Here is a 118,276-nt window from a genome sequence, read left to right as displayed (position 1 = left end):
AACTTTTGGCAACATAAATTTTTCTCGCCGAAGGTGATCTGTCGGAGATGAAATAGTAACATTTGCCGACGAAAATTTTCCTCGCCCATTGGAGACGGAATTTTTCGTCGCAAAAGGCGTTTTCATTGGAAAAAAATAATCACACTTTCTTGCTGTGTCCTGGGTTTCGAATCCAAGTCTTCCGGCAAGATAAGCCTTCCCGCGCAAACTGCTTGAATTAAGCTCAAATTAATGATTGTTAGATTTGCTACCCTTGGCTTGTAGAGAAGGGAGTTTGGAGTCAGAGAGGAAAATCAGGAACTTTACCTCGACTGATACTGATCTAGCTAGGTTACTTCTTAACATCATTCCACTAATTTAAGGGGAGGAAAAAAGATGTCGCGGTCAAAGGGAATCTTCAATCACTAATTACCTGCTCTCGTTTCTTGATCTTAATAACAAATCTCACAAATACTGATCAAATCTTATACCGAAAGATATACGTTAGTACATTCATTATTATTAATTAATTAATGAGAACATTAACACTAGTAACACAATTCTAAAGCACAATTTGAAACACAACTGTATTCTAAATCGTCGCTCAATATAAGCATACGTTCAACGGCTCCATACACAATTATGTTTTCCAATTAATTTGTATGTTCAATAATTGGTCCGGATCTCACACCGAGTCCATCTAACTATGTTTTTTTTTAAAACCCCTGGCTACCGCAGATGTAGCAAGTACTAGTGAAATTCTAGTCCCTAAAAGCAATTCATGCAGGATAATGCAACGAACACACTTTAAAACATACTTTCGCACCGAACTGCGAACTGCATTCAGGGTTGTTCGATGTATGTGAACCCATATACATCGGACGGTTCCATATATAATTGTGTCCGGATATTGTGTTTCTTGACTTTTTGATTCATATAACCCTAGCTAGCTAGCTAGTAGCTACAAACTCATGAAATGTATGTCGGTGGTGCCCGAGGAGCAGCATGTAAAACGGACAGCGGCTCCTCTATTTGTGGTGGTGACTGGTGAGTGGCCCTCCAAAGGGAGGACCGGCGAAAATCTGAGGCACCGACTTGCGGTGGACCCCCCTTTGGTTCCCCCGGCCGACAGTCGGGTAAAATCTCGCTTAAATTAATTACTACTAGTAGAGTACAATGAAGCATAAACCCCACAAACAGATCTTCAACTCCGCCATAAATTCATGAGGCAAATCCTCTATAGAATTTGACATCTCTCAGCCACTGCCAAATTTTTAAAGCAAACACCGGGGCTCGTTGGTTTTGAAATCTTGATTTTCGGATTTTAGGTAATGAGTAGAGAGACAGAGAGATAAATGAAAGTAATAATTGAGAGAAAGTTTATTATAGCTCGTACCGTGCACTGAGAGAAAATCTAAGATCCTGAATCGTCCGAAGGCTTCAGTACCTCTATTCCTGTGCACCGAAACATGGGTACACCAGATTTTCGAAACTGAGGATTTGATGGGTAATGTCAAGTGGTCGGTTTGATGGTCAAGACTTGAAACTCAAAGTCTTCTACTAAGATTTTCTACTTGACCAAAAAAAAAAAGAGTCTTCTACTAAGGTTTTAGGTTTTGAAACCTTTTAGGCGCTATCAACTCTTTTGAGACCAGCTCATACGAATCATTTGTTCTTGGCTTTAAGTAGGGCTCTCGCTAGTAGACAATGGACTTATGGTTCCCCATCTAAACTACCGAGAATACCGTTTACACTAAAATTCTTATCAACTAAAGTTTTTACTCAAAATTCTTAAACAATATTTGTTCGGTACTTTTGGTATTTTAGCCCAAAAATATCCACTATTCAAGACGGCTCATTCTCCTTAACTTTGTTGTCTAAAGGGCAAATTATAGTTACCCCTCTCAAACTATGCCTTGCGTACACTTACCCCCCTCTAACTTTTTTTTTGGCACTTAACCCCCTCAAACTAACGGAACTTCAAACGGTCATAACTTCTTCATCCAAAATCGAAAATATGCAAATTATATATCGATTTTGAGGTCTTGAAATCAGCTTTCTAATGACACCAAAATCACATCACGATTCAAAGCACACAGTAGTTATGATCAAAACGGTCTTTCTGTCTACCAGCCCTTACTCTTTTGATCATAACTTTCTGTGTGCTTTGAATCGTGATGTGATTTTGGTGTCATTAGAAAGCTGACTTCAAGATCTCGAAATCGATATATAATTTGCATATTTTCGACTTTGGACGAAAAAGTTATGACCGTTTGAAGTTATGACCGTTTGAATTTCCGTTAGTTTGAAGGGGTTAAGTGCCAAAAAAAAGTTAGAGGGGGGTAAGTGTACGTGAGGCATAGTTTGAGGGGGGTAACTATAATTTGCCCTTGTCTAAATGGTATTTTTGGTATTTCTAAAAAAAAGACAAGTGATATTTTGGCGTCTATTCGAAGACAAAAAGTAAAGCGTAAAATCACCCTAATTATTAGCTAGATGTCTCACTTGGGCTCGAATTTGTAAGTGAGACTAAGTTCAACTAATATATATGGGGCCCAATTAATAGAGTTTAGACTTCACAGTTTCTTTCCAAGAGACTTGGCATTGTGCCTGCATGGACGGATCAATACATTGTACAAACTCCCAAGAGTTCCAAGTATATTTTAAGATAGGAATAGTGTGAATTAACTTCTGAATATATAGTGTGGGCTTAAATATTTTGAACTTTGATTCCAAAAATATTTTAAGATAGGAATAGTGTGAATTAACTTCTGAATATATAGTGTGGGCTTAAATATTTTGAACTTTGATTCGAGAGGGAAGATGTCAACCTTGATATGTCAAATTGTTACATAAGCTAGCCTTCAAAAAAATAAAATTACATTCTCAAATTGTCAAAGTATTGTGGCGCCCTATGTTCCACGATTCATGATATGAATGTCCAGTGCGAGTACATGTCTAAGTATCGAATTCATCATCTTTTTATTTCACGGATAAATATATATACATATATATATATATATATATATATAATTTTTACGATGGGAATTGATTTCTACACTCTCTTTTTTTATCTTTTAGCAAAAAAAAAAAATACATTTTCAACATTAAAATTCAAAAAATGGAGTATGGTTATCAAAAAAGGGAGTGTAGAAATTAATTCCCATTTACGATATGGATTTTCTTTTGTTGCTTTAATAATGTTTACTAATTGTCTTATACATTTTCATACATATTATATATAGGAGTTTTATGCATAAGCTCCAGGGAAATTTGAGTTAGAAAATATGCTTACAAAAATATTGTTCGATGAAACATGTCTGACGCAGATCACATGTCCTTACTCGGTTATCGATTTTCTAACACGAGTACTTTACATATTTTGGAGAATCCATATAATTAAGATAGCTTGTGGTATTTTAATTTTACCATACTTTTTCTTTATATAGCTCAAGTGTCCGAGCATTAGTTGTAAATTGATTGTCCACAGGGAGCCAAGCATGCATTTGAGTTTACATAGTCTATTTCTGTAAGCTGTTTAGAGGGTGTTTGGACAAATAAGTCAAAGTGACTTATTTTTTGTCCTTATTCAAATTTTTTTCGTATTATTTACTTATCCTCATTTTTTTTGGGATTATTGCATCCTCATGACGAGAAGAATCTAAAAAGTATAAAATTTTGATCAAAATCCAATATTTTTTTAAATAAAGACGAAAAAGTGACTTATTGGCTTATTTTTATTTTTATGTAAATTTATTTGGCTCATTTTTTACGAGAAAACCAATGATTTTTTTAAAAGAACAACCCCTCAATATAAGTTCAATGCATGGGCACTCTTATCAGTCGTCAGATCGAAGTGACAGGGAACTATTTGGATCTTTGATATGTCTTAAAAAAGGAGAGAGAGAAATATTTTTAATGTGTTCATTTTATTAGTAATCAAACGACAAAAATAACTGTCATCTCAAAAACGACAAAAATAACTATCAATGTTTGACAAATAGTACTTTTTTCTTTCTTCTCATTTTTTACCCCAACCAACAAAAAAGACTAGTAAACTTCAGATTATTCCAGTTCCCTTTTCATTTTGCCAATATTGTATATAGGGGGGGGGTTAGCAGGAAAATTATGATATTAACAGAGGTTCGATGTCTCTCCATAGATGTACTCAAACCCTAAACCTGCTTCTTACAATGCAAGAGGTACAACCAGATAGGCTAAGAGTCATATCTCAGTGTCCTTTCGTTTCGGTCTTTCTCATTATCTTTCACCATATTTTTATTGCAATATCTAAATTCTAAATGCATGCAACATTAGTTTTATAGGTGAATAAAAAACTGGCAGACTACGGCCCGTTCCAGAACACCTTCTTAAAAAATAAGCACTTATTTCACATTTTCAAACTTAAAAATAATATAAATGAAAAATAGTTTTTAATTTTTGTTGCACCGTATAAAAGATCTCATCGAGATCTTTCAAACAAAATCCATATTATATATTTTTAGATTTCATTAAGTCAATTATTTTTTAGCTTAAAATTACTTTCTTAAACAATAAGTACTTAAAACCCCTTCTGGAACGGGCCTAAGAATTATAGTTTTGGCCTTTTAGGTGCTTTTAGAACCTTCCAATTGGCAGACTAAAGGACAATTAACACTGTCATCCATACTATTAAACAAAACAATACCTACGTTTATGTTGATTCAAGTATCTAACTACCTTAATTTGAAACAGTATTCTAGTGCAAGACAGCAAGAGAACTTCCTACTTCCTACGTTGTTGGAGGGCAAAAAAACCTTATTTTCCTAGTCCTGTTGGTTTGGGGGTACTTATCTAAGCTATTATATATGCCCAAGCCAAACTCTATAATAAAGCTCTTTTGATTTCTTAAGACAGTTAATTAATAGAAGAGGGCTTCTCGGCAGTTAGAGCTAGGTGGGACTGTGGACACCATTTTGTTTTCTCGAATGCGTTCATATTATAGATCTCGTTGAGTAGAATGACCACGTAAATTATCAAGTTGATCAGATATCGTTCAGTACAGGACGGAAACATATATATTTTTCTCTTCAAAAAAAATTGGTTCTTCAAGATGTAATCCAGCGTGGGCAACTTATTTTTTTGCAAAATAAATATACTTTGATCAGGTATTGAATGGTATCCGATCAACTTGATTTCTCAGAAGTCGTTCTACTTACCATGATCAATGGTATGAACACATTCGATCGTCAATGTGAATATATACAAAATGGTGCCCGAAACGGTGAGATTGCACCCTGTGCAGTCCTGCCCCGAGAAGCTGCCTCCTAAATATAATTTTAGCAAATTAACACCAAGAATTCAGAAAGGAGATTGATTTCCACACTCTTTTTTTAGCCATCCATACTACTTCTTTTTGTTTTTATCCACTTAAATTTACTATCTTGCCCGTTATTCAATACATTCTTCATACATACAAAGACAATATTATAAATTCATGTGGATAAAAACAAAAAAAAATAGAATGTGAATAACTAAAAGGGGAGTGTGAAAATGATTTTCCTTCAGAAAAAGCAATCTCCTTGGAAGATAGCAAAGTACCAGCTAGAAGCTAGCTATGTATAAAGAGATGTTGGTGTTTAAATTTGAGGACGTGAATTGAATACTTGCTGGTATACCAAATCTATAATTATTTGATGGTGGGTATGTCGTCTTACATTTATGTGGGAAAAGATATTCAAGAGGACAGAGAAATCTAGCTTCATTATTATTCATCCGTATGTGAGCCTGACTTCTCATAAACGTTTTTGTCTAAAAACTTTTTTCGTTATTTTTTTACTTTTCGCAATCATTTGTTGAACTTTTCGCTGTAATTTTTTGGATTAATCAATCATCTCGACGAGAGGAATCAGGAAAAGTATAAAAACGCGAACCGATGTTGAATTTTTTTTTTATAAGATGACACTTTATAGTTTATACCAAAGAGATAACTGTTTGATTTTTTTTTTTCTTTTTTAGTGAATTTTTTTTTTGCTTTTTGTCATAGTTTTTTACTTTTTAAACTTTTCTCGTCGAGATGGATAATAAATTCAAAAAATATGATGCGAATCTAACAAAAATTTAAAAAAACGTTTAAAACACACAAAACGAAAAAAAAAAAAGGTTTACAAGAATGCAACTTATCCTACAAACTGGGCTGGGACCGCAATGCTGGACATGAGTAATTACTAGGCCCATGCCTCTGTGCCTATTCTTTTTGGTGAAAAATACTAGTACAACATTATGGCACAGGACATCTGGACATGAATTTGGTATCCGTCCCTTCGCCGTATGAAGGGTACATCATGTGTTAGTGTTTTATGGTGAAAACGACTTGATATTTTCTTCTTGCTTCTCCCAGACTTATAACTTGGGTTCACAACTGACGTGTTTTTTTTAATGTGAATTGCGGCAGCCCGAGGGTGAGAATTATTGGGCTACTCCTGGAGCACCTTCACTTGGCAACAACCCACAGTTTTCACATACGAGCGCGTGTGTTTCGGAGTCATGATAAAAAAATATGTGACTGTGAATGATATTGGACTATTGGTGTATCGCGCTGCGTTGCCGCCCAAATGGGTAGTGCAAGGGTAAAACATTATAGTACTATACTTCTTATTGGGCTTTAGGACATGGAGGCCTTGGGTGTCTGGTGAGAAGGAACTTTCTATAGCCATTTTGTATAATTTCGACCTTTGGCATGAATGAACTCTTTGGGAGTTAAAAAATGTTACGGATACGGATGTTCGTGCATAGATCCGATGCATGATGCATCCAATACTGTTTGAGGTGCATAGGTCCCATGTGCATCAAACCATTTATGTTTCGTGTATCCGAACGCGTAAACATATATTTGTGCCCGTAGCATAGCTATTGAGAATTTTACTTGAGGGTTCCCGTTTCAATAACATATAGTATTATCAACTCATCAAGCATTTGCGCCTTTAAAGGTTCCACAACACATCTCACCGACATTTTCCTCTCTTCTGAAATGCAACCACCAGTTTTCGCCTACACTAAACTGCATTAAATCCATTAGCTGTGGATCCAGGTTCAAGCTATTCTTGCTTCAAATCTTTGATCTTTAATTTGGTTGCAAAGTCCCGTCTTTCATCTTTGTAAAATGGAAAAGGTATGGCTCACAGAAAATTAGGAGTTTCGTACCACTCTTCATTATGCTTTGATTGGACATTACTCCCTCCGTTCCTAAACAAATGTCTAGCCCGCAAGCGTAGTCCTTTAAAACACACATTTTTTCCGTTCAAAAATTTCAATCTTTTTTCACAACTGAAAATGACTCATTGGTATCTATTGATTCGTGAAAAAAATTTTGAATTTTCTAACGGAAAAAATGCATTTTCTTAAAGGCCTAAAATTGAGTCCTGAATATTTCTTTAGGTACGAATGAAGTATAAAATAAAGATTCATGGTTAGGCCGTGAATAAGTCGTTACATAGCCACATATGATATCAACGCTGAAACGTGGTAGTAGTATACAACTATACATTATACTCATAGTAATGAATTTGGATAGAGGCTTGGCCCAAACTTATGCAGGCCCATCTCAAATGCGTGGGTTTAAGCCCAACCGGAAGGAGCGGAAACCCGGACCAGAATGGTGGTCCAAATTTAAAAGTACAAAACAGTAACTGTGGAGTACACTATTTAGTGGGCCCTCCTCTTATCCATGTAGCGGATTGGGGCTGTCCACGGATCGGATCGGATCGGATCGGATTCGTATTCGTATGAATTCAATCTTAATCCGTATCTCACGATTTTTAGAAAATGCAATTCAATTTTAATTCAAAAGTCTCACGGTTCGGTTCGGATTCCAAACCATTTATCACGGCTCAGTCCTGATTTTATCCACAGATTCCCTTTTAAAAAAATAAAATGATGCTACTACCATTATCATATTCCAAATAAAAATGCAAACACTAATTTCCATAAACATTGTCCCAATTGTAAATGCCGCAAAGGCATTAAGGCAATAAACATGGTAAAGGCAACAAGGCATCAACCAAATAAAACTAAGCATTGTCCAAAATACACAAATTCTGGTCAAGCATGATCTACTTATTACATCCCATAAAAACCAAACAAAAAATAGCAAATTATAGTTTCTCAAAACAAACAAGCAAATTAATAAAATTATAATTATTTATATATATTACACACACGTACCTATATTTTTATTTTTTTAGATATCTCACGGTCTGATTCGGTTAATCTACGGTTTTGAAATGAAAATCCAATCCTAATCCGTATCTCACAGTTTTTTAATTTTCAAATCCGTGTCTGGACCATTAATCCACGGACAAAATTCAAAAAGCACGGATCGGATCGGTCCGGACCGGTTTCACGGTTCTCGGTTTTTCTTGGACAGCTAGCCCTATAGCGGATAATGAATAGTTTCGAGCAGTCCAGATTCAGTCAGGGATTTCGGATTTTTGTTACTGTTTGGACCTCGTGCAAAAGTCCATTTTCCTGATCAAATTTTGATAATTCGAACTGTTCAATATGTTTAAAACGTATTTTTTGCAGATTCTGCTAAAAATTGGCAAAAAAAAAGACCGGGAAGGGTTTGATCTGAAAAGTTTTTCATAAAAACTACTCAGATCACACTCTTTTCGGTAATTTTTTTGGCTATTTTGATAGGGGTGCCCTTAAAAATACGCTTTAAACACATTGAACGATTTGGATCATCAAAATTCAATCGAGAATAATAAGGTACGGACGGTAACAAAATCCGAGATCCTTGACTTGATCCGGACTGTCATTTCGAGTTTCTACAATAATTGTCACTACATACTTGTTCACAAAGTACGCTACCGGTAAATGTGTTTGTACCCAAAAATGGATGATAATTGATTTTGCACCCAACTTTTTTGATGATTAAATTTCAATATTTGCATTGGAGTATATTTTGAACACTAACGGACAAAATATTTGAGTGTGATTATTACTGTAAAAAGTAGAGCATAAATTTCCCTACATCTCATTTTATTTTTCCATTATTATTTTTGTCTCTTTTGCGTCTATTGTAAATTGTTCAATCTATTGCGTCTATTGTAAATTGTTCAATCTATAATATTTTTCATAATTTTGACAATTTTGTATAATTCTCTCCCCGTTCTAAATTGAGAGTCCATTATTTCGTTTTAGAACAATCCACAATAATGGTCATTTTCCAACAATGGAAATTTTTTTTTGGTGATTTTCCAAAAGTGCTCCTCACAGATGAATAGTGTTATAAAAATAGATAGAATATAAGAGTAATGAATAATTACCCCTCTCTCTCCCTCTCAGATTGTGTCCCACAATACAAGCATTTTCCTTTGATTTTCCTTCTTTTTTCTTTTTCTTTCTTTTTATTTTCTTTTCCTTTCCTTAAGTAGGGCAATTGGGCACAGGCCCACAAGTGTAAAATAAGTTGTTTGGGATCTAAAATGGGTCCCTATTAGTACAAAAAGTAATATTGGACATACTATATATTTTGGTAATTAAAAAAGCCATAGTTTTTGTACAGGTAAAACCACATCCGAAAACATGTCTATCGACATAAGGAGAAAAATCTTTTACATTTCTAAGCAACGTGGGACTAAGTATACGCAATGGAGTTTGATATGTTTGTGTGTTCTAATGTTTGTTAAAAGGTGTGTTAAGATAAAAATGGGTTCCACAAATGTGTGTTAGACATTGATAATATAGAAGTGTGTTAGAACATCCACAAATGAGTTTGATAAATTTGTGTGTTATAGTGTTTGTTAGGATAAAAACGGGTCCCACAAGTGCGTATTATGAGTAGTAGATATTTATATTTTGTGATTCGAGTTTGAATTATAGAGATGGGACCCACTTAATATTTTGCTAGCATAGTTGTTAAACTTGGTACACATGCTAGCACACTATAAAATTGAACACATTCTAGCACACAAACTAACACAAGCATTGTGGCACAAAAAATAGATTTTTGTTTACTAAATCTTAACACATACGATTAAAACACTAGTTACCACCCCATTATGAATGCTCTAAGAAACTTTCTTGTTTCGACAACCCCACAAGATCCAACCGATACGACAACAAAACATGCATATTACTACAATAAAACTATTTCAGATCCATCAAACCTATAAAGCGCACAAATCCAATATCCCTCCATGAAGTCCTCAAATAAAAAATCGGATAGTGATGCCTAGTCCGTCGTTTTCATTTATTAAGTCCATGAATCCAAAAAGGCATTTACCTTTCATTCAATCAATAGGACCATTTCAAAATCTTGAAAGTCTCCTCCAAAGCAAAAGGAAAATGTTGGACTTCACCACAAGAACCAAAGATCAAAAAATATATTTCTCATGCATTTTCCTGATTCACAATGGGTGGTTCAGGTTCCACAAACCACTTGTTAACTCGTTTCTGAGTGCTTAGATAAGCACTGATGTTCATTGGCATTATCCCCAGATTGGCATTATCTCAATCATCTCCTTGTTGTGATAGACTCTGTATTACTTATCCTTATCTTGCCTTGTACTATATATACTCCTACCCATGGATGGTTTAATATATACACACAATCATTTACCCAAAGTTGTTTCCTAAGTCTGAGCAATTGATACCTGCCCAAAAAAATCCAAGAGCACAGATGCTCCTGTCACGTTCCGACTTAGATGATTCGGGCCATTCAAACAAGCAAATATATTTATCAGATGACAGTATTAAAAGTACTTAATCCACTCAAATTTGTCTTGAAAAACCAAAAATGTTAGAATTTTGATGGTCTATTATTTTTCTGAAAACAAGTTTGAGCGGATATACTAAACATTGGGTCCTACGAAAAAGAAGGTTCAATCAATCATCCAAACAACAAAGGGATGGATCGTAAACTGCGGACAAGCTGAATTCATTCAAGAAAAAACACTGCCGGGAAGATTACAAGAGAAGATAGAATTTTTTTCTTGGTTGGTACATTTCGGGATAGTTTACGTGTACCTCAACAATTTTTCTTTTCGATCTGATAAAAAACCAGGTCATTCACTTTCGGACTAAGATGAGATTTACAAGAGATTTCTCTCCTGTGACCTCGCCCCAAAATTGCCAAGTTTGAACTCACGAATACACGAAAGAATATTGGAATACATGAAACATATCCAAACCTGTGTATCCCAATCAATAAACCGGGAGTACTGCTCAAAGAGTCAATGTTATACCGCATTCGAAACAAGCGCGTGAGATTTGCTCTCTCTCCTGTCTCTCTCTCTCCATTCTACCAGTGCTGGCTGCTTCAGTGTAGTCCGAAATCCGATAACGACCCTTTGCTTTGAAACCGATCCATGTGGGCAGCTGCCGGAATCATTCACCCCTTATGTCCGGTGCCGATGATCCTCATACCCCACTCATCAACCCCAAAACCTTCCCTCTGTTTCCTACTTAACAAACATCCGCCGTTCCGTTTGCGCCGTCGACCTCCGCTGGAGAGGAAGTTCAGAGCTACGGCAGCAAAGAAACAGAAGCAGCTCCCAGAATTGAATACTCCCAACCAACAAGGTCTTACTTCTTCCCTTGTACACTCAAAGCATGTCCAGCCCTTTAACTCAAATTTGAGTGAAAAGCTTCATTTGGTATGAAAGAACTCCAATGAACAAACTCAAATCGGGAGATAAAGGTTGAGTAAAAGCTTGATTAATGGCATGATTGTAAATTTGCGAGGAAGAAAATATTCTTACAACATTTGAATGAAAATTTGAGTCAAACTATATTTGATGTAGGTTTGAGTCAAGGAGTGGGGTGGATTTTAGAAAGTTTTGCTTTTAAATATGTATCTATTGTTGTGTTAGCAGTGTCGTATGCAGAATTTGTGTCTACCAGAATCCCGAGCCACCTGTATTTTAGCTAGACTAAGTGTATTGCGAGGTCCAATGAAGAGACGAGACGAGACTATGTGTATGCGTGTAGCCACCATTTCATTTTATACGCACATTTTAGGGATTTTTTTCCACGGGAATTTTAAGATTTCTTTTTCAAGCAAGGGACTCAAAGGGTCCAATCCCATAGAATTTTTCTAAATTAATCTGAAAACTACTCTAATACGTGAGAATATTTGGGGTGGTTCAGAGGCCAGGGCATGCTGGCACCCCCTTGTGTTATCCGCTGTTGTGTTAGTTACGTTAGTACTCAACCAACATAATGGTGGGATGTATTGCAGATGGTGAATCAACATCAACACAAGAGAAGGGCGATACAAGGAATGACTTGGGATGGTTGCCTGCGTTCCCTCACGTGTTAGTTGCTTCATCGTCCAATTTCTTGTTTGGTTATCACATTGGGTAATTTGATCTCCCTTCTTTTATCCTAAGACTATCTCTTCAGTCCATCCTTTATCCATCCAAGTGGGTCAGTCCATAAGGAGCTTTGCTCCGGCTTTAATTGGACCCCACTATTAGATAGTAGGATTGGTCGCTAGGATTAATAGGTGTATCGGACTATCTCTATCCCTATCTGGGGTCCATTTTACATATTCTTGCTAATCCAAAATCTCAATTACAAAGAAACCTGCAAACAGTCATAGTTTCAGATACAAGAGGCTGAGTTTCTAAGAGTCATTTGCCAAGATTTGCAAGGAGCAAGGTTGAGGGAAGAAGGTTTAACATTTAGGAATTGAGAATTCTTAACTCTAATGTCGAACTTAGTTATTTTGAAGGGCATGGAGATATCTGAATCACTTGGAAAACTCTGCAATTTCTTCATTGTCATAACCAAGCTACCCAGCAGTCTTCCTGATTATGTTGTGGAAAGAATTACCACTGAACTTCCCTATGAGCCAGTTAAGCTCATTATCTCATGACTGATGAGCTTTAGAAATGCCATAGAGATACCAAATCTGCTGCTGGACACATCTAGAGAGCTGGCAAGAAGAATAGGTGTTGAAGATCCTCAAAAACATTGCAGAGAGGGCAAAGTGGAGAAGTCTGAATAACCCAGCGGTTCTGACACTTACTTATAGCCATCCAAAGAATGAAATAGTCTTGGAATGGCCGTAGGCTTCCAAATAAGATTTTTTTTACTTGGCAACTTTGAGAGTAAGGGAGGAATAGATAGACCGTTGGACCTGATCTGACCTGGGATAGTGGGGTTGGAAATTTGGAAAGAGTGAAGAAGGAAATGGCAACACACCAACACCCATTGATCATTGTAAACAACGATGGAATCTTTTGGCATTTGTAGGAATCCTGAAGACGCCATGACTCTAAGACTAAAATAAGTACTCGGAGGTTCTTGATGAGTTGGTGTTGGGTGGGGGTGCAATTATCATGGCACGGGTAAGTTTTTTGGCCATCTCCAATGATATCTTTGACGAAAGGTCTAGCGAGCGATCTGAGATTGAGAAGCTTTCTCCAGGTCCATGAACAACCTAAAGAAGGATTTAGAGTTAGAAAACAGCCATTCTTCATTAAGTACTTGTAGCACCATCGAACCTAAAATAATTGGTGTCTGGAACATAAAAGCTAGATGTGTCTGAGATAGGATGCATTATTCCATTCTTTGATTCCCCTTGGCCAATCCCACCCTCTTTTTTGGCAAAGTTCCGTGCTACTTTATTGGGGTGTAGCCGTGTAGGTATGTTTGAGTACCAGTCCACAAAAAGTTCCTGAGTAGCTTTTTAATTTGTAAATAAACACACTAATGTAAAATGAAAAATGTGTAGTCCACTTGACTAGCATACTAAGTAGAATAGACTTTATGACCTGAAGTCTACCTGCAAAGGAGGACTTGTTGACCCAACTTCTGATTGTTTCTAAGATCTCATTGATGAGGCTGTTGCAGTCTGCTACTGATAGCTTTGTAGAAATGAGTTCGATTGCAAATCAGAGTGGGGGTCATTTCTAGCATTTGAATCCAACGATTGGTAGGAATTGTATCTCAATTGGACAACCAACCATACAAAACATACATACTGAATAGCTCTCATGTGGAATTGGTAGTCCCTTCACCATGAGATTATTCATCATATGGGATTTTATGTCCCTCACTGTTAGCCCAGCCGCTCAAACATGGCCTATAAGTATTTACAATCTATACACACGTGTGCACACAAACCCACATGGGTATAAGATAAAAATAACAAACTTTGTGTTGTTCAGTTCAAGAGATGCAAATGAAGTACTTGAATTTTATAGTCTTATGTAAATTAATGAGTTCATTTATTCTTTGATTGCATCTTAACTGTTGGGTGTATGACAGGGTAATGAATGGTCCTATTGTATCTATTGCACGAGAGCTTGGTTTTGAAGGGAAGTCATTTATCGAGGGACTTGTCGTGAGTATATTCATAGCCGGTGCTTTTATCGGGAGCCTTAGCTGTGGTTCATTGGTCGATAAATTTGGTTGTCGACGCACCTTTCAGGTTGACACAATACCACTTATTCTTGGTGCAATAGTAAGGTAATTTAATTTCTCATTGACACATATGAAGAAAGTATAATTTGGTCCTTAAAAAATGTAAGCTTTGGTACTGTGACATTCATTAAATTTCCCTTCAAAGGGACATCCTTGACATTTACTCCAAATGTAATTGCCAGTGTTGAGAAGTTTCAGAAAACAATGCAGCTCAAACTAAAAGCTTCTGGTCATGGCTTTGGATATTGTCGAAAATGGAAACATGATAGTCAACTAATGGAATATGTTATATTTATTGTGGGTTGAATAAGCAATACAGTTAAGTAAAAATCAAATTCATGTTTTTGTTGTTAGAGCATCTGTATAAGGGTGATTGGATCTGTGTTAGTCTTGGAAATATTGCTTTCCATTTTGTAGTTTCACATGGTCTACCTTTGATGTTTGATAGCTTGATCATTATTGGCCCATGTCCCAACATTTTTAGCTTTTCCGATGGTTTGTGACCTACTGGATTTTCCGTTTCTGGAGATTTACATTTAAGTCTCTCTCCATTTGCATTTGTTTCCAATTTGGGTTTTGTGTTCTTTGCATGTAGGATGCTTGCATCTCAAAGTGCAAGATACTGTTGCGCGTGAGGGGGGTGTTGGATAGCTTGATATACACTTTTGAGCTCCTTTAGTAACAACTGATTTTTCAAGATCTGCCATTTCATGCTTTCATCCTGTTTTAAGCTATGCTGTTGATCTTTCTTTACCTGTTACAGTGCATCAAATCCTCTTTTAGGCATTTTGTTGGTTAAAGTTCGATAAAATTTACAAGCATTTGCAACTATATGGATGCTTAAAGATATACCAAGATTGCCATGATATATCCATTTTGACGTTCGACACTCGGATTTCAGGCACATGTCTTGTTTGATCTTTCGTACGACATGTAGATCATGTTCTATCTTGATCCTTTTTAATTTGTAACAGTGCACAAGCTCACTCTTTGGATGAGATGTTCTTTGGAAGATTTCTTGTTGGCCTTGGTATTGGTGTGAACACTGTTCTTGTTCCTATTTATATTTCAGAGGTAATTGTTATTACTCGAGAGGCTGAAGAAGTAATGCGGTTTGTTCAAAACTCTGTTTTCATCATAATCACGTGGTCTTGGAGTTGTGTAGCTTAGTATTAGTTGCGATTCCACTGGGGGTTAGATTATTGCCTATTGCAATTCATACTGGTTGAAATTGTCAGCTTTCTTTACCTTGTCTCGGTATGTAAAGGAGAGGATGTGAAATTGCCAGATTGGGTAGACTTAGTTCACTGTCCTGATGTACTAATTGTTAGATGTTTGGAACTCCTAGTGTACCTACAAATACACGACAGTCTAGGATTACCAATTATCATTGCTAATAATTCCTTTGGAAGAACCACATTTACTGTTACATACACTTGTAACAATGCTGAAGTGTGTGTGCCTAGTGTTCTGCACAATATTAATAACTTGGCCTTGAGACAAACATATAACTAGAATGTAGTTTATGTTCCATTCTCATGAAGAGTATTCCCATGGTGTTACAAGGCTGACTTTCAAGAGGTAGACCAAGTATGCGAGCTAGATTGGGTGCATTGTCAGTTATAGTTTCTGGCGTGGAAGCTTATAGTATGTTTCTCTGGTTCTTGTGTCCTTTAAACTGGGTTGATGCCATATTCCCAAAACAATTTCAATAGTTTATTTTTCTCATCTATTCTAGTGACTGTGTTGTAGGTTGCTCCAACAAAGTATAGGGGTTCTCTTGGGACCATTTGTCAAATTGGCACATGCCTTGGAATTATTGCATCACTCTTTCTAGGAATCCCTTCAGAGAATGATCCCCACTGGTGAGCTTGTTCTTTTGGTTCCTCGTGAATGCTTGAAAGATTGATTGGATCCCTGAGTTTCCCTTTATCTTTCTTTCTTCTTTCTTCCTTCTTTCCTCCATTTAGTAGTGCTGCATTATTTACGTTGCACTGATCTATTCGTCCTCTAGGTAGAACAAATGAGGTAGGTCAGTTTATAGGGAAAAATGACAGGACATGCGGAAATAAAATGGAACGATATGGAAGGTATATATTCAGAATCAACTTGAGGGTATGGGTGTGACACTTGTTTGAACAAAGAGAAGGGAAGCTACTGCTATCTCCTTCATTATTTTTTGAATTTCACAAGTTGTGATTCACTTGTCGTCATGCAACATTTATGGACTTTTTTTCCCCAGACATCCACTCTTTGAAATAGAGAAGAATAGTTAACAAGGTATGAGACATCTGAAAAAAATTCACAAGTCACTATCGACACTTATATACTGTCTTGTCATCTATTGCCTCCCTTCTAGCCATAGGATTTCTTTATCAATCTGCCAGCTGAATTTACATGCATCTTGTTTGCAGGTGGAGGACGATACTCTACCTTGCAAGCGTCCCTGGATTTATTTTAACCCTGGGTATGCAGTTCGCTGTAGACAGCCCACGGTGGCTATGTAAAGTAGGACTCTGTTTCCTTTTCAGTTATTTATCTGTAGATTTTTTGTCATGTGCTTTTCTTAATCTGTTACTGTGCTGTTTGTATAGGCAGGGAGACTAGAAGATGCCAAAAAAGTTATCCGTGACCTTTGGGGACCGTCTCACGCCGACAAAGCAATTGAAGAATTCCAGTCCGTCATTAGAAGTGATGGAGGCGATTTGGAGAGCAGATGGTTGGAACTCCTAGAGAAGCCACACTCTAGAGGTTGTATTAAGGTGGTTTCAGTGTCCTGTTTGGAAAGGCATTGAACTTTTTTAATGGATTAAACAATGTAGTCAACGTTGCTAGACACTTTGATCAAAGAAACATTGCTAGGCACCATTCATGAACAGTTTTTCCCATGCTTACCTCATCTGAACAGTGCACTTTAGTCACCCATCACACCCCTATAAACATTTACATTTTCCCCCACCCGGTTCTAGCTTAGATATCTTCGCTATATTTTGGAGAGCTGTTGCAGTTTAGAACTATGCCCTTTACTTTCACATATCTATCTCAGTTTGATCCATAAAATCCTGTTTATCTGCAGTTGCGTTCATTGGAGGTGCCCTTTTTGTACTTCAACAGTTTGCGGGCATAAATGGTGTTCTTTATTTTTCGTCATTGACTTTTCAAGATGTTGGAATTACAAGCGGTGCTTTAGCAAGCCTCTACATCGGACTTACCAACTTTGCAGGTTTGGGGACTAAATGGATGTCTACATCACATGCTACTATGTTGAGAAACATGATGGTTAGAAACAGTTGCTCATTTTCTTGAGTGTGCTCCTTTCCAGGTGCACTTTGTGCTTTGTACTTGATGGATAAGCAAGGGAGAAAAAGGCTTCTAGTTGGAAGTTACTTTGGGATGGTCAGTGCTTCTTATCTTGTCTTTCTTTCTATTTCTAATTTCTTGTAAAAAGATAAGTTGAGTTACTCATAGCCAGTAAGTAGTAGTAATATTTAACCATCACTCGAAAGGGGGTTTGAAAATTTCACTCTCGTAAGATAACTCACACATCGCATTTTGCATATTACTGAACGCCAAACTGTTCTCGTTGCAGGCAATATCTATGTTTCTTGTAGTTTATTCAATCACCTCTCCACTGGATGAAGAGCTTGGTCACAACTTATCGATTCTGGGAACAATCCTGTATGCTTTCCTCTGACACATTAATATTGTCGCATTATCATACCAGTTGGCTTTAACTTGTAGCATTCTCAGATTACCTTTAGAGGAAAATTCAGGGTTGCATTGTGTTTTTTTAATTGACAGATGTTCCTCTATAATTCCCAAAAGGCTGCAATGTTGTAGTCCTGATGTCCATTTCTACTTTCTAATGATGAGGATACGTTCAAGTGAATTATTACGTTATTGCTTGTCTCTCTCTCTCTCTCTTAGGTACATATTCATGTTTGCTATTGGAGCTGGGCCAGTAACTGGTCTCATTATTCCAGAGATTAGCAGCAGCAGGACACGAGGGAAGATCATGAGTTTCAGTTTCTCAGTCCATTGGGTATGTACTCACAAATGTTTGGAAGTATTCAGAAACAATTACTAATCGTGCAACACCAGAAGCAATAGGCAAAGCTCTAAGAATTTGGCAATCTCTATTTCCTGACATTTTAGCTGTACATGTAGATTATAACGTGGTAGACTTTCTCGCTAGATGTGGAGTATTTCAATCTTCAACTATGCTTTTGCTGGACCATATCTGTAATTTCAGCCGTACTTGCTTTGTCATGTGACTCAGGTTTGTAACTTCTTGGTTGGTCTTTTCTTCCTTGAGCTTGTGGAGAAACTTGGAGTCGCACCCGTTTACACAAGCTTTGGTGCGGTTTCCTTGTTGGCAGCAGCATTTGCTTATTATTTCATTGTCGAAACTAAAGGACGATCTCTCGAGGAGATTGAGATGTCTTTGAATTCTACCTCTGCAGCCAATGACAAGTGACTGATTTGTAGACTTGTTTACACGGACTGGTACACAAGATGCGGAAAGGTTATCAAGATTGAGCCGGTCTCTTTTTTTTGGTCTTTTCAAGGGAAGATTGAGCTAGTTGAGTACGGCTTCAATGCATGTTTTAGCTACTGATTCTTCATTTGGCAGTCTTCTGGCATATGTGGCTATTTCGGAGTCTTGTGGGCTACTTGGTCCTTGTGACATTGTACAGAGTATTTTTACGTCATTTTCGCAAATATGTGTTGTCTGCTACTCCTTTCTGGTTTGTTCTATTAATGGTAGGGACTTGGGAGTATGGGGAGGAGGGCCATACCGAGAAGGGTGCCTTGACCATTGACAATTGGATTAGTACGTAATTCTGCCAACTGGTAATCCCATCGAAATTCTTCGGAGGCTCGGAGCTGAATTCTTAGTAAGCAAATGTTTTTCTTCCTCCAAGGCTCGCAGTAGATTCCCAAAATTTGAAACAAGTTTATACTACTCGATGTCCCAAATTTTGGCAATGGTATCCACATTATTTGCCTCGTGCCATAGGAGTATTCCAGTTAAAATTTGCAACTGGTGACCAGATACGGCAGCTTGTCTGCTCTTTCCCATTTATTCATTTAGACCACAGTTTTTTTTTTTCCCCAACATTTAAGAGTATTCATACCACCTTGCGACAACTTGACTAAGTCCTCATTTCTGTTCAAATGGATGGGAAATCCGATCCGACATCCAACCCGCCTAAACCTTCTGAGTTTATGCCACAGATGTTTTGCAATGAAACGAACATCAACAACGACCATGTCCCCTCCAACAATTCAAATCAAATAGTATATTCCAATGTACCAAAATTTACAATGATTTTAGTTCCCACAGCACCTGCTCGAGCCATGTTTCATCTTGACAGAATGTCAAAAACAAAAACAAAAAATAATACAGAAAAACATTCGAGTTGGCTGATAATGTGAAACGGCCAACCATTCCATTGAACTGAAAACTTGACCTTTACGTTGACAAAACAATTGCAGTTTTAGTTTCGTTTGCATATATAAGGGAAGAAAAGATGGAAGCCTCAGATAGTCGATCTCACATCAAGGTGATTCAGTCGGTAATTCCAACTTTTTTAAAAGAATCATCACAGGCTTTATCTCTTTGAACAAAAAACCAAGGTCTAATATATCCAGAAAAAAAAAACAAAGGAAAAATGGAAAACGAAACCAGAACAAAGCTGTGGTAATGCTGAAGTAAATGTAATCGCAAAAACCGGCTCCGTGGACGAACGGCATAAGAATCGATCCACAGGTTCCTATCAAATATGCGAAACAGAAAATTGATTTTGGTCCAAAGATAGCATCGCCGGTCAATGCTCTGCGGCTACCGTCGACGTGGCATCGGACCTTCAATTCAAAACAAAAACACACACACAAATACACTACTATTATACATACATACAAGTGTAGGAGTCTATACCGGAGGACCCTCAGAGACCCGTTTCAAATCACGCACACTGCGGAGCACCGGAGCAACCTGATCCCGACCGACGAGCCCTAGGATTTGGGTAAATCAGAGAGTTCGCAACCGGTGGAAGGGAAGAGACCGAACGCGGTGCACCGCCGGTGTAAAGTGTCATACGGCACTTCCTATCGAATGGGAATGCTTCCTCATAGGGAACGACGATTTCAGAAGAAAACAAAAAGGGAAAAACTAATCGGAATACATAGTGTTTGAACTTGTAACCGTTGACGCCTGCAACTCTCGGCTGCAGTGAACCAATGATTTAACCCTATAATCGACATCTGCTATGGATTCGTATGCGGAGAAGAAGAAGGCGAGGGGGGATTTATATAGTGAAGCCAAACCCTAGTTTCTAAACCTAAACGTGACGTGGGCGGATTGTGTTTCCAATTAAGTGGGCCGCGTATAAGTTGGTCTTGGGCCTCGCACGGCGTCGGACAATTCGGGCTTGGGCCTCAGCGTGTATGGTATTCAAGAGGCATGCACTGTCTTCGTTTGGGCCTCTAAAACCAACTTTTCTCTATGCGCACATGATTCCCAATAAGTTCTCTATAGGAGTGAGCAAAATAACCAAGAAACCGAGAATTCAGTCCAAATCAATTCAAACCGAATAGTTTGGTTTGGTTTTTTAATGATGAGGTTAGGTCTCGGTTTAAAAAAAATAGAAACCGTGTTAAATGGTTTGGTTTATGGATTTTCGTTAATGGTTCTGGTTTCAAACCGATCCAAACCGTGTGATATATATATATATAAAAATTGTTTAGATATACTTAATAAACTTAATTTCCTTATCTAATATCTATTCCACCAGCCTATTCTTTTCTTTCACTTCCAATATTAATTTCCTAAGCTTCTAATTCCGACAATTTTATTACGCTAAACATACACGATTTGGGCTTAATAAAGTGATTTCCTACTCTTTTTTCTCGGTAACTTATTTTCTAATGTATTCTATATTTATTTAGTTGGTTGATGTTAGTGAGTTTTGATGATTTTAATATATTAATTTCAATATAACTTTTAGTTTAAGTTATCTATGCAATTTTAAGTACTTAAAATAGTTTATTGTAATGATATCTCAATTTTAAGCGAACCGTGGTTGAAACCGAAACCAAACCGCCTTTGAATGGTTTGGATTTGTTTGGTTTTATGAATTTTATGGGTTGGTTTAGTTCTCTAAATTCATAATCCGTAAGTAGTGGTTTGGTTATTGGATTTACTATAAAACCAGACCAATTCAGTCCATGCTCACCCCTAGTTCTCTATCTTATTGTTACTTTCATTTCTCTATTCTTTTCTGCAAAATAAAATTGTGAAATCTGTAACCAAAGAGGAGTTGTTTTTTTTCTCTTGCACCGACCAGCTCACGAGCTCGACTTGTTAGCTTGGCTCGATTGAAAAGGCTCACTTAGTAAATGAGTAAACTTAGCTTGTTAAAGCTCGAGCTAAGCTCAAACTTAAGTTTTTAGCTCGTTTTGTAAACAAGTCATGCTCAAACCCGACAAAGCTCGACTCGTTTGTAGCTATAGAGAAGAGGCTCATCACTTGAGGGGTTAAACGAGTCAAAGTATATATATAATCAAGCCGAATTTTAGAACTATGAATTTGACTCAAACTCTATAATAATAATAAAAATTCGAGCTCTGCTTATTTACTATGAATTATACGTGACACTTGTGCCATTTCAAACGGAAAGTAAACTGCAATCAGCCAGATTTGGGTTTTTTTTTTTTTTTTCAAACAGAAATTAGCCAGATTTGGTTTGACAATAGTAAAAGGTTGTTCGGCTAAATAAGTCATTTCGCTTAATTTTTTGTCTTTATTCAAATTTTTTTCGTATTTGTTAATTTTTTGTCAATTATTGCTTCTTCGTGACAAGAATAAACTAAAAAGTAAAAAACTATGATCGAAATCTATTTTTTTTTAATAAAGACGAAAAAAATTGGCTTATGGCTTATTTTTGTCTTTATTAAAAATAAATAAATTTTGATCATAATTTTTTACTTTTTAGATTTCTCTCATCATGACGAAATAATAATCTCCAAAAAATTGATAAAAAAACTAACAAATGCAATTTTTTTTTGAATAATGACAAAAAATAAGCCATGTAAATTATTTAGCCAAACAACCCTTAAATACTCCACACTTTTTCCTTTTTGTTTTACTGTTGGATTGAAGATTTGAAAATTTCAGACTGCCGTCCCGAAGAAGAGAGCACCAAACTACTACCACTCCAAGTCTACAACCAACCACCACACCGCTGCTTCCCAATTCCTCTTCTTATTCACTTGGAAAATCTCTAGTAATTTAGGTCGCAAATGTCGATAGCAAGCGACACGACTTGGGTCGGAAAGAAACCTATCCGACGCTTGGGAGGCATGTCCGATGCCCTCTCCATCGCCGCCGATCTCGGCTACTCCGTTCCCCCTCCCCCTTCTCAGGTCCCCTCTCTCTCTCTCTCTCTCTCTCTCTCTCTCTCTCTCTCTCGGCGATTGATCTTAAATGTTCCATGTTAGATGATGCTTTTTTACCTTTACCTTTTCACATTTCGCTGCAGCTTTGGGTTCTTTTGATCTCTGATGTTCTTTTTCACTTGCGTGGTTGTTAAGCTTTTGGTTTACTATGACTCCATGATTTGATTGTCTAGAGTGTGTTCTATTTGTGAAATTTTGGAATTTTCTAGTACTCTTTTTTAAGCCACTGAAGGAACGAAAACTTGATTCAATGCTTGATGAAATTTGGTTTTCAGATATGAACTAGTTTATGGAGACTTTGTGTTGTCATAGAAATTAATGTTTTAAGTTGCTTGATCATAACACAAAACTATCATACATGAAAATTGATGTTGTTATAGAATCCGTGGGGGCTTTTGGTTTTGATTTTCTTAATCATGTTTATCATTATCAATGTGTAGGATTGCAACTAGCGCGAATATAACGTGAATAAATTATCATTGTACTGTGTCTATCGTTTGTATTATCAGAAACAATGCAAGACAGCATTACTTAAGCATCAACTAGATACTTGCATCGTTTGGGGTTAAACCAGTAATCACCTCTGCTTCTAAAGCTTAAAGTTTATTGGAGTGCTGAAGGCATGCATTGAAGATCACTGGTGGAGGAGCTTGAAGTGAATGTTTTGGATTTCAACCTCTAATATTGTGGTCTAAAAAGGGTTCACGGACTCCTTAACAACTAAGCTTTTACCCTCAATTGCCTATGGAGCGAGAACGAGGGAAAGCCGTGTTAATTAAATTAAACTTCTGTTTGAAAGTGCTAAAGACATGTTTTTATCCTATTTTCCTATTTGGTGTATGATATAGAATTACTACCAGCCTAGGGGGCAAGTGGTAAATTGGTAATTACTTCAGAGCCAAAATAGAAACATGCTGTGAGCGGCTTAAGCTGGGAGTATACGTTGATTGCAAATAGGATGCTACACCACAATCCACTTACACACTCACAAGTTGCAATCAAGAAGGTGGATTAGCTTTAATTTGTGAACATGATGCTTCTGCTGTACCACAGTTCTATTTTCCCCCTACTTTTTGGATGAAGTGTGCTTGTCCCACCCTGATTGGAATAACAACTTACGCTTCAAAGTACAAGTATGCCTTAGGAATCTAAATTTGATGGAAGTATCTCATTTTGAATGGATCTTGCTGGTGTAGTTCAAAAGAGTTTTGCTTATGTTCCTCATTTTCTGGTGGAACATTTCCCCTAAGAATTTTTTTCTTAGTTTTGTTCGGCTAGTCTCTTGTAAAAGGAGGGTATGCCTTCCTAGATGCTTGTTTGTTATGCTCTTTCGATGAATCTCTCAGTAACCAAAAAAAAGGGTTTTGCGTATGTTCCTCATTTTCTGGTGGAAGGTATACTAGATGTCAATAAACTCTTCTAATTATGTCTAATCAAATTTGGTTTGAGTTGTCTCTTCTTGATAATGATCAAGTTGCTATGAAGTTTATTCTTTTGTCTCAAATCATTGATTTTGATTAGACTTTGATGCGCATAATGTAGCTTTTATTATGCAAGAAAAATATTTTAGATGTCTGAAATAGTGTATCATGGATTGTCAAGATCTCACTATGGTTTTTTTGAAGTGAGCGTTTGTTTTGTTTTCAGCCGACCCCAAGTGATTGGAACGTAAGGCTTGGTTTGGTTTGGTTTGGTTTGAGCGTTTGTTTTGTTTCTCTTTCGTCGGGATTTTGGTTTAGTTTATTACACCCAGTTGAACAAGTTATCAAGATGGCAAAGACCAGCCTTTACGTTCTTAGTCCTTTTAATAGTTTGTGTCTTTGCTGTATATAATGTGGAATCTTGTTATTTCTCTTGGCTGAGGTAATTTTCTTTGGTGTAGGAAGAGTTTCAAAACTTATCCACTACTGGTGAAAAGGGTGACGATTTGATAAGGGTTTTGAGAGAACTTACTACTGTTCAACGAAAAATAGCTGATTTGCAAGTGGAACTTCAAGGACGCAAGGTGAAGTGGTCACTCTCTCATGTCTTATATATACATTGTGTGTGTGTGTGTGTGTGTGTGTGTGTTTGTGTTTGTGTTTGTGTTTGTTTGTAGATATGAATTTGTTCATTTTCAATTACCGTGTGGCTGTTTATATGATTTATGAATTCAATGGAAATGTAGTCTTCAAGGGACACCCATGACACACCCTACTATGTTAAACATGCAGCAGTTTCTCCATCTCCATATATTAAACCTCCAAGGAAAATGCTCCACTGTAAGGAAGTGGACTGTACTTTGATCTTGTCTTGAAGTCATATAGTCGGAGATTTCTTTTCTATTTTTTTAGTTGGTGATTACAGGCTCATAGCCATGTATATAAATTCACATATTCAATCAATCAGATGTATATGTGTATCGTTGCTTATATAAGATTTCCTGGTGAACGAATATCTTTTTGGTTTAGTTGGTGATTACAGGCACATAGCCATGTATATAAATTCACATATTCAATCAATCAGATGTATATGTGTATCGTTGCTTATATAAGATTTCCTGGTGAACTAATATCTTTTTGGTTTCCCAATCTCACAAATATTTCTGTACACTTTTTTTGGGATACAATTTGAAATTTGAATGGTGAATATCTATTGGAAGGGATTACAACCTATGCTACATGCGTAAGGTCTGTGCAGTATGAACCTCAGATAGGCTTCACCATACTATTTTCAGACCAGTGTTTATTGATGTTGTTTAATGGAGAATCATGTTCATTCACGTTCCCCATTGTCTGGCTTCTCTTCTCTTTCCCTCTTTTCTCTATTCTATTTAAGGGTTTTTTTTTATAGTCACAGAAACCAGGTGAGCAAATAGCAGTAAGCTGTCTTTTGACTCTTTGTATCTTCGTTGCACTCTAAAACTTCTGGATATGTTCTTAACATATGAGTTGTACTTCTTGGGGTTGGGCCAGTTGGCAATAAGTTATCTGATTTACTTCTTTGCCAACTTGTAGGAGGATAAGAATGTAGCACATTTGACTCATGTGAGTGAAATGGAAAAGAAGATTGAGACTCTTGCAAGAATTACAACGATATTGAAAGATGTCATTCAAAATAAGGTAATGTATCCTTTCTAATATTTGCCTTCACTGCAACTGCATTTTGACGTGTTATGTACCTCAGTTTTGGATTCTATGACTTCACGTACAGCGTTCTGTTCCATTTTTTTGTTATCTCCTATACGAGGCTTAAACCAATAAATGCTGTGCAATAATTTTGTGTCCTTGCCTCAAATTTTGAAACAAGAATGTATGTGTCAGGGCTCGTTGAGTACCTTAGCTTATGCTCTGCAAGTGGCTTCTGAGTCCTGCCTTTTAGATTAGATACTTCTGCAAGGGAATTGTAGAATTAGCATCTTTGAACTGTGGAAGTGGTTTTCTCTTGAATTTGGTCCAAAGACGGGTTTCTTTCATTCGTTTTTGTTCCTGTTTGCCTACAAAATGAGACTCTACATTATTATAGACCATGCACTGATGCATGCAACTCATAGTTTTCCATATGTCTTGGCAGGACCGAATCATAGCTCGTCTTCAGCAACCATATTCATTAGATTGCATCCCAGTGGAAGCAGAATTCCAGGTTGGTCAATGATGAATCTCATTTATCCCAGCTCGATGATTACTTTTGTCGTGTTATTTGTCAATTTTTGCTTAAATTATAGTCACTCTGAAAAGCTTACTCACACCATACATGCTTGGCTAACCTTCTTCTTCTTGTTGTTGCTTTTCACGTTTCTGTAATTTATTTGAAGAGATTGTATGAATTCTTTTACTTTAATAGCATTTTCAGGTTGGTCACCATTTTTAGAGTTTGTAAATTATCCCAATGACATAAAAACTGAAAACATGAAGAAAGAAAGAAAAAAAAACCCAGTTACTAGGATTCTTCTAGATGGATGTCAACCATATGTTTAGGTTACTGTGTAGATTGAAATTCATAATGTGGATCAGTCAGCGGTATAGGTTGTTTGCTTTTAGTCAGAAAATATGGCTCTGTCCTTTCGTTAGGCAGCATTCAAGAAGAGGTTCCTGATATTTTAGTGGTGCTTCTTACACACCACCCGATGCCCTGTTTTTATGTTCTTCATGACATATCTATGGTTTCCCATACCTTCACAAAGAGGAAGGTAAAGTTTGAGTTCATAATTTGACTATGAGCATGCCACTAAACGTAATATAATCCTTGGATATTGACACTGTAGCTTCAGAGTTAGATGTCTACGTTTCGCAAAAGTGACACTTCACTGTAAAAAAAATTCACCAAGTCAGTAATAAATCTTGCAGGAGCTATTTATTGGTTGCAAGAGTTCATTTTACCTTTATAGATCATATTCTTATGCGTTGTTGGGCTTGGGTAGTGCAGAAACAATTTTCAGAATTACTCATGAAGGCTGCAAGTGATTATGGTGCCTTGACTGCGTCTGTGGCGGATTTTCAATGGAGTCAAAACTTCAAGGAACCACCTACAGTATGGGGGGTGAGTAGACATGAATGCTGTTTTCCTTCCCATTATCACGAATCAAGAATTCATATCGCATTCTCCTTTGAGCTCTAAGAGCATTTCTTTTGGCATATACTTGGTTTGTTACCATGTTGAGAAACAACATGAATGAAATTTGTTTTCACTGGGTAAAACTGGTGTCGCTTTCAGAAGCTGGGGAGAGGTGTTTACAAACCCCTCTTCCTATATTCAGGCTTCTGTTTTATGAGTATAACTGAGGTGATCCTATTTATTGTGATAAAAAGCTTTGATAGTCATACAATTTCCTCTTGGGCACTTGGGTCACAAGGAAATGGAAATTGCTGTGAAATTTGGTTAAGAAACAATTTTAGACTTGGGTTTTGCAAGAACAGTTGAGTTCCAGTGTGATAGATGGTTAAACTACTTTTGTTCTATTTTGAAAGATGATTTAACATACAAATACAAAATGTGTTACATTTTAAGGGATACAAGGGTTTGATTACTGGGAACCAAAATCTTTGCTCCGCCATTGTTTAGAAGCATTCATCAGACCAGTGTTTTCCAAAAGTTACCCAAATGGGAAATGACCCTGATATCTTAAAGCTAGGAGAGAACCAACACAATCTCTCAAACAAATTCGAATGGCACATCCTTTCGCTGAATTGGAAATCGTCATTAAGTGTGTGGTTTTCATTCAAGTATCAATCTTGACCATGCTGTGTTTTAAATAACATAGGAAATGCTTCGTCCAATTCCTGTGGCTTTAGCATCTTGTACCCGATTCTTCGAAGCCATGTCAGCAATGAGGGAATCATTCGCTACACTTCAAAACTTGAGAGTGGGTCATTCATCTTCCTTGAACACAACTCCAGCCATGGATTCTTCTCAAAGAACAACGTTAGGGGATTCTGAATGTGTGACCCCACCTCCTTGGAGGAATGAGTCGAGCTTTGATGATTTAGCTCTCAGAAGCCTCAGCGGTCAAGAAGCAGAAGATGAAAATAGTGAAGTGGGTGACACAGCAAGTCACAGGAGATTGTCGTGGCCTCCAGTGAAAAAGAGCTGATTGTAGTGTGGTACTTTCTTTTGTTTATATATGTGTGCGATGTTTTCGTTATGTATTAATTACTTCTGAAACAATTTTTTGCCACTGAATCGCAATTCATTTAACACCTTCCGGTTCTTATTTAAGTGTTTATGTTACTTGTGCTTGGGAGTGCTACAAGTTCAGCATCTATTTCATGTAAACTGTCTTCAAATGCATTTTTATGAGCGGTAGGTATTATCAAACCACCACACTTACATGTGCCTTCTTTTGTGTTTAGTTCAGTTTGAAAGATCTGGGAAATATGTGCGCTTCCATTTTCATGAGCTAATTCACGCAAACCTTGTGGCAAAGGTTTGAGTAAGGAGCCAACCTCTCCCCCCAAAAGAAAACAGAAATGGGTGAAAGCTGCCACCTACGTTCTATTGAACGTGTGTAATGGAGAGTTTTGTGCACCTTATACGGTCTTTAGGCCTAGCCTAGCACTCCAGCATAAGTTTTTTGAGTTTTTTTGCCAATCCATTGATGAACAGGAGTTCTCTTTGTTCAAACACAAAGCACTTTTGAGAGTAATTATTGGAATCCAAGTCGGTTTCAACTTGCTTTCCGAAAACCCAGGGTGCATTTTGACAGCTAGTTTGAGCTTGAACTTAAGCTCAATGTCGTGTTCCTGAAAGCATGAGTTGTGTTCTTAAGACTATAAGACTTCAATCAAATACTCCACTTTGCATTTCTGTTTTTTGAGTAGTAGTTTGATTTGCGAAATTAATTCCAAGTGGATTGGATTTTGTCAAACAAATACTAACAATTACTCTCAGCTCAGAGAAAGGATGACGGCAGGAAGGGGGGAATGGGAGCATCTTCCTTGTAGAGCAGTGCAAAGCAGTTGATCCGGCTGTTCATCTCGACAATGGACAACTTGGATCTTAACCGAGCAATGAACAGTTCAAATTTGTATGTGCTTTGTATGTGCTTAGATTTAATCCGAGCTGGGATGAACGACCGCTCTGCGGGGAGTTGCTCGGCAGCATCCCAGGTCCGGGAAGGGGTTGGTGGTTGTAGTATATAACCAAAACCAGCTCATATTTTGGTAACTATCTGGTGACTCCATACCTCATAATGCTAGTATGCTACTGCCAAAATTGTGTTTTTTAGGATTTTGAAAGGGCATAGTATAATTTTGTGAGCATATGGAAAAACAGCCGCAAGGAACATGCAACCCAACCAACCTTTGAATGCGGGACCCGTGCGTATGCTTGTCATTTTCTGCTGACAAACCCCACTTGCCCCCCCCCCCATGCATATCTTTGCATGTGCCAAGAGATGATGTTTAACCGATCTCATGGGCATCCTCATACAGTATGCGTGTCTTATTTTACTACTAGTACTAGTATTCTATATCGCTTGGGCCTTAGATTGCCGGAATTGAATCCTCTCCGGTCTAAGTTTTGCACTCGAAGAAATAGTCCAAATCTGAACCGTATGTTGGGAAATTCAATGGTTCGGATCTACTCAGAGAAATATTTACAGCGAAGAGTCTCTACTATTGATTACAGTATTGAACGGTTCAGATTGCAACTGTCTTCGCTTCCTAGATTGCCGGCTTAGATGGAGAATATATTCAATGCCTCTGGAGCAACGATGAGCATGAATCGGGACCACACTTTAGCGTGTAGCTTACACACTCGGGGTGAACCACACATAAATGTGTAGTTCAGTTTCGTGCTCAACTTATCCCACAGGCATTGAATAATTTCTCGCTTAGTTGTGTCCAAAATAGTCCCACTCTCTTCGCCATTTTAAACTGAGGAAATTCTCAATTTAGTGCAGGAGTCCATTTAAAGATGGGAGTAGGTGAATAATGCACATCTCTCCAATTATCTCTCTATTTAATTTGTTATCATGAAAGAATCAAACTCATTGAAGAAATAGTCTGTTGTTTGTCTGGAGAGATAGACCGGAAGAAATATGAAAAATTTATTTATGATTCCTTAGGATATAAGAATGATAAAATAAAAGAGTAGAGTACTTGTTTTGATTGCGATTGTGGCGTATGTTTTAAAGAATGATGAAAAATTTTATGTATGATTCCTCAGTAGATAGCAAGTTTATGTAGAAAGATTCCACTCCAGTAGGTCAAGGTCATTTGATTTCATTGGCATATCCAACCAAATCACTCCATTAGTTGCATATTGTATACTCCTATTTGATTCTATAATTGTAATTAAATGGCCCCAAGCACGAAATATCATTTAATCATGTATGAATGATACAGTGCAAATCTGGAACACTATATAGGGGAAAAAATGAACCCAACATAGGGAAGAAAGAAAGGAAAACCTTTTCTTGGAAAGACACGCAGTTGGGGAGATTCAAACTCTTGACTTTCTAATGAGATGCAATGGTCCTGGGCAATTGAGGTAGCCGGGTTAGTTACGAAGCACATACACTAAACTACTTTTTATTCTGTGATTTTGCAACTCACCGCCCAATCGGTAGTAAAAATCAATTATGTTTCTAGACATTTCATACCCCGAGGGGTAAACCGATATGAACACGTTTTATACCCTCATCCTCTCCATACTCCTCCAATAATTATGTATGAGACTTAATTCCAAACTCACAACTATACTATGAATCATTCATGTCGTAGACTCGTAGTCTTCACAAGAAAAAATTCGTGCATAAAAATTTAGTTTTTTTCTTTTTGATCCGCCATAAAAATTTAGTTTGACCGAGTTAAAATTACTACAGTACTTTTTTGAAACTTACTTCCACAGTGTGAGGCTCTGAATGGGATCTCGGCAAAGAGTATAGGAGTATTTTACAATGTCTACATTTCTTGATATATATATATATATATATTAAAAATTCACAAATGAGAGAATTGGTGGATTTGCCTTGTTTGGAGGGTGGTTTGAATTTTTTTGGGTTTAATTTTTGAGTAATGAGTGGATAGAGAAATTAGGGTAATAATTTAATATAAAGGTAATGAGTGTAGAGAGATAGCGAGAGAAATGAGAATAATGATAGGAGATTGAGGAAATGAGTATAGAGATAAATGAGAGTAATGATTGAAAGTAGTGATAATGAGTGTTTTTAGAGTTGATTTTTTTCTCTCTCCAAAACAACATCCACAAGACAGTAATTTGAGAAAGTGAAGGGGTGAAAGGAGAAAAAAATGAATAAGCTAATTTGTGGATTCCGACTAGGGGTAGGTACACCATTTGTTTGGGGTATATTTGCACCGGGTTATGTGGACCTATCTTAAAGTGTAATAATTGGAGCTATTAAATTTGTTTGAAATACATTTTTAAAAATTTATCAATTCCGTTGAATATTGACAAGAGATTACTTAAGATTTTGTTCTATTTTCCTTGCCGTGTATGTATCCATAGTTCTATTGTAACCAAAAGACAAGGGAAAAGATATATCTCTATTTTATTAATGACACTTTCTTTTTGTCCTTTAGTTAAGGGAATTTACCCTTAATGAAATAAACTTTCACAAAGTGCATGAATTATTTTGTAAATTCATACTCTACAAGACAAAAAAAAGAGTGTCATTTGTATAAAAAAAAAAAAAAGTGGCAATTCATTTCCCAAAGAAAAATAGATTTATTGAAATTTGTGCTTTAATCTTTTTAACTTGGGCAAATTTCACTAACTTCTCCTGGGGTTTCTGACACAAACAGATACCTCCCTTGAGATTTTTGAAATAACACTAACCTCTCTTCCTTTTCGCAAAGCAAAAAGTGACCCCCCTACCGTTACTTTTCAGAGAATGGCGTTAACATTGGCAAAGGAAATAAATTGCATAGAGTTATTTGGAATGAATGACACCTCACTTTCATTTTTTTTGGAATGAATCAAGTTAAAAACAATTAGGCGTAATATATATTTTTTTGCCATTTTTTATATTTTTCTTTTGTCAATAAAATTAAAAAATAGAGTTGTTTGAATCAAATTTATGTCAAAGCTAAAATAATTGACTTGTTTGGGATTTATAGGATTGCTTCTTGACGATTACAATAAAAAAATTCCCCAATTTCATATTGAAAAAAAAAATGGAAATAGAGTTTATACTCGTGGGTTTATTTTTGTTTGCGAAATGGCATGAAAAGGAACCATCTTTTATGTGTTATTTTAAACTTGTCGTCGCTCTTATGCTATCGCCACCATTGTTTTTTTGTGTCTTAAATCTTTTTTTTTAAAAATTATTACCTAATCAACTCGTTGTTCCCTCACCATTTAACATACCTTGGCCTACAGAATCAATTACACTCAATCAAGCTTACCATCTAACATTTGGGTACTGAGAGTTTAGCAATATTATGCAATGTAGCAATGCACATGGACAATTGTCTTGGCTTTTTGCAATGGTATAATCTTTAGGTTGAAAAAGGTAAGGCAGACATCTTCTTTTTCCATAAGGTCCTTGCTCTAACAACATTTGCGTTTTTTGTGTCCCCCATTGATACACCCGAGTATTCCGTCTTCTTTAAGTTCACAAAATGTTCAAACTATATCACAACTTGTACATTATCTTTTATATTATAGGATCATGCTTGAAATTTGGTGGTCCTTCAAAAATTCAAGAAACACTAGAGGATGTTGAAATGAACCAATAATCTAAAAAAAAAATATGCAAAAAAAAACTAACAAAGGCAATTGTTTTAGGATAAATAAAAAAAATGATTATTAAGCCAAACCACGCCTAAGTGAATAAGATAGTTGTGGCGGATTTGAAGACATAAAAAAATAATGGTGGTATGAGATGACGGAGGCCGCATAAGAGCGACAACAAGTTTAAAATAAGACATAAAAGTTGGACCCCCTTCATGCCATTTCACAAATAAAAATAAATTCACGAGTATAAACTCTCTTTCCATTTTTTTTTGGTTTCAACACGATGGGGAATTTTCTTAATTATAATCGTCAAAAAGTAATCCCATAAAGCCCAAACAAGTTAATTATTTCGGCTTTGATATAAATTTGATTTCACACAACTTTATTTTTTTAAATTTCATTGACAAACAAAAATAAAAAAATTAATAAGATTACGCCTAGTTGTTTTCAAGTTGATTCATTCCAAAAAATGAAAGTGATGAAGAGTGATTCATTCCAAATAATTCTGTTCAATTTGTTTCCTTTGTAGTATTTTTGTAATTCTCTAGCCAATGTTAACACCATCCTTTGAAAAGTAACGGCAGGGGTCCCTTTTTGCTGTGTCGGAAAAGGAAGGGAGGTTAGTGTTATTTCAGAAATCTCAGGGGAGATATCTGTTCGTGTGAAAAACCTCAGGGGAGGTCAGTGAAATTTGCCCTTTTAACTTTCCTTTAAAAAACCAGGTATTGTCAACTGTCAAGTGCACTTAAAACTCGGTAGCTTTCTCGGTTTTCCAGCCTTAACCCATACGCGTATGTCTCGGTTCTTGCGGGCCCCATGTTTGTTGGCCCTTCTCTCTCTCTCTCTCTCTCTCTCTCTCTCTTCCCCCTGCAAAAGACAGCGACGAAGCCGGCGGGAAGCCTCAGATCCCTATAGGCTATACGCATTGACATTGACATTTACATTAATACCCTTCCTCATGTACACCTTTGTTCCTTTCCCCAAACACAGAAATAATGGATAAGCTCCAATTTATTCCCCCGTCCCTTTCCCGATCCCCGACGTATCCCTGACTCCAGGAACCCCCCTCTCTCTCTCTCTCTCCCCTCGATAAAACCTTACGGACGAAGCAATAAACCGATTCCTCACCCCCTCCAATCAATTAACAGCATTCACAGGTCACCATACGTATATACATACGTACATGTATCTTTATATGTATATATGTAGAAATAAAGAGAGAGAGAGAGAGATCGGTGGTTGGCTTTATAATCCAGAGAGAGAGAGAGAGAGAGATCGGTGGTTGGCTTTATAATCCAGAGAGAGAGAGAGAGAGAGATCGGTGGTTGGCTTTATAATCCAGCTGCTGTCGTCGTGTAATTGCTCTCGCCTGTGGGCTTCGTGGTTTCGATGCGCGTGTCTCGTGTAGTTGTCCGTTGATTCCCTATCACACTTTTCGCGTCGGCAGTTGAAATCTCAGCCCTCAACGTGTCGGCCCTTTTCTGTTATGAAGTTCGGTGGAGCTCCTTCTCTCCACTTTCTCTCCCCTCCTTCATGGAATTGCCGTAACCTATTCCCAGGTTCATCACATTATTATTCCACCTCTGATTATAATTGTTTCCATTTTGGCAATTTCACATTTTTCTCACCTGATTGTGGTTTTTTTTTATGGTTGATGATTTGGGCAGTGTTTTGTGGCGGTTTTGGTTTGAATTCGGGCTTTAATGGCGAAAGCCAACAATGGCAAATACGTATTCCCTCTAACAGCTTTGCAGATTGGGTAAGAATTTTCATTTCATGGATTTCTCTGGTTTCTCTTGTTTACCAGTGGAAATTGACATAAGCGTGCTCTTAGGCACCATTCCGCTAAGGTTTTAAGTATTTTTTTTCCCGCTTTACGATACTCATAGTACATCACGTTTAATTTAAAAAATATGTAATTATTTGAAAAATAAATAATTTTAGTTGGTGGAACACACTCTTACTATGTGCATTCTGAGGAAGTGTGTTGTATGTGCATTGTCATGTGTGCTGTATGTGCATAGAGTTTGTTGTACGTTCATCCTCATGCATTGTGCATGCATCCCGAGGAAGTGTGCTGCATCTGCATCCTCAAGGCAGGAATGCTACATACGCTACACACTTTCACGAGTGCATTTGCAGTGAAAGTGTGTAGTGTATGTAGCATTCCTCATCCTCAAGGGGAAGGGAATCTAATCCGTAAGAATTTTCATCTTATGGATTTCTTTGGTTTCTCTTGTTTACCTTGTGAAATTGACAAAAGCATGCTATTATTACTACGTGCACATAGAGATTTAAGTTAATATAGGAGATTACATAAAGGGTATACTTCAATTGACGTCAATTTAAAGGTTGAGAAATGTATCAGCCAGTTTTGTTCTGGATAGGTATTCATTTATTGTCTGAGATTAACACACAGTTGTCTACTTGTCTTATATATGGAAGAGTGGGGAAAAGGGAGCTTGACTCTCGTGGTATTCAATTTGTATGCTGCCTGAATAAGTCAGAACTCTAGCTGTTTTGTAGTAGCTTTGGGTTGTTTGTTGATAAGGGATATGTGCCCCTTTTAGACGGTTTTTGGGATGTCGAAGAGGCTGAGGCTTTTTTGTCAGTCTTTGGTGAACTTTTCTCTTGTTTCATTCAAAGAATTTACTTTTCGAGTTGCTTGTCATTATTTTGGCTTTTTGATTCTTCTTAATGGGGCCTTTTTCAACTTTGGTCCTCGGTTTATTTTTACATTGCGGGGTTCCTCTTGTTGAGACAGTACAAAAATTCCAGTCTTTTGAGCTATCAAAATGGTGAATTTTGCGTATCCTTTACTTTCTTGAAGAGTTATTACTTGCCAAAAATAGGACATCAATTCGGCTGTTGATTACAGCTGTAAAATGATAGAGGTTTGTTGTTAATCTTTGTGAAAGGCTTGCTGTAGATTGTTATTGAGTATCTGTTATGTTTTTTCCAGGGACTTGCAGTCTTATCTCTCACATCTTAGCCTTTTCCTAGCCCCTGAAAGTAAGAAGTTCTATATCTTGGTGGACAACAGACCATGGCATAAGGAACCTGGCCCCCGGTCTGCACACTTGTGGCAATTGATGGTCACTAAGGTTGCTAGGAGCTTTTCTAATATTCCTGCTCCATTTTGCCTTTTAGATGATAAACTGATAAATTCCCTTTATTTACTTGCATTTACAGTCCAGATTATCCCCATTTGCAAACTCTAAAGCACGTAAGGAGAGGAAGGAAACAGGAAAATTGCAGACTAGTCCCAAACCTAGCACAAGTAAATCAAAGAAGTTCAGAAAATGGTTCTCAGTGGTTGATGCTGCAACATTATCTCGGAAGAGGGCCTTGTTACCTGTAAAGAAGCTGAGGAATTCTTTAGTTTTAAATAGCAAGATGCATAGGACCTTGTATGGCTTTATTGTATTTGAAGTTGCATGGTCTGACGTTCGTGGCATTAATTATTTGAATGAACTTCAGGTATTCCTCTTTCTTAATGCATATTTTTCGTAGATTTCAGCATAAGAGGTGGTCTTAATGGTTTTGCTCCTACTTGCAGACTGATACATCCATGGCAATTGAGGCCAAATTCATGAAAAGATGGGAGTTTGATAGCATAGTACAAGCTGCGAAATGCACATCTTCCTGGTTTTCTGGAAAAACCCATGAGCAGCTTCTTTTGAAAGAGTATCTGGACTCTGCCATAGGTATACTTGTCTAAACATGAACTCTAGTTTACATTGAAAGAAGCAGCTCCTTTTATGTTTATGATCTCTGGACACGGATTTATGCGTTCTTTGCGGCGATTGAGATTGAATTCCATGCCAAGATATTTTGGCATGTGGATATACTCCACTGAGAGTCTACTTTTTATGTTTATATTCAGTGTGCATAAGTCAAATCCACTCATGTTCGTAATTTGGCTTCCAATTGTTTCGTAATTTAATACAGGAGAAGTGTTCTACGATGCTCAGGAAAAGTTTTCAAAAGGCGAAAGTTTTGACCATGATGAAAATATTTGCAGAGAAGAGGCATGTGTTGTGGATCAATCTCCTCGCTCTCTGGATGGCATATGTAATCTGTATCCAGCAGACACAGATACTGGATCACCAATGCCACACACACCACCTTTTCGTGATGGGCCCTACAAGAGAAGGAAAGTTATGAAGTCCTCTAGTACTGGGTTTAACGTTCATGTATATCCTGAAGAAAAACATGGTCAGTGTGCTGACTCACCATCACATTCTCAGACCTCTTATTCAAGTGATTCTGAAGATGCACTTGAAGCTACCCATTACAAGGATGTTTTGATACTGTTTCGGTTCAATGATCATGACCTTCCATTTGAGATAAGGAAAATTATAATGTCTGATTTGCGGTTGCTTACTTTACTAGAATCTGGACTTCCATCTTGGGTTATTTTCCTCCAGTCGTACCCAGGGTTTTGCCATCTTTATCGTCCGTGGATGTGCCCGCTGGCAAGAACATTATATGTGCTGATTTCTGTTGTAACTGTACTTATAGGATTTTATGATTTATACAAAAATGTTCCAGTTCTCAAGGCCACTGCATCTCGTTTGTGTGGTCCTCTTCTAGATTGGATAGAAACCTGGGATATGGTGTCAAGGATCAAGTACTTAGGGACAATGTTATTCCTACATAACTTTGAGAAGGCTGTTAAGTGGTTTCTGATGCTCACACGCACCTTCAAGTCCTTCATTTCAATACTAACACAGCCAATGTCAGGACCAGTTTTTGAGTTCTTGGATTTGATCCTTCCGTTTTGGAATATGTGCATAGAAATATTGGAGAGCCTCTTTTCAGTCATTTGGATTGTGATGGAATCTTTGTTCAGTCTATTGGAGAACCTTGTCGAGATTGTACTGATGCCCATGTGGTTCATCTTGTCATCTATTTGGACCATTGGTAGGTTAATGAGCTGACTCAAGGTGTCTTTTTTCCTTCTGTGAATTATTTTAAGTTGGCAGGTCCAATTTGTGAAATATGCTCGTAACACCATCCTTACTTCTTTCTGACTGTAGCAATGTCGATTTTTGGGATGCTTTGGGAGATCCTCTATACTCCGATTCGCCTAGTTGTTGGATTGAGCAGTTTGTTAACCTTCATCTTTACTTGCATTTACGATTGGCTTCAAAACCTATGGCTGTTTGTAAGTGGCTTAATCAATTTGGCATCAAATGCTGAGGCAACAGTGAGTGAGGTTTCCATGTGGCGTTCTCTTTGGAATGATCTTTTCTCCCAGGTATAGCCCTATAACATTTATATCGTGCCAAGGACAATGTAGTAAATTTTTATTTCCTCACTTTTGTATTGCTTTGCCGCAGGTTTTTCGTGCTGTAAGGACTATTTTGAATGGTGTCGTCGCTTTCTTCGTAGCCTGCAATAGACACCGCCTCAGGTGTGGCATTGCTTTTGCTTCTACTTTGGAGTTAGCCTGCGTTTTCCTTCCATTTTTTAATAGGCTTTTGTGCATAAAATCGTTCTGATGAGTTTTAAGGCCTTTTCACCACAAGCTATCGAGATTTTCAGCCATGAGTTTTTCTTTGTAGGCCAGTGTGGATTACTGGTATTACACTATTATAGTAACTAGGAATAATGTTAAAACAGTATCTTTAGGGAGTTCAGATTCCTCTCTCTCTCTCTCTCTCTCTCTCTCTCTCTCTCATGCACTTTTATGAGATCAACAACAATATTTAAGCCTCTAGTTCGGGTAGGTTTTCTTCGTACTTGATTATGCTCCACTATAATAACAACATGCTCCTCACAAAAAAACAATGGGAGAACCTTTCAGTCTATACAAGTTAAATGGACTGGACTCCTAGAAACAAAATACGAGACTAACACTCAATTCATAACAGCTAACTGGAGAAAATCCAACTTTAAGCATTGACAAGCTATGCCAAATCCCTTTACTCAGATTAAGAAACTTGGTTGGATGATATAATTTAGAAATCAAACTCAGAGAAAAAGTATTTATATGCCTCCTGTATGCATATGTGTCCCTTATATAATAGAGTTAGGTGGTTGAATTATCGGAGGGTGCACCGTATGTCCAATGATATTCAGCTCCCCGTTAGTGATAAGAACTTCTAAAGGTTGAAAACCGGAGCCAGCCATCAAGATTTGTCTGTAAGCTTCTGCATCTGTGTAGTCTACCTCTAGTAGGAGGTCCTGGGGTGCATGCCTGCTGATTATGGTTGTGGTTGACGAGATCCTTGCTTTGATGCGTACAGAATTAAAACTTGAGAGATGTTTCTGTGGAGTATTACATAAGCTAGTTGAGAATTTGATATTTACATTGTAAGCAAGTTAATGGTGAATTTAGTGGACGAGAAGCAGAGCGAGAATGGAACGTAGTTGTTGGAACATAGGGTTGACTAGTCAGTGAAAATGGTGTTTAGAAAGCTCTGTTGTGTGATAAAATAGGGAGAGAACAGGCTGGGTGTAGTGAGGGATACTTTTCAGTGTTCTGTGATCAAATATAAAGATGTATTTTTTGGAGATTTTTGTCTTTAAGTCTTGACTCTTTAGCAAAAGTTTGAAGCATGTTTGCTTAATTGTCCTGGAAGAAACAAATTTCTTCTTTTGCATTGGAATTGACTGGAGCACAGTTCTACCGTTGTCATTGACTGAACCATAATTTGCACTTTTGCTTAAATTAGGAAATCATTCCTGTTTATTTATAGGAAACAAGTTGGCGATTGTCGACTAAGTGACTCTTGGCCCATGCCGCCCATCTACGTTTTTTCTCATGTTCTACTATTAAAATAGTTGTCACTAGAACAGCAGGAGGAAAGCAGCAGCATAGTGTCTCTGCCTTGTTAAAACAAAGGATGTTACATGGTATGCATGAGCAATGGTTTCCCTTAAAAGGAATACCAAGTAATATAGGACTGACGTGTTATTAAAGGTGGCACAATGCAGGCACTTTTTTTCTCAAGTTTTGAGGTGAAGTCCGAAACAGCAGTTGGTTGAGGTAGTAAAAAGACCTAGGACTGTAGAGGTAGATTGTATAGTAGTGGAAGATTGAAACTATGAATCCTGTCACTGCAGACTCATACTTTGGGCAATGCGGTGTTTGTTGGATTGGGTGGGTTGAGTACTTGAGTTTATAATGGTTGAGTAGTAACTTATGTCTCTCTGTTTAGCATTAACACTTGGGCATCTCTTTATACCTCTCGACAAAACCTTTAGTCAAGGTACTTCTCCTTTGATGTCCTGACCTCTTCGCTTCCTACCATCTAACCCTCTAGCCTGTATGATTTTCTAGGAAATAAGGATTTGTTACTGACTTCCCAGCAGTCTTAAATAAGTTTATTTATAACTTTTGTTCTTTGTACTGTTGAATTGATTCCCCAGAATGCAGCCTTTAATTCTTGCTGGAGAAGTTGAAAGTAGATTGATGTTTCCTGTGAATTCCCCCCTGCAGAATTTATTGTTGTTGTACCTTGTTACCTTTGGTTGGTTATTCTTGAAGAAATCATGTATTTAGAACTATCACTTAATATCCTCTTTTAAGTTGGTCTAAAAATTATGAAAATTTTAAGAAGTGTGTTTACTACTTACTACTTAATGCCGACTGATTTGTAGTACAATTGTACCACACGTAACCATTCCTCTATGACCCTACCACCGCTGTCCCTGCTGCCACCACCACTTCTACCACGACTAACCCACCATAAAACACAACCAACTCTGCCTCCACTCTCCCCATACTTCGCGCATCACTTGCAAGTCACTGCTAGAATATGAGATGAAAAGATTTTTTAATTTTGGAGCAATGATTTACAAGTTTCTGCTTAACTTGGTTTAAGACAATTCAATTTGCGGAACTTAATTTGCAGCTTCCAGTTGTTTGTTTTATCAAGCACCTATTCAGCAAATTATGTCATACTCGATTAATAATTCGTGGAGTTTTAAATGTGTGTTTGCAGTATTTATAACCATGCCCAGGAGTTTATCGAAAAGCTATCTCGTCCAACCCAGAGATTAAGGCATGCAGGTTCTAGACAGAGACGGCAGACAAGTAGAACCCAAACTTTGGTGAGTTTCAGTACCTATGAATTCATTTTAAGGTTTCATTATTCCAGATTCACTGACTATACCCTCAGACTCAAACCTGTGCCTTGTAATTAGTTTGTGATCTTACAGTGCGAAGCTATTTTTGTGATAGCTTTTCTAACTCATAGTCCCGCCACAGAAACTAAGCATGTTTGATCCGTTTAATTTTTTTTCACATAATATAAGGTCGAAATATTTATTGCATTGGTCCGAAAATTCTGCTTATTGCATATGCTATAATCTTGTTTAGTGGCCGTGGCCTACTTTATCTCTAGCAGTATCCATCATTTCCTGATATCATCGGGTTGAAAATTACAGTTTAAGGGCAGAATATTCCCAAACTTTTTCCTTCTGCATGAAAATAGTTATGCTTCCAGTGGTCATTATGATAAATAACTTACTCCGTGATAGAACTTCCTCCTTTGTGATTAATTTGGGCTATAAGATCAAAGTGCTCCGTTCCTTGGATGCCCCATATTTGAGTGTCAATTTATTTGCCATACACTAAGGCATGCCCTAATAGGCTGCAGTTATTTGCCATACACTAAGGCATGCCCTAATAGGCTGCAGTCATCCAGAATGGAAAGCGAAAAAATGGAGGAATTTCCAAATGAATGGGTAGACGTCGCAAGGGGTGGGGGTGCTATTTCTTCCTAGTGAGTCATTGCCAGCGTCCTCTTCTGCTGTATCTTAAAATTCCTTTAGTTTGTGACATGAGTGAATCTCATGTGCCCGTGTATCCTATTCGGGTAGTGGAAGACTCTACTTCAACTCCCAGGGGATTGTTACTATTGAGCAACAAAGCCCACTCTTCCACGGGAGGTGGCCAGTTATGAGCTATGCCTCCAATTCCATTGATCTACTCATCCGAAGTGCCCTTTGAGATTGATATTTTATTGGTCCTTGGAAAGACTCCATCTTCAGGAGGTGAGAACAAAATGATCTGCGTGGTAGTTGAAAACATGACACTAGGAAAATGGCTATTGCTAACGGATCTATGAAGCCTAAGTAATCTTGCTCTAACCCTTCTAAGAGATTGAAGGTGGTGTGTCTTGGGTTCGGGATTGTATTTGGTCGTGAGCCTAGCCTCGCGAGTTGTGAGAGGTTCTTTTCAGGCTTGGTGTTTCTTTGTTTTTTGATGGTTGCTCACCTTTCACCACGTCTTTGTTTGCTTTCTTGGCTCACCAAAAATGTCCTAATTTTACTCTTCGTATCATTCGAATTGCACTTCTGGTGTTGGTTTTTTCCCCCCTTTTTTGGGTCACAGTGTGAAGTAGTTTTTCATATTTCTTAACAAGACTTCACCACTCTTTTTGTCTTGGTCAAGGTAATGTGACTGGATAGTCCATTGAGATTACGCAAAATCATTCTTCTTTAGCACACAAAAGTTAGTTCAGTTGTGCTATGGTGCTATTGGTTTGTCATTTTTGGAGCAAGCTATACTTGTAAACCTTGAATTGCAGACACCAATAGGCTCTGTAAATTTGCTTGTTTTTATTTGGGATTGCTTCTAATTTGGTGGTTGATTTGGTTTTGTAGGCAAAAACAGGTCCACATGAATTGAAGCATGAGAAAAAGGAGAGCTGACATGTGAGCAGTTGAAGCAAACCTTTTTTTCAGAAGCAAACAAATCTTTTGGTATAAGAGTAAGCGAAAACCGTAAATGATAAGGAAGCGTTACCTGAAGTGTTACTTTGTAGAATGCATAATAGTGACTTGTGTCAATAGTTGTACTGAAGCACATAGGTAGCCCTGAATTAAACCCATAGGAAGACCTTTGTAGCCATCTCTTATCCGCCTTTGGTTTTGCTGCAAAATTTCTCCCTTGAGCCACCTTTCTTGCCCTTTTTTTTTCTCTCTTTAGGATTAGGATCTTTTTAGTTGTATTCAATCAATCTTTCTATTCATTTTTTCCCTTTGACCCTGATAGGGTTGCGATTTTCTCGGATGTAGAAAGTATGTACATGTTACATTCCTTGTAAATAAGTTGTTCTAGGTTCCTCCATGGATAGAGGACATTGTTAGCTCCTTGCAGTGGTATTTGAAAGCTAACAAATGGGATACCAACCTATGGTGCACCCATTTGATGTTCAGATGTTGATCGATTTTTGTAGAGAATTCCTGTCTTGTTTTCCACATTGCCATTTCTTTCATGGATATACAAGATGTATCTGTCAATTTCATGCTTTTTGGTCTTGTCGAGTGGTATTTGAAAGCTAACAAATGGGATACCAACTATGATGCACCCATTTGATGTTCGGATGTTGATCGATTGTTGTGTTTTTGGTCTTGTCGAGTGGTATTTGAAAGCTAACAAATGGTATACCAACTATGGTGCACCCATTTAATGTTCGGATGTTGATCGATTGTTGTAGAGAATTCCTGTCTTGTTTTCCACATTGTCATTTCTTTCATGGATATACAAGATGCATCCGTCAATTTCATGCTTTTTGGTCTTGTCGAACCTACAATGATAGGAAAATGACAAGCCTTACTTCTATAGAAAATGTGGATGACAAATCGAGGACCCGAGGAGGGATTTCTGGAGCGAAAATTAAGATAAGCTGAGAACATAAATTTGGGTATTCTATATCTGAAAAGAGTAGTTAATTCAAAATTGTATACTCCTATATGTAGATGAATCCGTAAACAGAGAGTCTGTTTAGGCAGATAATTCTGCACAGATTATACAAATTATTGTGGCCTAGCAGCCTACCTGTGTCTTGCCCAAAAAATGCATGCCAAACAATTCGGGCACCCGATAGTTCAAGAACAGATAACTCGGTGATCTCATACCAAAAAAACAGGGAAACTAGGACAAAGTAAAAACTTAATCATGTTAACCAAGCAACTAAAGAATCTTACCCTTCGGGGAACAAAATTATGGCTGGACAATGCGAGAAATCCACTAGTCTGCAGCATGGCAACATGCTTGAGAGAGAGAGAGAGAGAGAGAGAGAGTCCATCTTGTCCAAGCACGGCAGAAACTGTTCGTAGTCTTTCTATATGCTGGATGGTTGGGACTGACCAATTACAATGAGACCCGCAACATGACAAAAATAAGATCAAAGTTGATTCCCCCAAAAAGAGAAATTCAGAACATAGAAAGACAAAACACCAACAAAGTTTATCCCCCTCTTCTCATCAAAGGTAAGAAGTAGCTGTTGAGGACCAAATTTACAAAACAAGACAAACTTCCTTAACATGTCTCCAGACGATCATATTTTTTCATAAAAGCCGATTCATCAAACATCAAGCAAAATACTATTCAAACTCAATTAAAGTACTAAAACTTCTTATAGACAATGACGCATTGCTCAAACAGCTGAGCCACCAGTTTGGTGCAACATCGCATCAATCTCATCACCATCCTCCATCTCTAGCTGCAACAATAGCAAAACAAGAAGTAAGATACGACGTACATGGATGCAACCTATGGTATTGCGAGACATAAGTATTTGCATCACTATGAGGATGTGGGTGCGGGCGCAGGGGTGGGGTGGGGTGGGCTGTGTGCACATTTGTGTGTGTGTGTGTGTGTGAGAGAGAGAGAGAGAGAGAGAGAGAGAGAGAGAGAGACCTCATCGGGAGTCTGCTCCCCCCGGAGACGTCTTCCATCAAACAAGAAGGCGATTGAATTGAACTCCACAGACTGTCGATCACAGTAAGCATTCATAAGTTTCTTCAGTTGAGTGCTTCTCTTGATTCTAAAGAAAACTTCATTGCCATCCTACAATATATGACTTAAGGTTAATGTGCTCATAAATCACACCTTGAATTCAGCAAAATTGTAGATAGAAAACCATAAGCTGGGTTGACATGTTTCATAAGATAAGGGAAAAAATCACTTCAATGGGAAGCTTCAGTACAAGTAAGAAATATTTCAGCAATAGCCCCCACACACAACTTTGAATACATAAAGTCAACTTAGTTTAAGGCATAAGTCAGGTAAGACAACCAAAAACAAATAATGACAGGAAGAACATATTTTAAAGCAATGCATTTGGCTAGAGACTGCCCAGATTATGATGCATGTGGGCTATTCAGCAGAAGTACATTTTTCAAGGCATCATTCCAGATACCATTTCTGTTAGATAGAAAAACAAGAGGCACCACTTCAAATTCAAGCTGAACAAACTTGCAAACTCAAAGACGTGAAAGAGACGATTATTCTACGGGAGTTACCAAAAACAAATAACTTTAAGGAAGGAGGAGAAAGATTGAAGGAAACTTTACGAGCAAGGCATGCGATCTAGTTTGGCTTTGTAAGTTCCAGTCAAAACAGCCAAAGGTCTTCAGTTTCGACAGAAACCAAACACACTGGGCCTTGGTATGCTTTGACCAACAAATATTGGTTATAGCAAAAATAGGGCAAATTCCCAAAAAGGCTTATATTAGACTAGAAAATCATACAACCCACTTCAAATCCATGACTAAATTAGAGAGAGACAAAGAAAGGCTTCAAATTGGAGTCAAACCTCGAGAATGGTTGGTCAAGCTCATATCCATATCGAGGGCCCTCTTCTCCCTCATCCTCTTATTTTAGATTCACATCGAGATCGCAAATTTTGCACGAAACCCGGTCCAATCCTATTGGAACGAACTTGGCAGCCAGAAAGCAATAAATATGAAGGGTTTAAGTGAAGTAGGGAGAAGACTATACCAGCTTTGCCTTGCCTATAATTCCACTCATGACTAAACAAGCATTTGTCTTGATTACTTTCAAATTGGTAACATGGATCCATTCCTCCAATCTGTTCTATTTGCGACACTGGCTGACGTAAAACCCCCGAATGTCAACATAAATCTTCGTTTTTCAACAATAACCTTTAAAAGAATTGCATTAAACAGATGCATTCTCTTGGTTCAACACATATTTTTAAAGTTCTAACAATATGTTCAAACTTTTCGGTTAAATACGTTGTCAAATAGCTTTTTCGTGTCGGGTGAATGCTTATATTTACAGTAACAGTTCTTTAAAGGCACTCCCATAACTAAGAGGAAAGAGCACGGAAACTTTCTACCGATCCCATAAACCGATTGATGGGTACTGACAAGCCACACTTTCTTCTTTCGCATGTACACTTTTACCCAACCACATTTTAGTAGCTCCAAATAAGCAGAAAAATATAGGAACCCCAAAAATTACTTTTTTGGGGGGTCAATTGACATGTAAAACCCAACTAAGTTATTACCCGAAATTTCTACCAAACATCATTACATGGCTTTTTTAAGCCAAATAGCCAATAAGCTCAATAAGTTGGTTGTACCTAGTGCTACAAACAGACCAATACAGTAGCAAATATAACTTGTACACACGAGCGAGCCTATGAAACAAATAAAATCAGCAAACCCCGGACAAAACATACTGTCTCCGTTCCTTTTTTAGAGTCCAGTATTCCATTTTAGGCTGTCCCTTAGTAAGTTGATGTGAAAAGAGTAATGATGATGTCTCCTTAATAAGTTGGAGTTACGAAACTAGACACTTAAAAAAGAGACGGAGGGAGTAATTTTAATTTCCACAGTGATAGTGATAACCTGTTAGTAGTTAGCTAATCAGACTACAAGGCCGAGGGTACTCCAGCTCGAACTGAAACCTCTACCACCGCCGCTAAGGTGCCACGGCCACTTGAGCCAGAGCCTTGGATCTCAGACAGAAAATAATCAAAACCCAATACAAAATAACTGGAGAGCAACTAAAACCCACCAAATTACAATCCACTAGACCTATGGACTGCTCAACAATCACACAACATACAAAACCCTAGAAATCCCCAAACAGAAACAATAAGACAGATAAGCATTACCCTCAGCCCTTATAGAAATCTAAAGGGTTTGCAACTGTAAATAATCAATCAATGATATACTACAGACATTTGCAAAGCGTCAATTAATCTTAATCGCCAAAGAAAACAACAAAAACCCTGTCTTTCATACAGCGTCATCAAAACCCTAAATGAAAGCTAAAAACTTTTCATTCACTACAAACAAACAAAATCACAAAATCCCCACGGCAAACAGATATAGATGTACTTGTGTGTAGTGCATAATCAATGAATCATTGGAACACAAAGTTTCCAAAGCGTCAGTTAATCTTAATCGCCAAAAGGAAACAACATAAATTACATACGGGGTCATCAAAGCCCTAAACGAAAGCTAAAAACTTTCCGTATACTATAGACCAAAAAAGAACTCTATTTATCACAAAATCTTCACCGGAAACAAACATAGATGTAGTTGTGTGAAATAATACAAGCGTAGAAGTATATTACCTGACCCTTGACCTTGAGATTGATGTGAGCGGATTGGTCGCCGGTGGGCTTCTGATCTTCCTCCGCCGCCGGCTGACCCGTGACGCCCGACGGTGGCTGACTCGTAACGCCGGACATCTTCTCTTCTTCTTTCTAACTGTATGTTTCTCTCTCTCGCTCGCTCGACTTTCGTTGAAGTCTTCCTTTGTTTATCAATTTCCTTTTTAACCTGTATTTTCTACTTCTCTACGTACACTTTCGTTTTCTCACGCATGAGTGAGTCGGCATGATTTGACGCCCCACAATCACCTTTTATTTTTTTCGTTAAAAAAAAAAATTTCATGTTTTCTTTTTAGCTATTTTAGGGTTTTTGGCTTTAATGTTTTGTTGTCTTTTTTGTTTTCTCCGAATTTTAAAAAGATTCAGATACATTTCTTGGAATTAATCGTCCATCCGATGAGAGACGTCAAACAAATAGTATGAAACAGTGAAACTATAGTTTTTTTTGGAAAAATAACGGCTCATGACATATTTTGATAATTAATACCCGCTAAGGACATGCTGAAAACATTTGTTAATGCTAAAAATGTCCTTGACAAGTGTATTAATTATCAAAACACGTCATTGGTCATCATTTTCCCCTTCTTTTTTTTTTTTTTTTTTTTTTGACAAAATTGAAAAAGTTACTGCTCTAAAAGATGATATAAGATTGAATGTTTCCACATATAGTTAATGAGAGGCCGGCCCCCTAAATTAGCTTGGCTGGGCCTAATGTAGTCGCAGCTTATATTATTGCTACCCGGTATAATGCCAAATTATTATTTTGGACAAAAATACCATTGGGTCAAATATACAGTTCATAGGGATAAAAAAGTCATTATGCAACATAACAAAGCCTATCCTCGTCAACAATATTTAGGATTGAAATAAAACCGAAGCTAAAATGTAGGACCGACCTCTAATTTCTTATAACTAAATGTTTCCCTTCAAACCATTCCAATGACAAAAAATAACCACCAATTAAAAGTGGTAAAAACTATTTAATAAGAGCAAGTTCATCCGTTGGTACTAAAATTACATTCCCATTTCTTTCACTTGTTATTATATAACATTAAAAGAAACAGAAAAACAATCTTGTTACACAAATTTGATATCACTTTTACTTAATTTAAAATTTGATTAATTTCATTTCTCGATGCAAATCATTGGCTTGTGTATGTGAGAGATTTGACAAAACCATCTTTGATATACAAATTTGACACCAAAAATAACTTTGTCATTTTTAACAAGTTAATTGAGAATTTGCAATTTTTTCGCATTTGACTTAAGGAGCTTAAGTGGGTAATGGATAGGCAGGAAACTACACTAGAAGCAAAACTAAAGGATTGAGCTTCTTGGTAATTTTGCAGGAAATTGCACAATGTGCAGTTAGCCATTTTTTCGGCTCTTTTCAGGATTTAATTTAATAATTTGTTTCGTTCATTTTCTAGATATTGCCTACTGCGATCTAAAATCATATTAATCGGATGCTAATCAGGATGTGGTATGAATTAAAAAAAATCAAATTGAATTCTATACATGTTGGATCAAAACCCGGCAATATCTAAGTTTGAGTAATTTTTGTGTTTTGATAATATATTGATTACTATCCAATCAACATGGTTTTATATAATATTTAAACTCGATGAGATCTATGATATTAATGAAATAAATTATTGAGACTAAAAAATGACAAACTACACTCCAACCAATTTCTAGTAAAATTGTCAAGTAGTTCGATCCAAATCGAAAACTCAGAGCATCCTCAATGGAATAGGTAAAATGGCTCCTAAAATTGGTATAAGTGGGTCCAATATTGTGTGGTAAGTATGCGATAATTTAGAGAAATTATAGATACCGCAATGGAATGGCTACGATGGCTCTTGATGTGTGTGCACATATCTATTTTCCTCTCTTTTGACTCCTATATGAGTTGCTAGTTGCTAGATTTAACAAACCATTTGGGAGCCAAGATTATGAGCCCATTTAGAGAGCCTATCGATGCACTAAAATGACAAAACGATTACTCTTTTTTTTGGGGGGAGACTTACTTAAGAGTTTAGACCAGTTAAGAGCCATTTCAAAACTCCATCGAAGATGCTCTGATCCAAGTGGAGTTGTAATCGGATTTTAATCCACTGATAAGCAACAAGTTTAACCCTCACTCATTTCAAGTAGAGATTAAATTCTGTCTGGATGATCAGCCGGAAAATGAGGTTTTCCGCTAGCACCCTCGTGGGCCTCCTTCGTGCATTTTTTTTAGTAATTCAAATCGTGCATTTTGTAAGGCCTATAAAATAATGTATTTACGCAAAAAAATTAGCTTTGTCCGGACATTAATAGGTATGTTAAAAGTTGATTTCTAGACAAAAAAATGAATGGCTTGGATCTGTCAACTGTTTTTTCAAGTTAAAGTGTCCACAATCGTCCTTTTTTCCGTCTAAAAACTCAATTTTTGACATACCTATTGATGTCCGGACAAACTAGTTTTTTATATGGATACAGATCCTACAAAATGCACGGTTTAAATTATCCAAAAAAATTCGTGAAGGGAGCCCACGGGGTGGCGAAAACCCCCCATTTTCCGGCTCATTCTTAAAGAATTTACACTCTTTCAAGTACCCATTCATATATTGCTAAAAAAAACGGAAATTGGTTTGTAATCAACCGACAAAGTTTTCTAAAAAAAATCCACTTGACTTTCTGGTCCTATTTTTTTCATCCTTGTTTAAATTTTTTCCGCATTTACAGAAGCTTGAATTTTTAGATTTTTTTAAAAGATATTTTCATAAATTGTGGATTTACTATAAAATTTATCTTTTTTTGATTCCTCTAATTGAGAATAATCAGTAATATACACAAAATTAATAAATGGGAAAAGAACATGAATAATGCCAGTCTCTAATGTGCGAAAAAAACTGGCCTTGCTTAGCAAAAAAAAAAAAGAAAAAAACTGGTCTTAATTTAGGGAGAACGAGATGGTGTGGTGCAATGCAAATGTTGTGCATCATTTGAGTCGTTTCTTCGACAATTCGACTGTTCAGATTTCATTTCTATCGTATAATATTTAAGCTGTTTATTATCAAAATAAAATCTGAACTATTGAATTGTGGAACCAACGATTTATTTGATGATTCACAATAAAGTGCTTCTGCACCTCTCCACAGCACCCTACTTACGTGTGAGAGCAATCAAGCTACGCCCTAATCATAACGTGAGTCCCCAACGTTCGAAAGCAAGAGTAAAAGTAAACGTCATTTACCTGAAAATTGTCACTTGTGGGACCATTCAAATTACTGTAGGATGGTAGATGTGCCTACTAGTTTTGGTAGATGTGCTTTTTGGTAGTACTCCGCACTACCATCACGGCCAATGGAAACCCCATGCCCTCTTTCCATCCGATGGTTGGCAACACGAGAAACCAACCCGGTCGTGTACGATCAAGATCGAAGCTACACTAGTTTCTGCGTCAGTCGAATCACGAGGACTAGATAGACCGCGTGGAAGACGTTGATACGTGACGTACACTTAAGATTGGTAGACCTGAGGGGCACAGCATCAAGTATTAGATCAATTCTTAACCAAAGTAGAATGATTTTTGAGATCTCATTTACGGAGTTACGCAATCACTGTCGTCCGTTTTGGATTATACGATTTCTAATTTTAAAAAAATTATTTGCTGGAAGAGTTTTACTCTTGATGCGAATAATTTTTTTACAACTCGTACAATTCAATGCACTTTGAATGAACACAATTTGGTACCGTAAACGCGAATACAGATTAGTGGGCCCGAAAAAACAAAAGTCAGAAAGGAGTAGTAACGGTCAAGTTTAGTGGGCCCGCAAATAGTACTGCAACGTGGAACACTGTAACTACACACTGGTGAAAAGGGTAATTACGCCACGTTTCCACTAATTTTTTTTCTAATACGTAGTACTCCTTTCTGACTTTAGTTGGAGCATCTCTAATCCACCTCTATTTCTCCAAAATATAGGATGGATGTGGCACATTGAAGGGAGATTTTATAATTTATTCTATTTTTTCTTCACTTTTTGTGTTTTTTTGGAGAATTTTTGAGAGACCCACCGTCCTTTTTAGAGTTTGGTTCTCCAAAAGTAAATTTGGTCCTCTAAAAATGAAAGACCAAAAGTAAATTTGGAGTACAAAATTCCTCCAAACTCTAAAAAAGACGATGGGTCCCTCAAAAATTCTCCCAAAAAATACAAAAAGTGAAGAAAAAATGGAATAAATTACAAAATTTCCCCTCAATGTGTTACATCCATCCTCTATTTTGGAGGAAATGGAGATGGATCGGAGATGCTCTTAGGAGTGTTTGGACCAATAAGTCAAAGTGACTTATTTTTTTTATTCTTATTCAAATTTTTTTCGTATCACTTGGCTTATCCTCAATTTTTTTTGGAGATTATTGCATCCTCAGACGAGAGGAATCTAAAAAGTATAAAATTTTGATCGAAATCCAATATTTTTTAAATAAAGACGAAAAAAGTGGCTTATTTGCTTATTTTTTTTCTTTATGTGGCTTTATTTGGCTCATTTTTGATGGAAAAATCAATGACTTTTTTAAAAGAACAACCCCTTAGTAAATTATTTTAGTATTTACTATTTGTGTTAAAACTAATTTTTTCCCTGTCAAAATTAAATTGTTTTCACTATACTAAAATGTCCAACATATTTTCTTCAACTAACTCAACATATATATTTTAAATATTTAGCCTAATGGAAACAATTTGATCGCACCCTTATTCACTAGTCTTGGATACTGACGAGGTTGTGCACTTGTGCCTAACATTTTTTTTCATCACAGCAATTTGAGGTAATAAATGTTGTGTTTGGATTCCTTTTTGGAAAAAAATTTCCTATTCAAAAAATATTTGTTATCTTTACTTTTAATTATTATTCTCTACTCATTATTATCAATCATTATTCTCATTTCTTTCTCTATCTCTTTTTACTCATTATCTCTACTTTCAACAATTACTCTCATAAAAAATTTCTCAAAAATTCATCCAAACACATCAAAAGGCTGTCGGACACTACGTGATGAGGACCCAGAGATGCTACTAAGCATCCCTGCCAAGCGGGATGTCGAGCGGCAATCGGTCGTTTATTTCAAAACAGACGGTTCAAATTGAATCTAAAAACATATAAATTTGAATCGTTCATTACTCGATTAAGATCTCGACTATCGATTATCGAAATGAACGAACAAATTTGTTACTTCGCTCAACATCCACTTGGCAGGAGATGGTTGCCAGCATTCCCATTCCAAGTAACGATGCCACATGACCATGAAATACAGTACTAGGAGTAATTTTTACTGGTGTATATATAAAACCTAAAAAACAGCCAACAATTCCACCATCCGGAATTGGGATGGTGGTCCGTTGAAATATTGCTGACACATAGGCCCCACCTCCCACCTCGATCTCCTCGACTCTCCCCTCTCTCTCTCTCTCTCTTCCATAAATCATTTCCCCTCACTCTCCACCACACTCTCCAGTAGCAAACCAAACCCCGGAAAAAAACACAACTGGTCCAACTCTCTCTCTCATATGCTCTGTTCCTGAACCAGAGCATGGAGCGTCTCACATTTCCCTTCCTCTTCCTAGTCCTTTCCATTCTCTCACCATCAGGTAAAAGAACACAGCCACCCACCTGGTCCTCTCTTCTCGCAAAATTCTTCTCTTTAACAACTTACATTTCCATACTAACGCTTTACTTACTCTGTTTTTGTAATTCTATGGTGCTACATTTGCAGATGGTGGCTCAATCGGGGTGAATTACGGCCGCATCGCCAACAACCTCCCATCCGCCGTCAAAGTAGTCCAACTCCTCAAATCCCAGAACATCAACCGGGTCAAACTCTACGACTCCGACCCCGCCGTCCTCAAATCCCTCGCTGGCTCCGGCATCAGAGTCACCGTCGACCTTCCCAACCAGCTCCTCCCCTCCGCCGCCAAAACCCCCTCCTTCGCCCTCCAATGGGTCCGACAGAATGTCGCCGCCTACCACCCCTCCACCCAAATCGAGTCCATCGCCGTCGGAAACGAGGTCTTCGTCGACCCGAGCAACACCACCCGGTTCCTCGTGCCCGCCATGAAGAACATCCACCAAGCACTAGTCAAATTCCATCTCCACTCCACCATCAAAGTCTCCTCCCCCATCGCACTGTCAGCCCTCCAGAGCTCCTACCCGTCCTCCGCCGGGTCCTTCCGACCCGAGTTAATCGAACCCGTCTTCAAGCCCATGCTCGACTTCCTCCGCCAAACCGGGTCATACCTCATGGTCAATGCATACCCTTTTTTCGCTTACGAGTCCAATGCCAATGACATCCCGCTAGACTACGCTCTTTTTCGAGAAAACCCGGGCGTGGTGGACGCCGGGAACGGGCTGCGCTACTTCAACCTCTTCGACGCACAAATTGACGCCGTTTTCGCGGCAATGTCGGCTCTAAAATACGACGATTTGGAGATGGTGGTGACTGAAACGGGTTGGCCTTCGAAGGGAGACGAGAACGAAGTCGGAGCGAGCTTAGACAACGCCGCAGCGTATAACGGGAACCTGGTGCGCAGGATACTCACCGGGGGTGGGACCCCGTTGAGGCCCAAGGCGGATCTGACCGTTTATCTCTTCGCTCTGTTCAACGAGAACAAAAAGAACGGGCCCACGTCGGAGAGAAATTACGGCTTGTTTTACCCGAGCGAGGAGAAGGTTTACGACGTTCCGTTTACGGTGGAGGAGTTGAAGGGGTACAGGGACAAGAGGAAGTCTTCTTCTTCACCGGTGGCCGGCGGCGGCAGGCTGTCGACGCCGGTGAGCGGGAACGTGTCACCGAGCGTTGCGGGGCAGACGTGGTGCGTGGCGAGCGGGGAGGCGGGGAAGGCTAAGCTGCAGCCGGCGCTGGACTTCGCGTGCGGGGAGGGAGGGGCGGATTGCCATCCGATACAGCCGGGGTCCACGTGTTACGATCCGAACACGCTCGAGGCGCACGCGTCGTACGCGTTCAACAGTTACTACCAGAAGAAGGGGCGGGCGATCGGGACGTGTTACTTCGGCGGGACGGCGTACGTGGTCAGCCAGCCACCGAGTGCGTACTCTATCATTTTCTCTCTCTTGCTGTTTTTGCTTTACTACTACTGTTTTGTGGATTTTTTGTTACTACGTGCTCATGTTAGCAAAGTTACTACTAATGGGGTGAATTGTTAACGTGCGCGAGAATCTGGTACTAGTAGTAATAACTATGGGTTTTGGCGGTAAAAATGTGTGGGGCCACACGGAGGCTACAGAGTTGGTGCACGCCAGGTCAGGAGACAGCACGTGATAGACGGGGACTAGATTGGACCTTTCTGACACGGGGGGTAGACTTATGGGGCTTGTTCTTGTAGACCTCTTTTTATTTTTTACTTTCCTACCCTTTCTTTTTTGAGTGAAGCTACAGTTACCGTCAGGGAGTTCCCGACCAAAATCCCGACCGCCAGCAGGGCCCACTCCGGCCACCGGACGGCCGATCCGAGCCGTCCAAAAATTCTAAAATAAAAAACTGAGTGGGCCTGCGCGTGAATTAATGGGATCCGACATGTGTAGGTGGCTGATCCAAGCATTCCTTTTTTTTTGTGGATCCACAAAAAAAAATGGAGATTCTCAAAAAAATGGAGTGTTTGGATCAGCCACCTACACATGTCGGATGCCATTAATTCACGCGCGGGTCCACTCGGTTTTTTTTTTAGAATTTTTGGACGGCTCGGATTGGCCGTCCGGTGGCCGGAGTGGACCCTGCGGGCGGTCGGGATTTTGGTCGGGAACTCCCCGTCGGGATCCTCAGACTTTCTGTTCTTTTTTTTACCCCCTCCCTATTCTTTGTCCTATTTTAATCGGATAAAAAATTAATTATTATTTTTAATTAATAATACTATTTATATGCAATATGAATCTTATTTGATACATTTCAATGAGTTTTTTTAAATGATGTTTGAATTGAAAATCCAAAAAGGAAAAGAACGAGGACGTAGGGAGTACTAATTTTGATAAGTTCACCTTGGGTTTGCTAGAATCACTCGGTACGGTTTATTTGCTGAGATTAGGGAAGTCACAGAAAATTACTCTCTTCAAGCCTTACCTCAAGAATATTGGTCATATATTCGTGTAATGATATGAACAGATCGATGTTTTTAAGATTGTTTAATGCATAGGAATTCCACACAAGACTTGAATAATTCACACTGATCGAGCTGATTGCAGGTCGGGCTCTAGGACAAGGTCAAAACAGCGGCCTAAGCCCCTAAATTTTGGTCCCAAAAAAGGGGACCCATTATGAGTAATTATAAATAACAACAATAATGGAGTAAATATTACGGAGTAGTAGGTACTGTATAAATGGAGGCAGTTTCGATAGTTTGGAAGCAAAAGCTGTGTCCACACAGGGTGTTTGTGTTCGTGTCCTGTGCTTGGCAATTGTTTGTGGTGCAAATGATTGACAGGAGGGCGATTAAATTGATTACCAAAAACATTCTTAAAGACATCACAATTGTTTAGCTATAGATTTCCTTTTATTTATGTGGGTACCGGAAAGAAGCTTGGTGCACCCCTTAATTTGTTAAGCACACTCCACATGGGAAAGGACCCTGCCCAAGATAGTTTATTAGCATAGAATCTGTCCCCCGATTCCTTTGATATTCATTGTTCTTTGGGATTCTGGGTCAAATATTTCGCCTCTTGGAAACTGGAAAAAGTCCTTCGGAAAAACACCCTTTGCTGCCAGAAAAAACACCCACTCATCAGTACTCCCGTACGAATAATAGGTAAAAAGTGCATTTATATTTAAGAAAAGTGTATTGACTTATGCAAAAGTGTATTAATATCCGTAAGATATGTATAGATATTAAAACTTGTGTGGAACTATTGACATAATATCATCTGCCTAGCGGGCTGAGTATTTTGTTCGATTTTCTTATTTTCACTTTGTGCTAGAACAATAAATATTTGTCTTGTAACCTTAAACAAACTTGATTGTTTTTGCAGAGTATGGGACCTGTGATTTCCCAACAGGGTACTGAAGAATAAAGAAAAGAGAGAGAGAGAGAGAGAGAGAGAGCGAGGGGGGTGTGGGGGTTGAACTGTATTGGGGGTGTAGAAAGTGATAGGAGCTCTTGTATTAATGGCAGTACCTGTAGCCTCTTCGGACAGTCCAAGTTTTGGTTTCCAATGTGTATTTACTTTTGAGTAGTTGAAGTAGTTAGTTGGAGAAAACACTTGGACCACTATAATTAGCTTTGTCTATAAACCTTATCCTAATTTATTAGGAGTACATTTTCCTGCTTGTCCAGTTCATGCTTCTCTATCTTTAAAGGTTGGTTTTGTTCTTCTCTTTTGCTTGTCCTCGAGTTTAGTGGTTAATCAACCGGTTGTCGTGAGGTAGACTAGCCTAATCAAACTGAATTATTAATTAAAGCTTCTCAATCAATAATAGATGTAAGTTGAACCTCACTTTGTCCATTCATGGTTTCGGGCCATGTGCGGATCGCTCGACATTCGTTTATCACCACAAACATCATGGAGATTGTGTCATGGAAATCTTTCCTAAGTCGATTTCGAATTAGTAACTTCTACCTTTTTCCTTCCTTTCTTCTTCTTCTTCGTTTTAGATATGAACAAGAGCGGGCAAGGGTGCTCGTAGTAACTTCTACCTTTTTCCTTCCTTTCTTCTTCTTCGTTTTAGATATGAACAAGAGCGGGCAAGGGTGCTCGTAAATCAGAGGAGCAAGCTACCCGAGGCACGTAGCTAATAATCACGTGTCATTGTTAATTCGCACGCGACTGAGCCACAAAAGGGTCAAAGTAAAACCCTAAAACTCTAAAGAAATGGAGGGGTATATGAAAAAGCCCACGAACCCACAAGTCTTCAACAACACCCATTAGGGGACAACAGGATCCCCGAGTTCAGATAAAACTCGGAAGAAACAGGGATATGAAAGCTTAACTTCACTTTCTGCTTTAAACATGAAATCGAATGACGCTTAACTTCACTTTCTGCTTTAAACATGAAATCGAATGACAGCAATATTTTTTTTGTGTTACAACAATTTTGGCTATGAGAATATTTCCTATTATAAGGTTAGGAGAGGCCAAATCCATTGTAATTGAAATGGTGTGCCATCATGATATGTTCCTATTTAAATGGTCCCTGGCATGTAAGTGAAGACAAGGTAATGGTGAAAGAAGTTATTGTATGGCCTCTGCTGTCATATTTTGGATGAGATAACAAAGTGACTAGATAAAGTTAACCAAAAGTTGGCATTGGATCCATTTCGGAATTGACAAAAAAAAATTCCAACCAATCATACCACAATATGTCAATTGCAATTCAGTATATTTTGGGATTGTAGAACTTTATTTTGAGCTTTTATGGAGAGATTGATTCTTGACTTTGGCACACAGTAGATACGTATCATTGTTCGACTTTCTATGAAGAGATTAATTTCGGGGACTTCAACCGAGTGTCCGACTTCTTATAAAGAGATTGATTTCTAAGACTCCAATGGAGCTAAACTTTGTTATTCTTCGAGACTAGAGCGAAGAGATTAATTTCCAGGACTCAAATTGAGCTACGCTTTGTTATTCTTTGACACTAGAACTCTTATCAAAGCACATGACTCTAACCTGATAGATGACACTTTGGTGGGTATATTATGGCATTGGATTCATAGTTGTGATGCTGCAATTCCCGGTAGCAATTAGGTGAAAGATGCCTTGAAACCCATGCCCAGACGACAATGGTGTCTTTGGGACTGCAAAAGTTCGTCCGTCTTTTTCTGCTTTTTGTTTGAAACGGGTCGAATGTGGATGTCATGTGACCTTGTGCTGATTGTTTGATTCCATGTGACCTAGGAGGGCCACCTCTCATCAGCAGCATTAAAGTTTATTCAACAAGTACTAAATTCATAGGTGTACTACTTTGTTTTTGTTCTCATTTTTTAGGGGAAAGTCCACTTTTAACCCATGTGGTTATTGCCGTGTACGGATACCCTCCTCTTGGTTCAAAATTGGAGAAACTTTTTAGTATACCGGCGATACCAACACCCTTGGTATCCCCTCCGGTCCGTTTTCATTTTTTCGGCCATTTTCCGATCACACTTGGATGATCGATTTCGTTCATTTTGTAGAGTTCAACGAAAACTATAATCATACCAAAATTCGTGTTCATTGGATTTTTGTAGAAACATGATCGGTACACATGAAAATTGAAAAAAACCAAAACTGGATCCAAAACCACACTGAATTGAAACCCAATTTTGTTTTTTTTGCAATTTTCACAGGTGCCGATCATGTATCTATTAAAGTCCGATAAACATGATTTTTGATATGATTATAGTTCTCGTTGAACACCACAAAATGAACGGAATTGATCATTCAAGTGTGATCAAAAAATTGCCGAAAAAATGAAAACGAACCGGAGGGGATACCAAGAGTGTGGTATCCCCGGTATACTAAAAAGTTTCTCTCAAAACTGACTACATAACTTACTTGTGATTTTGAAAATGTGCGGATAGACTTCTTGCCGTCATGTTTTCCATCCATATTAACGGACACAACATTAAAAAACTGATATACCCTCATCATGTCCCTTGATTCTTCTTCTTTTTTAAATCTAATCACACCATCCTCTGTACCAAAAATTGAATTCAAACCGTTGATATTGTAAATTTTGACGAGTACCACATATATGTCAAAATTCAAGTCAATCAAAAAATGAAAAGCTAATGGTCGAATCGATTTTGTTATGTAATTAAAATTTCAAATTTGAATTTACTAAAAATTAGATCACTGGGTTATTAATGCTTGATCAAGATGATTTTTTAAAGAGATACTATATTCTTTATTTAATGCTTCCTTCGTTCATTTCTAAGTGTCCTGCTTTGTAACTTCAACTTATTAAAAAGACATCATTATTATACCTTTCACGTCAATTTTTTCCTCTACTCACCCATCATCATCACACTTTTACTTACTAATTTTTCAAAATGGAATATACTTTTAGGGACAAAATAGACAATGCGCTAACATTTATCCGCTAACTTTTACCCACTAACTTTACAAAATGGATACTTATTAAGGGACAACCCGAAATGGAATACTGGAATCTAAATAAGAGATGGATGGAGTACATTATAAACGACTCGGATTATATTTTAGAGGCGTGTGAGATACACCTCCATTAATATGGATGGAAAACATGACGGCATGAGGTTTATCCGCACATTTTCAAAACCACAAGTAGGTTATATGGTTATAGTTTTGAACCATGAGAGGGGTATCTGTAGACACCCCATTCTGGACTGTCCAGATAGCATTATTTGTCGATCTTTTCTTTCCCCAATGATGATCTTAGTCGAAAACAGTTTAAAGACAAAGGTGTGGTTGAGCTTTGAGCGTCCCGAACCTCTCTCAAAAATCCCTTTTAAACCCTTCAAACCAGAGCCAAACAGCCCCAGCAAAACCCAATTGGCATACGCCAGCGTCCTGAAGGCGTACGCCAGTCATCTGCCACGTGTCAGTCATCGACCAGTGGCCCATCTTTTATTGGCGTACGCTAGTTAATAATGGCGCACGCCAGTCAAACCCAGTCAAATCAACTTTATTCAGTAACTTGGGCGGGACTTTTGTGCCACCCTGACGTCGGCTACAGCGTCCCTGATGATTACTTTCGGCAGAGACGTTCCCTCTCTCTCCTACACCCCCATCAAGGCAAGTCCCATGCATTTAATGCATGGGAGGCTCCAACCTTGCCTTAACCAGCCAAACAGGCCTTAGCACCAGACTGATCTCAGTCTCTCTCCCCCTATAAATACCCCCCTTGCATTCATTTGCAAGGGGTTGGCCTCATTAAGAAGTAGAAACTCTCTCCTCCCTCCTTTCTTGCTCTCTATCCCTTTTTTTTCTTCCATTGAAAGAGAAAAGAAAACAGCCCACTTCCACACACCCTGCTGACATCCAGTCACCATCTAAGCTTCCATCTCCAAGCTTTAAAGTTCAATACCACCCTCAATCCTCAAACAAAAAGGTATACCACCTTTGCGTCCCTTTCTGTTTTTGGCCCCTGAGGGGAACCAGTGAGGCCCAGGCTAGTAAGTAATACTAGCCCTGGCCTCAAACTGGCAAAATACGACAAACGTATGAGGTGATACATGGCGCACGCCAGTAACCATATGCCGTACGCCAGTCATGGTAGAACGAGCACTACTGGCGTGGGGATCATGGACCACCATTTCTGTCGTTTTATCTTCCTGTTAGTCACCCTTGCATGCTAAATAACCAGTTTATCGCTTTCTGTATATTTAGAACTGTTTAGATGTAGTAATTAATACTCGCTTCTTATCTGCTTAAAAGGCCCCTGGGATCCTTCTGCTCATGCTCCAGAGCCCAAATGATGCAAAAGCCAAGCACTGGATTAGGGTCCAACGTGCGTACGACAGTCCATGACTGGCGTATGGCAGTTAAAGCTAGGATCCAGTGGCTGGCCTTTGCATCTTAGTTCAGTCTTGACCTCCTTTCTGTCCCCACATTGTTTAGGGGGTTTCTTGTCTATTTTCATGGCTTCAAGCCATCTCATCTGTTTGTAAATATATATATCCTGCTTATTTAACTGCATGGTTTGTCCTGGGTGTGCGCTGGTCCTTTTCCAGAGCCCAGAGGGTTGCAAACAAGGACTGTGAAACCAGATGAGTGGAGTACGTCGGTCGCCCTGTGGCGTGCGCAGGTCATATCAACATGCAGTGGCTCGGCCAGTGCATGCTGGTAGAACTTGCTCACGCCCTTGCGAGGCAGCGTACTGCAATTTGTCTAGTTTTCTCAGTGCTTGTTCCCAATCTATATTTTAGCATTGCAATCAAGCCATTCATAAGCATTTTTTTCATAAATCACGACTTGTTAAAGTTTTAATCCCCATTAACTGTTCCCTCGCCCTAACTGGCTAAAAAATGATCAAATGAGAGAAAAATGCAAGCGCTTTTACAAAATGCCCGAGTAGAGACCGATCTCCGTATTGGGCGAGAGGGGTGCCATAAAACCCTTCCCCTCTCGTAACCTGGCTCCCGAACCTCAGATATCGAAGGTGACGACGGACCGGTCTATGCCTTTTTCAAACTCAAACAAACGTGGCAAACGTTTTTCGAGTTCGGTTCCTTGGGTGTTCTTACCGCTAAAACCCGAGTGGCGACTCTGAATCGAGGTGTTTCGCCGCACTTTTCCAACAAAAAGGGCCGCACCCAATTTTACAAACAAAATTTCCGGGGGGGGGCGCGTGCCCACAGTATCTGCACGTGGCAATAACCACAGGAGGTGAAAGTTGACTTTGCCCTATATTTTAGGACGGTAAATGGTTTTTTCACTGTTAGTTGCAGTTGCATTCGCTCAAACTCAGACACTCAACGAATGCTATTGATCGCAGCAATGAACGATTCAAATTTGAATTGTCTCCTTGCTTGCGACCTTAAAGTGATGCAATAAGAATACCCCAAGCGTAGGGCTAGGTCGGTTGTAGCATAATAAACTCGGAAGTCCGAGGTCGAATCCACAGGGAGCCAATGGAGCTTGGCCGGAAGGTTTGCTATACGAAGGGTATTTAGCGTTAGGACCGCCAATCTTTAGATTTGGCGTTGAGACGACCAACTTTTGAATGGTGGAATTCTCTCTACCTCCTAACATTGAAAACGAAGATTGACTAGGAACTAAAAGCGGCAAGGTCTAGGGGTTCATTCCATCCATAACTTAGGCCGTTCAATGCTTCTCTTCAATAACTCAAGCGAGAGTCATTGTCATTTGATCTCACTCGGATGATTTAATCATGAAAATCAAGTTTAACTCATACAATGGGGGTTTGGAAATGGATGAAAACTCGTTTGGGCATTTTATCGAACACAAAGAGAGCCATGGTTCCAAGCATTGGGTGTGCCAAAAGACTTGTCTACACCCAATCAAAGAAGTTAACATCTCTAGATTTAGACCAAAGATTAGAGCTTAACAAGTTCTTTGAGGCATTTTTGCAAACACTTAGAGCGACATAGCTCCAAGCATTATATGTGGCAAGAGATCGAGTCATTGCCTACACATAATCAAAGAGGTTAGCAACCCTAGGTTTTGTTACATAAAAATGAACTTAATCCATTCACAAACCACATTAAGTACAAAAAATGAGAGAAGCCATTAAACTACCCAAGTCATGGGGTAGAAATCACCCCATGACCAAGCCAAGGAGGCTACCCCTCCGTTAGAGATGAACAAAGCAAGAAAGATGAAGGAAATGCTAGAAACATGGTGAAAAACGAGATTAACAACTAAAACATGTATTGAAATTAAGAGTACTTACATGATTCTTGAAGAAATTACATGGGAAATGGAAATCTAAGCTCAATCCATGGAGGATTGAGGCAAAACCTAAGGAGGGAGGTAGAGAGATAAAGGGAAGGTTAAGAATTACCCTAATTTCGTGCAAAAAGAGTATATAGCCCCATCCAAGATAATTGCAAAATTGCCACTGAAACATTTGCAGACTGGGCTCCTACCGGTAGGGATTGACCTCCTACCGGTAGGAGTTCTTTGGAGCAAAGTTGTGGCCTCGCTGGATTGGTTTCCTACCGGTAGAACTATTCACCTACCGGTAGGACTATTCACAGATTTTTGCCTTTGACTTGCTGAACTTCGCGGGCTCGCTCCGGACACTCCTGAACTCGGATTTGGGTGTCCTTCGAACCGTTGGAAAGCTTGTTGAGTCTACTTTCTAACCCAAGTGGTTTTGATCAAAAGTAATTTTTACATCAAAAGATATGACGATTCTACCCTCAATTGGTCGGAAAATAAATTGCTTTGGGTAACATCCTCACATCTCCTGCACTTCCCTTGACCCTTGGACATCCCGAGTATGCTTCAAAGCTTCTTTTCATGACTTTTGGGACTCGGTTGCGGAGTGCCACGTGATCTTGGGTACTTGGACATACTTGGGGTTATCCATGGCCTTCAAAAATGCCTTATTCACACGATTTACCTGAAAACAACAAAAACACACCTTTCGCGCTATATCGTTCAAATCAAGCAAGTTGTGCTCGAGTGTGTGACAAAAATGAGAGAGATAAGCCCTATTATTTACACTATTGAGGGCTTATCACTCCTCCAGTCCAAAACTTGGACGGAAGAGGATCCAATTCATTTTGTTTTGGACTGTGTTCCCGTCTAGTGTTAATCCCTCTCCAGTTTGGGTCATTTGTGGGCCCTTCACAGACGTAAAATAATGATCGGAACCATCGATTTTACAAAAAATTATGTTGATCGGATACCGTTTGATATCATTTCAAAATGCATTAAATTTTAGATAAATTGTGTCAAATGAGTTGCAATCCAGTATTACACACATTCTTTTTACAAGATGAATGTATTTCGAAATCATATTAAACGATATTCGATCAACGTGATTTTTGACATATTCAATGGTCTTGTTGAGCTCTAAAAAATGAACGACTCCGATCGTTGTTGTGGGTCCAAAAAAAGCCTACAAATGACCCAAACTAAACGACACTGGTGGGGTTAACACCGGACGTGAGCTAAGTCCTTTTATTTTAGCAAAAGTGATATAACCTCACAACATTTGAACACACAAATGTACAAACAGAGATGGAGCCAGAATTTTTTGGGAGGGGAGGCTAATATACACAATCAAAATTTTTTTTTTTTATGATAAATTTGTTTTCAATTTAAAAGTACGGGATTTTTTGAACTTGTAGGGGGATGACAGCGCTTACTAGCCCCCTTCTAACTCCATCCTTGTACACAAATACATTCACAAGGTGTATGGAATCCACAGGTTATAGCACTACTATTATTTTAGTGCTCATACACGAGTGTTCAGAATCTAGAGAGTGATGGGACATCTTTGTATAATTTGTGGTGTGAAATGAAATGACAGTCCCTGCTGAGTTGCAGCATATTAGATTCGGTTTGCCTCCCTCTTCCAGCTCTAATGTGTATTCACATGTTGTCTTCTGTGAGTATGTGCGAATTATTGCTCCAATTTTATCTTCTGGTGAGTGAGTTTACTGTCCATTTCCAAAAGTTAAAATTTGTTGTGAGGCTATGTTTAATAAACCGGACCAATAGATAGGACTTAGGAGTGACCCATAGATAAGTGTTTACGAGAGTAGCGCATTAGGTTACCTAATTGAGCCAACACCAGATATCTCCAGGTATATCGAGTATTCGGGACTGGTTGTCCGACAAATATGTAATTCCTACTAACCGCCAAACCTAATTGTCATTCAAATCTTCGCAAGGTTCGTAATTCAATTTCTGGTTCTAATCAATGTTTGGATCAACACTAATCGAACTTTAGTATGTACTTTTAGTGAGGCATTTAGAAGAAATTAATCCAGATAAGATGAAAAGGAAAAAGGTAGTAAAAGAAAATAGATTTGTTTGTTTTTCTGATTACATATGTTATTTTTGTGTAATGGTTTGTACTAGAATTTCGTTTCGATTTCTCTCTGCCTAGTCCCGGACGAGATTCTCATATCAGCACCAATTGTTGATTTGCTTTTGCAAGGTGTCCATTAATCCTGGAGTAGGTAGTTTGGTGCACTCTTGTATTTTGTGATATAATTTTTGTTTTCAGGCTTGTTATGAAATGAAATTGACTTTTTTTTTTTAAAAAAAACATTCAGAAGAAAACAAGCATGTCATGTGAGGCTCCATACATGATGCATCGTACGCACGGTGGATGAGATTAGATCCGTAATACGCCATATGTGGGACTGAAAATTTAAGGAATTGATTTTGTTACTCCCCTTTTTGTTAATGCCACTCTCATTCTCTCACAAAATAAATCATCTAATAAAGACACAAAGGGGAGTGACATTAACAAAAAAAAAGTGGCAAAATCACTTCCCAAAATTTATTCGGCTGAGTAAATAGTCCTTTTATTTTTGGTAAACGAATGAATGTGCACGGTAGCCCGTCACCATTACTAGGGATTATTGTTCTGTCTGTAAGGACCCTATCGCATCCATGTCGGGACTAAAGCTAAGGTCACACTACGGCTCCGTTCTTGTGAACTTGTAAGTCTGAAACTTATTTTGGTATTTTTTTATTTTTCATAACTTTTTATTTAGCTTTTTGTCGTAAATTTACAAAAATGTAACCTACGTGTGGGTAGTGTTAGGAGTATGATTAACTCCAATAAGAGACTATGAAAACTTGAACCTAGACCTTATCCAACCACTCCAAATTTTCAACCACTAGTAAATAGTCATCCTCAATGAACTCGGCCCACTAGGGGGCAGTCCGGGAGAAAAGCCCAGGTGGGCTATGTCAACCCATTAACATCCACTTGCAAAACAAATCAATTGGAGAGTGCGTGCGAATTGTTAGAAAAAGTTCCTAAAATGTACTGTACCAATTTTTTTGCTTCTACTAGGTAGGCACTAGGCAGCACAGCAGAGGTCCAGAACATCACAAGACCAAGTTGGCCCTTGAAACAAAACCAATTAAAGTGTCAATCTTGACATTTCGCATCTCCTATCTCATACATGTGAAAAAACCAACATGCAATTTTTCTTCTTCACTTATAATTTCTTGGGTGGAATTCGTAATTTGGTCCAAAGTTTGATACCGAAAAAAGGATCCAAGAAAAAGGTGATAAATTTGAAAAGTTGGTGGGAGAGTATTTTTTAGATTCTGAGATTTGACGTCCTATCGCTAATTTTCAAATTAGTTTGACATTTCTAAATTTGGCATATTGACCGGGGATGCTCAGTTACTCACCACTTGTTACCACGTGTCGTAACAGATCTCCTTATTTCTTTCTCTCTCAATACATTCAAACGACAAGGTCAATAGAAAGTGCGAGTTTTTATCGCCCATGAGAAGCTTACGGCCTCCGAATTCGTTAGGCTCCACGAGACAAACATCCCACAACAATTGGATATCGAAACTGATCTCAAGCCTCTCTCTCTCCGCCCAAAAGAAAACCTACCTCTTATTTTCCCTCAATCAAACACCTCTCTATGTTTGTTCTAACCATCCTGATTCAATAAATTTGGAATAAAGCCTTCACGATATATGGAAGTTTGCATTGAACACAAAATTTCAGAGCCAATAAGAGGACTAGGACAAAGGGATAGAGAACTGGCTAACTTTCTGATTTGTTGAGGGTTTGATCTCTTATTGAGAAGAGATTCCTCAATAAAACCATGCCAAGCAAGCTAAAGAAGGCCATTGGAGCAGTAAAAGACCAAACCAGCATAAGCCTAGCCAAGGTCACAAGCAACAACTCATCCAACCTAGAGGTGGCAGTGCTCAAAGCCACCACCCACGATGTCGTCCCGATGGACGACCGCCACGTACACGAGATCCTCCGCCTCGTATCCACCGACAAAGACAACGCGGCCCTCCTCGCCCGGGCCATCGGGAAGCGGATCGGACGGACCCGTAACTGGATCGTGGCAGTAAAGTCGCTCATGCTCGTTCTGCGGACGTTCCAGGATGGTGACCCTTATTTCCCCAGGGAAGTGCTCCTCGCGATGAAGCGCGGGGCCAAGATTCTTAACCTCTCGAGCTTTCGTGACGACTCGAACTCGAGCCCGTGGGATTACACCGCATTTGTGCGGACCTTTGCTCTTTATCTAGATGAGCGGTTGGAATGTTTTCTCACGGGGAAGCTTCAACGGAGATATACCCACAAAAATAGAGAGCCCTTCCACCGGAGAAGCCGATCAGGTAATGATAGAAGAATTCTGTTACAATACAAGAGATTAATTTTCCAAATTCCTTTGTTATGTTTTCCGTGACGGTTCAAACAGAGTGCAACATTGTCTGCAAGATAGAACTCAAAGGATCACAATCTTCCTCATTTGCCAACGTTTCCTGTGAAGAGCAAAGTGTGCCATTAAAAACCAGCCAAATAAATGGGGCTTTGCCCCGCTTTAAATGGATTCGTCGGTGAAATTGTTTCTCTAGGAATTTAATATTCCGCCTAGGGTGGTCTGCACATCTTGAGATCGTTAAAAACAAACCAAATAAACGGGTAATGTGACAGGAGCAAAACTGTATAGGATGACTTGATCTCTTATGATAATCCAATTTCTAAAAGCATCTCCAATGGGAGCCATTTTGGGAGCTAAAGTCATCTTTTGGCTTCAAGACTAAAATTCTCTCCTCCAACGGCCCGGGAGCCATTTCGGGAGTAAAAAAAATGGCTCGCTTATTTCTTGCAACTAGAAGGTTGGCCCACATTCTGTCTGTATAGTGGGATAGCGGTTATGATAAGGTAATTTTTAATTAATGTCTTTTGACCAAGTGTAACCACTCATGCAAAGTTGTACGTAATAACTGAAATGAGAGAGGAGCATTATTGAAATAATAAAAATATACACAATCTCGAAAAAAGAAGACATCAAAGATGAGTTTTTCCTTTTTTATATTAGAATATATGGTTATGATCTAATTGCTCTTTGGAGCAATTAAGTGGATGTGATATTTGAGTATGATCCAACGGCTGCAAGTGATAACGCTCAGATAATGACTTCAGTGTCATTGGAGCACTTTTGCCAAATTTTGACCAAATATAACATTTTAGAGTTGCTCTGACTATAAACGCAATATTGGTAATTCATAATTTCTGAAATCACAGTGCTGAAAAATTTGGGTTTGTTGCTGATTTGAATTTATGTTCACAAGTCATGTTCTTGTACAAAATTTCGCCAGTTTGGGACGGAGGGAGTAATCCATAAGGTTTCTCTAACCTTTGATCAATCCAACAGGTAACGAGCCGGTACGAGACATGAAACCGGCAATGCTGCTCGACAAGATCTCCTACTGGCAGCGCCTCCTGGACAGGGCGGTAGCCACCCGCCCCACCGGCGCCGCCAAGACAAACCGCCTAGTCCAAATCACTCTCTACGCCGTCGTGCAAGAGAGCTTCGACTTGTACAAGGACATATCCGACGGCCTCGCCCTCCTCCTCGACAGCTTCTTCCACTTACAGTACAACTCCTGCGTCAACGCCTTCCAGTCCTGCGTCAAGGCCACGAAACAATTCGAAGAGCTCAGCGCATTCTACGACGTTTGCAAAAGCATCGGTGTCGGCCGGACCTCGGAGTACCCGAGCGTCCAGAAGATATCGGAGGAGCTGATCGAGACGTTGCGGGAGTTTTTGAAAGACCATTCGAGTTTCCCGGCGGTGCCGAGCCGGCCCCAGCTGCTCCTTCCTGGCCCGTCGCCTATGCATAGGCGACGGGACAGGGACAGTAGCGGCGGGCAGTCGGAGTTCTCGGAGACAACGGGAAGGTGTTCGGAGTTCTCGTGTACGTCGTTGGAGGACTTGATCAGCGCGACCGAGTTGACCGGGACGAGTCGCTCTATCTCGATTGATTTGGAGGCGTATTCGATTGCTCATCAGGCGGAGAAAGTGGACGATGATGGGTCCACGAGGTCGCTGCCCGTCACGAGGTCTTTTGTTGACCTCGTGTCGTTGGACGAAATGGCTGAAGGAGGAGAAGGAGAAGGAGAAGTGGAACGGGAAGGCGAAGGTGAAGGGAAAGGGAAAGAAGAGTCGTCTAGTTTGTTAATCGATCTGTGGTCGTTTAACGAAAAAGACGAACAGGAGAAAGTGAAAGAGGGAGGAGGAGGGGAACGCAAGGTGTTAGATTCGGGTTCGACTACGGGTTGGGAGATTGTGCTGGCGGAGACCGCGACGACATCGACGCAACCGTTAACGAATGGGTTCGGGTTTGAGTCGTTTGACCCATTTTCGGGCCCGGAAAATGACAAATATTACAATCCGTTTTTGGATGATGCAACTGAATCAACTGCCATTGTAACTGTACCTGCCGCGGATGGTGGCACGGGAGTGGGTTTTTCGGGCAATGATGGGTTTTCGTTGGGGCCGACTTTTCAAGCGACTCCTACATTTTGTGCGGGAAATTCGAGTAGTACGAGTTTGGCTTCGGTGAATGAAAACGACCCGTTTGCGTCGTTCCCGACTGGGGGTGGTGAAGGTGGGTTTATTAGTGGCGGGTCGGGTAATCAGCAGCAGCAGAACTTGTTGCTTGAACAGCAGTTGTGGTTGCAGCAGCAGAACAAGATCATGGCCAGGCATATGGCTTGATTGATGTTTCAGAAAGGGTCTAGACATTGTAAAGTAGATTGGCACTTTTTTGTTTTTGTTAAGAAATGAAATTTTTTTTTGTACATTTTGAAGCATATAATAATTAGCTAATTGTTCAATTCAAAATGATGTAGGCGTGCAAAAAATCGAACGATTTCCGTTTTGCAGTTTGAGAAGATGCATGTGTTGTGTTAGGAGAGAGAGAGAGAGAAATAGAGGTACTTTTTAGGTGTTCTTTTGGTTGTGGGATGAATTTATTCACTAGTCGTGAACTCTATCGAACCCTCGTTTGTATGAGCGGTATCACATGAAACGAGCACATCAACTCCTTTTTCACACTGCATTGTGAGAGGATGGAGATATACCCATTTCATACAATACTTTCACTTTATACATATCTGCCAAGCAACCATGTTATGTGGAAAATGTTAGCTACGCTTCTGGTTTCATGACATTTGGAATTTAGGTTAAGGGGAAAAAGAAGAAAAAATACTTTTGTGTGCTAGTTAAGTGTGTTCAATGACAACCAACTGAGTATCCGACACGTTGTCTAAATTGCTTGAGATATTCAACCAATCCACCGATGTGAGGACGTGGTGGGTTGGCGCTGGGTGAAAAACGAAAATGTTAAGTAGTATGATCCATGAAAGGGTCTATGAAAAATGAATGAATTGTCCAGATTGATACCTTTTTTAGTGATACTTTCCTGGAACCCTTTCATGTACCCTATCAATCCTCAGTGAAAAATGTTCAAAGGAGAGGGTTGGTTGGAAATACTTTCTCAACCCGACCTACTGTACACAACCCTGCCTAGATGTTTGGTAGTAAACCATACCCAACTGGGCTGACCGGTAGTCCAACCTCTAAGCCAATAAGAGGCCGGCCCTCTGTGGCCCATTTCTATTTCAAATCACTTTCCTAGTGGGCCAGGCCTCATTCAGTTACAATGATTTATTTTGTACTCATAAATTTTCATATTAACCGACAAATTCACTATATGAGAATGTTCCACTTATTCATATAATCCTTCGAAATGCTCTCCGTTTTGCTCTTAATTTTTGCACTGCGCTTACGCTCTCAATTCTCGCTCTTGCAAGTTTTAGTAATTTAGGACGTGTTTCAAAGACCGTTTTACGTTCACGACCGCCCTCATGCACCCTTATGTGAATTATTGACTTAGGTTCTCGTATTGTGATTTCCCACGAGCTTTGTCCCTACCAAACGTAAAAATTATGGGAATGGCCAATTGGTTTGTTTTAAAAGCAAATTTTGCGTGCACTGAAAAGCCGGGAAAAGCATGATAATAAGTTGAATTACAGCTTCTTGCTTATGTTTTGACTTCTCTCCCTTTGAGAGAAAAAGTGGTTATAAAAGAGCCAAAAGTGCATGAAAAAATTAAAGAGAAATAAGGCTTTTCTTTCCCCAAAAAAAGCTCTTTATGTCTATAACGACCATGCCCAGAAAACTAATGTTATTTGGGTCTGGTGCTCTCTCATTATACTCCTCTTCTTCTTTTTTGACTTTTTAATCTTCCGCAATTTCATCGTAAAGATATTCAACTCGGACTAGAACGAAAGATAGCAAGGTTTCTCTCTCCCTTCTCTTGTTCGGATTTGGTTTTGAAAGTAATAAGTGGATAGAGATAGATAGAAAAAATTTATTGAAAATTGTGCCCAACGTAGTTCAGATGAGGTCCCATAGCTGGGTTATTTGACCAATGGGCCCATAGGTATATGGTTTGGCCCGTATACAATTATTTTGAATGCATATGATTAGGTTTTTTTTGACCATCTTAATGTGAAATGCAGAAAATGGCAGAGGCTCATGGTCTACTTTTTCAGAACCAAAATTAATGTTGGGCTACATGCTGGATCGTTTATTTTCTTTTTCTGGACACTTTAATGGACAAAGTTTCATGTACTGTACTACCCATCTTTTCAGAAAGAAGCGGTAATCGTATTACTACCAGCATCATTTCTTCGGTCCAAATTCTAGGTAATCCTATGCGTAACATGGAAAGTGACCTATCCAAGTGCGTCTGAGATATTCGGAACACGTGAGATATCAAAAAAAAAACGGAAAGGGACATACGACCAATGTATTTTTGATGTACAAGCCGATGAGCCAATCATTTAGACAAGATCAATTTGAAGTCAAAAGTAGGTTCTCACAACTTTAATTCCCAAGTGTGAATTACCGAAAACCATTAATAACTCAGGTTTTGAGCCAACAAAACCATGCTACGCTTGAGTCAAAGTTGACAAACATCCTCTCTTGGATGCACAAGTCAAGTTTTTCGGCTGTGGTGATTACATCTGGTGATTGATTTTTTTTTTGTACCACATGATAATAATATGTGGTCGCTACATTGGTAGTTTGCATGATAAGCGAAAGTTATTTTCCAGTGAGGACACTTCGTTTGGTACCAAAAAATGACCATGGAAGATGTTTTTTTTTTTTTTTTGTTCTTCTCATAGTCATAACTAGTTAAGTCGACAGAATGTGAAAGTAACCAAATTAATGTAAAAGTAACCATTTGGAGACGTTAAATTATTTTAGGCTCGAGTGGCAATTTGACACCCATAATGTTGTTCCTCCTACCATGGTGTCATGCAAATTTGCTCTCAAGATCAAAAAAAATAAAAATAAAAATTCCCAAACGTTATTTTTGGTAAGGCCACTTTTGCACTTGACACTTGATGCCAATTTTGAATCAAATGAAATGTCTTGAAATCCATGTTGGATTTGACTTTCATTTGAAGGTAAGGTTGAAGAGAGCTATGATATCAATTTTGAGAGGAGGAGCTCCATGTAGGATTTGACTTTTCTCATTGGAGATGTTCTAAAATTTCAAACCAATTAACACAAAAGGCATCAAGATGACTCGGCCGTCTTTGTTTAAGGCACCAACCGGAGCTAGCTTAGGACTCTTTGATCTCATTAGGAGGCCAGATGTTCATATCTTCCCACCTGCTTGTGTGTGTTATTTTCTTTATTATTTCTCCCCCTAATGTGGCTTGTAGTTGGATTGGGCTTTAGTGAGTGTAGAATTGTTTGAGATTGTTACTTCCCCTAATGGAGACATTAGTTAAGTTGAGCTAATTAATGGTAATTGTGCAGTTAAGTTGGGCTAATAATACTTGTATTCTCCAACTGCTTGACATGAAAAAAAAGAAAGAAAGAAAGTAGTATTTATTTAGCTCTCTAAACAGGTGGCTCTGTCATTCCACAATAGATTGAGAAACCCAACAATAATATGCAATTGTATAGGAATAAATTACATATGTGTGCTGAAAGGAATCAAATTTCCCTGAAAGCTAGATCCTGAAATATTGTCTTAATATGTCAGACCACATTTTTAATTAACTAATAATTAGGCATAGGCACTGACGTAACAACATTAAGTATATGGATTTGCACATGCAATTGATTAATTTCTTCCATGGTTTTTCAATTTAATATCTTACCATGAAGCAGGGGATAGATACGCAGAACGTTTCCACAACAATTAATTAGATGCCAATAATTAATTAGAAGAAGTAGATCCAGCTCGTTCTGATTTGTTGGATTAAAACTGCGATGTATATTAATCAGGCATCCAATCCTACGAAATCTACCCCTCTGTCTCATTTTAAATGTCTCCTAGGGAAATTCGTGCATTTTCAAATCCTAAAAAAAAAAAAAATTCTTTATACCAAATTCAAGTGCTCATTTGGTATTTTAATTTGGTGTAAAAAATGAAAACTAATAATATATAGAAATACGTATTTTTTGGGTTTGAAAACACACAGATTCCTCAGGGGATATTTAAAATGAGACGGATGGAATATTAGACTGTTACCGTCTACGAATTTATGCGTCGTCGTTATTAGTCCAAGCTATCTCACAATAGGCACATGTGGTCGATTAAGACGGTTGTGCCCGTTTATGTAATTTCTGATGAAACTCGCTACATCGTGTGACTCTAAGGGCATTAGGAAAATCCCATACTGCTAAAGTACTTCTCCACCATCTATATATACAATGAGAGATTGAGCATGTACAAGTCTATAAAACTGCAGCGACACTAATGTACAACCTTTTATTGCTTATGATATATGCCCGTTTATGTAATTTCGGATGAAACTCGATAAATCGTGTGACGCTAAAAAGGAATTCGGAAAATCCCATAGTGCTAAAGTATTACTCCATCATCTATATAGAAAATGAGATAGAGCACGTACAAGTCTATAAAACTGCAGCGACATTAATGTAACAACCTTTTGTTGCTTTTATGAGATATGCCAAGTACCTGTCTCTTGGAGAGTAGTAATGGAGTACTATTTTGTAGGAGAAAGAACATTAGAATTGGAGAAATGAAAGTGTTGGAATCGGGTAGTTGAAGTGTAAAGGGAAACCCTATTGTAACCATCAAGTTTTATGGGGGAGAGAAAAGTGGGAAATAAAGGTAGGGAAACCATGTTGTGAAAATAATGGGACATGTAGGAAAAGAGAGGTGTGAATTAGCTTTTACAGCTTTGGTTTAGGACAGTTGCCTTGAAGGGACGCGTCACGGGAAATATGCACCAGGAAAAAAGTCCCAATCTTTTCCCCTTTTTGCAGCATCAGATGCAAAATGCAATGTGGTATTTTGTACTGCACAACAAGTGACATATGACAAATGAGGGTGCTTTGGAGAAGGACAAGAGGGTAATTTTACATATCAACTTATCTAGGCAATTGCTGATTAGGAAGAGGCATAATAGACCATTTAAACACACATACACAATACCCAAACTTCCGATGTGGGAGCCAGCCCAGTTGATGCAAATCCAAGAGCATCGTCACTAAAAAGTGGCACCACGACAAAAGACCCAATGGGCCTACACCAAAGGATAATTTCACATATCTACTCACCTACGCAATTGCTGATTAGGAAAAGACATAATCGACGATTTAAACACACACACCACTCAAACTTCCGACAAATGAGTGTGTGACTGTGAAAGAGAGAGAGAGAGAGAGAGAGAGAGAGAGGGGATGGTGGTGGGGGAGGCAGGCATGTGAAATTGTGAACCTGTGAAGGAGAAATGGCCCACACGGACAGGAGTCGTGATCCACTATATCGTCCATGAGTTTGAGTAAGTTTGGAGAAACTTTTTAGGTATTTTTTATTGTTTTCTTTCGATTCTTATTTATTGTGATAGAATTTTTATACCATATTCTCTGTTTCGGTAGAGAAATTAAAAAAAGTATAAAAATATAAATCAAAGTTAGGAAAAGTTTATATAAAACGACGTAAAAGATGCCAAAAGAGAGAGAAAGAAACGGTCTGCGTGTGATGTAAAAATCTATCCAATTTCGTACAGATTGAGGAAAAAAAAAAAAAACTACGAGAAAATCCTCAAAAAGTTTGTCCAAACTCATCCTTCAAATGCCCTATGCTCAAATTCTCTTTTATATTTTTCTCTTCCGATGTATTTCTGGTTGGTGAATCAATTTATATATAGTAGTACTAGTAGTTTTTTTTAATACCCTCACGCAATCTAATGATAAAAAAATATACTGGTTCATGATTCAATGGGAATTTGAGTAAAGTGGATTTGAAGGGATTATATACATATAAGCATAATTTAACGCGGATATCACGGTCGTACTCTAAATCACATATATTGGTCCAATCGAAAGTGAAAACGAGAGCATTAAGGTGTTTTCCAAAAATAGCTCATACCAAAATTTGTGAAAACAAAAATTGAGAATGACAGCTTAGAGCGAGGATTGAACGTGAAAACAAAATACGTTGACGAAAAATTGTGACGGAATTAACTTCACAACATGTTGTTTCTCCTATTGGATGTATTATGTAAAAATTTCTACGATGGGACCCGCTCTCCTTGTGCCTTCTGTCCGGAGCTGCCCCTTTCTTCCCTCCATCTACGCCGGTCCTTCCTCCTCTTCCTTTTGTTTTATCCCCGGCCGGAAGATTCTCGTGTATGGCCTATGTGCTGCAGCATAAATAAAGTCGAGAGTTTGATAATATGAAGCAATCAAAAGCTAATTCAGACATGAAATTCCATTGTTTTCGGTAATCATCTTTTGTCAATTTTAACTAACTAGTCCACGGTAGGGACAGCTAAGCCAAACACGGGTGGAGTCAAGATTTTACAACCGAAGAACCAGAAATTACATATAGAAAATCATAAATGCTAGGTGCAAAGACCCGGAATACACTATTTATGATCGGTCATAAAAGACCGAGTCGTTTATGACCGGTCATAAATAGTGTATTTCAGATAAAATTTTCTTTGTACCTAGTATTTTCTACAAAAAATATACATCGATGTGGGGGATGGTATTTGTAAGGGAGATGATTCTTGAGCGGCAATTTTTCAAAGCAGGGGTGCTTGGTAGCGGTGCCGAGCGGCCAATCTGGCCGTTCATTTTGGCAATCGACGACTCGGATTATCTTAATCTGAGAAATGAATGATTCAGATTTTTAAGCGCTTGAATTAGATTCGAGCTATTTGTGCCGAGATGAACGGTCGGATAGACCGCTCGACACCGCTTGGCAGCATCCCCCTCTTGGCAGCATCTCCCAATCTTGAATTTGAACATGGAAAATTCTAAAACTAGCCCAATGGACTGACAATAATAAGTGTGTGAATGTGTATTAAATGGTGCAAAAAGTACATAGAATTACATGTTTTTCTTATTTTCTAGTGTATTTATCGTCAACCCAGTGCTCTGACAATAGCAAGACTGTTTTAATATTTGGAAATCATCAAGATGATGTGTATGTATACGGTATGTAGAGTCTTTTTCCTATCCACGCCTCTTACGGTCCACACTTCTCATATTCCGATCAAATTTTGATGATCCGTGTGGTTAAATGTGTTTAAATGTGATTTTAAGGATACCACTTGATATTAGCTCAAAAAAAGATTGAGAAGGGCTTGATCCATGCAGCTTTTCATAAACACAGTTCCTGTCAGCATTTATGAAACACTGCTCAGATCAAGCCATTTTTGGTCTTCTTTTTTTTTGCCAATTTTGCTCAAGAAACCCATAAAATCACGTTTTAAACATATTGAACGGTTCGGATCATCAAAATTTGATCAGAAAATGGGAGATGCTGATAGTGTGGACCATAAGAGGGTGTGGATTTGAAAATTTCTTACCGTATGTATATCTATATAAATAAATCAAATATTCCCTCCATCCCAATTTAATGATCTTTTTTGGGAGTTTGTGCCTTTTTTTAATTGATTATATATTGTAATTTATAATATTTTATGTAATTTCGAAAACACTATATTAAAGAACTAATCGAGATCTATCAAACAAGATCCATATTCGATATGAAATTCATTACGAATTTAAAGCTATAGCAAGTTTTTTAGCTAGTTAGAATAGAACGAGAGACAATTAAATCCAGACGGAGGGAGTAAAGAGATTCACAATACAATAAAAATATTACGATATAAATGACAAAAACCAAAAAAAAAAAAAAAAAAAGAGGGCAAGGAATTGACTTCACAATATAGTAGTAAGATAGGGAGAGAGAAGCTTCTTTCTAGGAAAAATTTAAGATACAAAGCAAGTGGGCACTTGACATTCCAATTGGGAATTCTTAAATCACTCCGATTATCTCTTTCACCAACCAATTTGAGGAGACCACTTGGGGTTAATTAAAGACATATCCACAAGATAATACTACACTAAGTACATGAGTGCTAGCCAAATATTGGGTGGGGCATGGCCCTCCCCACGTAGTTCCACCCCTGAGTCCCTGACCAAACACATTTGCACAGACTTCATCGTTTTAAGAAAGATTATTAAGCAGCTTAATGATGGAAGCTGAAATAAATATGCCCCAACCATATCCTACTATCCACCAAGGTGTTGCCGGAATTATGGGTTAAGATGTTGTATTCTACGATATCGTATCTGTATTGTATCGGGTGTAATGTTGACCTTTGTGTTTTGAAGTATTTTTTGGGTTGGTGCCATATCATTTATGTTCGGACTTTTTGTAAGCAAATGATTGATTGGGTGGTACAAACCAACCTAATTGGTATATGCTTCGTTTACAATGATCGATGCTATTTATCAATCCCGCTATTATATAGTTTAGCGTAATACATTAGTGTGAGATCAATGGAAGAAAGAAGAATTAGGGTGGGCATAGAGAGGGAGAACTGCGTCCGGAAATTCCCCAATACAAAGATAGGAAGATGATAGTAGGCTAGTAGCAATCACTAAAGTAATTTAGGAAAAGAGCCCATGTGAATGAGACACGGAAAATTCATTTTTGAGAGATTCTTCGCGGCGGTTTTGGCTGGGATGTCTGTATGCTTGGCAATAGGGCTGCAAATGAACCGAGCTCGAGCTTAAGTTTTCGGCTTGTTTAGATAAAAAAAAGCTCGGCTTGTTAAAGGAGGTTCGATTTTATTAAAGAGACTCGTTTAGTAAATGACTAAGCTCCGCTCGCTAAGACTTGAGCCAAGTTCGAGCTTAAGGTTTTGGTTAAGCTTATGTCTGACCTCACCAAGTAGGGCTGCAAACGAGCCAAGTCGAGCTGAGTTTTGTCGAGCTCGAGCTCGGCTCGTTTACTGAATTCATTTCCACCTCTCAGTCCTTTATTGAGTAAATGCTTTCTGTAATATTACCAAAACCATCCTACCATCAACACAAAAAAATCAAATTCTTCACGAAATCAGGACCATTGGATCAATGGGTCCGAGCCAATGTATGCAATCAAGAGGTCAAGCACTCATCATACTGCGTCAGAGTATCAGTGTTTTTTGGTTTCCAGATCAGTGAGAAAGTAGATGGGCCACACCACCCACTAAAACAAAATCTAATGAAAGTGCCAATTCAGTAATCCAAAACAGTTCATCAGTACCCCCTAGCACTTTCGACATCATTTGCCATCGATTCCCATTCCCATCATCTGTTTGGTGAAGATGGAGGCATCAGGCAAGGAAAGAGAGCAACACCCCATCTCCCAAAGCTAAGGTTTCCCCGTCAGGATGCACTATTGCACTTCACATGTGGTACATTCTCCCATCCGCACTGGGGAAAGTATGGACAAAGAATTCACCAATACAAAGGAATATGATGAGAGAGAGAGAGAGAGAGAGAATTACTGTGCTGTCAGAGGCCATTTGTGAGACCTGGACTGAACTCGATGATCAAAACTGTTTATTTTTTAACCAACATTCATCGCAGCAAAAAAAGTCAATCAGATTTCGACGAGGGCTATTTCAAGATATTTATCGTTAAAAACAAAGTACTAAATTGGCACATAGAATTAAAACCTGTTTACTACGAGATAAAAATTGCCATCATATATTTTTGTTGATTAAATCAATATGATTTTCATCATATTATTTTCGACAATCTATAAAATTTAGCGGTTTTAATTACTGAAGGAGGTTCGGAAGAGCTCTCACAAATGCCAGGCGGAGGGACAACAGAGCAGCTTTATTCGCACCTGATAATCGCACAAAACATTAAAGTTCAACTTCTCCTTTATTTTTTTTTCCCTTCTCAATAAATTCCTCCACAAACTAAGGCAAAACCACCAATCAAATGGAGAATTACAGCAGATTCAGATAATACTCGATCACCACAATATCAAAGTCTGATGCAATTCAGAGAAGCATACAAACAGTCTCACACTTCAAAACCAGAGCTTCACTTCACCATTACAATAAAACAAGGACTCTTTTTTTTTTTCCCCTGGGGAACAAAAAAATCGACTTCTAGACTGTACATCGTCAACCGACGCTGTTGGTTTAAAGAAAATAAATAATGAAAAAAATACACATAATTAAAGATCATCAGACTCTCTCTTACAGCTTCACATAGTCAACGACTCGATCAATTGACTTTCGAGAAATAAAAAAAATTAAATAAAAAAAGAAGGAAAAACGAGGATACTCCTTAAAAACCGCATCCATGCCTCCACATTATAATTAAAGTATTTTTCTTCTCTCTTTTTTTTTTTTTTCCATAAAGGACCATCAAATATATATATAATAAGTTTAGGGTAACGTAAAATCTGGGGTATAGAAATGTGTGATTGTCGCATGCTTGTCCGGAGAAAATGGTTTTTTCCCCTTTCCTTCACTCCAACGGGTTAGCAAAGTCCAAAGGAAATCCCTCCTGTATCACAATAAAAAAAAAAACAGCTTAACATCAGGATACATCACGAGTGAGAAGTTGATGTTATACTACTAACATGTGAAGGGTATCACGATTCACGACTCATGTAAGTCAAGTTTAATCAATGCCGACAGCACCGCACCCACCGCCAAAGACAACACATTCAATGGCTACTTCACCAATCAATTTAATTTTGATTACTAAAATGTGTTTTGTCGAAGAAATTAAGTATTGCATGACTGCATCATGTGAACAGGTATTTACCCCACTAAATGAAAGAGGAAATTGCCAATGGGCTCTAGCTTTGTCGGCATCTCCTGGTTCTCTCCCATGTGGGAGGCCAGGATTTGAGTCTCGTCGTGGGCGTTTAGGGTTTAGGCTATGAATAGTCTCTGAAACTCCTTGTTAACTAGTAACTTATTAACACCCCGCTCGTGTATACAATATTGGCAAAAAATTAGACACCTTTGGATGAATTTGCTACGGCTCTTGTGACCTTTCCCAAATTGATTTGAGGGTTCTAACAATGCAATGCATGTGGAGCCCCACACGGTTCAACTCCACGAAGGCCAAATATTTCAAAACTAATAATGCAATGCATGTGCCCCACACAGTTCAACTCCAAATATTTTCAAAACTGGCCGGAGACCGCATTATTAAAAAATCGTAGATTTTTCCCAAGAAGAAATTAGATGCAAGTAGTGAGATGGAGACATTTTTTTTAATATCAGCATGAGATGGAGACATTGCCAGCTATCTTATTTGGTTATTTTAGTACCCACCAAGGAATGCCACCTCCAATTTAGGCAGAAAACAACTAAACAAGGCTCATTTAAAATGATCAAAATCACATATGGGGGGGCATACCTCAGAGCCGTAGGCCCTATTAAATTAAAATAAGGGGGAAAGGAAAAAGAAAAGACTGTGAAAACAAAGGCGGGACCTACGGACCACTATACAAGATGTGATTCTGAATCCTGATGGGCCCAGCCGCTCAAGAAGCCAATTTCTACAACGCACAAGGGGTATTGTCGCCATTCTAACTTCAAAAGAGGCACCCATTGCAAACCAAGGGGTTGCCCTAGTAGCACGGACCCCAGATTTTGGAGTGCCCTTCAAGGTATGGGTTCAATTTCCTTCCAGGTTTGGGTTCAATTTCTTATAGGGTGAGTATCCTGGAATAAGTTGGGAACCATAATTGGTATGGCCGGGCTCCTCTGGAGGTTTGGATTGTGAAATTAAGTCATGTCCATTTATTGGCTTGCTCCGTTAAAAAAAGAAAAAGAAAAGGCACCCATTTAATGGAACAGTTAATTAACTTATTATTACACGCGCCAAAGCCCGTCAACTATACGTGACCGTATAAAACAATCCACGTGGCGTCACACCCACAGTGGTAACATTAATTCTGCATTTAATTACTTACAAATCTTACCTTAACTTTGGCGGGGGTTAGTTCCTTTCCCGGTTATTCCCTCCACGTCCTGCCGAATATGACCTTCAGCCGGTTGCCGGAGAGTCTCTGCGCCGCCTTCTTCGCCCCGGCAACCTCCATCTCCGCCAGCTTCTGCACGTGCGCGTAGGCGCCGGCCGCCACCAGCCTCTTCCGGCACCCCTTGCTCCCTCCCGCCATCACAGCCGCCACCACCGCCACCGGGAACTTCTTCGACACCGCCTCGTACTTCGGATCCAGCATCTGCGCCAGCCTCATCACGCTCTTCTCGTCTCTCACCAACTCCTTCCGATTTGACCGCACCGTCAGCAGCGAAACCAGCGCCTTCGCCGCCACCTCCTGCAGCCCGTCCGGCTTTGGCGACTCCATCAGCTTCACCAGAGCCGGCATGCAACTCGCAATCGCTCGCTTGTTCCCGTCGCTCATGCACAGCGTCGCGAGTATCGAAGCGCAGATTTGCTGCAGAAGTATAGTCCCGTGCTTTATAAGCTCTGCAATTTGGATTATGAACGAGGTGGATACGGATAGCGTTCGGGTAGTCGAATCGGAGGCAGAGAGCGAGTGGATCGCCCGCAAGGCGTGCTCTATCGTGTCCGAACAAGACGATTCGTGGAGCAGAAGGAGGAGCCCCTGCAATCCACGTTCCTGTAAAATCAGAACCCGAAAAAACTCGCCGGATGCCGCGAGTATTGCAATCAAATTTGCCGTCTTTTCCCTCGCCTTAACGGTGCCGTTAACCAGCAACGGGACCACAACAGGCACAGCCCCTTCCTCGCCCAAAGCGCTCCTGACGTCCTCCACAATCGCGACGTTTCTCAAGGCCCCCACGGAATGCTCCTGCAGCGTCAACGACCCGGATCGACACGCTTCGAGTAAAACCGAAACGCCGCCGTACGCGGTAATGGCCCAGGCGTTATCGACGTCGGTCGTGATGGCCTCGACCGCCATCGCAGCCTTTTCCTTCAACCCCATCGAACCGGACTCGATGATTCTCAACAACGGCCCCAACCCTCCCTCCTCGAACACGCACTTCCTCGACTGCTCGCTCGCCGAGGCCAGCACCGACACGGCGGTGATCGCTTGTTCACGAATCGAAGAATGAGCGTTAAGATCTAGCAAATGAATCAAGTAAGAAACGTTGCCTTCCTTGGAAACCACGGCCGCGGCTTTCTCCTCGTTTTCCAGAAGCTGGAGGAGAGATTCCATGGCTTTCTTCTTAAACTCGACGCCGCCGATCTGTAACCTAGTGAAGAGGTCCCGGACGAAGAACCCCAGGTCTTCCTTGTCTGAGCCGGGGGGAGGTTGGGAGAGGACGATGGCGTTGGACTGGCGGAGGACGCCGGATCTGAGGAGGAGGTCGATGTCTTGGGACTGCTTGGAAAGCCAGTTGGCGGCCATGTCGAGGTCGCTCTGCATGAGGAGTTTTCCGACGGGGGGGTGCTCGGGGTCGGAGCATTGGTGGGAGAGGGATTGGATGCGGAGGAGGGTTTGGAGGAGGTTGGGGAGGAGGGTTTGGAGGAGGGGGTTGTCGGACCAGTGAGGGGAGTCGGAGAGGGCAGAGAGGGAGGAGGTGAGGTAGGCGAGTTTGGAGCGGATGGTTTGCCAGCGGGAGGTGAAGGTTTTGACGGAGTGGGAGGCGGTGAGGAGGTGGGTTAGGAGGTGGGTGATTTGGTCGAGTGTTTGGGGTGGGGGTGCGGCGGGATGCATTTGGGCTACTACTGGGTGCGGCGAGGAGGCGGGGGGAGGTTGGGGGGTGAGTACATAGAGAGAGAGAGAGAGAGAGAGAGAGAGAGAGAGAGATGTGGGGATGGAAGGAAACGGGAGGGTTGCGTAGTGGGGAAGGGAGTTGGGCTTGGGAGGGGAGGGTCTGACAGATGGAGTGGAGAAAAGCGAAGGGATCGAGAGAGCTGTGGGGGTTTTAGGAGAGGAGAGAGAGGGAGTGGGAAAGAAGTCTGCTTTTGAGGAAGCTATGCTTGACTGACTGCTTGTAGAGAGAGAGAGCTGGGGGTTGGGTTGTTGGTGAGTGAGAGAGAGAGAGAGAGAGAGAGAGAGGGACAGGAGTGAGCCCGCATAACGGCGTAAGAAACGGGTGGATGATGAGTGAGTTTTAAGGGCCAGACAGCAGCACACCAGCACACACCGTTGGCACGTGAATGTGGGTGAGAGAAATACTGAAATACCATGAGAGGTGGAAGGGTTTTCGGTAGGCAATTATCTTTGAAAAATAATTTATTGTTGACAAATGGTTAGTTTTCGAAAAATGTCAAATTAATTTCACTAACCAATAAATTATAGATGAGTATGTGAGTGAAAAATTATTGACAAATGTCGAGTTTTTTCTACTAATCAATAAGTTGTTGTCAAATATCAAGTTATTTACACTAATCGATAACTTATTGCTTAATTAGTGTGAACAACAAACTAAAATGGCATAACTTGTTGCCAAAATTTTGTTGGTGGAAAAACACGGCCTAAGTCACGTAATGCAAGTCCAGGCACGGATGTGGAATCGCGAGTGTGAAAAGTGTCTTTCAAAAGCACGAAAATTAAGAGCGCGAGTAAATACAATTTTGACTGATTATGTGACAGAGAAAGGGGCACCCGTAACCCGTAAGTCACGAAATCTTTTAAGTGGACCACTCACTCCTGTTCATTGTTTTGCTACTGGTTTGACATTTTTAGTTCGTACAACACTTTCGTTTATGCTGGCGTACACGGATTATGCGGCTTAAGTAGGACAACCAACAGACAGATGCATAGAAACAAGTTTTGATACAGAAAATGAACTCCGGATGATCTCATTTTCTTCGTGTTTACTGGAGTATCAATTGTTTTCGTAAGCTCTCACATTTTTCCACACGAGAGTTTAATGGAAAATACTTTCAACCTTCTCTTTTATCTTTTTTTACTCGTAACCCGTAAGTCACATAATCCTTTTATCTAAATCTTTCGCTCTTTTTCTACAAGTTTGAGATTTTCTTGCGAGAAACTTGTTTTTTGGTTATACAATGCTATTTCTCGCTCGGATTATGCTCCTTCCGACAACCCATTAATGAGTAGGATTCTCTTTTGAGACAGGATCGCGAGTGTGATAGAGAAATGAACTTTGGACAATTCCGTATTCATATAATTATTTTAGGGAAAATAATTCTGAGACTTCTTGTTTATCTTCTTTTACTCCTATTCTCATTTCTTTTTTTGCTTTTCACACATGAAAGGTTAACTTTGTATTTTCACATAATAAATGAGACAGAAAAGACTGCATGAAGATTATAAAAAAAAAAGTGCAAAAATCATTTTCAAAACTTAAATTCATTTAATACGATTAATATTTGATTGGGTCTCGTGTTTTTGCAAAAAAATAACAGATCATATTTACTTTATATGTCGGAACCTGAAAGATATACTATTCCAACAGACCTCTTGGACCTGGAGACCCTGCCAAGCAGGGGTGCTTGGCAGGGGTGCCGAGCACATCTCGGCCGTCCAAAAGTGTTTTGGACGGCCCAGATGTAAAGGTACCGAACGGATTTAAAAAAAAAGAAAGGAAAAGGAAAAAGATGTTTCGATCCGGGCCGTTGATTCCGAGATGAATGGCTGGATTGGCCGCTCGGCACCTGCTTGGCAGGGGTGCCGCTCGGCAGGGTCCCCGGGTCCCAGACCTCTTATACTAACAATTTGTTTTCCGGACCATAGATATGAAACCTTTCATCTTGAATTGAGGAAGAACATTACTAGAAGAATTTCACTGCAAAGGATCCGAGTTCCCAAGGTATGTTTATATTAATGGTGGGCCGCTCAATTCCAGAGCCCAATATGGGATTGATGCTCAAGCTTGTTTAATATTAAGCCCATCAATGAGTCAAATGGACTTAAGTACAATGTAGTCCAGTTCTATTCTACCATATTGACCCAAATATATATATATATATTTTTTACTACACCAACATTATAAACTTGCAAAGTTGTCACCAAACCAGTTTCATCCTAATTCCTACATTATTGAAGCCCCACGAATCCAATGACAACCAAAATTTTAAGGGAAAATGACGGCCCAGGACGTGTTTTGATAATTAATACCCGCCAAGAACAAGCAAAAAACATTTGTTAATGCTGAAAATGTCATTGGCGGGTATTAATTATCAAAACATGTCATTGACCGTCATTTTCCCAAATTTTTTACTCATTGCAAGCCCAGTAAACAGCCACAATTGCCAAAGGAACATATCATCAAAAAAATAATCCATTAACCAATAGAACTTACCAACTATCCAAGTAAATTGACAAACAAAATCGGTGTTTTATTGACCAGCCCAAAAAATGATAAACTGTTTCCAAATTCCATAAACCACAGAACATTACGAGTCCCAATTTCTAAAAAAGTATGTTAACAATGGCCGCTTCGCATTGTGTACACCACCAAATGAATTCAGGTCGCATTTTGAACCACTTCAGCACCAACGCCAGGATCTGGTTTTTTCGCATTTATTACATGGACGTCAACTTCTTTATCTTTCAACAGAAGTTTAGTTCATTATGAAAAGCAAGCATTTCCGAGTTCAGATGGCGTGCATTACTGGAATGCGCATAACTCATGGGGTATAGAGTTTGGAGAGGGCAGGTTCGCACATATAACGCGGACGAGCATCCCTTTGAGCCGCCTTTGGTGGGTCCTTGAAGACGTTCTGTCCGTGGATGCGTTCCACTCATATATCAGGTGACTTCCTTGAAATATTTCTGCTACAAAGAGCTTGATTGTGAGGCCATTCCGTACCTCGCAGGTAGGTGCTCCCAAAGGGCCAAAATTTGTAACGACTCTGATTTTTCGTAAATAAAAATTTTGTTAAATATTTAAATTTTATTTTAATTACTTGGATTTGCTACTAAAAATTTCTTTTTAATTTTAATAATCTGTCATAATTAGATTTGAGACTTGTAAAATTATATCTTTTCGCACCGGACAATCTAGTCATTTTCTAAAGACAAGTATGCTTGTAGAAGCACTTGTACTTTTTTCTAGTGAGTTAAATAAAATTTTTAAATCATATTTCTTGGCTAGAAATCCTACTTGGCAAGTAAGGTTAGTTTCTAACCGATTAGTTTGAGAAATCGAACTACCAATCCACCTAGTTACAATTTTCTAACCCTAGATGGACCTTTTTAACCGTTTTTGAGACTTATGGACACCTCTCAATCCTAGTTGAACCTTTTAGACCTAGAGAGGTAATTATAATTACTTCATGTTTAGTCATTTCAACTTTACCTAGCATCATTACTTATCCTACCCATTGGATAGTATTTGCTAGGGAAAACTTTACCCGTTGGTTAATAAAATCTAGACTTGCCAAGGTTGACAAGACTATTCAAGCCCGTACCTACCTCTTTTATTTTTTATCCATTGAGTACTAGGAACTAGAAAAACTATGATCCATTGGATAATAACATGACTTGACTACCCATCATTATACTTTAGACTTGTCATGTCATGAATAGTGTGACATGATTACGTATCCAGTGGATAATAAAACCTAGGAAAGTTAGTGATCATTAGTTAAAGCCATGACATCATAGTACCTTTAACTTGTCATGTCATGAATAGTATGACATGATTGTTTATCCATTGGGTAATAGAAAGTAGAAAAATTATTACCCATTAGTTCATGAGGTAATTAGAAGTATATGTATCACTGTACTTATCCCAACCCATGTGCTAGTGTACTTTCCCCAACTTATAGGACAGTATGCTTTCTCAAATCTATGTGTTGTCCTATCTAGAATAATCTTGACATCACCATCACCTTTTACCCTTTGGTTAATAATTGCTAGGGAAATTTGTACCCCTTGGGTAATAGAAGTTAGTCTTGCCAATGAAAGCCTAAATTGGACCAGACAAGTCATATAGGAATCTTGGACCATGGGAAACCCTTATTTTGCTTTCAAAAGAAGTAAGCCTAAGCCTAGTCACATCAACCTTACTTACCATCAATATCCCTTGGATAATAATTGTTAGGAGAATTTTTACCCCTTTGGATCATGGAGGCTAGACTTGCCAAGGTGTACATAAACTTAACAAGACTAGTCATACCATAGGAGTAATCATTTTTATTCCCATGTTTAGTCATTTCAAGCCATAATTTTCACCAATGATTTTTTACCCATTGGTCCATAAATGTTAGGAAAAATATTATCCCTTGGACAATAGATTCCCATGACTAGTCATTTCAAAATTATCACCAATATTCTTTTTCCATTGGACAATAAATGTTAGGAAAAATATTATCCCTTGGACAATAGATTCCCATGACTAGTCATTTCAAAATTATCACCACTATTCTTTGTCCATTGGACAATAAATGTTAGGGAAAATATTATCCCTTGGACAATAGATTTCCATGACTAGTCATATCAAATTATTACCTATATTCCTTTGTCCATTGGACAATAATTGCTAGGAAAAATTTTATTCATTGGGTAATAGCCAAGACTTTGGCTATAAATAGCCCTCCCATACTTCATTTCAACTCACACCAATCCTTTCCTCCACCTTCTCTCTAGAAAGCTTAAGAATTCTTGCTTGTTCTTTGCTAATTGTTTGTGATTCTTGAGAGTTCTTGAATGTCCTTGAAGTTCTTCAAGAAACTCATCCTAGACCTCCACTAAACCGCCACTTAACCACCCTTTCGATCCAAAAAGTTAGGTAGTGTAGTCAAGAACTAGTTTCGAGAGAAATCCTTTCTCTTTCGAAGCTACCGTAAGCATTCCGTAGGAAGTTACTCCGCCCGATCACCGACATACTCTCCGTAGCCGCCCTACCGCCAAGAAGAAAGGTAGAGTCCCTCGTTCACTAACTCAACATATAGCATAGAACTGTATGTTAAAAAGTATATAAGGTTATCTATTGCTTAAATTGTTAAAATGCTTAATCGCTAGAATACTTATTATGCTAATGGAAGTATGAGTATGTTTGAATAATCGACTTATTACCTTGAATAAACATATGTTCTTTTGAACTTCCCACAAAGGAGAAAAGAACGGTTTTCGAAGGTTAAAACTTTACCATTTGATTTAAAGTATTCGTATTTTGATATTTCAAAGGAGTTATGAGCATGCATACATGAATTGCTTGTATTATTTGTGGTATGATATTGAGTTGGATGGTCTTGCTAGTTTCAAGATTACAATGAATGATTTATGTTTACCTTTGCGAAAAGTTCTGCCGCGGAGTATATGCATGAAAACGAGACACAAAAATTGAGAAAGTAGAAACATGACACCTAGGGTGTGGTTAATGAAAAGGCGTGTTTGAAAATGGTGAAATGTTTTGAAAAACCGCAATGTGGCCGGACGTGATAGCCCATTGTGTGGTGTGATTTTGTGTGAGTTCCAATGGGAATCCGTAGCAGCGGAACCATTGTGAGGTTGTGTACGTTCTCATGGGAACCCAGACCGGCGGAACCATGGTGAGGTATGGCTTGGTTATCCGCGGAGAGGAGCCAATGCAGATTTTGTGTGTCAATGGAAACCCGGGACAGCGGAACCATTGTGAGGATACTCGGGAACCCGGAACGGCTGAACCAAGGTTGGGTGTGTTAAAAATGATTTTGAAAATGTTGATTGGGCCAAAGAAAAGTAAAAATGGTGACACGGTCTACGATGAGTCGCGTAGGAGAAATACAGAAAAACATGGACACCAACGATACTTGAATAGTGAATGTGAATGTGTTATCGTCAAACTGTTTTGTTAAATATGCATGATTCTATGTAGAAATCATGATCTATTGTTTGTAAGTTAAGGGTTAGTGGGTATGAGATTATTCTATTGAGCTTTGTAGCTCACGGTGTTACCTTTGGTAACCCTGACATATTATATTGGTGGCGACGCCGGTATAATGTGTCAGATCTTATAGATGAACATGGTGAACTCTACACCTTGAAGGCCTTTGAAGCCGAGGAACTGGCCAGAATGGAGGAAGAAGCGGAGCAGTAGATAGGAACCCTAGTTTACCCCTCCTTTTGTTGATTAAGAACACTCTTTTGAGATTTATGCTGTAACATTGAGTCAGACTCTATTTATTTTGAAATGAAATTGTTCATTTAACGTACCCAAAAATTAGAGGCGTTACAAAATCTATCAAGGAGATGTCGGGGATATCTAGCTACATTAATATACTTCTCTAGGCTCAAATCAACTTTGACGGGCAACTTCGTCAAATGGTAGCATACTCGAAGCAAATCTCTGTGTAAAAGAAAATGTTGAAAAGCATCAAAAAAATTAAGACAACCATCATTAAGGATATGGGGAAAAAAAATACTAAAATACACACACAAGAATCTTCTGGTAGACTTCACAAATTTAGTGATTTTCAGTCAACTCCTTTCTATTTCCTTCCTCTTTCAAGAAGTTGTCAAGCTGCTACCAATGTTTTCAGTTGCCCAAGTAATAATCGATGTTGCCTTCAACATGAAATACTGGATACGCGTGAGCAAGGTTAGGGTGTCAATTTTCTTCCAAAACTTTGATTGTTGCCATGGGTTCATTTTCTGATCCAAATCGTTTCAAATGGAATGGACCCCCTTGCTCAAAGTAAACCTCTGACGAATCAGATAGGACAACGGACATCCACAAACCATAAGGCATAAGCCCACATTTTTTAGGTATTGGCCAACAAATAGAGGGCTAGACGATAAAGGGACCGAATCTGTTTACAAAAGAGGTACACCGCAATAAATACAATATTCCTTGGTAAGCTTGCTGAAGATGCACAACTGAGCCTTATTAAATTGAAATCAATCATGTGCCGGGATGAATGGGGGTGTCGCAAAGAAAGAGGTTGATGTTCCCCCTGGATCTGAGGGAGCAACGCCCGGGACTGTCTGAGAAACCTAGTACAAAGACATCAAGGAAGAATCACCTCTATGTAAAGGAAGAGAATTTGTAACACCCCGAACCAAATACGTTTACCCACACACAACATGCTCCCACCCACCTACAGGTAAGAATTTAACTATAAGTTCTTTAAAGTCAAACCATCACTCTGATCCTGACCTTCACTCATCTAATCCAAATTCTACTCCATTATTCATAATGGTCAACTAAGAAAACTAAAAGAAACGGCTCACCATGGGTTTCCTCTTTTTAAATCAAATTTTCAAACCTCTTGAATTAAAGTAAAACTCACCCTCTCCAAAATTGAGAACCAATACTTGGTGAGCATTAACCTCGAGAGATCTCTGGAGGCAATCCTCCTTTTCTTTTCTTTTAAAACTGTTCCCTATCTACTGGCCTCCTTTTTTTTTTCCTTCCCTTTCTCCCTTTTTTTTTTTTTTTTTTCCTTCTTACCCTTTTCAGAGGCGTGTCTTATTTTCCCTTCCCTGGGCATTGGTCATGCAAGCACACAACCCCTCCCCTCATCACTCACGTGCACCCTGATAAGCACCCGTTAATGCAATGCAGGGTGCGCTAGTATTTAGTTTTAGTTAATTTCATCGCTTAATTAGTTGCTTCTTAATTGCGTTTACTCATAAGGTATGTTGTTAGTGCTTTCAGGTAAATCGTGTGAATAAGACATATTTTGACATCATCCATGGCCCGAGTGCGTCCAAGTACCCGAGGAACCAATGAAGACCCTGTCGGCCCCTGAAAATCTGTCTAAGTATGAAAAAATCACTTTTCGAAAAAAATATCGATTTTCGAAATAAAAAATGGCGGTAATTAATCCTTGAATTTTTCTAAGAGCAACTTCAAAATTGCAAGGTTTTATTCAAAGATTAAGGTCATGTTTTGAGCCATTTATTCGATAGAGAAAGTGTGTTGTTTTCTGTTTTACACTAAAAGCTGGGGGTCAACATTTTGATTGGATTGAAATCTCAAAATTCTGGTAATGCCATTGTTTCCAAATGGGGGGTACTTCCTTATTTTCATTAAATAAATTATAGTAAAGAAAAGGTAAAAGAAAAGTTTAAAATGCAATCTTTACTTAAGTTTAAAATGCTGTGGAGATTTGCCCGAGCAGAAGCTGATTCGCCCGAGCAGAACCAGAATTGCCCGAGCAAGAGGCAGGCAGCCAAGGCAGAATTTTGGGATAATGCAGTCGGCATCGATTTCAAGTTCTAAGGTCCATTGATGCCGAGCCCCTTAGTGGTCCAACCCCTTAACCACCTCGGCATCGATGGGATGCCATATGTTACATCGATGCCGAGCCCCATAGTAGAGCACTCTAAGGCCGTTGCCATCGATGCCGAGTTACTTGAGAGCGAATTTTCTGAGCATCTTGGGAATATTCCAGGCGCGGATATAAAAGCTTATGTCATTGTTTTGTAAAAAGAAGTAGAATAGATTCAAGTAGTACATTTTTCTAGATCTAGATTAGATTTCATTGCAATTCAAATTGTTCTTGAGTGTTCTTCATTTTTCAGTTTTGAATATTTCAATTTCTGCCTTTAGTTGTTAGTTTTTGATATTGTCGCTTTAATTAAAGTTGTTCCTTTACTCCCGATCTATCTTAATCTCTAATTTTCTTCTAGTCTTGTTATTTCAATTATGTTAAGTAGATTTTTGTTTGCTCTTTTCTCTCTAGATATGAGTGAGTAGTTTCAAGGATTAGGTCATGGGGTGATTAGCACCCCATGGCTCGGGCGAAAATTGCATTTTGCACCCAATAAAGCTTTAATCTTTGATTTGAAAATTGATGTGGGGTTCGGGTTTGTTTGACAAATTACTGAGGTGTTAACCTCTTTGATCATGTGTAGGTGGGAGCATCGCCTACCCACCACACATGATGCTTAGAGCTCTGTCGCTCGAGGTATTTGCCAAATGAATTCTAGAGCTAGATTGGTTCTCAAATCATTTTATCTTCCAATTTGAGAACCTTACTCAAGTATCTTAAATTATGTAATTGGATGAAGAGTGTGATTTAGCTTGAGTCTTGAGTGTTAATAATTCCTAGACCTAGCCTATTTTTTCTCTAGTTAATTTGTTTTTAATTTAACCTTTTATTTCCACCGTTTAAAGTAAAACAAAGTTGGTTGTCTAAAAGCCGAAAGCCCCTTACTTGCATCTACAAATCCAGCAAAGCCATATAATTATTTCCTTGGGTACGATCCAGGATTTTCGGTTTATTATGCTTCAACAGACGTGTTAAACCCTACGCTTGGGGTATTATTCCATATATCGGAGCAAACGAAGCACACCCCAAACTCACATAGTGACACCTAAACCTTGACATGCAAACTGACCTTAAATATCACCAAGGCCTTTAAATTTTAACCCAATTTCATTTGAATCCCACAAAATACTTGATGATCTTTAAACCCGTTTTAATTGTCATATGACATTTATCTTCTTTAATTTCACCCAATCTCCAAAATGCACAATAACAAATGACTCGGGTCTCACAGAAATGCTCCTTTAGATCGACAGAAATCCTATTCCTAGGGCATTGGATGGGCATCAGTGCTATCGAGGAGTGGCAATCACCTTACCTAAAAAAGAAAGCCTTATCAGTAGGCATTAGATCAAACTTGAATGTTGACTACATAGATATCGCTATTGGGAGCCCAAGTGAGGGAAGGAATGCAAACTTTATTACGTATACAAATGCTTGACATACACTTGACACAACACAATTATTTGGATGGTACTCCCCCACTTTGGAGTTCTTCTTACTACCACACCCACAAATGAGGCCTTCCACTTTTTATATAGGTGTGCACTACTTTCTTCTACATTCTAGAATATAATAAGTTCATTCCCTTCCATCATGTTCTAGAAGACTTCACACATATCTATAGTCTTCTTGAACCTTCCGGAGTCTTCTAGCTTCCTCAAGGCTCTTGTCATATTCTAGTCCACTCACTTTTACTTGTGGCATGCCCCCTTTTTGGTTGCTTTTGCTAAATTGGATTGGGTATGTGTATTAACTTTGGGTCACATATCTGTTATCTCCGTATATCAGAATTCGTTTAGTGTGAGATACTTGTCTAATTCCACCAACATGGATACTATGAAGTTGCTGAATTGCCTTTTTGTCTCAAGATAATTCCATAATGAAATTGATTTGAAGTGGTGGTTTAATTATGTAGTGTTGAGTTTTGTTTGACAAAAGACAATAATAAACTTTGATTTTGGTGTACATGGTGAAGTATATGGATGTCCGCAAAAATTTTACAGAATATGAAGGATTTGGTTCATATTATTCATTGTCCGAAAGAAGGTTAACAATTTCTATGTACGTTACTAAATACTAAGTGATAAGTACATGTAATTTTTGCCTACGGGCCTTGAGAAAATTTTATGCATAATATAAGAGCTTCTTCTTCTTCTTTTTTTGTATCGGCAAAAGATGAATTTTATTAAAAACGGCAAAAGAGAAAGGGAATCGAACAAACAGTTGGATAATACATCACAAGGGCAAAGCCCATAACACCCAAAGGTCTTCCAGGATTCACAGCAGATAATACATTAAAGCTCAACTCAACACCCAAATTAAACAAAGAAAGCCCAAACACCAAAATCTGGCCCAAGCCTGGACCGGCCCGCCCAAACCATCTCATAATACCCCAACTACATCGGCAGCCACCGCCGTACAAACCATCGGAGCCCAGCCTCACCATTAAGCCGAGCCAGCCTCTCCCAGATGTAGAGATTAGCGACGAGAACCAGCCTACGAAAGTGAAAGCCAAGGCAGTCAGGGCATGAGGGCCAACCACTACCACCATCTGTCATATACGAACAATCCCCTGCAACAAAACAATCTGTATCAGCGAGATCACCACCCTAGAACAACGAAATGCGAGCCCCATGCCCAATTGAGAGCTCGGAAGGCCGCCGACCAGACTTTGGCACACAAAAGACGACCAAAGCATCACAACCATAGGAGCCACATCCATCTCACCACCACCGGATCAGATCATCACAGATCCAAACTGCCATATTCACCGATCATTTTCTTGAATAACGGAGAACCTGCAAAACAAAGTTAGAACAATATCTACACTACAGAACACCCCCCCCCCCAAGACCCATACAAACCAGAACCAGAAACAACGCCACCAAACTAGCCACCCACGACCAACGAGGAAATGATGATTCTACATCAAAACCACCGCTGCGCCGACTGCCACCTCCCCTAAGCTTCCACGGCCATCCTCTGGCCGAAAAGACCCATAGGGCCATTAGGCAAAACCCACGTCTGTCCAGCAATGGTAAACGTGGTGGGATCCGTTCTACCCCAACACCTTCGACTGCTGTTCGACCCTAGCCGTTAGGATGACCGAACTCAGATGTGGTGATCAGTGGATAGCAAAGCAATGACCAGGAGAGGCGAGGTAGGGAAGATAGAACGGCGGTAAAGAGACATCTGAAGGACATCGATCTAGAAGAATAGAGGTAAGGAGAGAGAGATAGAGGGGGACAGAGGAGGAAATCAGACCCGGGGGGAGGAGGGCACCTCCCCCCCAGGCTGCGACAACTGAGGTTTAGCCCTAGGACTGAAATGGCTTCGTTTAGAGAGAGAGAGAGAGAGAGAGAGAGAGAGAGAGAGAGCCATAATATAAGAGTTTCACGCCTAATTCTTGATAAGTTCGTATTATGTGCAAAATTCGCTTGCTTACATGTCCAACCATACGTGCAGGACATGGAGCACACACCCTTTTTCAGGTGTTAAGTATACAATGCGGCTACTTTTATGATTAAGAAAGATCCATGAAGTTGAAATATATAGTTTCATTTAACCTTTGCGAAATAATGCTATTTACCCTTCATTAGGATTCTTATGATATCCCTCATATTGAAAATCACTAATCCAATTTGTGTGTTGAATAAAAAAATGTCAATATATTAGTGAGATCAAAGGATAAAGAGAAAATTTAAAAATACTTTTATAGCTAAAAATGGTAATTGGTGGAAGAAATAAGCACGCATACTCATATCTTGTTAATAAATACTCTCAAAGGCAACGTGGTCGAATAACAAATCATAATCTATTTATCACGTTGTATTCTTAAACATTATTCTGTTGCAAAATTTATACCGCACAAATCTCCCAATCACTATATCAAATTCATAATATATTCTTTCCATAATTCAAATTTTAGATTTCACAACTCAAATGCAAAATAGAAACTAAAATAGGATGCCAAAGGGAATATATTTGGGTTGAACTTTGAAATTTTAATGATAAGAAAAGTAGAGCTATAGAAAATTGGGTAATATCCATGTTATGGATTGATGATAATGATGAATATTTTTCACTTTATATAAACCCTTTCCATGGTCAAATGTGTGGCCCAACTTTCTGACTAATGTATTGGCGACATACAACTGGAATGGCCCCCATGTTGTCCAAAGTCCAATTTCCGCAGATTCCGATCATTACTATTGCACGTTGTATTTTTAATCAGATAATTTTCGGATTTGGCGGGCAGAATTTCAATTTAGATTGGGGTTCCTTTGAAATAGTTTTTTTTTTTTAAATGATAGAAGAGATTATTTTTACATTAAATATCAAGTTCAATAACTCAACCAGTATAAGAAATAAGCAATTATAGGGTAGAAATAAAGAAATAAAACAAAATACCTCAAAAGGAAGAACATCTACATACAGATGGAGAGACTTGAACTCCTAACCTCCTAATGAAATACTATAAAAGTTATGTCCAACTGAATTAGTTCCAATTGATTGAAATAGTTTTTTGTTTATAGTACAAGAATTTTAGACAAATTATTTTTGGTAAATGAACTTTTAAGTTGATGTGAGTGAAAAGAATGGCCAGTCTCGAAATTTGTATTTTTTAGACTTTAACTCATTTAATTTGTTCAATCCGTTTAGACAAAGGGGAAAAAAGAGATGCTACATACATTACATAAAATCACTACACTATCCACTATATTTCTTGTGGAACCCACTCAAAATTTCACAAAAATACAAAAAAATATCCAAGAATTTTAAAATAATGTTTTATAAGACTTTGTAAAAAATCAGCTCTAACGGATATCGGTAAATATTATTTCTGAGTACGTATGTCCAAAACTGCGCAGTTGAGCATTTTCACTCCTATAAATCTAGAAATAATACTTACTGATACCCGTTAGCGCTGATTTTTTACAAGACCCCATAAAATATTATTTTAAAATTTATGAATATTTTTCTGTATTTTTCATGAAACCAAAAAGAATCTTATAAAAATATAGTGGATGGTACAGTGATTTAAGGCTCCGTTCCGGAAACTTTCTTAAAAAATAAGTACTTATTTTGCCATTTCTCATTCAAAAAAAAGAATGGTCATTCCACAAAATTCAAATAAAAAGTTCCTTTCACATTTTCAAACTCAAAAATAATGCAAATGAAAAAAAAAGTTCAATTTTTTTTGCACTATATTAAAGATCTCAATGAGATCTATCAAACAAGATCCATAGTGGTAGGAAAATTATTTGCGTAAATACATAATTTTTGAGTTTGAAGTTGCCTTATACAAAAAATAAGACTGTTGCTATGATAATGGGTGCCGGCGGAGAGAAATCGTCCCGGCTGCCACGCCGGGCCGTACCCGGCCACCGGACAGCCGATCCGAGCCGTCCAAAAATTCTAAAAAAAAAAAACGAGGGGGCCTTCGCGGGAATCAACGGCATCCGAGGTGTGTAGGGTGCTTGATCCGAGCACCCCTTTTCCATGTATATATGATCAAGCACCCTACACGGAAAAGGGGTACTCGGATCAAGCACCCTACACACCTCGAATGCCGTTGATTCTTGCGATGGCCCCCTTGTTTTTTTTTTATAGAATTTTTGGACGGCTCGGATCGACCGTCCGGTGGCCGGAGACGGCCCGACACGACTGCCGGTACGATTTTCCTCCCCGGCCGGTCGGTACCTATATAAATTCTTCCAAAATAAATAGCAGCCTTCTTATTTTCAAGAACAAGCTTTCTTATTACACAAAAAATAAGTTCTTATTTCGTTTCTGGAACGGGCTCTAAGTATAGTGCACCTATACCTAGACCGGAAAAACCCTACTTTGCCAAACTTTATGCGTTCTTCCCCAACAAAGAACTTTCTTTGATTGGTTATTTTAGACCGATATCACCATTAAAAGTCTAAATCAATAAAACTTCGTTAAAGTCCCTTGATTAGAGGGAAGTTAAAAGGGATTTGAAAACAATCATTCTCCACTTCCCCCTACTTCTTCCTCCAGCAGCAGAGAACTCTGCTGCTTTCCCATCTTCGTCCTCATAAATACGTGGAGAGAGAGAGAGAGAGAGAGAGGTTTTAAAGAGGTTCACGGTTCTCGCATGTGAAGAAGAAATACCTCGATCATTGATTCAATATTCGTATGTAAAAGCTCTCTCTCTCTCTCTCTCTCTCTCTCTCTCTCTCTCTCTCTCATTTGTTTCCATCCATTTTTTTCTTTGTTTTCCATAGCTAAAAGAAAATTCTATGATTCTGTACTAATACTGATTTCATTGCATATTTTTGAATTTTCTGAACATGGGTTCTCCGTAATTTGTTCTCTTTCTGCAGAAATGAGTAAAAAAGTTGCAAACATCTGAAATTTTCCTGTCAAGAAGTGAGAGGAACTGAGGAAGTGGGTTTTGAGAGAGAAGCAGAATGGACGGTGTAGATAGAGGGAGAGGCCTGTGGAGGAACCTGAAGCAACGGTTGGGATTTGGGTTTTGTGGGTCCTCTTGGGATCTCGAACCATCATCCATCATGAATCTCAGAGAAGATGATGACGATCCTCTCGAAGTAGAACAAGAACAAGGACCGGTCACCGGTCAGATCCCGGCTCAGACCGGCCCAGCTCAGCCTTGCGTCGGCATGAACCTGGCGGCGGCGCTGGCGGCGGAGCGCAACACGCGGCCGGAGGGTCCCGCTTTGGGGACGCCGGCTTTGACTACGTTCAGGACGTTGATGAGATTGTTCGAAGAAACGGACGGCGAGGATCGAAGGAAGAGGAGGAGGGACAAGGATGGAAGTGGAGGAGGGGGGATTGATGCGGTGTGCTGCGTGTGCATGGAGAGGAGTAAGGGTGCGGCTTTTATCCCGTGTGGGCATACGTACTGTAGGGTTTGTTCTCGGGAGGTGTGGCTGAATCGTGGGTCGTGTCCGCTCTGTAACCGTTCGATTACCGAGGTCCTTGATATCTTCTAGAAAATCACCGACACCTCCATTTTTGACTTTCTTTTGCAGCCAAATGGGGCAATGTATTTTCCGTAGTAATAATTTATCGTTCTAATTTTTCGCTGTTATTGGTCTGAATTACGACCATTTTAATTACTTGAAGGGTTTAAGTTTTTGAGCTTGGCCTCGTTCCGCTAAGATTATTATTTTTTTAAATATTTATTTTTTGTTTTACGAGACAAATCATTTTTTCACAATACATCATCTATAATCTAAAAAATAAGTAACTTATTTTAGTTAATGGAATACACTCTTTGTCGCGTCTGGGATTTTAATTTATCTGACGAGCAGGTGGACTTGGAAAAAATGGTTTTCTAAGAGCATCTCGAGCAAGCAGGCAACTAATGAGACTTTGGATGAGTGCTGTGCAGTGAGGTGCAGAATACCATGCTGCGTATTTTCGAGTCGTCAGATCGTGCATTCGATGGTTAGGATCTCATCTCGACAATCAACGATCGAAAGTCGTAAATTAATTTATGTTAAGTTGGGTTGAAAATTTTAGGACTTTAATCAATGTCTTAACATTTACCGGAGCATTTGTTTATCTATCAAGTCTATAGTAACTTTTAATCGAGTAAATTACTAGCCAAGCTTGAGCATAATGTCTAATTTTTCTAAACTCTATATGTGTTCATTTTATAACGGGAGTTCGGGTCAATTTGTATACGCACCTCGACTAGTCTAGAGATTCTAAAGTTGAAGGCTGCCAAATCTTCAATGATCCCAAGGGTTATACCGTTTGGCCTTCGTAAAATTTGTTAAACTCTATGTTTGCTGGCCGTCTAGAGTTCGAGTCGGCTGAGAAATTTGATAGGCTTCAAATTTTGTTATAGATAGGTTTGTTTGTATACCTCTGGTTGACCTCAAATGAGTTTTGAACAAGTAAGAAACGAGTTCAATTAATTTGATTTTCTTATGTTTCATATACTTGTTATCAGGAACAAAGATTTAGGCAAACTGCCAATTTTACCAATTCTACTCCTACCACTTTTGAATTGAAGTAAACACTCATTTTCATTTTTGAAGGGTAAATTTGAAAATCTATAAACTTTCAAAAGTTTTGACTTTGACTCATTAAATTGGGATAGTGAACAAACAAATTAGGACAATGGGGTACCATCTAGCAACACATTTTGGATGAGAGGACAAATTTTTTTTTTTTTTTTTAGGGTCAAGTCAAATCTTATAAAGCTCAAACCAACCAAGAACAAAGGACCAAGTCCAAATACAGCTTTTACAAACAAGAAAGCCAAAATAACCCAAAACCCTACACAACCCCAAAACAATTAGGGGAGAAAAATTTTCCTACTAATTTCTAGCTAGCAACAAGGTCACGGCTCTGGGAAGAAGATTTGACTCCTCTCCAGGAATTAATACAAGCACAAATATCATCTATAATGGAGTAACACCTTGTGAAGAAGAACAATCCTAGCTACGACTGTGAAAGACCCTACTATTGCGCTCCCTCCAAAGCCAATAGATTGTTGCAGCCAACGACAACTTCAAGATCGTATGCACCATAGCATTCCCCTTGTGGAATTGCTTTGCCCAACTTAGCACATCCTGCAGCACTAAGGGCCCACTAAAAAACCCATCGCAAACCAAAATAGCAGACCAAACTTGAGTAGAATAAGCACAAGTGAAAAATAGATGGGAGTGAGACTCGTCCTCCCTAGAGCAAAGGACACAAGTGGATTAGAGGACTTGGCTCAACAGTAACTGTGTTTCATTATCATTTGAAGGTTATGAATTCAATTTTCGAAAACAACCTCTTAGCTTGTGGGGCAAGGGTTCATTAAAACTTTCCCAAACCTAGCATATACGCATGGTTGATGGACCTTTGTCAACCTTTGATTATACTTTAACGTTTGACTGTAGGGCTATTTTTTTTTTAAAGAGTAAGAACTTCATTAATAGTAATAAATATTACAACAGTGTGCTTATAATATTTAGTAACTGCAAAAAACCTATTGAAATGTAGATCTATGCATACCTATACATGTGAGAATAAAAGCAAGAAGTTAGTTTTCAATCGTCATATGCCGACCAAACAAAATTAAATTCGGTTAATTGTTGGTTGAATTGTAACCGTGGCTAGTAATGAAAAGGCCATATCTGCAAACCATCCATGGGGCATCCTAAATGTGGGGCCCTAAAGGGTTATGGCCATGACACATGTCCCTGCAATGCACACTAAAAATGGCAGAGAAATGATGTACTAGTTTACCTTAAAAAGACAATTGTAGCCCTATTCCTGAAATGAGGAATGCGACATACACTACACATTTTCACTATATCATTCACTGTATTTTTTATGGGACTCATTTCGGGTCCAACAAAAAATACAAAAAAATATCCATAAATTTTAAAATAATATTTTAGGGGCCCCGTAAAAAATCAGCTCTAACGGGTATCGATAAATATTATTTCTGGGTTTGTATGTTCGAAACTGCGCAGTTGAGCATTTTCACTCTTATAAATTTAGAAATAATACTTACCGATACCGGTTAAAGCTGATTTTTTGCAGGGCCCCATAAAATATTATTTTAAAATTTATGGATATTTTTTTGTATTTTTTGTTGGACCCGAAATGAGTCCCATAAAAAATATAGTAGATGGTGTAGTGAAAATGTGTAGTGTATGTATCATTCCTCTTTCTATTTAAAGTCACAATTCTACCACATAATTTTTTGGCTGCAATTTCACCCTTCTTTTCCCCCACAGTAAAAATGGCAGAGATTAGGTATGTTTGAGCATCCACGGTGGAATAACCAAATGTCAATAATCAAAAGTTGTCATATCATCTTTTGGTTATGCATTTAAGGGGTTGCTAAGGTTAGCAATGTAGAGGTCCATAATGGTACAATCAAATTTGAATAACCAAAATTTGCCACATCACCTTTTCAATTTATAAAAATCTAAAAATTGTGGACATAGAAAATAATTTTTTTAAAATAGGTTTCAAACTAATAAAAATAGATTATTAGAAAAAGAGAAAATAGTTTTTTGAAAACTTTGATTTAAAAAAAAAGTTTTCGTGAAAAAGTTAAAAAAAAAAAACAGTTTTCGAATAAAAGAATAGTTTTTGAATTTTTTTTAAAAGAACAGTTTTTGAAAAAAAAATTCATTAAAAAAACTGTTTTTGCAAAAAAAATAGAAACTTCTTTTAATAGTATTTTTCTTAGAAATATGTTGAAAATAGAAGAGAGAGAATGTTTTTATGTTATGATGGTGTACTTGATTGAGGAAATGTAGGGACAACTAAATTTGATTATTGGTAAAAAGTTGTTAATTTTGATTATTCAATGGTCAAAATTTGATGAGTTGTTAAGAGGTTGCTAAATATGACTATTCCACTGTGAGCTCTTTTTTGAGCAAATGTTGCTAAACTTAACAACATTTTAATTTTAATTATACCACTGTGGATGGTCTTATAGTTTTTACCGATCTTTCTTTGGTTTACATTCTTGTACGTATGTAGCTTTATTTTTACAATCCTTTGCAATCCCCACATTTATTTCATTTGCATTTTCTTTTTCCTTTTGGGTAAATCATTTGCATTCCTTTTGTGCTGCTCTTATTCTACATTTTCTACTCCCAGCTATTGTTTTAAAATCTTTTTTTGGGGGTAAGTTCCCTGACTATTGTTGGCTAAGCTTACTTTTAAATCTACTGATTATGTTTTCTTGGATACTATCATATTTGGAGTTGTGGGACAATGGATGCACGTGTCTTTTATTTTTGATTTGAATGACCTTTCCAAGGATGAAGAAGAGATTATTCAGGTTGAATGAGATTTTTTGGTATGGCTCATCTCGTGTTCTTAAAAAATAATTTGAATTGTTCATTTTTTAAAACTTTTTTTGTGTGTGTGGAGTCCAGTAAAAAAATTAGCTCAATTGAATATCCGTGAGGATCTTTTCAAAATTCGTAATGCAAATCACCCAGTTTCGCATTACGAATTCTGAAAAAGCTCTGATTGATATTCAATTGAGTTTATTTTTTTGACAGAAATTCATAAAAAAAATTAAAAAATAAGCAGTTCAATTCATTTTTGTAAGACTTGAGATGGGCCCCAAAAAATAAATTTTTGTGGTCAAACGAAAATATGAATTGTTTATATAGAAATATAAAAAATGAATTGTGAAGTAAAATCGTTGTGCATAGATTAGCACCGTCTGGAAATTAAAAAAATGGAAGAAATGAGAGAAAGAAAAGTCAAACCAAAAGTAGTCTCATTTCTTTTTCAAAGTTCACATATACTCCTATACGTCTAAGGTTAAAATCGGCATTTACAGAAATATGAGAGTTAGGCCCTGTTTCGGAACGTAAAATAAGTACTTAATTTTAAGAAGGCAATTTCAAGCTTAAAAATAATGTATTTACGCAAATAATTTTCCTAGCAATATGGATCTTGCTTGATAGATTTTATCGAGATCTTTTATACGGTGCAAAAAAAATAAAAAAATAAATTTTTATTTACGTTATTTTTGAGTTTAAAAATATAAAATAAGTACTTATTTTTTAAGAAGGTGTTCCGTATGGGATCCTAGTGTCATAGACATTGACAAAAAGAAGAATAAAGGGAAGTAATAAAAGGCTGATAGATTAGAGTTTTCTGGATAGTCGGGAGAATTAATCCTATACCGAGGCTATGCCCACTGGACAGTAACTAGCAAAACCATAATGAAAATGACAAGTAAGTTTCTATCATCTATCGTGGGCATAAAAAATAATCAACTTTGGCTAATTAGTTGTTGAACTCTGATCGCGCAAATGTCGACTAAAATTCAAAAAAAGACATAATAGCATTAATGAAATGGCCCCGCGGGACCGGTAACAGATAAGTATTGTAATAATAAAATATGCATGATTAATTGAGAGTTAAATTCTGACCGCGTAAATATAAAATAATGTTAAAATAGCCTAATAATCTTAATAGAGTGGGCCCGTTTGATCCACAATAATGAATAGTGTTATAATATACCATAGATCATGACCGTGAGATATTCTAATAAATATTATGACTTGTGTAAAATTATATACCATAGAACATGACCGTGAAATATTCCAAAAAGAATTATGACTTGTGAACACGGCCGTTATAATACATATCATAGAACACGGCTTTGTGTAAAATTATGACTTTTACATAAATATTTATGAAAACATTAAATAAATATAAAAAAGTAAGCCTTTTCGGTTTTTTCAAAAATACTTGGGTAAATTTTTTCGATTTTTTTAATCAAGACGAACCAATAATGCATAGAAAGTTGGTGCAAAACTAAAAAATGTAAAAAAAAAAAATTTAAATAAGCACAAACCAAAAAGTTGAAATGCCCCCAAAGTACGAGTCAAACGACCCTAATCTTCAGGAATGGAGCAGTAATTTCCATAATTGTTAGGGGTATTAATATCATCATACTGAACCACAGGGAGGTCAACGTAAATCTCATAACGCAAAGCCGCAAACAAAAACGATTAGTGCAATTGGGTCAAATCAAATCAAACCGACCCGTTTTCCTCATTACCCTCGAATCGGCCAACTACCATTCAAAACCCTTCTCTACGAAGCATACGACCTTCTGCCCACCCACAGATCTCTAGCCAAACATATTTGTGAGGACGCAATCGACACAAAAACTGAAAATAATCGATCAGAACCCTAGAGAGAGAGAGAGAGAGAGAGAGAGAGGGATGAAGGTAAATACATATTTGAGTGTTGTAGTGGTTTTGCTCTCCGTTTTCTGTGAATTGGGGCTTTGCAGAGAGGACCCTTTCATAAGGATGAACACCCCCGGAGGAATTCACGATTGCAAGGGGTTTCAGAACAGCGCTGAGATCGTGAGCATCGGTCAGTTCGCCGTCCAAGAACACAACAAGAAAGAGGTATTTAGTGATTCAAAGTGGTAGTTGTATCGTTTTTTTTTCAACTAGGAGGATTAATCTACCCATGTGGCATATTTGTGGACTGTGGACCAATATAATTTTGATTGTTTTCATAGTAGAATTTCTCTCCCGTGGGCCATGTTTATCTATCTAATGAGATCGAACCTATGAAGCACAGATACGGGATACGGATACGGATACGGCGATACGTCAAAACCTACAAAAATAGGATACGGATACTTCGGGGATACGGCTGTATAAATTATACTCCCTCCGTCCCAAATTGTTTGTCCGGTCCGCAAAACGAGGATTCAAAAATAATGCACTTCTTTTAAGAAAAAATTCAAACTTTTTTCATAAATCAAAAGGCCTCATCAATATCTAGTGAATTGTTGAAAAAAATTTAATTTTTCCTTACAAAAATTATATTATTTTTACGTTCTCGTTTTGCGGACCGGACAAACATTATGGGACGGAGGGAGTACATTTTTATAATTATTAGTCTCCTAGGCGTAAAAGTGAAGTCATAAGAAATAAAAGAGTAGTTGAATTGCTAATACCAAGCATGAAGTACATGTCAATCTCAAAAGAGTAGGAACTTATCATCCAAAAGATTAGAATTTTGTAGAAAAGAAAAAAAAATAGAGGTTAGTAGGCAATAGACTAATCGCTATGCATATAATATACTTCATATATATACACATATATCTATGTACCAGTGTATGTATTAGATATAATTTATTATAAAATGTAAACAATAGAAACCCACACCAGTAAAACAAAGAGAGAACCTTGTGATCAAAGGTTCAAGCGATCTAGGGTAGGAAAATATCGACCGGTTCATGAAATGATCTATCGATGTGCATAATTTCCTAAGTTTTTATATTTTTAGTGATGCTATTATTACAATTTTTCCCTTTTAATTTGTACTTGATTCTTTGAAAAATTTCATTTTAACCCCTGCCGTATCCTAAACGTATCCTGCCGTATCCCCCACGTATCCCTCGCGTATCCGAAATAAAAAATATTTAATTTAAATGCAGGATACTTATTTGCCGTATCCGATACGTATCGGGCCGTATCGGACGCGTATCCGTATCCCTCGCATATCCGATACTCGTACGTGACTAGTTTCGGAGTATCCGTGCTTCATAGGATCGAACCTGTTACGATCCTAAAGTTCCACATCGCCTAAACATGGGCTTGACCTAGTGTATATAAGCTCTTGGGCAACCGCCCCTTGTAAGCCGGTTTTCAAGGGTGAGTTCTACCCATGAGTTTGTATCAAAACCACATAACTTGGTGTTTGTCTATTCTTGTGTGTAAATTTGTTTAATTTTGTGGTTGCTTTTTTTTTGTCTTGACTAGATTGCGGTAATGATAACCAACAGGTTGAAAGGATACTAGTGAAACAACTGATTGTGCATCTTATATTGTAGTCAGCACTAGGATTTATCTCTCTTTCATGTGTGCCCATGTTTGTTTATTGTGGGTTTTTTCCGGCATAGACTGGTGGAAGAAGGATTAGTGTTTAGAAGGGGCCCGAATCACATGTATTCTCATAGTAATAATAAAAAATAGGGAAATTTATAGAAGCGGTCCTCCTAATTTCATCCGAGTCTCATATTTGTCCTCCAATTATCAATTACAATTCTTTTGACCTTCAAGTTTGGTTTTCGTACCAAGTCGGTCCAATTGATAACATCGGTCAGCCAAATTGGATGGAAAAAATAAGATTGATGGCAGTTTGGAAGTTGCAGTTCGTACCAAGTTGGTTCAATTGATGACGTCTGCCCTCAATTTGATTTTTTCCGTCCAGTTTAGCTGACAAAAGTTATCAATTCGAACAATTTGGTACGAAAACAAAACTTGAAGGTCAAAAGAGTTGTAATTGATACTTAGAGGACGAAAGTGAGACTCGGATAAAACTAGAAGGGCCATTTATATAAATTTTCCTAAAAAATATATTTTATCAGTATGTATTGCTAGTTGCGAGGTCCAATGAAGAGAAGATATTATGTGTATGTGCGAAGCCACCATTTAATTTTATGCATGGCAACCTAAAAAAGATTTGATAACTTGAAATTTACAGAATTTTTTTTCACTCAAAGGACTTGCAAGTTGCAAGGGCTAATACTATGGAATTTTTTCGAATTAACCTAAAAATTAGTATAATATGCAAGTGTATTTAGAGTTGTGAAGCAAATGGGTTACTTTGATTTTTTCATAGTTGAATTGTTACTTTGGGCCTTCAGCTATAGTTTTTAGTTTGTTTTTTAAGTTTCTTGGACAATGATATTTGTTAGTTAAGATTCAATGCTTTCTTTGTGTTTTATAAGTTGTTTTTTCATTGCTGGTTTAGTCTTTTATGGCTATGGTTGGCACTTCTTCATAACTTTGTGCTCATACGTCTTAATTTCGTTCTTTTCGATCTGATTCTATGTTTAAAGCATCAAATGAATAGCTTATACGTAGAGAAGCCAGTGAGGCTCATATACTGTCTTCAGAGGTAATTATTAATAAGTTACGCAGAACACAAATAGAATGACAAGAAGGAAAATTGTTTTTGATCCCTATTTTTTTTTTTCTGAAAGCATTCATATAAAATAACAATAGAAACCAAATTCTATAGGGAACATACTTTCGTCCTCGAGATTTATGCCTGTCCTGTTGTCCATCGATTCTGAACTGATTTTCGTAGTTTTTTTTACCCTGGTGTCTCACAAGATCTTTTTGTGCAGAATACTCTTCTCGAGTTTGCAAGAGTGGTGAAAGCCAAGGAACAGGTAGTTGCTGGGAAGATGTATCATCTTACCTTGGAGGCAATTGATGCTGGAAAGAAACAGATATATGAAGCTAAAGTTTGGGTGAAGCCGTGGATGAACTTTAAGCAGTTGCAGGAATTCAAACCTACCCATGATGCCTCTTCTTCATTCACTTCCACTGGGCTTGGTGGGAAGCGAGGTAATTGACTATTTTGATACATTCAAGTATTTAACTCAATATATTGATAATGTAATGAATATTGATAAGGCTATCGGTTTATGCATGACCAACTGTTACTTTGCTTCTTTATTATAGTAAGTACTCCAGTATTGATGCTTTAAGATGTGCACAATACTTATTTTGAGCTAAATGTGATGTGGAGATGCACAGTAGATTTGCATTTGATTGCTTCCATGTGTGAATGCGAAGTGGTTGTGTTTGGAGAGAGGCAAATGTAATATTAATTGTTTGTCCGGTTTGTATATTAGAAATGCTTAATGTGCTTCATCAATGCAATATTGAAATTTTCGAGGTTTGATGATCCTTCCTGGATTAGCGCATTATGCATGTCTTTTTTTTTTTTTTTTCTCTTCGTTCTTTCCCTTGTCAAGTAGGAAGATTTGATATTTCTATTGGTCATTATTGTTATCACTTTTATCAATATTTTTTTTGTGAGGGATGGTGTTTGGGGAGTGGGAACACATTCCTGATTCCTGTGTCCGACATCCGAGGTTTTGAGACTATAGAAATATGATATTTAGAATTCACCTCATAATTGCAACTAGTTGCAGGAGAGGATTCTTCCAATTTTATCGGATGTCCCTGAAAGGACTAGTGGCAGTGAGAGGATGGCAGCTGTAGCTATGAAATTTGAGAGATTTGGTTGTAGAAGTTTGGCACCTTTACAGAATCAGTGCAATTGTAAGAAGTGACCTGGGTGTTTGATCATGATAAGAAACTAGACCCCCTGAGGTTAAAGCCATGGTAGGAGGACTTATAGTTCTACTTCATTGATTTTTTTGTAGTAGTCCATTCTCTTCTCCTCTTCTCTCTCTCTCTCTCTCTCTCTCTCTCAGAGTGTGTGTGTGTGCGCGCGTGCGCCTTGAATGTGAAAACATGAGCTAAAAGTTTACTGCTTTTACTCTTGAGTGGCTTTGAACAATGAAGGTTTTTACTTTATTGGATCTTTAGATATGTGAGCAAAGAGTTTACACCTTTTACTCTTGAGTGTCTTTGAACAATGAAGGTTTTTACTTTATAGGATCTTTAGAGATGGAAATTTTCTTTTTCTTTTTTCTTTTCCCTTTAGGCGTTTCCAGAAGGAGTCTTTGAGCTAGTCTTTATTATTGGGAGCCTACAAACTATGGAAATTGTAATTTAGTTGAGCCTGTGGATGAGAATTTTTCCTAAGGACTTGAAATAAGGGGGATTTTTGAAATTTGTTTTTTCTGCTATCCGCAAGACAAGGAGAGGTTTCTTTTTTCTGTGCCTACATCAAAATCTCAGAAGGGCATAAACTTGTTATCTTTTCAGCAAGGAGTTCATCAGCGTAGTTCTCTCTCTCTCTCTCTCTCTCTCTCTCTCTCTCTCTCTCTCTCTCTCTCTCTCTGTGCGCGCGCGCGGCTAGGTTTCTGTATGACAAACAAAGAAGTATCGCTAACCAGTTTTAGGGATCATTATTTTTTGGTACTTGTACTGGCAAATAAAGCGGTATCTCCAACCAGTTTTAGTTTGTATTTGTAACATAGATTAAATGGGGATAAATTAATAAATTGTATAACCAAGGCTCGGTTTGGTTTGGTAATCTATGTTACAAATGTGTCCGGTTTGTCTGGAAATAGGACAAGCATGTTTTAGTCCATGGGGGTAATTTGCCCACAGATGCGGTGACTAAAATGAATGAAGTGTGCTTCATTATTGAGACTCTATCTGGCATCGGTAGTTGCTTTTTCTGTTTGAGAGGATATGTGCAAGTAGTAAGTAATCAGGCATGTGCTGTAATCAAATGCCATGGACCAGGATGGCCATATGGCCAAGTTACCGTCTGATGGTCCAAGGTGCAGACATCAAGTGAATTAATTATATGTTATAGGATGATAAGAGATTGATAAAATTTCTTCTGTTTAATGCAGGTAATTGAAGATCGTCTGAAATCCTCTCTGCTTCATAAGCTTAGGAGCGGATGTAACAAAGGGGAGTTGAATGCAGTTGCAAATAAGACCTTTGAAGGAATAATTTTTTCTTTTTCTGAACCAAATGGAACAATATTACTTCTAAACATATTAACCTGGCTTTTATGTTGAATATGTGTTTGTAAATACAACCTAGTTTCTAAGAAGCCTGTACAGTGCTGCCATGCTTTTACTGCAATATCGAACGATACAGCTAATGTTTGGCAGTTATTGTGCAAGTTGTAAATTTGTGACGCTGTACCACTTTCACTCTATTATATACATTACACCTTTCTATGCTGTTATTTTCTTCTTATGACTCGTGATTTTTGCTAGCCCTCTTTTTTTGCTTACTGGATTCGTGATTCTGAGAATGGTGCTTTCCTGGTTTACCTTTCATTTATGAAGCATTTTGAGCCGAACAGGTCTATTTATATGGTATTCTTTTCCTGTCTTGAGTTTGGAATGTGAGCAAATAAGGTGTACTCTTCTTACTGGCTAGAACTACATGCAAATAAGATGATTTGGACATGTTTTACTCAGAACCACACCATGGTGATCTAGTTTCTTTTAAAGATGGCGATTACCGAATGATGATTTGTTGGTTATTTCTCAGTTTATACTGTTGTTCAGTTGTGCTTGTTTGAGTCCACATTACTGAAATTTATTGAATGAGCTGTGCATTCCTTGATTAACCAATCTATCATAGATTCTAGAGTTTCCCATTTTATGCTCGCATTTTTCTTCTCTCAGCTCTGAGATCACTTGAGAGTTGTGAGTTCTGAGTTAACAACTGTTACCTAACAAAGACATGGCAAGTCACAGGAGCGGTCCTGTTCAGCCTTTGTGGCTCTTTGTGGGTTCACTTGAATGATTGAAACGGTCCTCTTTTTGAGAGCTCGTGGGCAACTGCAGCTACGTCAAAAACCCTGTTGATCGGATATCGGTTGAAAAACATTTATCTTGAAAGTGAACGGTTGCTATGTGGATCCAGGAATTGCCAATAAACAAGACCGTCCTGTCCGTTTCGAGACGAGACTTGAGTGGATCCTATTCTCCATGGAAACATGCTCTCGCTGTGAAGTTTGCCAGAATATTTGACTCTGTATAGCCTTTGTTACCCCTTCGATTGAACAATTTTGGAGCTCCAAAACATTATCTGTTTGCTTTCATTTGTTTTTCTGGGGCTCGGAACAGAATCATTGAACAGTATGAAACTCAATCGTTCTCGTTTTTTCTTGTGAAACCTTTCTCCAGGACTTCAGAAAACAGTTCCCACTGTCGACTCAAGAAACCTTACCAAAAACAGTTTCCAGTCCTATTTCCAGAATGAGAAAATAGTTTAACAATAACAAATGAAGGCGCTAACAAGGATATCAGGGGCGAAAATGGGGCAACACTGTCAGCCCTATTTTTCCAGTCTTGATATCCATATAATTCGAACACATCGCAATTCCAAAACAATAAGAACTACTACTTTGAATAGCAGCAAATTAATCAAAGTCGAAAATTACATGTCAACAGCTTTACGTTTATACAGGTGAGCAGACAATCTTGGTTTAGCAACAGCCTGCAAAGGGGTTCTCATAAAGCACACCAACCCCGGGGTGTTCTCCGACATGTCTATCTCTTCCGGCTTCACACCTTCCAGCGGGGCCCACCAGAAATGGTGGAGAAGATGACCAAGCATTGATGTCACCAAGTTGATCCCGAGCTGAGCTCCGGGGCAGGCCCGTCGGCCCGCCCCAAAAGGCAACAACCGGAAATCGTGGCCCTTCACATCAATATCCTCCTCCAAAAACCTCTCGGGCTGGAACTCGTCTGGGGTTTTCCAAGCTGTCGGGTCACGGCCCACGGCCCACACGTTTACGAAGACGTTGGATCCTTTAGGGATATCGTAACCGCCAATTGTGACGTTGGAAGTGGCCTTGTGGGGAAGCGTTAGTGGGGTCGGAGGGTGTAACCTCAAGGCTTCTTTGGCAACACATTGCAGGTAAGGGAGGTCAGAGAAGTCGGATTCGGCCATGACCCGTTCATGACCCACGATGCGGTCTAATTCCTCTTGAGCTTTTTGTTGCACCCTAGGGTTCTTGATCAGCTCGGCCATTGCCCACTCAACAGCGACAGCCGTTGTGTCTATGCCTGCATGGATCATGTTCTGAAAAAATAGAAGGGACAAAAGTTCTTATAACTGCTAAATTGTCTCAATAATCTCATGTTTTGTAATAAAACTTTCAAGATAATAATGGACACGACATTCGTACCCAAAGAACCGCAATGACTGTGACCTCGCTAAGCTCATACTTCTCTTTCAATGTCAGCAACGCATCCACGAAATGCTGCTTGGCGTCGCCGCTCTTGTGGCGGGCAGCGGTGTGCTCTTCCATGATGGTCTCGGTAAGCCGTTTCTGCCATGCGCCGTGCTTGGCGAAAGCCTCTTCTTCCAGAGGGAACATCCATCGGAGCCAGGGGATGTGCTCTGCCAGGGACAGCGACGCCCCCAGTTTTAAGCTGGTGGCCACTAACGCCTTAAACTCTAGGCCTTGATCGTCTATCAAGCCCTCTGAATTCACAAACCGCTTGCCGAATGCCAGTCTGGTTATGTTGTTGAATACTACTGCTTCCAAGTATTTCCTCACGACAAAACCTTTTCCTGAATTTTCTGCATGCCATCATAATCTTTCAATCTAGGCTTTACTTTCACATATTTTTGACCGATAGAACCGTACTACAAACACAATTATTGGCCACATAAATGCAGGGAGGTGAAAGCATTTGCTAGAGACTTACTCCATGGTATCAAAGATTGTATGTGTAATAAATGTATGCAGAAGACCTTGGTATGTAACGAATATAATTGGTGGTAAATCAATTATATGTTTATACTGTTTGTATAGGTAATCAGTGATGTAAGCGTCCCTTCCTTACGCCTATAAAAGGAGGGCGTCTCCCCTGTAAGAACCAAGTTAATGAAAGTCAGTGTTTACATAATATAACATGTGTCTTATATTCACTCTCTTTGATCCTAACCTAGTTTCTCATGAGTGCTTAGAATTTTCTCGAAGGTTTTTTTTGAAAAGCTTGCTTGTTCCCAGAGAATGCTCAATTCTTATGTGTGGCTGTTTACACCTATTTTTGGCTAAATTCTAAAAAAAGAATTTGTTAATAGATTAGTGGCCCAAAATAACATTTTGGGCCTTGGTTGAATTAAGCCTTGATTGATTTAGGCCTTTGGTCGAATTTATAGTGGGCCACAAAAAGGGCTGAAAGGGATTTATGGGCCGCATTAATATTTGGAGCATGGTCTAATTAGTTAAGGCCCAAATTAGTTTTCAGATCTGGGCCCATTCTTAGACTTATTCGGCCTAATTGAGTTAAAGCCCGAATTAGATTAAGGCCTTGGCCAAACTAATCAAAGCTCAGACTAGTTTTTTAGGCCTATTTAGCTCAATAAGGCCAAGATTCGTTTTTGAGGTCTAGGTAAGTTTTTCAGATTTATTCAGGCTGAAAATGAAGAAGTCAAAAAGGCCATAAGCTGCTTAGTCATGCTTGGAAAGCAAGGAGCAGCTCAAAGGCCTAGAGAGAACAAGGCCTAGAAGGTTCTCTCTAGCAAGCAACTCAATTAGGCCTACACAAGTAGCTTACAAGCAGCTCATTTAGGCCTTTTTGGCCTTTGTTGCATAAGAAAAGAGGGCACAAGTTCCAAAAATGCCTTTTGTCTTGAATCTTCTCACATAAGGAACCAACTTAGAGCCTCCAAGGGCTCACAAGGGACGAAAAGTGGTTGAAAAGTCTTCTTCTTTGTAGAAAAGTTTCAGTTTTTAGCCTTAAAAAGTCCCAAAATCTCATTTTAGCAAGTATCTATACAAAAAGAGGCAATGAAGGCTTGAAAAAGTTGCTGTTAGGCCTGAAAATGCAGCTAAAGGTTTGGAGTAAGGAGCAAGGCTTGGGGCATGTGGCAGCCATGCATAAAAGCAAGTGGAAGTAGCTCAAGTTTTGGAACTTTGCCTATAAATACCAGAATTGAAGGTCTTAGAAAGGGTCCCCGACCATCAAGCCTACGGCTTACTCAAATTATCTTTCAATTATTTTTTCTTTCCAGCAAAGTTTTTTATCTTTTAGTCCAATCTAGCCCTGCCTAAATTTTATTTCCTTTCATTTTTTTGTACCCAAACTTTGTTAAACAGTTAATGAAGTTTTTTTAATTTCATCGCACCTTGTTTCTTTTTCTTTTCATTTTCAACAACGGTTAGGAAATTCTAAGTCCTTGTCTTGACAAGGCAAACCACGAACCGCATACGGCCTCACCTCTCAAGTCGTACACAATCCGCTCAATAAGAAGTTAGATTTGAGGCATCCAGGCCTGGATAAACATTTGGACTGCAATCCAGTTCTGACACGCCCGCATCAGGCCTAGAACTGCACTACTGGTTTTTCCTAGGCCAATTGTTACTTTTTGGAAAGAAACAGTGGCGTAGTCTGATATTGCTATGAGAATCAAGAAAACAGAAGAATTTAGGGGCTTACTCTCTCAAAATAGTAACGTTCAGCTTTTACTGCCCAATAGAACTCTTCGGAGCCGTTGAAAGTCAGCCGCTTATTAATTTTAAGGCCCCGATATTAGTAGAGATATGCTTTTAAAGCGATCCTAATACCCAATTAAAGATGGAAACATAGCAATTGAAAAGTGACACATGGCTTATTTTTCGAACCCCTCCCTCAAATGGTTCGTGGTGAGGTGTTGTTCCGGCCGAGCAGGGCTCGCTCTGGTGTCGCTTTGATGATTGAAAACGTTTACTTCGTACAACTCGTTGAGTAGAACAACTATGCAAAAAATTAAGTTATGGAAAAAGAAGGGATCATACCAGGTTTAGTGCAGTCATTGAACAAGGACTCAACCATGCCCGTAACCTCATCTTCCCTAATGGGCCTAAGGGCCTCAATCCTCTTCGCAGAAAACAACTCAAGTGTACAAAGTTTCCTAACCTTCACATAGTGGGCCCCATAATCGGCCCAAGCGAGGTCCTGTCCATCACTGGTAAACTTAGTCACCGATCTGCTCCTATGCCTGTTCACCAACTGTTGATCATTCTCCTTCAGCACCTCCCTCGCGAGCTCCGGGCTCGAAACGACCACGTTCAAGTTGGACCCCGTCCACACCGATATGATCGGGCCGTAGATCTGGGCCCACTCGGCGAAGCACCGGAACCTCAAGGGCTTTACGTCAAAGAGGTTGCCCACGATAGGCAGCCGGCGTGGGCCCGGCGGGAGCTTGAACCTCAGCTTTTGGTAGAGGTGGGATGAAATGAAACTGAATAGAATGATTGAGAATATGGTTAGCAAAGGCAGTGCCATTTTTTGAGGAAAAGGGAGTAGGATGTGTTTTGAGACTCAAATAATTCTGATCTTGTGTGTGTTTCATAGGAGAAGTTTCATTGTATATATGGATGTTAAAGGAGTGATTGGGGGATGATAATAATTGAATACTATGCCACTAGGCATTAAGAACTTAGACTGATGAATTATTTAGTATAACTCGATCATATAAAAAAATCTTTAATGTACGATGAAGTGTGTATATATATATCTACTACCTGCGACATCGAAATGGTCGCGTCAAACTCACTTCTTGCACTTCGACTCCCTCAGTAGCTCACCTTCGCTGCGGTCGTCCCAATTGGTCCACTTGTCAGGCTCATGGATATTATGAATACGTATGCACCCACAACAAACAAATTATAGTTTTATATATCCACCTTAGGGCATGTACACCAGGCTAGCAAAAATCACATTTACAGTCATTTTACCTCGTTCAAGCCCTCAAAACAGCTCGCAGCAGCCTCGGAAAACTGGAAGGTATTTTCCCTTCGAAAAAATGCTCTCTACTTCTACCGAGCTACTATTCATGAGCAAACCATTAAAATATTGTTATTTCTCTCTCCTCCCTACCATTCCCTCATTCTCTCTCTCGTTCTTCCTCTCTGCTACGAAGGATTCCGACCAACAACGACGAAGATCCCGGACAAAGAGGATATCCCACCGGATCAGCAGAGGTTGATCTTTGCAGATGGAGACGGCGCTAGCGGCGACGTTGGGGTCGGGGAAGTCGTGGTCAAAAAAGATGCCGGCGTAGACGGTCTTCCAGAGGTCAACGGCGAGGCGGGTGGAGTGGATGAGGCGAAGGCGACGATCTCGTTGACGGTGGATTTGGCGAGGACGGAGATGTGGCAGCCCACGGCTATTGCTGGAGGGCTTGGAGGAGGGCAGAGGACGAATGGAGGTCGACTTGGATCTGAGCGGAGGTCGGATTAGAGGATTGGCGGAGGATTTGATTTTCTCTCTCTCACTAGTGAATATTATATAAATATTTGATGAATACAGAAAAGCCGATAAAGAGCCTGGTGCAAGTTGGAATGAAAAAGGAAATAGGTAAAACACAAATATATGTTTTTAACAGAAAGTCTAAGCTTCCCGACCAAAAATCCCGACTGAAATCCCGACGTCTTGTCGGGCACATTCCGGCCATCGGACGGCCGATCCGAGCCGTCTAAAAATTCTAAAAAAAAAATCCGAGTGGGCCTTCACGGGAATAAACAGCATCCGACTTGTGTAGATGGCCGATCCAAACAATCCATTTTTGTGTTTGGATCGGCCAAAATTGGAGTGTTTGGATCAGCCAAAAATGGAGTACTTGGATCGGCCATTTAGACATATCGGATGCCATTTATTCTCGCGAGACCCACTCGGTTTTTTTTTTTAGAATTTTTGGACGGCTCGGATCGGCCGTCCGGTGGCCGGAGTGTGCCCGGCGGGGCGTCGGGATTCCGATCAGGAATCCTCCCGTCGGGAACTGTAGCACCACTGTTTTTTTAACGTGTGCGTGAGAGAAACAAATCAAATCAGCCGGCTTAAAAATGGGGCTTTGAAACATCCCACAAGCTTCCCAATCCCCACTGCAGCATACGTCGGCCGGGCGGCACACGAATACCCTCGGGAACTGAGATTCGCCAACTCGGCTCGGCTGGTAATAATGGCATAAATAGATTGGTCGCCAAGGCTCTCAAAGACGAAACCTCCCAGAATCTTCACATCACCGTCACAGCCGCCGCAGGAGTACATATCGGACCTCGCCACACTAAAGCCTTGGTACGTGGGTCGCGACTTGCCACGCAGCTGGTTATTACGGTTGGATGGCTCGTCGTCGGGTGTACCGCGCTGAGCAAAAAAAAGTGTGGCCATTGAAGCAACTCATGCCGCACAATAAGGGCTCATCACAGAACTTGGCTGTGCCTTCATTGCTTTTTTCCCAATTGGTCCACTTGTTAGGCTCCTGCATCCTATAAATCTCTTTGGATCCACAAGAAGTCATTCTTTTTTATACGAACTATATCAGTATTCTTGTGTGTCGCTTCCGAGTTGAAATTCTAGCTTTGTCATTGTTGACGAAATGGTAACTTTACTAATTAAGGTTGCTTATTATGAACGAATGTGTTGTTTACATGTTGAGTAGTGTTTATCTTAATAATTGCAATTATTTTATGAAGACAAGTGTTGTTATACATCCCCTAAAATCTTGTGTAAGATTGCATAGAATCATCTTCAATTATTTGAAAAAAAAGTAACCCCAACCCTTTTTGATTTCCTTCTCTAAACCCCATGATAGGGATTGTATAAAACCCAAGATCAACAGCACGTGCATGAGGCGTGGACGAAAGAATTAGTAACTATTGGTCTTTGATTTATTTTAATTTTAGGAAGCGAATATGTTTGGGAACATATTGTTTATTTTTAATTTTGGAAACATGTTTAGTTGAAGTTTGGAAACATTATGACTAGCCTATTAATATGCTTGTTACCTTCCTAAGGCACTTTTGGATATTTAGAATAAAGATTATTGAGAGTATGGTTTTCTTCTCTTTTAAGCTTCCTTTCTTTTATTTTGTGGTTTCAAACACGCCCGCCGTCCGGCATCGCCTTGTAATCTTTCAACAGTTACTCGTAAGGCTGCTCACGGTTTGGTTAATTCATGGTTTTTAAATGAAAATTAGTGGACCGATCTGTATCTCATGTTCAGACCATTAATCCACAGATTTATCCGAAACGTACGGATCAATTCGATTCGGACCGATTTCACAGTTCACCGGATTTTTTGCACAATTCCAATTTCTCTTTCTTGCATCATTCAAGATTCTTTTATGTTGCCTCGTGCAAAACAATTCGTTAATGCACGTCACAAGAAAAATAAAAACAAATGGAACTTTCCCTCGAAGTAGAGCATATTCCTTCGAATGTACTCTTGAGTACAAAAACACAGACAAGAAAAACTTCTTTACGGAGCAACTCGTAAATAAAATTTACAGTGCTCAATCTTGCGCGTCCAAATTGGTATTTTGGACGCTCCGAATTTTTAAAAAAACTATTCGCTAGAATAGTAGTAATAGTTAATAGTTAACTATTACTACTATTCTAGCGAATAGTTTTTTTTTTTTAAATCTGGACCATTGATTGTCGAAACGAACGGCTGAAATTACGCAAAGCTGTGAATAACTTACTCTTTGTCTTAATACTAAAGGGAACATTTATAGTAAAAAAGACGCATTTTGATTATCCACTTTTGATTATTCCACTATGGATGCTCTAATGGAGCATTTACAGCAAAACGTAACTTAAGATCTTGTGTCGCCGGCAGCCAAGGATTGCATAGAATCATCTTAAAGATCTCATTGAGTAGATTTCAAAAACAAATATATATATTTTCAAAATCTATTGCGCATAAAAAAATTTACTTTTGTTTAAAGTTTTAAATATATGGGCGTGCAAAGGTTGAGTTCTATACAGGTTGTGAGAGAAAGAAAAGCTAGTGATTAGAAGATATTATTTGGTGGTTTGAAAATATTGTTCCAACCACTTATCAATAGCCACATGTCAATTGTCTATAAAATACTATTATCTCCGTCCCTTTTCAAGTGTCCTGCTTTGTAATTATAACTTATTAAAAAGATATCATCATTACACCTTTTCACATCAACTTTTACCTCTACTTTCTCTCCTTACCCTCTATAAAAACATCATCATTACATTTTTACTTACTAACTTTTCAAAATG

General features: G+C 38.7%; 10 protein-coding genes and 3 non-coding genes across 17 annotated transcripts; 7 read left to right on the top strand and 6 right to left on the bottom strand.

The window, feature by feature from the left end:
* The first annotated feature begins 11,136 nt into the window (after window positions 1–11,136).
* On the top strand, window positions 11,137–20,560 carry LOC131323018 (probable plastidic glucose transporter 1). The gene is made up of 12 exons (XM_058354631.1): window positions 11,137–11,544; window positions 12,203–12,323; window positions 14,239–14,439; window positions 15,369–15,468; window positions 16,147–16,259; window positions 16,809–16,902; window positions 16,989–17,145; window positions 17,471–17,617; window positions 17,717–17,790; window positions 17,984–18,072; window positions 18,322–18,436; window positions 18,674–20,560. Exons 1-12 carry the CDS (start codon window positions 11,331–11,333, stop codon window positions 18,869–18,871), a joined length of 1,623 nt encoding a protein of 540 aa, XP_058210614.1. The 5' UTR covers window positions 11,137–11,330; the 3' UTR covers window positions 18,872–20,560.
* On the bottom strand, window positions 19,930–20,010 carry LOC131324901 (small nucleolar RNA snoR77Y). Its single transcript, XR_009199487.1, has one exon. It is a non-coding gene; the product is annotated as a small nucleolar RNA snoR77Y (small nucleolar RNA).
* LOC131324984 (small nucleolar RNA snoR2/U65) lies at window positions 20,112–20,263 on the bottom strand. The gene has a single exon (XR_009199559.1). It is a non-coding gene; the product is annotated as a small nucleolar RNA snoR2/U65 (small nucleolar RNA).
* On the bottom strand, window positions 20,472–20,535 carry LOC131324985 (small nucleolar RNA U49). Its single transcript, XR_009199560.1, has one exon. It is a non-coding gene; the product is annotated as a small nucleolar RNA U49 (small nucleolar RNA).
* A 1,981-nt stretch (window positions 20,561–22,541) lies between the features above and the next one.
* LOC131323017 (AUGMIN subunit 2) lies at window positions 22,542–29,237 on the top strand. 2 transcript variants are annotated; one of them, XM_058354630.1, is made up of 7 exons: window positions 22,548–22,821; window positions 24,737–24,859; window positions 25,851–25,955; window positions 26,407–26,475; window positions 27,259–27,372; window positions 28,094–28,433; window positions 29,221–29,237. In XM_058354630.1, exons 1-6 carry the CDS (start codon window positions 22,699–22,701, stop codon window positions 28,421–28,423), a joined length of 864 nt encoding a protein of 287 aa, XP_058210613.1. In that variant the 5' UTR covers window positions 22,548–22,698; the 3' UTR covers window positions 28,424–28,433; window positions 29,221–29,237. The 2 variants fall into 2 exon arrangements, with proteins under 2 accessions (XP_058210612.1, XP_058210613.1); XM_058354629.1 differs by lacking the exon at window positions 29,221–29,237 and having other exon boundaries at window positions 22,542–22,821; window positions 28,094–28,605.
* A 4,774-nt stretch (window positions 29,238–34,011) lies between these two features.
* Window positions 34,012–43,205, top strand: LOC131323015 (uncharacterized). 3 transcript variants are annotated; one of them, XM_058354627.1, is made up of 12 exons: window positions 34,016–34,235; window positions 34,332–34,444; window positions 34,478–34,589; window positions 34,698–34,789; window positions 35,993–36,134; window positions 36,223–36,510; window positions 36,590–36,737; window positions 36,982–37,956; window positions 38,073–38,293; window positions 38,376–38,449; window positions 40,986–41,094; window positions 42,652–43,205. In XM_058354627.1, exons 4-12 carry the CDS (start codon window positions 34,734–34,736, stop codon window positions 42,697–42,699), a joined length of 2,061 nt encoding a protein of 686 aa, XP_058210610.1. In that variant the 5' UTR covers window positions 34,016–34,235; window positions 34,332–34,444; window positions 34,478–34,589; window positions 34,698–34,733; the 3' UTR covers window positions 42,700–43,205. The 3 variants fall into 3 exon arrangements, 2 of the variants coding, with proteins under 2 accessions (XP_058210610.1, XP_058210609.1); XM_058354626.1 differs by having other exon boundaries at window positions 34,332–34,589; XR_009199054.1 differs by lacking the exon at window positions 38,376–38,449 and having other exon boundaries at window positions 34,012–34,235; window positions 34,332–34,589; window positions 42,652–42,770.
* A 958-nt stretch (window positions 43,206–44,163) lies between these two features.
* On the bottom strand, window positions 44,164–47,648 carry LOC131323016 (small ubiquitin-related modifier 1-like). Its single transcript, XM_058354628.1, has 3 exons — window positions 47,385–47,648; window positions 44,693–44,842; window positions 44,164–44,495 (listed from the first exon to the last, which is right to left on the bottom strand). The coding sequence occupies exons 1-3, from the start codon at window positions 47,499–47,501 to the stop codon at window positions 44,430–44,432; spliced, it is 333 nt and encodes a 110-aa protein (XP_058210611.1). The 5' UTR covers window positions 47,502–47,648; the 3' UTR covers window positions 44,164–44,429.
* Window positions 47,649–52,892: 5,244 nt separating this feature from the next.
* LOC131323014 (glucan endo-1,3-beta-glucosidase 14) lies at window positions 52,893–56,745 on the top strand. The gene is made up of 3 exons (XM_058354624.1): window positions 52,893–53,056; window positions 53,182–54,510; window positions 56,442–56,745. Exons 1-3 carry the CDS (start codon window positions 52,999–53,001, stop codon window positions 56,474–56,476), a joined length of 1,422 nt encoding a protein of 473 aa, XP_058210607.1. The 5' UTR covers window positions 52,893–52,998; the 3' UTR covers window positions 56,477–56,745.
* A 9,480-nt stretch (window positions 56,746–66,225) lies between these two features.
* On the top strand, window positions 66,226–69,762 carry LOC131323013 (clathrin coat assembly protein AP180). The gene is made up of 2 exons (XM_058354623.1): window positions 66,226–67,178; window positions 68,222–69,762. Exons 1-2 carry the CDS (start codon window positions 66,653–66,655, stop codon window positions 69,565–69,567), a joined length of 1,872 nt encoding a protein of 623 aa, XP_058210606.1. The 5' UTR covers window positions 66,226–66,652; the 3' UTR covers window positions 69,568–69,762.
* A 9,368-nt stretch (window positions 69,763–79,130) lies between these two features.
* On the bottom strand, window positions 79,131–83,243 carry LOC131323012 (protein CELLULOSE SYNTHASE INTERACTIVE 1). Its single transcript, XM_058354622.1, has 2 exons — window positions 81,152–83,243; window positions 79,131–79,716 (listed from the first exon to the last, which is right to left on the bottom strand). Exon 1 carries the CDS (start codon window positions 82,874–82,876, stop codon window positions 81,185–81,187), a length of 1,692 nt encoding a protein of 563 aa, XP_058210605.1. The 5' UTR covers window positions 82,877–83,243; the 3' UTR covers window positions 79,131–79,716; window positions 81,152–81,184.
* Window positions 83,244–97,223: 13,980 nt separating this feature from the next.
* Window positions 97,224–98,488, top strand: LOC131323010 (E3 ubiquitin-protein ligase ORTHRUS 1-like). Of its 2 annotated transcripts, none has more exons than XM_058354620.1 (2): window positions 97,224–97,499; window positions 97,686–98,488. In XM_058354620.1, exon 2 carries the CDS (start codon window positions 97,773–97,775, stop codon window positions 98,313–98,315), a length of 543 nt encoding a protein of 180 aa, XP_058210603.1. In that variant the 5' UTR covers window positions 97,224–97,499; window positions 97,686–97,772; the 3' UTR covers window positions 98,316–98,488. The 2 variants fall into 2 exon arrangements, with proteins under 2 accessions (XP_058210603.1, XP_058210602.1); XM_058354619.1 differs by having other exon boundaries at window positions 97,226–97,495.
* Window positions 98,489–103,879: 5,391 nt separating this feature from the next.
* On the top strand, window positions 103,880–109,476 carry LOC131323009 (cysteine proteinase inhibitor A-like). Its single transcript, XM_058354618.1, has 3 exons — window positions 103,880–104,234; window positions 106,976–107,198; window positions 109,133–109,476. The coding sequence occupies exons 1-3, from the start codon at window positions 104,043–104,045 to the stop codon at window positions 109,138–109,140; spliced, it is 423 nt and encodes a 140-aa protein (XP_058210601.1). The 5' UTR covers window positions 103,880–104,042; the 3' UTR covers window positions 109,141–109,476.
* On the bottom strand, window positions 109,131–114,607 carry LOC131323008 (cytochrome P450 98A2-like). Its single transcript, XM_058354617.1, has 3 exons — window positions 114,037–114,607; window positions 111,436–111,833; window positions 109,131–111,329 (listed from the first exon to the last, which is right to left on the bottom strand). Exons 1-3 carry the CDS (start codon window positions 114,524–114,526, stop codon window positions 110,682–110,684), a joined length of 1,536 nt encoding a protein of 511 aa, XP_058210600.1. The 5' UTR covers window positions 114,527–114,607; the 3' UTR covers window positions 109,131–110,681.
* Window positions 114,608–118,276: the final 3,669 nt, after the last annotated feature.

Source organism: Rhododendron vialii, chromosome 4a, assembly GCF_030253575.1.
Source record: "Rhododendron vialii isolate Sample 1 chromosome 4a, ASM3025357v1".
NCBI classification, from domain to species: Eukaryota; Viridiplantae; Streptophyta; class Magnoliopsida; order Ericales; family Ericaceae; genus Rhododendron; species Rhododendron vialii.
The sequence above is the reverse complement of the archived record's forward strand: the minus strand, read 5'-3'. Positions and strand labels throughout refer to the sequence as shown.

Bases quoted from the DNA above. Each gene is read 5' to 3' on its own strand.
- LOC131323018 (XM_058354631.1), top strand. From the start codon at position 11,331: ATGTGGGCAGCTGCCGGAATCATTCACCCCTTATGTCCGGTGCCGATG. The intron at 16,260-16,808 runs GTGAGCTTGTTC...TCTTGTTTGCAG, and splicing joins TCAGAGAATGATCCCCACTG to GTGGAGGACGATACTCTACC. The intron at 17,146-17,470 runs GTTGTATTAAGG...GTTTATCTGCAG, and splicing joins AGAGAAGCCACACTCTAGAG to TTGCGTTCATTGGAGGTGCC.
- LOC131323017 (XM_058354630.1), top strand. From the start codon at position 22,699: ATGTCGATAGCAAGCGACACGACTTGGGTCGGAAAGAAACCTATCCGA. The intron at 24,860-25,850 runs GTGAAGTGGTCA...GCCAACTTGTAG, and splicing joins TGGAACTTCAAGGACGCAAG to GAGGATAAGAATGTAGCACA. The intron at 25,956-26,406 runs GTAATGTATCCT...ATGTCTTGGCAG, and splicing joins AAGATGTCATTCAAAATAAG to GACCGAATCATAGCTCGTCT.
- LOC131323015 (XM_058354627.1), top strand. From the start codon at position 34,734: ATGGCGAAAGCCAACAATGGCAAATACGTATTCCCTCTAACAGCTTTG. The intron at 36,738-36,981 runs GTATACTTGTCT...AATTTAATACAG, and splicing joins GTATCTGGACTCTGCCATAG to GAGAAGTGTTCTACGATGCT. The intron at 41,095-42,651 runs GTGAGTTTCAGT...TTGGTTTTGTAG, and splicing joins CAAGTAGAACCCAAACTTTG to GCAAAAACAGGTCCACATGA.
- LOC131323016 (XM_058354628.1), bottom strand. From the start codon at position 47,501: ATGTCCGGCGTTACGAGTCAGCCACCGTCGGGCGTCACGGGTCAGCCG. The intron at 44,843-47,384 runs GTAATATACTTC...CATATATTGTAG, and splicing joins ATCTCAAGGTCAAGGGTCAG to GATGGCAATGAAGTTTTCTT. The intron at 44,496-44,692 runs GTCTCTCTCTCT...CTATTGTTGCAG, and splicing joins GGGAGCAGACTCCCGATGAG to CTAGAGATGGAGGATGGTGA.
- LOC131323014 (XM_058354624.1), top strand. From the start codon at position 52,999: ATGGAGCGTCTCACATTTCCCTTCCTCTTCCTAGTCCTTTCCATTCTC. The intron at 53,057-53,181 runs GTAAAAGAACAC...CTACATTTGCAG, and splicing joins TTCCATTCTCTCACCATCAG to ATGGTGGCTCAATCGGGGTG. The intron at 54,511-56,441 runs GTGCGTACTCTA...TTGTTTTTGCAG, and splicing joins CGTGGTCAGCCAGCCACCGA to AGTATGGGACCTGTGATTTC.
- LOC131323013 (XM_058354623.1), top strand. From the start codon at position 66,653: ATGCCAAGCAAGCTAAAGAAGGCCATTGGAGCAGTAAAAGACCAAACC. The intron at 67,179-68,221 runs GTAATGATAGAA...TCAATCCAACAG, and splicing joins CCACCGGAGAAGCCGATCAG to GTAACGAGCCGGTACGAGAC.
- LOC131323012 (XM_058354622.1), bottom strand. From the start codon at position 82,876: ATGCATCCCGCCGCACCCCCACCCCAAACACTCGACCAAATCACCCAC.
- LOC131323010 (XM_058354620.1), top strand. From the start codon at position 97,773: ATGGACGGTGTAGATAGAGGGAGAGGCCTGTGGAGGAACCTGAAGCAA.
- LOC131323009 (XM_058354618.1), top strand. From the start codon at position 104,043: ATGAAGGTAAATACATATTTGAGTGTTGTAGTGGTTTTGCTCTCCGTT. The intron at 104,235-106,975 runs GTATTTAGTGAT...CTTTTTGTGCAG, and splicing joins AAGAACACAACAAGAAAGAG to AATACTCTTCTCGAGTTTGC.
- LOC131323008 (XM_058354617.1), bottom strand. From the start codon at position 114,526: ATGGCACTGCCTTTGCTAACCATATTCTCAATCATTCTATTCAGTTTC. The intron at 111,834-114,036 runs GTATGATCCCTT...GATGGCATGCAG, and splicing joins CAATGACTGCACTAAACCTG to AAAATTCAGGAAAAGGTTTT. The intron at 111,330-111,435 runs GTACGAATGTCG...CTATTTTTTCAG, and splicing joins CAGTCATTGCGGTTCTTTGG to AACATGATCCATGCAGGCAT.